This window comes from Haemaphysalis longicornis, unplaced genomic scaffold (assembly GCF_048455015.1).
Source record: "Haemaphysalis longicornis isolate Haplotype H1 unplaced genomic scaffold, Haemaphysalis longicornis Haplotype H1 scaffold_10, whole genome shotgun sequence".
Classification (NCBI taxonomy): domain Eukaryota; kingdom Metazoa; phylum Arthropoda; class Arachnida; order Ixodida; family Ixodidae; genus Haemaphysalis; species Haemaphysalis longicornis.
Window position 1 is genome coordinate 5,718,454 of NW_027526204.1, and position 144,179 is coordinate 5,862,632.

A 144,179-nucleotide genomic window follows, 5' to 3' on the forward strand; every position below is an offset into this window, starting at 1 on the left:
TTGATTGATTGATTGATTGATTGATTGATTGATTATTAATATTATTATTATTATTATTATTATTCCTCTAAAATGTCATATGAATGCAGTTATTGCAGTAAGTTAGACATATTTCACAGGCACTGATTTGAGTGACCGCCGCATTGTAGTGATGCAAGTCTGGCTTCAGGGATCTGCTCGATTTACTACCTCGCACGCATGCTATATGCACTGTAGCAAGCTCAAAGTCGGTGGTAAAGTGCCGTGAGAATGGAATTCCTATTTTTTCACACGAACTTGAATATGCATGTGGACAGCCAAAACCTAAGGGCAAAATTCAAGTTAATACTTTCTAGGGTACGAGAGCTTCTGTTTTTGTGCTTACCGGCAGTTTTGGGGACGCCAGACTCGCTGCCGCTGATCCCACCTTGTCGTAAATGTAGATTCGTCTGTAAAGACGACCTTCCCCCAGTGGTCCTCGGTCGATTGCTGCTGCTCCCGAGCAAATTCGAGGCACTTTTGCTTATTAGCCTCACTAACAATGGGCTTCTGAACCGCCGTTCTAGATTTGAGGCCAGCCTCGTACAGACGACGCTTCACTGTTGTGTCGGACACACCTTCGAGCCCTGCACTGTTCTTGATTTCGCGAACAGTTGCAGTTGGACAGTCCGCAGCTGCTGCGACAATGGCCATGTCCTCGTCTTCTGCTGTCACTTTCGGGGGGGCTTTACGGGGCGCATCCTTAATTCGCCGCTCATTTCGGTACGCTTGGAGTATCCGGATTAGTGTTGAAAGCGGCCGATTGGTCATTTCGAATATCTGCCTCTGAGTGCAGGCTTGCAAACTGAGATCCACAATTTTCCTTTTTTGGTCATCCGGAACACGCGACATCACTGTCCTCCCGAACGTTCGTTGAAAAGTGATGTAGCTCTGCTAGGTTGCAGCCGTTTTATTACCTAACGAATGTGGGAAACAAGAAGAAATAAAAAAGCGCAATCCTTAAGTGAAATGCTCATAGCTTGCCGTTGCGTCAGGCGGTAAAAATACCGCGAGTAAAGCGTCGGGTGGCTTCAGCGTTCACAAAGAATGGGACCATATTTCCCTTGGACAAAGCTGAGAGTTAGCTTAGAAATCATTTCCAACCCGCCAGCAGATACGACACTGCCATGTCCGTGATAGCACAAGCCGCCATAGCGCGCTTTAGAGCGATCTAGGGAAGCGAGGACGCGAAGGCGGCCGAGGCGAAAGGCTTCTTCCGGGGGGGGGGGGGGGGGGGGGGGGAGGCACACCAGAAATTTGAAGCATAGTGGCTAAGATTGAGCGTAGGTTGAGCATAAAGAAGGACTGATTTAAAGTCAGTCGTTTCGTGTCGTGCAGTACCGTAATGGAAAGGGGATGAACTACCGTAAGCTGTCACAATCCTTGCGATTGGATTGAAGACATATTGAACATACTGGTCATTTTTCTGTTCCTGGCGTTGATAGGCCATGCGTTTTGGGATGGTAAAGAGAAGGACGCAGAAGTGATGGACCGCAAGAACGGAGAAGCTGTTACACAACGGTGGGGCATGAAACTAGTGACCAGCGCTTCATTACTCACAGGCCCATTGCGGGGAAGTACGAATCAGAACAGAAAAAAAGCTACGTAGCAGGTGGCAAGAAAGGGTAGGTAGGGCCCCTGTGTCTCAAAAATTGGCCAGGTATATGCTTCGCAACTAATGATATATGAACTATAACGCAGCAGGTTACAATGGGACCAGCCCAAGACTCTGCCGGAGAGTAGGATGATCGTGCTGGATGCGTGAGACCCGCTTGCTGGGCGGCTGCTTGAACTATCTGGACAATGGGCGATGATCTCGTAAAAAAATTGAAAAAGCTTGCACAAGGTCACGCAAGGCTTGCTCCATAGCGAAGCTGAAGGATTTCGTTCTATGTGAGCACTGAAAGGCACACCACCAGGCATTGCATTAGCTTTGGAATTGTTTATTTACATGGCCTGTCGCCGCTTTCACGCTTCGGTAGTAGCAGTCCTCATCATATCCATCGTCTTCCTCATGTATGACTGCTGGGCCGGTACGTTTTGTCGGCAGGTTTCGCCCAAAGTGGAATGCGCCAGGACGCGCTAAAACCGGCGGCGGCTGCCTTCGCGAACTGGGCGTCTGTAGAGCAGGCTGTATTGTCCCCCTCTCCCCCCGTTGAGGTGCAGACGCACGCGAACTGTTTCCTTGGTATTTATTTTGCGAGCGCCACGCGCAAGCCTGGACTTCTCCAAGCGCTCGTCGTGAGGCGCGGGCTCGCATGAGCGGCAAACTGCGGGAGTAGCCATGACCCGAGGTTTGCTGATGACGCCGCACACATTTGCGGCCTGAAACAGCAGCACCGCTGTTAAAGAAGCCAACAGATATCGAGAGCGGAATCGAAACCCAGCCGCATTTTGCCGAAATTACATGGACGCGAAATGCACGGACCCTCATGTGCTGCACAATGCCAGTGCACAAGAAATACATTCTGGTGGTCAGGATTATCCGCAGCTCTCTGCTTCAGTAAATAAAACAAAGCAGTCCAGAAATGTTTGTAACAATATATGCATTTAATTGGGATGGTGGCACGAAAAAAGGAAAGCGCTCAGTCGTCTTACGCAGAAACTACAAACACGCCGCAGTGAGCGAAGTGCGCTTTCCCGCAACGCGTCGCGGCACGCTAAGACGCTACAAGCATGCCGAAAGTTGGGTGAGCTTCACAGCATAGCAAGCACGGCGCGCTTCCACGCTGAAGCAGACGACACGAAGCCCCGCCTCCAAGCCCCTGTGCGCCTGCGCCGCTAAGCTTCGATGCGCGGCCGCGGCTTGTGCGCCGGCGCCCCGCGGAGCACGGCCACGCTGCGCCGTGTTCGTACCTAGCGTGGACGGCCCTCTACATCCATGCATCGGCGGAAGGTATTTCAGGACCCCTTTAATGGGTGTGAAGTAGGTGTTTGATACCTAATAAGATTCCACTAATGATTGTACAAATTAACTACAGCATTGTTCCCACACCGCCTCACGACTGAAACGTTTTTTTTTGCAAATCCGCATGCTGACTTGCATTGCTGACATTAAAATGCATAATCCTAAAATTAGAGCTAAAATATTTAACCTTGCGACGAGCCCACCGACTCTATCAGAGGACTCCATCAGAATATAAAAGCAAGAGCAGATGTAGTTGTAAGGTTAAAACGCATATACAGCCAAAATTCGATTTAATGAAACCCCATCATACCAATTTCCCGATCCAATGAATTCGGATTCCATTGCAGGTGCCTGTATGGCCCAGTGTTTTTGGAAACTCAAACTAACAAAATAGATTCGACGCCATTACCGATTTAACGTCGTATTTCGAGTTCCGCAAGATGTCTACACGAGCAAGAAGTTGCAGCCATATCCTGGGAACGGCTTCGTCGGTTTAACGAGGTGGCACGAGACCTGAGCTTTCATATATATCTGAGCGCCGACGCAGTCACAGACGCCGACGTGGCGGACGTTTCGGTCGATGAAAAAATCGTGCAGTTAGTTTTCCGTCGAACAAGAGGTGTCAGGGGATGCTGATGACTCAGAAACTGCTGAAGCTCCTGTGCCCGCTATCCAGGCCAAGTGATGGACGTGATTTACTTGATCAGCGCTTTGCTGGGGCTCACGAAGGAACCGGGGACGCGTTGTACGCGCTGGCGTGCTACGAAAAGTCCGTCCACCCAGTGCTAATGAAGCGCACTCAGGCGAAAATGTGGCTTCTTTTTTTGCCAGCAAAATGTTTTGCTGCTCCCGGAACCCCTAGCGTTGTATTTTTGTTTTCACCGCGCACTTTTCGTTCATGTCTAAATTATCCGCAGGCGATGGCTGCTGCAGCAGCAGCTGTAGCTACGACTACTACTACTGCTAGTACTACTATACCCGGTTACAACTTAAGAACAACACCACCTCATGTAGTGTATCACTCCGCCGAAGCGCCGGATCCATGACGTCAGTGCGCGGGCGTTTTAAAAGAGGATCGCGGTAAATGCATGACATCATCTGCTTTTCTCACCAAGTTTGTTTGTCGTCACTGCAGTAATTTATAGGCAGATTAAGTCCGAAAAGTCATGGAAACGACTCGTGTCCGGTGTGGTTATTGTGTGCGTACGCTGGCGGGGATTGCTATCGGTTGTTTATCATGGGTCTCTCATTAGAACTGATCGATTGTCCACACCTCACCCCACCAATTCGTGGACGGCGCGAGATTTCGTAATTATGACATACGAATGAAAAAATTAGTTTTAATATAGGGCGTAAAAGAGCGAGTGCGTCGTTAATTTATATAAGACTCACCATGTTACAAAGATCGATGCAGTTATACGTACGTGAAGTACTCGATGTGCTGAAGCATTAATTTCGCGAGGTACGCAACATTAAGCGCGTTCAACGACGACGCGGAGAACAATTTTAGAATTTCAGATTATACTGATGGTTAATAACGATGGCATCAAACACTCTTGTGTTTAGTAATGTATGCACAAAAGCCACGCCAATCGGGGGTGCACATAGGTAGCGCGCTGTTTGTAAAAAAAAAAAATAACGGAATTGCTCCTTTCAGATCACGCGTAAAAAATAGCTCCGCTTCTGCTTCATTATTACGCGTTAGTTTATTACTTTCTATTCCTAGTTATTGCTCCTTACATGTGCATTGCCTAAGCACTGCCGTCATTTCTACGACTGTCCTTAATATCGCACTGTTACGCGTTTTTTTACGTAGTCTTTGACAAGAAAGCCTGCAGTTTACAGGAAGCGACCGTGAAGTGTGCTTCACGGTGCTGCACAACCGTGCTGCACGGTGCTGCACAACCGTGCTTCACGGTGCTGCACAATTTTGGGAAAAAGCGCTTTTAGGCTCAGTTCTGCTCAAGTCTGAACGCAATGCGATTCTGATAGAGTCTCGAAGTGGATGGTAAATTCTCCATTCCTGGAAAATGCTCTTTCGCAGCTGCCATGACAATCGCAATTTTGACAACGCCAATATAGGTTATAACAGGCTATTTCACTTCTTTCAGATTGTTATACGCCCTAACAGACGGCATTTGGAGTGTCATTTTACGATACTGGGGAAAATGCCTGTGCAGGGAAAATTTTTCGGCGTCATAGTTACAGCTGCCCTGTTAATGCCCATTGCTTGAATTTACATCTGTTGGGGCAAGCTCAAAGAAATCGCAGGCCAAATAGCAATAAAGTTTACTTTTCTCTTAATTATATGTGGGAGTGAATTATTCACACATAATTTGTCTAGAGTACCGCCACTTATAAACAGCATTTGTTTTTATTCCCTTTTGCGGTGAAATGTTTATAAATGAAAAGTTCTAGTGTCTTCTATGCAAATTCAAGTGCCAAAACAAGGGCATGATGCAGACAGTCTCACTTGCAGACATACTCATGGATACGAGCTTGAGGTATCATGGACACGAGCTTGAGGTACCAATTTACAAATATGAAAAGGTTATTAGAACCCAGAAACATTAGCAGGCGCTTCCCCCCCCCCCCCCCCCCAAACTAAATTGGGCTAAAACGTGTTGTGTGGTTTTGACATGGAGCTTCACTGAACAACAGAATGCAGAGTGCGACAGGTGATTCCCTGCAGGCCTTCCATCTGGATTTACCACTAGGGCACTACCACAGGTGTATGAAGACATTCACAGTGCCCGTACACAGTTTTGTTAAATGTTTCCTCCACATTATCACAATAACGCACTGCTAAGAACCTCGATATCTCACATTTCTCTCTGAAGATTGCTTTACAGTCCAGATGTTGAAACAGCTGCTTACATTTCTATTCAGCTGCTTATTTATATACGTGAGGCACTTCGACAAACGTGACACTCAGTCTTCTTTATCACATTAAAACAAAGTTTCATTTAATGACCTCCCCATGCCCGTAGTATGAGTCACATTTTATAGTGTCTTACAATAAGCCTGAGGTTATTATACATTCATTCCCTATAAGCAGTGTACTCTACATGCACAAAAATCGCAACGGCTGCTTTTTTGATACCATTTAACAATACGCCAAGCCAGGGATGTGTTGCAAAATTGCAACTGCACCGTCAATTGTAATTTTTTATTTACATATTACATACAATGAATTACGCTGCATGCTTTGACTTGAAATCACATACGAGCACACCTGTAGTGAGAGGAAAAAGTACACACCCTCAGTGAAAACAAAACATCCCATACGTGGCGCTACCATGAGTAGTCCATTCAAGCACATAAGTAGCATATGATGCCACTTAGAGAACACTGCAGTGATTTCCTTTACAGCTAAACCTGAATATAACGAAGTTGACAAAAATTCGCATTTTTTTCGTTACATCGAGGTTTTCGTTACATTCAGGTTTCGAGTTAAATCCCGCGGGAATGAAGCACAAATTAAACCAATACGCTGGGCATCAGTAATGCTGAACTCATGCTTGTTCAAGAATATATTTCACACTGAAAAACTGCGTGATTTCCGCGTGCTGCCACTACATGGCTCCCGAATTCACAAAAATTAACTAAGTATCACTGCTGCTTTTTAGATGCTTTTTAGATTCTCTTGCTCTAAGGCGTGTCCCTCCTGCGTCGCCGTAGTCCGGCGTCTGCACGCTCGCTGCGCATGCGCGACTATCCTCCCGTCTTCTCTCCGACAGCTGTGCGTGCAACGCTCTCACTCCGCCTCATTATCATAAACAACAGCTGTGTGCGCGCGCTTCGCTCGCTTCGCTCCGCTCCCATCGCGCAAGTGTGCGCATGCGCGACTCTCCTCCGTAGTCTCCTATCCTTGAGGCGCCGTGAATATAAAGCGGGTATCGCGCTGCGGCGGTTCAGTCGGCGCTCGCTCTCGTTCGACTCCGCGTCACTGTGCTTGACGACTGCGTGCTTGACGACTCCGTGCTTGACTTCCGCACGTGTACACTTTCATTTCGCGTATGCATGTGCATGAAAAGTAAATTACGCCCGTCTTCCCGCGTATGAGAACACCCGCATGTGATGGAAATGCATCATACGCGTTCGCAGCACGTTTCACCCGATTTAGAGAATCAACCCAACGGAAACACCAATTGAACCCCCCGATGCGTCGCATCATACCAGGGTTCCCTCGCGGGAAGATGGGCGTAATTTTTTGATACCTTTCGGTGCCTTAACACGTTTCAAGAACCCAACTTAGGCTGAAAGGGCGCCTTTTCGCGAAATCCATGCTGTTTTCCGCGGTCAAAATTGTTGAAGGGATGGTAGCTAGCCGGGCGGTGAAGTTTATCTTTGCAGCCGGCGGAGACGGCATTTAAAATTTCGAGCTTGTCTTGAAAAAAACCTTTTGGTATTCAGGCAGCAGAAATCATCCACGAACCCATACCACAGATATCAGGGGACACACGCGACTACACGCAGACAGGAAAGCCTAGCATCTAACCGACGCCGTCACTTACACGTGGAAACGCACGCGAGATTGCGGTGCGGGCGAAATTCGCTAAATTAGTCCATTTCGCCAGCCGACTTTTTTAGAAAAAGTATAAGAAACCTTGACTCATCAGCGTAGCGAATTCGTTACATCCAGGTTAACCACCACAACTCCTTCGTTACATAGAGGTCGCCGATACGTGGACTTCAATTAAGGTGGAAATGGGGAATTAAAAAACTTCGTTAAATACAGGAATTCGTAACACAGAAGTTCGTTACACGCAGGTTTAACTGTATATCTTACTTCCACATGTTGCCGGAGCAAAGGGGCTTAGTGAGATTGTTATACAAGTCGTTTTTTGCCTCAGCACCTCGGGAACTCTTCATTGCCAGCAGTTTCAAATGAAATAAAACCACCAAACAACGAAAAATATGGTTGCAGGTCACGTAATGCTGCAAGACAATTTCAAGCTTATGCGCAGAAGGTTCCTACTCATCAGGCACAACGCCACAAATTAGACGTAGAGAGAACAAAACGACATGAGCACATTTTGTACAGCAGCTAGTTATCTTAGCAGCCATTTAAAATAAATTTCTGTACTGCCGCGAGGCACAGTCCTCCCGTTGAAGCTTGTCGCTGAAAGGTTCAGGCAGTCCAATATTTTAATCAGACAGCCTTACCCTGGTGGCATTCAGCGTATCTTGTGCATTGTTGCAACATGTTGGCATTCGTTCCAAGGGTAGAAGAGTGTATTGTGGATAGGCAGGGCACATATGGTAGCAACGTCAAGAAATTGGTTGGTTGGACAGTAAGTTAGCTAAATGTGGTCATGCGGGCAGAACAGCCATTTTTATAGAAAAAGAGACTTCCTTAAAATTGTTGACTGCAAGCTTGGGCAGATGGTGGTTTCTCCCTGGTCGATGCAAAAATGAGCGGGAAGTCTTTCTGTTTCCTTTGCGTGCATTCCCCCGACAAGGTGCAAGCTCCTACTGACCTGTTTGCCTCCCCACAAACAGTACCACGTAATGTAACGGGAAATGTATTTCTTCTTTGTGATGATATATTAACTGCGTAAAGTGTCATTGACAAGGGAGAGCAGAGCCAGGCACTCTCAGCTTGTACACTAATGTTTGTTTTGTGGGACAGTGATAGAATCCATGTGGACCCGGGAAGTCAGTGGGGTGCCGCCCCGCAACACATGGCGGCATGGCACTCTCAAGCTCACCTGGGCCGCTTCTGCGTTACCAGCGTCTTCTTGCAGTGGGTGGTTAGATGCGGCGTCGCACGTCTTTTCTGACCATGGACTAGTGTCTTTCTCCATATTAATCAGCTTGGCTCGTGTGAAAAGAAAGAGCAGCAATCGCCGGATAACGAATCCTGACGCTGTTCACAAACCTCAACTCGTTGAAAAGGTAAACAAGACCATTGGAAACCTTGAAACCAACACTGCAGAAGTGGCCGCATGAAAATATTTTAAGGGAAGAATTGAGCGTGAGGCCGCAAACATAGGTAGGCGGGAGGCAGCCGAGCATAAAGTTACAGAGCGTCGCATTATTAATACAAGATTGTCTTTTCAATAATGCAAGATTGTGTCCCCATCCCCCTTAGTTTTATGTTTCATGATAACCTTGGTATTGTTCCAGAACAAAAGTTGAATTCTGCTGCATAAAGCAAACATAGTGGGAGGATACACAGGTGGCAAGATCGCTGTAGGCCAGACCGCTATTCAACAATTTGTGGGCTCTTAAAAGAGCCGTTTGGAGCTTCGGAGCTGAAGACTGCAGCACGGTAAGCCTCACTCCATTTGCTCGATGCCGGAGAGGTCGTCATCTGCACTCCTACAGCTGTCGTCGTCTTCCTCCCCAAGGGTGATGATGATTGGCTCCACATGGTCGCTGAACCCACGCGCCTCTCGGCACTTGTACTCAATGCCAATGACGTGCTCAACAGCCTTGGCCCAGTTGCTTGGAGAAACATTCTCAGCTGCTGTGATGAGAAGCTTCCGCACACTGTCAAGCTTGAAGTCAGTGTTCAGCCTAGCAACTTCACCTTTCATCTGCGCCCAGATCAGCTCGATGGGGTTAACTCGCAGTGGTATGGTGACAACCTCAGAACGACGCACACAGCCTTTTCTGCCGCGACATCAACTCTGCACTTCACAAACTGGTCTTTCACCGGCGCCACCAGTTCAAGAAGCTGCTTCTTTGTCATTGTTGCAACACACGGAATACATTTTGATGTCAGTATGGCCTGTCAGTACGGCAGGCTCGGGACAGTCTCCAGCAGTGTCGGGACAGTCTCCAGGAGCCTGGAGTGGTAGGACGCGTTGTCCATGACGGCAACACTACCCTGGGGCAGCTTAGTGAGAACAGAGTCAAACCAAGCCTCGAAATGCTCGCCGTCCATTTCCTCGTGATAGTCTCCCGACTTCGTTCCTTTGAAGACCGACAGACAGCCGTCAACAAAGCCGTCCTCGTTGCCGATGTGGGTGACTATCAGCCGCGCTCCTTTTCCGGATGGCTGTTTGAGCCCAGTCGTCAAACCACGCAGGGAAGCGTCCTCAGAGGTTTTCACTGCATCTTCCCTCCAAGCCTTCGTCACGGTGTGGCCAGCGTTTACCCAAGTTTCGTCTCTGTAGAACACCTTGCGGTGCTGCTGCCTGTACTAGAGATCTGACGAAGGTACCTCTGCCACCAAATAAGAACGTCCTGACGCTCGATCATCATCGAGTTTCGTTCGCGTTTCTCGAAGACGAAGCCGATGCCACTCAGGAGGCGGCGGATGGTACACGTTCGAAGGCTGGGGAGATGCTCACTCCGAAATTCTTCCGCACTCTTCTGTGCAATAGGAGGCTCGTTGCGCCGGAAGAGGTCGTGCACAATGTTTCTCAGCGCGCACAAAGTGAAGCCGTCATACATCGCAGTGCGGCGTTTGCGGTTCTCGCTTCCTGGCCTTTTCCGCGAAGGTGTTGTCAGCTTCCCGCCCATCAATTTCGCTTTGGATTTGATGCCCAAAATCTTCCGGAAACTGACACCGCTGTACTGCGGCAAGTTTCTTTCACGCCCACGTGCTGGTGCTCCCCTCGCAGCTTCATGTAGACGTTCAAAACTGTCTGCTGAACGTGGAGACAAAGAACAATGCCGCTGCAGTTCTTCCTGTACAGATGCTTCGGCGTTGATGGGCTCTGAGTGGGAGGTGAACTCGCCCCAGACCGCAGACGCGACGAAGAATCTGGAGTCCAAGAAACAGTAAACAATGCGGCTGCAGGTGGCACTGCGTAGTCATGCTCCGCCAAAACATCGACCTCATACGAGACGTCCATGTTGGAGAATGAGATGGTGGAAAATGTGGGGACAAAAATACAATGCGCGAAGCAAAAAGGCGACTATACTCTAACACATCGTAATTTCAAAGCTAGTGAATAATGCATACGTGTGTAAAATACAACACGTAAGCCATAAAAAGTAAACTGGACTTTGTTATTTTTTTCTGAATAATGTTCTCTTTTGTCATTTTTGCACCGGGTTTTGACTGGTAATGGCAATTTTTCTATAATATGTTTACGTTTTGATACACGTTAGTTGTGGTAATGTATCTCACATTGAAATTTTAAAATCCCAAGACGTTAAGTTTGCTTGTTTTGTTTTCGGGGGTTCTTTTATTTTGTGCTTCCAAAAACATTCGAAGTAACGCCCTCTTTGCGCCGAGCGGAGGAACGGCCGGTTGCGGTGATGAGGCGCAAGGTGGCGTTCTTAAGTTGTAACCGGGTATACCACTACTGTTGCTGCTGCCGCTGCTGTGGCCGCCGCCGCCGCTGCCACTGCCGCTGCTGCTGCTGCTGCTGCTGATGATGATGTTGAAGGAGATTGCACGGCATTAAACGGGGAGATTAGGAACAGAGAAGAAGTTAACAACAATATCAAAAGGAACCGCGCACAAACCGAAGTTAAGGTCGCAAATTATACTTATACTGCATAATAACACAAGTTGAACCCTTAAAAGTCGGAGCCAGCTGTAACAAAGAGAACTAAGGATGCGGGGTAAGGAAATCAGAGAGACAGATAAAACTATTTCAAGCGGCCCATCTGGCAGCAGACCTGAGACTGGCCGTTACCGAGTTGAGCGTTCATTGTTGCTGTGGAAGTAACCATGTGTAGTCGTGTGCCTTGGTGGCGCCTTATACCTATCGTTAAAATAAGTACAAACGACTCCGCGGCTTGGCACCGAGCCCTTGTGCGGGACTGCAATACTTGGGGAAGTTCACCCGGCTTCTATGGGGAGGCGCCCTAGTGTAATGCGTTGCCTGAAAAATCCAAATTTTTTTGTAGTACGCACGCTTAAACAAATGCGCAACCCTCGAAATTTCCAGTATAGTTAACACAAAGTGTACGTTACAACTAACGCACACGAACGCAAATATTTTTCAAAAGGCAGGATAGAAATCTCGCTAGAGAAGGTCATTTGGCAAGCAGTTTTTCGTTTTCCACAGACGTGAACCTGTTCTCCGCGCCACAAAGTGGGCGCGCATGAATGGCTGCACAAAGAACACGCGCTGTGGTGAGTGTCCGGCGGCCTCGGAAAAGCCCATCGGACGCCGGAAGCGACACCTTATGCGGCGCTGGATCGATGGCCAGCCGCCAGATCCCGCACGGCACTTTATAAGAGGCCCCGGCGGAGCAGGACTCGTCGCACACGGCACCCCGACCATATTACGCTCTCACCCACAAGCACCATGACACGGGTAAGTTTCGGCTGGAGCCATGCTGACGATAATGGACGGAAATTATGCTGTAATTCTCACTCGTGTCTTTGAGCGTTTGAATTTGACCTTTTTATTAGAGGATTACTAACCGATGCCATATAAGTCCAAGAAAAAATTTTCTTATTACGCGGCGCGGCGAATTTAAGGGGAGTTTGCAACACTTGTTTTTTAAACTTTTTTTATAAATTCGAAATGCTTTCAGAACTTAGTCAATAAGCGCATTGAGTGCTTATAATAGCGACTCACATTGAACCTCAGACAAAATTACGCCTACCTTCCAGCAAGGGAACCTTGGTGTGATGCGAGGCATCGGGGGGTTCGTTTAGAGTGACGCTGGTATTGGATTGTATCACACCACTCGCTGAAGGGACCGTCGCTTCCATCACGTCTTCATCGGAAGAATCAAGTCAAGCACGCAGTCGTCAAGCAAAGTGACGCGAAGTCGAACGAGAGCGAGCGCTGACTGAACCGCGGCAGCGCGATACCCGTTTTATATTCACAGTGCCTGAAGGAGAGGAGACAACGGAGGAGAGTCGCGCATGCGCACACTTGCGCGACAAGAGCGGAGCGAAGCGAGCGAAGCGCGCGCACACAGCTGTTGTTTATAAAATCAGACGGAGTGAGAGCGTTGCGCGCACAGCTGTCGCAGAGAAGACGGGAGGAGAGTCGCGCATGCCAAGCTGGCGTGCGGACGCCGCACTACGCCGACGCAGGAGGGACATGCCTCAGAGCAAGAGATGCGTCGCATCTAAAAATTACACCATCTTTCAGTGGGGAACCATTGATGAGGATGGGGGTTCCGTGTGGTTCCATTGTGCTGCCGTTATTTTGAGTGATCTGGTGTTTAGCAGCGCCAGAGGGAATTCCGCGTCCGGGTCCACACCGGTGGCAAAGGCGCACAAGTACTGTTGTGCGACAGTGAGTAGGTGGTGGTTCTCGAGGCGCCGAAACTCGTCAATCATGTTCTTGTCGATGTTGTCTCTGTGGTAGAATCGGTAGTCTCCGTCAGCGTTCTTGAGGTAAAGGTTGTTAACGTTGGTGCACCTGCTGACAGCAACGTACACGCCCTCCTCTTCGCAGCTTTGTCTTCGTCTCCTTCTTCTTCAGCGATTCCCCTACGGTAAGATGACGACGGTGGTTGAACGCGAAGCTATCTCGTGATGGATTCTTTGGTTGGCCAATCCATGGAGGAAGAAAAAGTTAGGAGATGGCATGACGTCACGCAGCTAGCCTTCGCAAGCCCACCTCCGTTGAAGCCGCTCCCTCCGCCGTTTCTCTTTCTCAAGCCGCCGAAGTCGGCCCAGCACGTGACCTCCATGGTCGGGTGGGCCGGCGGCGGCGGTCTCCGGCTCTCTCGTGTTTGGTTGGCGGTAGCTTTTCCCGGTGCTTCCTGCATTTGTCTGCTCGGTGATCTCATGCACGCGTGCGGGCAGGAGTGCCGCGTATGTGTGAGAGACAAAAGCCGTGGAGAAAAAAACCAACATATACCAGGCTTCGCGACAACGGGCAGCAGAGTAGTTTCGAGCAGACGAAATTGAAGAGCTCGCGGCGGCGGCGCGATGGGGTCACGTGGTGCAGTGACGCCTGGGCCGACTTTGATTTTACTTTTTATGTATAGGCTTCACGTTTCTCCGGTAGCGCCGTCTCCTAACTTTTTCTTCCTCCATGGGCCAATCCCTAGGGGCATCCTGCCACAATCATTATCAGACTCGCTGCGGACGGGGCACGGACAAGTGACATGCCCCCCGAGCAAGAGATGCTCCGCATCTAAAATTGCAGCCCTACGCCCACCAAAACATTTTCTCTCTTCCTCTGTCGGAGAATTGCTTGCCCCTTTTAGTGACGTCAGTGCGGCGATTGCTCGGCTTTTCACATCTTCTTTGCAGTTGCAGCAGTAAACGCAGTCGGTAGTCACTTTAGGGAAAGCCGCAACAAAGTACAGCAGAACCTGGAAGGCGAACCTCCTGCTACGAGGAAGGCAAGCAGTGGTGCTCTGTGCTGGTGATAACGACCGCTCTGGCAGTGCTTCTATGCACGAAGGCAATAGCGAAAACGTCTCTTTAGACGAAAGGAAAGAGAGAACGGCATGCAGTTTGATAGGGTGGCATGCAACCCTGGCTCGGTTTAATGAGGCGGGCAGAGGTGGTATCGTTCACACGCGCTTTGATATGAGGGTGCCTAAAATTGGGGGCCACGAAGAAATCATGGTTGTTCGTTTCTTCCCTCGTCTACCCTCATTTAGGCTGCGAAGCAGCCCTACGTTTTGGGTTAGGGCCACTTCGCAGCCAGACACTTCAGCTTGACGTTGGGCTAGTTGGGTACACATCTCGTAAAGAAACAGCGCTGAAAACTCCAACGAAGCAGAAGCTTATAGTTGTCCGCCATTCTGCCCAAGCTTTCCGCGCTGTTTTTCAAACCCTAAACTTCACCGACACTAGCCCCATTCACGGATTGATTATCCGTCTGTGTAGGTGACCCGTTCCCAGGGGTGTAATGTCACCTAGAGCTACCTCCCACTATTACTCTCCTTCCCAGTTTTAACCTCGGCTGTTTTAATGGGTGGGCGCTGACCTTAATCGAAACTAAACGCCTGACTTGCGCTACGGAACACGAGGTGTCTGGTTTGATTCCCGGCCATTTTCTGATAAAGCAAAACAAGCACTGTGATTTTTCGTCTTCGCTCAAGTACAGGCGCAATAATAGTGTTGCGGTAGCTTGTTTTTTTTTGCATACACGCCACGGGTGCGCTACACTTTTTCGTTGGGAGTGGCGAGGCCACGCGTGCCGGCGCTTGAAAACAGATTTGGCGTAGATGCTGGATTCGGTTTTCAAGCTGGCTTTATTTTGCGTGAGAAAGAAAATAAAAAAAAAGAGAAGGGAAGGGCAGGTTCAGGCGTCCAACCATGAACCAAGCCGTCAATTTGGGGCGGGAGGCGAGCTCGACGCCCTCACAGCCCAACACACACCCCAGCAGCCCAGCAACGCAAACCTTGGGTAGGCGATGTCTTCCCAGAAACGAGGTCCCGGCTCCACTGAACGCGCTCAAGGTGGCCACTGACAGGAAACAGCTTCCTCGCGCACTCTAGCTAAGCGAAGGCAGGCTGACTCCGTTTTCGTACGGCGACGATGGCTCCCTGATATCGTATTTCGTGTTGCATCGCTGTTAAAACATGACTTCTATACCCACTTACCACGACAAAAGGCAAAACATATGGGCACGGTATTTCGTGAAAGTTTGCTTTAGCTGGAAATTCCGCAGCCTGCCGTGTAGCTTTTACCTACTCGATGATGGGATTCATGCTTTCGTTTGCCCTGAAAGCATGAACCCAGCCGGCGCTGAGTGATCAAGCCCAGGCCAAGCAGCCGTTTCACCTTCACTTAGTCACGTGGTACCACCGGAGTGAAGCACCAAGCGAGCGTGATGTGACAAGAAAGGTGCAGCTTGCACACCGGTGGCTGGAGGTCACCTGTGACGCGATGAATGATTTTGAAAGGTCGAGCCTAGTAGAGCCTTCGCTCTAATAAAGCACAATCCCCCAGATGAGCGGCGTATCGCGCTCATGATTTCTATAGGTAAAGTGTAAAGTTTAAACTTTAAAGTCGGGTATTCATTTTCCTTGTTGCCGTACCAAAGCTCTGCCACACAGTCAGGAAACATGACACGTTGTTGTGTTTCCCTTTGTCATCCCAGTTGTTGTATAATATTAATAATAAGCCTTTATTCGCATCACGCACATAACGCACACATGACGCTGGAGGCCCGCGGAAAACACTGTCATAAAGGCAGCTTGACTAGGCCGCAGGCCCCCGCATTGGCAGGTTTAGACAGTGGTGAATGAAATCATAAACTTGAACATAAAAAGTATTAACGGTATAAAACGCACTTCAATGAAAATTGAGCGTAAATAAAGCGACGCAACACATTCACCTTTACTGGTATGGCATTACTCTTTCGTACGTGGCGAGCCAGTCTTCCACGTCTCGCTCGTCTGTGCCATCGCAGAATGGCGGATCCCGCTAACGAATGTAACTGCAGCAGACAATGGGCGTCGAAGTAGGCGCAGGCTGGGGCGCAGTATCACGGGGAGTAGCCCTGGCGCTGGGGAGCCAGGGCTCCTTCCAGCGCATAAAGATGTCGGAACCGCAGCAACCTCAACAAATTTTAAGATGTATTTCTCAAGGCAAGGTAGCTGAGGAAAGGCTTCCAATGACCGTGATTCAAGATGGGACGGCTTCAGAGACGCGCGCCTGTCGCCTTCGTCGTCGGTGGGTTCTGGTTCAGCTGTTACTGTCGATTCGGCTTTGGCGGCTGCTGAGTCTGGCGCCCTGTCGTTTTCATTCGACTAGTGCGTGCCCCATTCGTCTCCTTTACATATGCAGCCACTGTACTGGTCGCCTGATCTCCGCTCCCCCCGGGTAGCCTAAGCTTGAGGACCGCCTGGGGCCGTTTCTTGCTTTCATTTTATTTTTAATCTGCCGGTCCTCCAAATATGCATTTTCCAGTGGTATTCCTTTAGAGGTGCGAAATTACCTCTTTGTTAGCCCCTTGCTACTGTAGGCCTGCTCAGGTAAGCCGGTCTCTTCCTAAGTATGTGTCGCACGCAGGCGCCACTTTCGCTGGAATGGTCTGCCATACTTCCAGCGCCGAACGATTGACGGCGACTGTTTGACGTTTTCCCCCGCAAGCTGTACGGCGCAGCATCGTGATTCTTTGGCCCACAAGGAATTGGGCCGATGATAGTGGCTCTAGATCTTCGGTGTAGGAGTATACGAATGTCAATGGACACGCGTTTATTACAATCTACAGCTCGTTGAGAATAGTTGTCAACTCTTACAAGATTAAGCTGCTGGAGTGACACTTTCACTGATCTCATCAAGCGTTTTCCCAATTTGTTCTTACAAGCGGTTCCCTTGACGATGCAGTTTCACCTGATTCGGGGTTTGGCGAAATAGGATAGAGTTCTTCCAAATTCAGTGAGCTGAATATCATCTCGAGGTCTCTGGAAGATCGTTTCCATATAAGTGCATTGTCAGAGTACCCCGTTGTGCATATTCCTGGCCAACCACGAAGCGCTTAACGAGGCCATAGAAACAAAATACAGGTTTGTTTTATTCGAAAGATTTGGTGTTTTATAATAACCTCAGCCCTTCTCGGGCAGCAAACGATGCTTTATTCACTGAGAAATTTACCAATTTAAGTAAACATTTTGATTCTCTGGCCAAACATGTGTTTTGTGGCCTCTGTGATGAGGTAACAAGGACAGGTCTTTAAGTGACCGTTAGTGCGCTGTGCACTCTGTAGCGGACTGCGGAGCCTTGTTTAGTTTACCATCAGTCCTCCTATATTCCGCCACAATACTACGCCGGACCGCCTTCCTCCCTTGCTTTGTTTTTGACTGTATTTGCACCTGGCTTGTTTTCGTTACGCTAGAAAGTGATCGTTTGGAGAAATGTGGGGCATGTTCGACTGGCAGGGTAACGCAAGACAATGTCGCTTACGCCACTCGGCCAGTGTCGTGTGAGACTGTGCTGCTGTAACACGCATACTGCCCGCAGTACCAGCAGCAGGGCGCACTGGTGCTTCTATGTTTACGTGTACTTTCGTAACATTCATTGTTTACCCAACCATTCACACTTTCATGTAAAGATTATTCATTACATCTGCGCGCGAATAGATCGTTCTGCAAGCTTATACGCCCTGCCTAACTTGTGTTTGCTTTTGTCTGCCTCAGCCAGTCTCACGGCTGTGGGTATTACGTCGAATATTTTATATAGAGTTCATTTGAGCGATTTTAGCGTTAAAAGTGTTGTCCGTATAATTCTAACGAGGCAATCTTTTGCATGAACCAAACTTGAGTTTAGTCTGCATAGCCCTTCAAATGCAAGTCGGCTGGCTGTAGCCGCAAGATCCCAGACGAACCCGAGGCGCACTGCACTCGTCACATCACATGTAAAGACAGTCTCACAGCTCGCTCGGAACGTTTGAGGGCTTACAAAGTCGACTACGACGATGTGAAGCGGTCCCTCGATTGGATGGACGTGGTGCCACTTGCTCGGACGCGGGGTGCAACTTTGTTTGCGAAACTTCAGGAAATGGATCACAAATTTCTTGGCGACCTGACGCCACCTGATGAGTCCGTAAGACTCCCTCCTTTGGAAGTCTCTTTATTGCGCACCCTTGAGTACAACAATGGTGAGTGTGAAAGGGGAAGTGAACTATTTGTCAAAGCACGCTGCGATGCTGCGAACTTTCACCGTTGTCGCGGAATTGGAAAGCTCTCTCTACACTCAGATTCGCTGAGGTACGGGTTAAATAAGGAAACAAGGTAGTTTTTGCAAAGGGGTCTCTGAGACGCAAGTTTTAGAATCGTCGTGAAGGATTTGCGCTTTGGGGGATCGAAAACCGGCGCCTGTTAGCCTTTAGTGACTCCGTCTTTATTCACATTTCTTTAGGCAGTTTTCCACAAAACGGAGGACCCATGCGGTCACGCGGACTACTTCAATGAATGAAATATGACCTTTGATATTCAGACTCGGGTGTTGGGCTCTCGTCACTGACATTGCATTGAAATTTATTTTCTCACTGTAAGAACCCGTCTGTTATAAAGCTTGGTCACCTCTTGTCGGCCAATTTGACTCATTACTGAGCAGTGCTCCACGCGTTGCCAGTTCGGCGGGGTTGCCCGCTTCAGTGTTCTTTCTCAACTACTGAAGGCTGGTCTGCGTGTGTAGCTACCAAAATCCCTGCTCGCCGCCGTCGTACCCGTCCACAACTTCCCACCTTTGGCGTTGCGGACAGACGTCCCTCGAGAAGCACCATGAGCCTGGGGCTCCAGAAACGAGCCTTCCCGTTTACGCTAAAAAATGAGCGATATTCCAAGCACTCCAGCAACAATGGGCCTTTGCCGGGCACAAAACGTGTCGAAACTGTCCGCTTATAAGGCTGCGTTTACCACCGTGGTCGTCTGCGGATTCTCTATTTTCTTTCTGCACCGAGCAATTTATTTTTTTGTTCCACCAATATTTCTGCTTGCTGCAAGCAGGTAGAGAACCTTCAGCTATTTTTCTACTGACTTCAATAACTTACGTTGTGACGAGGCCACTTTTCCACAGTGGGGTTCGCACTCAGTTGAAAGCGGGCACGTGAGCCAAAACAGTAAATCCTGGAATTCCCGTAGTGAATTGGCGAATTCGACTCGCTCCTCTAGAATGGCTCTTCCGACTGGGGAAATAAACGTGTACGTGAAACAAAGTGACCAAACTGGTAATTATCCTGTAGGTGCTGTCAGTGCTGTTATAACTAGGGCAGAGGGCGAGCTATCTTAAGACTACCTACTCTGTTATTTCGGAGCATTGAAAACATGCCCTGCACCAGCAGGAACTGTGCCGTGGTCAGAGCATCGTCTGGCCTGCCGATGCTTGGCCTCCTGTGACACTGAATTGGTCGAAAACTTCGACGGGATGAGCAAACGCCACCGGAAAGGCTACTTGAACCGACCCTCAAACCTACAACGCTCTCGTGTCGTCGGGCCATGGGTGTGCTACCCGGTGCGATGACGCGCCGCACAATCTCGATAAACTCTGCCTGCGTTCTCTCATGGGCCAAGAACACGCGACTGGTCAATATACTCGGCTCATGCCGCAGGAGAAGGCTGAGAGGACAGCGAGTCCGTGGGCAGTTCCTTCATCCTGACGCCGAGAGGAAACGTATATATATCATCCAGACAAGACTGAGGACGTTCGGCATAACTGTCGCTACAACCTTATCGTGGTTGAAGCCCTCTCGGGGCTAGTGATAGAGGCTATCCTCGAAATAAAGTGCCCCGCAAAACTTCCCTTCTACAGTCAGCGGCCACATTGTGGGAACACAACCCTCTGCGATTTACACCACGTCGAAACGTGAATATCTGATGTGAACTTATGAACGCCCTATTTGCCAAGGCAGCTCGCGTACGAACGGCTCCGACCCTGAAATCGGCCACACTGAGAATTGTATACGAAAGACTTCGATTCCGGACTACGTCAAGGTACAATCAATGCGCTATAGTGTGCATGCTTACAAACCAAGAGCCATCCGATAACGTCGGTGCGACAAATTTAGTCATACAGCATGCTGGCATTCGAAGACAGCAGTGCTACCGTGTGGTTAAAAGCGTAGAGACAATGGGTGGGACCGCATCCCACGTAGTATCAGTTGCAAGAAAGCACATGCAGGCAACCCACACAACCCATGCAGACCCGCTGACGAGAAAACGAGATTGCGCTGAGCACCACAACTCTACCCTTAACAGGCGAGGGAGGCCACAGAGCAGTCGTACGCGACTTCTCTGCGAGACGGAAAATACGCTTCAAAAAGGTGCCAGCCCAATTCACGCCATTCCTTTCACTCAAACACTTCCGAACGGGCTTCGAAGGCCCACAGAAACGCACAGCTGCGGCATAGAGCGCCCGATTGGGTATCATCGAGAGAGAGAGAGAGATCAAACTTTAATTAAAGCGGCCCATGTCCGGTCTGCCGGAAATGGTGTCATCGAGGCCAACTTTTAGAAATCATGTGCACACCTCGGCGACCGGTGTGTGGATTCCGTTGGCTGGATTAACATGAAGGAGAAACTCAATTTCAAGACGTCTTCCCCCTCCACCCTTCCGACTACTTTAGCTTCGCACCTTTATAGTAGCATAAACCCTCTCGGCAACGGGTGAAGTTCATTGACACGTAGCCTGCCTACAAGCACGGGTGAAGTTATCCCACCACCACAGTCAACTGGTAAGTGAATTAAATGTATTTCACGTACGTGAGTCACGAAATGGGCGTATAACCTGACTTCAGTGGATGCCAGGTCGTTCCCGTGTCCCGGGGCGCAGCATCTATCTGCAAAAGACGAGCAGAGTCTCCTTGTGTCCCTTGTAATACCGAATTTCAAACAAGACAGAAATGTTTGGGCTGGCTCTGACCCGGTGTGCAGAACCAACTGCCAGCTGAGCAGGACCTTCTTGGGAGAGCCTTGCCTCTGCGTAAGATGCGGTGGTGGACGCGCCGGTCGCACTGCTCTTGACGCGCCCCGTCATCGAGCGTGCAACGAGTGCAGGGGTGAGGTGACAACCGCTTCTCCTTGCCTGCTGTGTCCGTGTGTTTTTTTATGCGCTGAAGATGAACGTTATGGAATACCAACTAGCCCGAACGCAAGTCCTTCTTTGTGGCAAGCGAGGATGAAGTAGGGTTACAAAACGCTTGTTGGACAACGCTTGTTGGTCGCCATCGTCCATAGGAACGACGGTCGCCAATGTGCTGCTGAAGCGGTCAGCGGTACCACTGAGACTGCCTCAGCGCTAAGCATGACTGGAGTGGTGTGGCAGCTTCTACGAAAAACGCCGTATAACGAGCTGCCATGTTGCGTGTGCATGGGACCGAGCATGAAGATCACGGGGCTGGGGGATTAGATGTTTCGGCGGTGTGAGAATGCCACAACGAGTCTTCCGCTATTTTTTTGTTGTGCAGCAGCCTAGCCATAGCATCATCCATATCGCATCCCGTCTAGCTGCCTATTCGGCCCAGCACAACGCGCACACGAGCGGTGCGAGGGGCGCGTACGCCTTCGATTCGGCTAGACGTAACCCCTAGCAACGAGGCCGGCGCGTCACCACAGCCAATGCGCGGTGTACGTCATCCTTTCCGCATGTTCTTGGTCGTTTTCAATTCTTCTGTGGCTTTGGGCGTGGATAGACGGCTAAAAAGATTTCCCAGGGGTAGCATCTATTACGCATGCGGTAATAAAAAATGTCCCAGTTATCAGACACCACGGGAATATAAATAGAATACCATGTCAATATGGTAGCTTCCCTTGCGGTCCCGAATGGCGGCCAGTCTTTTCTCTTCTGCCGCACAATAAACAAGCTGAGGACCTAGACTTCTGCTAAACAGACATCGATAAAACCGCACCGTAGCCCACCCTAACCCCCCCCCCCCCAAAAAAAAAGCACCCCACCGGCTTGTCTAAGTCCTTGTTCCTTTGAGTTGGGCCTCCGCGCCTCGACGTAGCTCCTGGAGCGCCAGTGCTTCGGGCAACTCCGGTTGACGCCTACTGCCTTTGCCAAACTGCGGCGTCCTTATTCGCAAAGGCTACCCGGAGCCTCCTTACCCTTCTTGTCCCCCTTACCTTTTCCGGTTCTTTTACATGGTTTTACTCGAAACCAAAAACCATAGGCGGGCGTCTCGGGTGAACGTCTTTTTTTTATTGTGATAGTATGCCCGTTGGCAAAATACTGTCAGAAGTATATATTAACAACCGTTTCACGAAGAAACGCAGGGAGGGAGCGATGGTGGGGTCCCCATATCCACCGATGGAGGTCAGGCGGTCTCCCGGTGGAGGCCTGCGTCTCAAAGGTGTCGTGTTCTGGCCGCTTCCAATGAACGGCACGTCCATAGCAAATGTTCTCTGTCCGCATCGTCGGCAGGAACGGGGCAGTTCTGTGCGAACGGGGCATGGCAGCGCGGTGGCCACTCCCGGGTAACCGCGGCAGAGAGGGCTACACCATCACGAAGTCCTCGCAGCAAGACCTCGGCCCAGCGAGCGAGCCTGCTAGGGAGGTCCATTCCAGACGGTGGAATTAGAGCTCGTGACACACGACGAGGATCTTATTTCCTTTGTCGAAACTGTCATTTGGTGTCTAGTGTCAGTAAATTCAATGCTCGTGGATCAAATGCGGTATGGCAGGCACCATCCACCGCAATGTGAGTGGGGAGCGTATTTCGCCCGACCCACGAGAACCGCACAGGGCAGGGGTACGTATCCAGTGTGCCATGAATGTACCTCGTGATACCTCAGTTGTTGTTCACTCGACGTAAAGGACGTATGGCCGCCGTGGAGTCTGTATAAATTTGTAAAGTAGTACCTCCAGGGGCTTGATGAAAAGCAGAAGTTGGTGCTTGCAAGCCGTCCCGGACTACTTGTCAACGCGGAAATGTGGGCTAGTTGGTTCGAACTGTGAAACATGGTTAAGTAGCGCGGTAAGGACGGGACAAAAGTCCTGTGTGGTCTCTACTTTTGTCCCGTCCTTACCGCGCTACTTAACCATGTTTCACGGTCTCGGACGGCCGTAAGCTCGGCCAGTATAGACGGCAGGGTGCGGTGTGTTTCGTAGAAGCACGCTTGACAAGACTCTTGGTGGCAAGGACATTGTAGTGTTGTGGTCACCACGTCGTACGTGGCCCCAGCGTCCACAAATGCGTGCACCACCTGGGGTTGAGACTCAGCCGCCAGTTCTTGTGCGACCGCGAAAAGCGTGTCAGAATGTCCGTTGGATCGATTGTGCAGTCGCGTTAGTGGCATGCTGTCAGTCACCTGGTGGTATAGCCAAAAGGCCTGGTAACGACGCAGTCTACAGATGTGGGTAGTTAACCACCCATGTAGTTTCCTAACGCCGGTGCCTCAGCAGCAAACGTGAGTTTATGCATGCGGTCGGACCGACGCTGATGGACAAGCTCATCCAAGGTGTTAACCTGAGCTTCAGCCTGAAGAGCAGGGATCGCTGTTATCCTAGGGAGGCAGGTAATGGCACGCATTGCGGCTCGGTTAACTGCCTCAAGTGGAGCCCACTCCGCCTGGTTGAGCTGTTGGAATTAGGTCTGGTAAACAAGCCGAGGCTGGAGTACAGACCGCACCAATAGATTTTGGAACAGGAGCCACTACACTTCTTTGAGATGCGTCGGATGAGGTGGAGCCACTGGCCTGCTTTTTGCCGGGCGGAACATAGCGACATTGACGCTGACCCAGACGCATCAATTTCTAACACCAGTAAATGAAGTGAGGTAGAAGTGCGTACAGGTCGGCCGCAGAGTTGTAATGCGATTGGAGACACCGCCATTCGGCGATGGCCCCAAGCACTGGTCACAGGCAGAATAGCGAGCCTTTTCTGCGGTAAGTGCTCAGCCAGCATATTAACACCATTTCTGCGTGCAGACAAGGCTTCTTGGAGGCACTCGGTTTGCCGAGTCAGGTCTGAGTGTGCTGCAGTCCACACTGTGATGTCATCCGCGTGCATCAAAAATTACATGTCAGGCAATCAGCCGAGATTCTAGGCAAGCGGTAACATAATAATATTAAAAAGGAAGGGCGAGCTTACCGATCCCTGAGGCACTCTGCGGACAGGCGTAAAGTGACCGTAACTTGTCCCACCAATGCGAACCGAAAAGGATCTTTTTATGGGGAAGTTCCGGAAGAAAGAGGAAACCTTGTCAGACAGAAGGCCTTGGAGAATTTCCAAGATGGCTCCGTGGCTAACGTTGTTGTATGCCTTTTGTATGTCCATGGCAAGCACTGTGCGAAATTTTGTGTGAATCGCCGCCAAGTAACACTACGGACGAGAAGTGGTCAAGCCCATCCTCGGTACCTAGACAGGACCTAAACCTGATCTGCTCCGGTTGATACAACCGGAAAGTGTCCATCCACCATTGAAGCCAGGTTGCCAGCATGCGCTCCAACCGGTTTCACGGGGTGCACGTCAAGGCTATTGGACGCAAATTGGGGAGCTGATTGGGTGGCTTACCAGGTTTCAGTATCGGAACGATGTCAGCGAGGAGCCAAGATTCTGGTATGTGACCAGAGAGCCACACCTCGTTAATGGAGTCGACAAGATTGCTGAGGGCTGGATCGTCGATGTTCTTATACGTAAGGCCACTTGGCCCTGGAGCAGTACGATGTTTGGGGTGATGAATCACTGCAAAAAACTCGGCTATTGTGAATGGCGATTGAATTCCACGCATTGCATCATCAGGAGGTGAGGAAGTGACGTGACACGGCGGAGAAAATGGACACGTGTTGCTGGCTGAAAGAATGTCAAAGGCAGGGAACAGGGCGCGGGCAACATCTCCAGCAAATTGGCAGGATCCTTGTCCGATGCCAGACATGCACTAGCTGCCGCATCTGGAGTGCGGCCTCCAATGAAAGGTGCACCAGATGGATGACGTAGTCGCTGATTGCCCACGCGATTGACACCAGCTCAGCCATCGCTGCCTTCACAGACGTTTCTCATGACGCCTGGCAGCCGCAGTCAGACGTTGTAAGCGTATTCGGGCCTCCACCGTCGAGGGGTCTCGGGAAGCAGCCGCTTCAGTTTGCGCTGGGTCCATAGCTGTACGAGCGAAGGCCAGGCTTCAGCCGCGATTCTTCTACCCATGTATCTTCACAGGAACTTCACATGGCTTCCTTAATAAGAGTGATGGGATCCGGACTTGGCGCCGTGAGCATTGTGTGTATGTTATCACGGAACATATCGCCGTCGTAAGCGACGCGTCGAGGTTGGGACAATGCCAAGCCAGATATGATGGCGGTCACTGCCTCTCGGTGCCGAGACCGTATCATTACCAAGCCACCAGGTTAACTCTGGCGAGTAGGGTGGCATCTGGGGTACATCGGCACGTTGGACACGAGATATCGTTAAGGAGGGGGAAGTGCGAATCGCTGAAGTAGTCAAGTAGCACCCGCCCGCGTGCACTTTTGGTAGCAAAACCCCAGCCGCAATGAGGGGCATTAAAGTCCCCGGCCACAGGTATTGGACAGGCAGCGTGGGAATGCCGTGGAGATCTTAACCAGCCCAATCTTAGACGAGGCGAACGACCGCTATGTAGACTTACATAACATGACACCAATTATTGCGGACTTGGGCACTTGTACTTTCACCGAAACCACTTCTTGCCATTCCGTACACCACTAATCTAGGGGGATCTGAGTCTGCGTATAAGCCGTGGGCCCTTAGACGGCGGCTTTGGCTGGTGGAGATCCATTGGAGCCGCAACACCGATCATGTTTGGAGGGTGTAGTGTACGCAGTCTAACTGGCCTCGAAGAGTTACGAGGCACGTGCGGCCAGCTCCCATGTAGCGGACAAGAGGAACCTGGTCTGCAGGTCTTCAGGATTCCAGGGTGTGCTCACGCAACAACATAGCGTCGGATGTCAGTACGGGACAGCAGGTACGCTTGCATAGGTAGCTGTTTTTCAGCCGACAGAAGAATATGGTCCAGTGCGCACAGTCACCGGACAGCCTCAGGAGACGTCAACCAGACAGACACTGTGTTAGTTCGGTTGTGGTGTGCGCAGCCAGCCAGCTAATCCTGATGTTCCTACGCATCCGTCGAGCGTCTGTTTCAGTGCCTTTGTCCGAAGAGAGAGGATGTTGAATCGCTTTCGAGGTTTGATGGAAACTTTGCACATCGAGGGACTCTGCCCATCGGTTGTAGGGCCTGGGAAGTGGCGGCGGCTGTAGGGAATGAAGTAGCTGTCGGTGTTTACTTCCGTTCATTGGTCCCTTGCAGGATGTTTTTGCGACAGATGTACACACCCGTTTAGCCGCAGGTGAGGGTGAAACCACAGTCGTGACTTGGGCGGCAGCTTTGTCCGATGGCCGCTTCGATAAAGTAGAGGGATCAGCCGGGGTAGCGGGAATGGTAGCGTTACCTCCATTGGCAGCGGGTCGTCCTTTGCCGGGTTTGAAGCGACGTCAGAAGCAGCGAGCGTCGTCCCTGGCTGAGTGGATTGCGCTACACAGAGCTTTTCCGACATGCCTGACAGGTGCGTGCCGTCGCACTCGCCAGTCACTCAAAGTGGTTAGGCCAAGCGGCCGGTGCGCGGGATCCGATGGCGAAGAAAACCCGAGGAGTCGCAAAACTCATGAACTTTGCTTCCCGTCGGACCGTGGAGGGGCCAGAGAAGTTCCAGCGGCGTTACAGATTACCGGAGGTGAAAACAAATTACACCTTCTTCCCACGTAGGAACCCTGAGGGGATGCAAAGCCGTGGAGTAGTAGCGTGTAAATTGGTTCTTAGAGTAAAGACACGTGTATTAGCGTATTAAATGGCTTATTTATTTATCGAGTAGTGGGGAACGTTTTGCGGCTTCTGGTTCTCGAAGCGACGAATCCGCTGCTTGACGCTGCCGTTTACCTTCGGCGTCGCGAGCTCTCCTCTGTGCAGCCTTGTCTTCGGAGGTGCTCGCGGTTCTGACAGTGTGCTGGCTGGCGCTAGTTGAAGGTGTGCCATCCACTTAACTGACGGAATCGTTGGCGTCCACTTCCAGTCATCGGACGGCGCAGTACCGAAGAAGCTAATGAGCGGAGCGCGGACGGGGTTTATTTGCAGAGCCGAGGGAGTGGAGAAGGAGGAGCAGCGCGCATGCGCTTGATTGGACAGCTGGTGGGGAGAGCGGAGGGGAGGAGCAGCGCGCGTAGCGCACAGGTGGTGTGGAGAGGAAAAGCAGCGCGCGCTAGCGCACAGGTGGTGTGGAGAGGAGGAATAGAGGAGATATAGCGGCGTTATCACAGCTGTTGTGGAGAGGAGAGGTGCGGACGCCGCACGACGGAGGGTCGACTAAAACAAACCGAAACACACGAGTTCAGGCGAAAACAACGACCAGAGGAAGAACGCAAACGAACTGCTCCTTCTTCGTCGTCCTCGAACGAGTGAACTTTACATCAGCGAGCATCTTACTGCACATGACAAAAAGCTTCAGGCACAGGCTAGCGCACAAGAGAAAGGAAAATAATACCACTTCCTACGGATATAAAGGCGGAACGCAGTAGTTGGATATCCTGTTCATTTGCTCTTGAACTTTGCGTCCGCGCCCGTCGCCTATTGACCAGACTCCTGAAAAGCGCTCTACGAAGCTCATTCCACAGGATAGTCCTCCGTTGTTCCCTTTTCGAGGGGCACGTTGCGTTGCCCTACCGTCCTCCAACAACTGGTGTTTTCTTTTTTTTTGTGCGATGTCGGGCTCACACAGGATCAATCTTTTTTGGACAGCCTGTTTTTTGTCATCACAACGCGCGTGCCTCAAACATGAAAATAAGGCTCTCGCCCAAACAAATTTTGGAACAGCTAAGCACTCCCTATGGTGTAATGAATACGAAAACAGTGCAGAATTGTGGAACGGATACGCCGGTATTGTGTGTACCCCGCTGTTTCCCCGCTGCTGCTGATGTAGACGGCTCAGAGTGCGGAACAAACCCGGGGGTAAGTTGAAATTAAGCAAAACAAGTAGTGTCCGATGGATCACGTGATCAGGTTGAATTACAACAGACGAACCGCGTGTTTTGGAACGGCTACTGCGGGGTAATAGAGTATGGGTACCAAGCGTTCTGGGGAGAGACGAACTAAAGTTCGAGCGACAAAAACGAACGTGAGAAACATACGATACAGGACACAGGAAATATTTGGGGAGGCCTTGGTCGCTCAAAGGAGCAGCATGTAGTTAGGCCGCTGTTGTTGCTGCTGCTGCTGATGATGATACGTAATGTTTGGTCCAAGTCTGTTTATCCAGGCAGAGCTCCCAGCTTGGTTGGTATTCCGTATGGTCGATCGAACTCGTGGGAACCACATTTTCTTCTCTTTTTTACTCAGGATTCCATATTCCGTATTCCATACATATTCCGTGGCGTCGAGTTAAAATACTGGCGCTGGTAAATATAGGCTGTTGTGTGGCGTTAAAGTAGTGGAGTTGGAAGGCCTCCCCTGTCCGTCATTGCCCTCATCGCAGTTCCCTCCGGAAAGAGAACGTCAACATTGGTGTTTCATTGTTTTATTTTAGGAAGGGCGTGACATGCACCAACCGGCAGCACTCAATGCGAGGCGCCATCGTTTCACGCATGTTCGCGCAACGCATTATCATCTTAAGCCTCGTCTGGCAGCCCTAATTCGAAACGAAAACCCTTCGTGTCACCGCTGCCCGGCGCGGCGGTGGTGCTGGCGGCCCATGTCACAACGACCGGAGGCGTGCGGCCTTAATTGGCCACGTATCTAAGCAAACAAGTCTTCCGCTGCGTAAACACTTTGTCACTTTGTCATGTTTCGCGACTGGTATGAGACTTCGTATCAACAGCAGGGTCTCGTCGACGGAAACACATACGCCCCAAGTAGCGAAAATTCAGTAAGCTTGGCGCTCGGCGAATTGAGAGAAAGAGGGGGGGCGCAGGAAGGGCTATCCTTGGCAGCGTTCGTCATAGCATCGTAAACTAGTTGACGAGGCAGAGATAGAAGAGTGTGATAGGATTATTGTGTCTGGAGGTAGTATTTATTTGTTGTATTATGTATTTTTGTATACACTGCTGACCTTCGTATGCGCGAATTGGTTTTCATGCAGCGTTGCGCTGGAAAACTGCGCAGGGAAATGAGCTGTTGGCGCGATTTATGTTACTGCAGTATTGAATTTTACGTAAGTGTAGTGTCCTCAATTTTGACAGTGCTGTATTTTTCTCGCTTCTAGCTGAGTGATTGCTTTCCGTTGCTGAGAACTTACAACATGCGGTAATCTTTATTCTGGTTTGTTCGTTCGTAACCCCCCATGCATAGCCTTCGTGGCGCTGTGGGTATCAAATAAATAAATAAATCCTGGTCCGTAACTTATTAGAAAATACTACGCGACCAACATCAAAAAACAATAATATTATTATTTTAAAGAAGGGGCAGCAATATACCAACGCGATGCACTTCAAAATCTCTCATGTGGAAGTTTCACTCGATCGGGGCAGGTACACACGAGCCAACGACGTATTCTAGCTCTATGATATTCTAGTGTACTATAGACTTCATGAAGGCTGGTACAGTTTCTAGGCTCAAAACAATGGTAGTGAATACACTCTCACATCTTATCTGATGGATTGTAAAAATGGAGCAATAAAAAAAGTAATGGAGTCACGCAGTGGTGTTGCCTGATTGCAATCACGGTGTAATGAGATTATAGGTATGAAACTGTTTTTTAGAAGTCGCCCAGATAACGTTCTGTGGGACGAACATATTGTGAAGGGATTTGTGGAAAATTTCTCCCGGCATAAAACTAATCTTTCGATTCGAAATAATTTATTCAGACACCCAGCAACATACCCACACCTCCAGACGAAGAATACAGGAGCCCGATGCTCAATTTCACCCCATGAACTTCCGGAAATTTTCAACAACCTTACCCGGAATACAATACCGCGAAGAGACAGAATCAGTGATTGCGTCCTACGTAACCTATATAATTATACACAGGAAATGAGAATCCAGCAATTCAACCCCCATTAGAGGAGGGTGTGCCAGCTATATTCAGGTACTCAGGTATCCCGCTAATGCCCAGACCAAACACCCCCACCTCGCCTACATCCTATTTTCGCATTACGTCACACTGGGAAGCTCTTTGAAAGCTTAATGCACCAGACTCTCGAGCTGCGTAGAATGGCAAAAACTGTACACCCTGGGTGGCTCTTTCCACCCAAGCTCCATCCAAGATGTACTCCTGCAAATCAAGGAGCTCATCAACCATCTCAGTCGAACATACCTCAGAGCAATCTGGCAATCGATATAAAAGGGGAATTCGATAACGTCACCCATCAGGCCATATTTGAAAACCTAAGCCCAACTAACTGCGGGACCATTACGTACAACTATGCCAACGCCTCCCTTTGTAACCGTACAGCCACAATCACACTTGAACAGCTTAAATCCTCCACATTCAACACCTAGGCCAGGGGTACACAGCAAGGAACGGTAATATGTCCACTGCTCTTCAACCTCGCTCTTCTTTTTGCCTGAAAAGTTTGAAGCAATCCCAACCCTTTACCATGCATTATATGCCAATGACCTTAAATTACGGACAACACAAGGATCGAGCGGAGGCCAGCAAGGCGTCCTCAAGCAGTACAGCAAAGTAATGTCGAAATTAAAGGGATGCCATTTGATCCTAAAGAGAAGCTGGAGGACACAGTTCAGACGCTTGGCACCAAACTGAACATTGAGCTCCACAATTCGGAGATTGACGTCGTTAATAGGGTGCAGTCTAAAGACAAAGAGAAACCGAACATTATTGTTCGGTTCGTCTCCCGATCTTCGCGCCGCAAGATGCTAGAGGCTGCCAGGAAGAAAAGACTAACAGAGACCGACTTTGGTTTCACCGAAGACACACCCACTTACGTTAACTAACATCTCTGTGTGAAAAAAAAGTGCTGCTCGGAAAAGCCATACACTTGCGCAAAGAACGCAGGTGGAAATTTTCATGGGTCAAAGGAAGGAATATACTGGTGCGCAAGACTGAGAATTCCCGAGTAATTCACATCGCCAGAGAAGCCGATATCGCAAAAGTAGCTTAAGTCAGAAAGCACCGCTCGTACTGCCCAAGATGCTGTCAGCCAGCCGTCTGAACAGTTGTTAAGATTCCAGCTACAATTCCAGTCTTTCACATTGCAACATACGCACTATCATTTAGAAAATAAACAGCCTTCAGTTAATGCTAGGTGCTCTTATTTTCAAATACGACGTCATAGCTTTAACAGAAACATGGCTCAAGCCTGGTGAATCGTCAACACCTGGTTATAAAGTCGTTTGTCGCACTCGTCCGATGAAAACTACAGGAGGAGGGGTACTGCTATTCATAAGGGATGAGGATGATTGAAATTTCAAATCATGTGTGCCCTGAAATAGCTTGCTACCATCAGAACATGACATGCTTTTTGTTGAACTTAGTAATGGAACGACTGTGGGTGTTGTCTACCGTCCTCCAAGTTCTCAAATTCATGTTTTTGTTGACCAACTCGAGAACGTTCTACATAATATTTCAACGAGCAAAAGAAAGGCAGTGCTGTGCGGGGACATGAACACCGACCTATTTGGAAAATGTAGTATAGCGTATAAAACAATGTTCGAATCCTACGATTTTAGTAACACCATTAAACTTGCAACTCGTGTGAGTGACACATCTAGCACACTTATAGACCACATGTTGTGCAACTTCGACACATCAAGTAGTTTTTCAGGCGTTATCGAGACCGATATAACCGACCATTACAACCGACCGATATAACCGACCCCATCTTCTTTTTTGCCCCTTCGGACCACGAGCGAGCAAAGCCACCTTATCTTCCCATGACTCGAGTCGATGATCAGTCCATGCGCGATATCATGTGCGCAACAAGCCGTGATATTATAAATGGAACTGACGTTAACCATATGTATGAATGCCTCTTAAATGCAGCAACGAAATGCATGAAAACAACACACTCCCGCCAAAGAAAAAAATTCAGGCCAATCCACAATGTGAATGTGGTTGGAAAGCAAAGCTGTAAACGGCAGCCACAACGATAACCATGCGGCGTCACTTAAAATCCCTCACGTCGCTCTACAAATACTGAAACAAGAGAGAAGTGAAACGCACTTAAACACTCCCGTTGTTACTTCGAAGAGATATTCTTGGTAAGGATTAAATCAATGCATGATGTATAAACGGTGGTTGGTTGAGTTGTGGTGGTGTAGCACATGAGTGGAAACTCTTTTTTTGATAAAATTGAAGTAAGCTGAAACCCGGTGTCAGACGATCTCACTTTTCCGTCTCTGCCGTCGCGGACGGAGGCGACGAGATCGGCGGCAGAGACGGAGGATGAGGAGGAGGAAGAGGAGGAGGAAATACTTCTATTAAGATTTTTGACGTCCCAGAGTGCGGCCCAGGGGAGTGGTTCTCTCTTCACTGGAGCCCATATGCAGTGCACGGTACCTGTCCACCAGCTGAAGCTGGGTAGGCAGAGAGGGTCTGGGCAGCAGCATCTCCCATTTCTCTTGTTTGGTAGTTGGCGGAAAGAGAGGAGGGTGCTCAGGGCTAAAGTCGCACACCCCGGTTATGTGACAGAGTGTTCCTACTTCTGAGCAAAACTTACATTCAGCATCGTAGCGATTGGGGTGCATCATTTGAAGATCCGTCGGGTGTGGGAAGGAGCGGGATTATATGAGCCGTAGGGTAGCATTCTGTGCTGGCCATCAAGGAGTATTTGAATGTGTTCCTTGATGTGTCGTTTGGTGTGAGGGTGGACGACAAGGAGCTGTGATTTTTTACGTGAACACTGGAGGCCACGGAAGTTTGCGTACTAGAAGTGAGATGTTATGTGTTGGTGTGCGCGTCCTTTAATTTTAAATCTGTAAGACAACGGGCTCTCGCTTTGGTACTCTATTAGTTCCAGGTTCGATTCCCGGCGGCGGCAATAAATTCTTTTATTTGTTCGCGGGAGTTTTCTGGTGACACCAACGGTCACGAAAGAACCCTTGAGGGGTAGAGGTAAAAAGCTTTGCTTTAAAAACTATGAACAACCGATGCATTCTTGAGTATCAGCCAGTGCACTCGTACTTTTACGCACAAAAGACTATTGGTGTAAGACTATGCGCGTATCTCGTAACAACGCCGCATGTCCAGTTACCTCCTTAACACAACCACGTTCGATTCCGTCCCGTCGTACAATTACATTGGTGTCCATATATCTAACAACCTATATTCGAAACATCACATCACGTCTGTTACATGTAAAGCAAACAGTCTTAGGATTCCTGAGAAGAAATTTTTTCACAGCCCCTGTGGATCTAAAATGCTGGTTCTACCTACGTTCGCCCACATTTGGAATATGCTTTATCTATATGGGACCCTGACAATACCACCCTAGTTAGTGATCTCGAGAGGATCCAAAATCGTGCCGTAAGGTTTATATTATCTGATTATCGCCGACCCGCTGGCATTACAAACATGAAATCGTTTCTTGCCATTCCACTGCTCGCAACTCGCCGTAGATATCCCGCCTGGTACGTTTCCACAAAATTTGTCACAACAACTCCCTTCTTCGTTAACTTTTAATAACCCCACCATCTTCCAGAAGGGTATGCTGACGGGCCAGTTGGTACATTGTTAAACTAAGAAAAACAGCGCAAACGACGGGACGAAGAAAGGTAAGACTAAACACAGGCGCTGACGAACAACTGAGCGCTTTATTGCAGCAGAAAACATATATGTAGACAAAGGAAAACAACAGAAGGACCGATAATGACCTTGGAGATATCACGTCGGGAAAAAACACGATATCTCGTAAACCTGAACCGCCACGTGCCGATACAAAGTCTAAAGTTCAAGATAGGAACAGCATTTCCTTGTCCAAAAGGGAAACTGATGCCTCACTAATACAAGCACCTCCTTTCTTTTTGATCTTGAACGCTTCAAAGATTTCCCGCTCTCTTCGTCCAGGATACCGCGCGAGAATCGCGCAGTCATGGAAGAGGGGTTCGCAGCCGCAGGAAGCGCAATGCGTTGCCAAGGTGGTACTTGATGACGTCCTTACATTGTTGGCATGCTCCCTTAGGCGATCATTGAGACAGCGGCCTGTCTGCCCGATGTAAGTGCGGCCACACGGTGACAAAGGAATTTCATATACCACGTTTTGCACACATTCAACATAGCGTGTCATGTGATTTTTCCCGTACGTGCTTGCCTTCGGTTTTTCAGCATTGACCCGCTTGCACAATCGGCCCAGTTTTTTAGGTGCAGAGAATACCAGCCGAACATCTGCCTTACTTACAATCTTCTTGAGGGCATGGCTGACGCCGTGGACGTACGGAATCACCGCTGTTTTTTTTTTTTCCGCTGTTTTTTTTTTCCCTCTTCCATGACTGCGCGATTCTCGCGCGGTATCCTGGACGAAGAGAGCGGGAAATCTTGGAAGCGTTCAAGATCAAAAAGAAAGGAGGTGCTTGTATTAGTGAGGCATCAGTTTCCCTTCTGGACAAGGAAATGCTGTTCCTATCTTGAGCTTTAGACTTTGTATCGGCACGTGGCGGTTCAGGTTTACGAGATATCGTGTTTTTTCCCGACGTGATATCTCCAAGGTCATTATCGGTCCTTCTGTTGTTTTCCTTTGTCTACATATATGTTTTCTGCTGCAATAAAGCGCTCAGTTGTTCGTCAGCGCCTGTGTTTAGTCTTACCTTTCTTGGTCCCGTCGTTTGCGCTGTTTTTCTTAGTTTAGCCCACCATCTTATGTGTCAAATCGTACTGACCATGCGCAGAACGTTGCTGTACCTCGCTGCCGGACGTCAACGTATTTTCATTCATTCTTGCCTAACACGTGTCAGGAATGGAATCACCTCCCACAATCACTTGCATCCATTGCCGATCCTTGGAGTTTCAAAAGAGCGCTTGATAATCTTTTTTGCATTGACAGTATAACAAGCTGACTTTTGTTACTTGCTTTTTATTGAATTATGATACTGCGAACCGTTGCATTTTTATGTTAGTTGCCTCTTGTTTGAAAATGTTGCTGTGCCTTCTTCATGTGTTTTTGTATCTTGTACACTGTTCGTCAGCGCCTGCTCCCCTCTGCAATGCTGTAAAGCCCTGAGGGTACAATAAATGAAATGAAATGAAATAAAGAAAATAAAGACAAGATCTATTACCGAAATCAGTATAAAATCTTAAGAAACAATGTAGTAGCTTCCTTACGCCGCAATAAAAAGCAGCATTATACCCGTACGGATTTATGCAATAAAAAAATCCAGGAAAGCTTAGAAAGGTAATCAACTCGGTCATCAATGAAAAATCAAACACGCGTAACCTTCCTGATATTGCTCTTTACGGTTCATCCCGAATAAACCTTGCCAACTGCTTCAACGGACATTTTAGAAACATTGGCCGCAATCTGGCCTTGCGACTACCTCTTCTAACCAATCTTAGACTGCCAGCTCCAACTGCTAGCTCGTTTGCTTTCATTGCTTTCATTGCTTTCATTGCTTTCATTGCTTTCGTTTGCTTTCAAAGCTAACTCGTTTTTTTTTTCACTGCGGCCGAGAAGAGCTCAACCATTTATGCATTTTGTACGGGCAAAGCAGCGGAATATGATAAGGTAACGGTGAAAATGTTAAAATCGAATGCAGAGGTCCTTAGTACATACCTAGAGTAAATATTTAACGAAGCCTTTTATGCTGGGGCATACCCTCCCCTGTTAAAAAAGCTAAAGGGACCCCTGTACATATAGTGGCGACTACAACGTTTTAGAAAACTATAGGCCTATTTCCATACTCAGTGCTATTAACACTTTGTACGAAAAACTCATAGCTAAACGAGTCTTAGCATTCCTAACAAAATACGACATCTTAGCGCCTCACCAGCATGCCTTCCGTCCCATTAAATCCACTACCACGGCGATAGCAACCATTACAAATATAATAAACACCTCTTTGAATAACGGGAAACATGTCATTGGGTTATTTGTCGATGTAAAAAAGCCTTCGATACGGTTGACCACAGTATACTTCTTCAAAAGCTAAATTGTTATGGTTTTCGAGGTCCTTTAATAAACTTTTACCACAGCTATCTGCACGAGCGTGCGCAGAGAGTGCATCTAGAAAATACCGTGAGTGTATTCCTACCGGTAACGCACAGTATACGGGAGGGACCCGTTTTGGGGCCAATTTTATTCGCATTATACGTCAACGATCTACCCAACTCCATATATGAAGGCCAACCATAATTTGCGCTGACGACACTGCGGTTGTACTGCCTGGGTCGGATATTCCCATATTAGAACAAACTGCTGATAGACAGCTTGCAAACATTCAACAATGGTTTTCGAACAACAGAATAACGCTTAATGTAAAGAAAACTAAATACCTCAGCTAAACGAATCAATAAAATCATAGCACTAAAGATAGGCGGGGAAGAATTTACGAAAGTACAAACTTGTAAATATCTTGGCGTCACCCTAGATGCGTCACTGCCCTATAAGGAACACACAAAAATAGTTGGCAGCAAATTGATTTGATTTGATTGTGGGGTTTAACGCGCCGACGCAACGCAGGCGACGAGGTGCGCCGTGGTGGAGGGCTCCGGATTAATTTTGACCACATTGGGATCTTTATCGTGCGCCGAAATCTCCTACACACGGGCGTTTTTGCTCTTCGCCTCCATCAGGAAAGCGGCCGCCGCGGCCGGGAATCGAACCCGCGACCTAGTGCTCAGCAGCGCAACGCCTTAGCCACTGAGCCACCGCGGCGGGTGGCAGTAAATTGAGCCGTGCTTGTTTAACCCTCCATCAGGCACGCTATCATATTCCTCTATCAACGTTAAAAGCAATTTATTTCGGTACGTTTCACTGCCACTTCACCTACTGCATCGAAACATGGGGCAATACTTATAATTCGTATCTTGAACCTGTTATTATATTACAAAAACGCGCGCTACAAATTATGACGTTTTCCACATGCGCGGCTCATTCGGCACTACTCTTCAAACAGCTCTAAATAATGTCTTTTTTACTTGCACGGGATTTCAAAATAGCTTGTGTTACATGGAACATCATATCAAATAATAACCCCCGTTGAATCAATCTTTATAACACCAGTCAGAACTACTATAACTCAATCGGATCACAATTTCAACATTTCCCCGGTACATAACTGTCAAGCGAAACAAACTCTGAAATGTGTCGGAACTAAAATATGGAATATCCTACCACTTCACGTCATACAAAGTCAAAATTTTTCCAATACACTCTAAAAGTACGTACAATGTAAGGAGCTTACAACGCTTATTTAATCACCGAAACTTTATTTGATAATCAGCTATGTCCGCATGAAATCATTAATTTTTCATAACGTGTTTTCATAACGTGTAATTCTGGTGTTTAATATCTGATGAACTCTGTACGCGCGTATTGTTGCATTTTGTTGACGAGATGTTTTAGCTATGGGTCCTGCTATAAACCGTATATTTTGCATATGCTATATTCTGCTTGTTTTCATTGCATTCTTTTGTTTCTACATTTGGGGTAACTGAGTGCTTGCAATGTTACAAATGTATTACCTGCATGGGCCCGGTACTAGGATTATTGCTAAGGGCCCAGATGATCTCTCCACTCTTCTGTAAACCCATGTTTGAAGAAATAAAAATGAAATGAATGAATGAACTAGCAGTCGATGAAACAATCGCCTACCTTCAGCCCTAACCTCTGACTTGCGAAACATTCGAATCTGTGCGCTTTGTTTTCGGGGCCCGCTCGAGAGGGAGGCCGCCACCCTTGACCCCGACCCTAGATTTTTAATCTCCAATGAACTAATCCCTCAAGTTCGCACACTTATAATCCCAGGCGTAGCATTTCACCACGGCGGGTCAGGATCAGCCCTCATAGCGCAACTAAGTGAGACTGGGGCGCAGCTCTCCCACCTCGTAAGGTGCATACGTGAAAGCAGGGACTCAAGAAATATGACACCTTTCGCTTCGCACGAGTCCCCCTAATCCGGAGAATGACTTACGGACCATCTTTTGTTGTCCTTAAACCTCAAGAAATCAGCGAACTTCTCACTCATACGCAAAACCTTCCAATCAGCCCTCGGACTCCCGGCCTACACACCAAACGAAAACATCCTGCAGCTAGGACTGCGCAACACTCTAGCGGAGTTGATAGGACCCTAGAAACTATCTCAACTATCCAGGCTCAATAAAATACCCACCGACGGAACGGTACTTCGGGAAATCGGAAGACCCCTCCCAAATCGCGTTGACATCCCGAACCACTACCGCCGAACGCACGCAGGAAGCTAAGAGTGCCACCTGTTTTGAGGCATATTGTCACCAAGCCAAAGATGGCGCAGTTGGTTTGACGGAAAAGCAAGTTTATTGGAGCGAACTTGTGCTCCCCTAACAACTAAAAAAATACACAGGCGGCGAAGCTGCAGTCAACAAAGTGACCTGCGCAGGCGAGTGTCGGGAAATCGAGTTCCGCGGCGTTAGCTCTGCGGGTATTTATCTTTCGGCGCGAGTTTTTCTAGAACCACCTAATTACATCGAGAACACTGTAGATCAACGGAAATTATTCTAGGATAGTGACGTTATGGCGAACGCGAATGAGATAACCCCTGCGGCATAAAAAATAAAGAATGGAACTAGTGCTTCACTTGGCGCACCGATAACAAAGCCCGGCGCGCCCGGGAGGCAAAAACAAAACATAAACAAACAAATACGATACATCGTTCGTGCCAATATGCATTCAATCTTCAACAAGGGACGAGCCGACGCAAGGGTTTCACAGATGACCAGAAAATACGGAGATAACTAACTAACAATGTCCACGGGCATCGCAGAATCACAAATATCCGGCACACCTCCGTCTAATGACGACGGTATAGTTCAACGCGAAGCTTGTTCGTGATGGCTTCTTTGGTTGACCAATCCCACACTGCGAATATGGGATACTCTGGAGCCACGCACAGCTTTTGGGGAACACCCAGAGCAACCCTCGGTTGAGCACTCCGTAGGCCTAACGTTCGGGTTCGGGGTACAACACGGCGAGAATTGTACACACAGAACACAAATAAGCCGGAATGGGAGTAAATAGCTTGTGTCATAACTCAGTACCAATTCGGAGTTTTCAAAACTCCTTCCAATGGGAGTTTTGCCTTACTCCCATTATTTCGGCAGTTTTTTCAGTAGCATATGGGAGTTTCATTTTACTGCCACTACAATGGGAGTTTCCAGGGGTACCATTGGGAGTGTATTGTTTCCTCCAACTGGGAGTTTTCAGGGGGCGCGTTGGGAGCACTGTTTACCTGCATTCGAGTTTTTTTTTTAGTGTGTTTTTGTGCGCTTCTTATATAGGCGCTGCCGTTGAATTTATTACTGCATTTGGGAGTTCTTAATAAGGGCACAGGCCGCATTTTTATTTTTTGTTGGGGATCACGTAATTTCTAGTCTTTTTTCGCTTCAAACGTTGAATGGCGAAACGTGAAAAGTTTGTTTTGTGCAGTCAATTTATTGCATAAAAATTACATGAATACGATATACGTGTGAACACGTTAATAAGACAATAAAAACACTGAATCAACAAAACACCTACATCGAGAACACAAGGTATCTTGGTAAGAACTTTATCTACTACAACACTCCTCAACGAAAAAAATTTAAGCCATTTGCAAACAATGAGGTCAGCATGTCGTCGGTGCGCTGTTTGCTTGCACCTGCCTCCCAAACGCTGACGTTGCCGCACCTCCTGGCACGTTCCCCAGGAACCCACAGCAGCACATGCATTATAGGGATAGCAAAACGCTTTAAATCTGCGGCAACAATTACAGAAGCATATCGGGGATCTGACCTGAAAAAAAAAAAAGAAATGGCACTGTAAAGACGCTGAACTTGTCACTCTTGTGTCCAACCTTCCGTAATGTGTGAATGTTTATTTAAAGCTACGCAAATTTGCACTTCCGTCCGAGACACCTGCGCTCACTAGTTCGTCAAAACGAAGTGTTCTGCTGTTCAAAATGTGCGCGACCCTTGTGGCGACCAACTTCTCAAAATGTTTCCTTTCCGTCTTTTCCTTGCGTGTAGTGTTCTGGCAACGCCGCCTGTATAAACAGTGCCTAACGCGTGAGCGAAAAATGACCAAACAGCCACTCTCCTGTTGCTCTCTCCTACCCTTCCCCGCTCCGTAGCCTTCCAGCGTGCTTTCGTGTCCGCCAGCCAGCGCCGCTTCTTGGAAACTATGCAAAATAGTGGAAAGTTTGTTTAGCGTTCCCGAGGCGGCGCTCCAACGCCTTCTTGTTTTTCACCATGCCTGTCTGTGTTGGTCTGTCACTGATAAAACTTCCTTTGTCACGAAGCAAAATCCCTTGCGCTGCCGCAGGCTGATGCCGGCTTTGCGCGCTTATCTACTCGGATCACAGGCCCTGAAATTTTCTGAGTGGGGCATCCCCCCTCTATCCCCTCCGCATTTAGGTATTGTTTTGACCCCCCTGTTCGCACTCCGCATCGGTACGCACTTCTAAAATTGATGACTGTACTGTAGAAGCGCCCGGACAGCGTGGCGGGATCGCAGCTGCTTATCCTTTTGTTTCCTATAATTATCTGAATTTTACAAGCACGTGATATTATTGGAAAGTAATCGTAGAAGTGAGCGCCTGAACAGAAAACAGGCACGCATTTTTTTCTTCTCTATATACTCCAGAAAGAAAAATATCAGTAAAATAATGGCTCCCCCATCCGAAAATATCGTTTTCTGTTAGCTATATGTCTACCCAACAATCAGTACGTTCTTAGACTATTTCAGTCCGCCTCCGTCTTTATCTATGAAAAAATGCAGCAAGTGTGAAGCGAGCGACACGTTGAACGAGATTCCCAGTGCGCCACAGAACTAGCGCCCCGTCACGGCTAAGATGTAAGCGAAACGGCTCTTGAAGCCCAACAGGCAAGCTGACAGACACACGTCGTAGAAGTGGGTGCAGCGTTCGCGACTGGCGAGCAGTTACGTAAGGCGAGATGTCCGCCGGCAGGCGCCACATAGCGGATCAGTGCCTGAACTAAGCGTCCCTACCGTTCCCATTGAAAAGCGCGCGACGCGTCAGGCAATGTTAATACAGGCGGCGTTGGTTCTGGGAACGAGCTTCAGGTTTTACCCCCCGCACTGCCCCTCTCTCCCCTCACCGAAAGTTAAGGAAAAAATTCGGTCGGTGTGACGCCTGCGCCTGCCCCCCTTCAAAAAACAAATAATAAAATAAGCAGTCATCTGTCGACTCTACAGAATGCTCCCTCGAATGGCGTTTGCTGGTTATAGTTACAGGCGCCTAGCGTACGGAGAGCTCCCACGGGGCCCCGATCTTCTCCCTTTCCAGTGAAAGCAATTAATCGCCGGGGGCACGCGGCAGTCACGCTCCTCGTAGCAGGCGCGGCTGGCACCACACCTACTTCTCAAGAAAAGCGGCCTCCCTGCGACGTTTGACCGGCCAACTTCACCCTCGCTTGCCAGTAAGCCACAGACACAGCCTAACAAAAACACATAAGAGCCGTCCAGAGTTCGGACAGTTTTCATTCTGGTTGCGAGTGTGAACGAGTGAGTGTTCTGCTCGAGACCCGCGCAAATACGCATTGCTTTCACACCGTTCGGCCTACCCAATGACGTTCCGGGCATGGTGCCGTCTTTCACGCACAACGCTCACCTCCAGTGGCGGAGAATCGCCCGTGCAGTGGCGCGGGAAACACGTTGAGTTTATTTGACGCTAGAAGGGGCACAAGTCTCCCAAAATGTTGCGTACAATAAAAAACGTGAAAATCTTACCTTCAACCACCTCGCAGAGGCACAACCGCGTTGTTTTTAACGAGCCACTCTCAGCGATCACTGCATTTAGGCCTCGCGTCGGCTCGCTGGCGTATTCCGACGGCTCGAAGGTCGGTGACACGGAGGCGACGTTGCAGTCCGTCGCACGTCAGTCCAGGCTGGTTCCACAATGTTCGCAACGAGCTTCGGTTGTTGGAAGCACTTCACATCCGTTCGTCCGGCCGCAAGTTCACACTGGCAATAAATTTTCGGGGACGCTGAAGCTCACACGACACACGAAACCAACTGGCAGCCATTTTGTAAGGACGCGTAGAGGAGGAAGGGGTGAAGGAGGAGGAGAAGGAAATGGAGGTGGCGTGGGAGTTTTTAATACTCCCATTAGGACAAACGCAGTAATCACAGCCAGATACTGCGTTTTGTGAAGAGGTACAACCGTGGTAAATGCGCTTATTTACGACGGCTTGTGGCCCCCGGTGTAAACTGGCAGTTTTTCCACCATCATACTACCAAACGTGGGAGCAGGCCGCCTGTCGTGAGGAGTTTAAAAGACGTATTCCAGCCAAGAAACTCCCATTCATTCTAACTTGTGTTTTGTGTGTACCAGCGGCTTGGCGTTCGCTTCGGCCATGTCGAAATGGAGCAATCGGATATATGCCAACTCTGTAACACGAAGGACGCCGAGACCCTCTAGTCAAGAAGGTATTGCGCGAAGACGCCCCCACCCACCCACCCCATTTTCTCCGCCCAGCCTGCAACAGCACGAGCGGGAGTTCTGTTCTTCATGTGGTTGCTTTCATTTCGCATGTGCTTTCTGCGCGATTATGAACGCGTCGTGTTTTCTTCGGCGGCCACTTCTTAGGGCGCAGCCATTGGTCGGTCGCCTCTGGGCCGAGCCGCGTCGCCGTCGTCGTGACCGGGCGAACGGTGGGAAGACCAACGACTGAAAGAAAAAGCGGACGCTGTGAAAGCTAACGAGTGGAAGAAAGCAAAGGAGGAGAGTGTCGCGAAATTGGCGGGGGGAGGGTGGTTCGCCGTGGCGGCGTGAACCAGCACTCTCCGAAAGTGGGCGTTGGGGGGGGTGGTAGTAGGGGCAGTATGCTGTGTCCGCACGAGGTGCTCTACGGCGCGACGATTGGCGAAAATGTGAGGGGGGCGTGCACGTGTCTATGATGTGCGTTCGCTTAAGACGCAGTTCGCGGTCCCTTCCTGAGACGCCCTTCGCGCCGCCGACGCAGAGGCTCATAACCACGAGTGAGTGCTGCCTCAGCGCACTGCTGCTGCGCCCAAACATCGCATTAGGGACTATCGTAATCACCAGCCAATTTTATTCGCTTACTATCCTAAAGACTGACCCAAACGAGCATTCATAACTAAATAGAAGCGGGAACTGCCCGTTAATTAAATGCAGATGTCCTCAAATATGCCTGCTGTTTTATTTGCGCTAAATAATAAGACGGCACATTTATGAGAAGTGCCAGCTGTAACAGGAGTTCCGAACGGTTCTGCCTATAGCTTGTATTCACTGGCGAGGCATGCATGCCGGTAACCATGGGAGTCCGTCGTTTCTGGTTACGTCGGGCTCTGCGGGATGGCGGTACTTATCTGTGCTAAGCACATGGTTTGTGTCGAACGTTCCAAACTCTACCGCACCGCACGCGAAGTAATGCCTCGACTCCAATGTGAGGTCTATTAATAACAACAGCGACGTGAGTCCTTTAGCCGACGTCAGAGCCAGGGGGCGCCACTCAAACATCTCAGCGCTAATTTTTGACTCCGTGAATTTTCCGTTAATTCACAGTGTTTCTTGCATAGGTGAAAAGTAACCAAGGAGTGCCGTGTTACAGCACAGGCAGTGTACGTTTACGCTTAGCTTACGAAAATCGCGACCAAGCTATCAGATATTGCGAAAAAAAGATCTACAAGCACGTGCTACGTATTCCAAAAATTAAGACGGCACGCTGTTCTTTACCTCTCTGCTTTAATGTTAACTTTGCAAGCTGTTTCTGCGTTATCACCTTCTCGGCCGACACCACCACTGCGCTCAAAGAGTTTCACACTTTTTATAGTATGAAATCACGCTGTCGTCTGCGGCCATGTTAGATGTCTATGGCGTGAATACAGAAGAAGACGGCCGGGATTATTGGTTGCATAATCTAGGGGCCCTATTCTCGACTCTGTGAATTCGCTGTGAACTGTGAATTGGCCAGAATCCTTGTCTGATTGGCTTTCACTTACAGCGAAGCTATTCAGCAAATCGTAATTTTTCTTGTACACAGTTAAAAAATACCAAGAAATTGTCGAGCGTACGCTCGTGAGCGCAGGCCTCGCGGCGAGTGCCAGGCAGCCAACCAAACTAAGAAAATGCCTAAAGCTCGTGTGTGCGTCCCTCGCGACAAGTGTTTTAACGCGTTGCATTTTCACCTGCTACTTGGTTTTTACGGTAGCAAGTGAGAAAGCCATGCCTTAAAACACTTTCACGCCCACGCCTATTCTCTTCGATAGTGGTTTCTTTAACTTGTAAAGTTAATATTTTTCCCTTATGCCATTCCAATTTGGCACTTTCGGAGTGCCTCTGAGAGCTGGCGCAATCTACCGAGTAGTAGATACACTTACATCGCTTTGCTTTTTTTTTTTTTTTTTGCGCGTTGCCGATTTTTTGAAGCGCCGCTGGAGTTATGTAACGGGCGCTCTGAAAATGCGGAGATGGCGTCGGCACCGCCCGCGCCCGCGCCCGCCCCGCATAGCGACGCCATTGCTTGTATTCACTGGCGAGGCGCGCATGCAGGCAACCGTGTGAGTGCGCCGTCACTCGTTACGTCGGGGTCCGCGGGACGGCGGCACTTGTCCGTGCTAAACAGATGGCGGTGTTGCACGTTAAAAAACTCTACCTCAGCGAACGCAAAGTATTCCCTCGAGTGCAAAGTGAGTGCGAGTAATAACATCTCTGTTGTTACCACCGTTGAGAATCGCGTTGAAACGAAGCAGACGACGCACGCCGGCGTGTTTTTTTCTTCGGTGTGCGGGCGCAGTGGCCCAAGCCGCGCGATGTCCGTGGCTCATCGGCCATGTCTGTAGCCGTTTCCAGTGTTGCCAAGCAAAGAAATTCCCAGCGAAACTTTTCAACGAATACCACCTGTAAGCCTAGAGCTTCGCATTCGCTGCGCCGCCTGCCGCGGCTTCTCCGCGGCGTCTACGGGGTGAGCGCTGCGTGACTGATAAGAGGCTCACGCAGTTTTAAATGCAGAGCATTTCTTTAACTCACAATGTCACAACGTTGGCGATCGGCGTCCGCAGCCAGCCAGCACGTGCGCCCCTCCCCCGCTCTTCCTCGCTCTCAACAACAGGTGCGGGCGCGCATGCGCGTGCTCCGGCGCTGAAAGAGCCGTTGCAGCAGCAGGTGCTACCTCCTCTACCTCTACTGCGCGCGCTAAGGCAGCGGCAAAGCGTCAGCGTCGAGCGGCCGATCCCGTGTCGAGAACGAGAGGCCGCCGCCAGTTGTTAGCGTCGAGCTGCGGATCCATCGAATAGAGAGCGAGACACGGCTTCGAAACGTCAGCGGCGAGCGGCGGACCCGGGGTTACGAGAACGAGATGCCGCGGTCGGCCTTGTTGACGTAGTCCACGACGTACGCCGCGCACGCGTAGTGGTCGAGGATGATCTGCAGGTCCATGTTGGAGTCGAGAACCCTTCCGATCCACGGGTTGAACGCGTTCACGCGCTTCTCGGCGGGTGTCCTCGCGTGGAGCACGCACGGACGCGACGCGCCAGCCCGCAGAATCTCCGAGTACTCCTCTCCGGACCGCACGTCAAAGACGCGCAGGAACTCGTCCAAGCTCGCAAACTCCCCGTGCTCCAACGCCTCGTGCATTTCGTCGTACTTGGCCTTCAAGCGCCGTCGACGCACCCGTACGACAACAACAACTACAACTACCACCGCCAACTACCACAACCTACGCTACGTGACCAGCCCCAATGCTCTGCATTTACTCGTGTCCCTCGCGCGGGGGAATGCGACGGAGTTTTTTAAGAGCGAATGCTCTTTATAAGCGACCCCAAACCATCCACCGCCGGCGGCGGCGTCCGCAGTGCTCCTCTATATTTAAGAAAGAAACAGCATCCGGCGCCAGGTTTCGATCCGAGGACTTTGCGGGCCGCAGCCCGACGCTCTACCGAATAAGCCACGGCCGCGACGCTGATATCGGTGTCAGAACGCGCCTTATATCTTTAACGCACTCAAACTACGTCGTCAGCGGCGTGCGTTGGCGACTCAGCGGCGTTATAGCGGCTTGATAACTGCGTGGTGTACACGTGATACTACAAACCCGATGGAAGAGATGGAAGAGAAGGCGGCGAGGCGGTGGGCTGCGGGGGCCGAGCGCAAGCGCCGCAAGCGGGCCGACAACCGTGCATTCGCACTTTCACATTCTCCCCCTCGGGGAAATGCGGGGGAATTTTTTTGTTCTCTTTCGCTTCTTGCCTTTCCGCGCCCTCAAAAACTCGTTATGGTGACGTCTGTAAGCAAATTAGTCCGTTTAGGGCACTTCAAAGAACAGACGCGTCTTGGTACAGTACTAGAACGCCAATAACAGCTATCCGGGACGCGGTTCTGCGCGTTTCTTGGCCCCTCTTACTGTCTTCGGCGACGGCAGCAGGGTATTCCCAGTGTCACATGCGAATACGCAAGCACAAGGAAATTCTATTGTCGCTCCGTTTAGACATGATATTGGCATAGTGTGAGGTTGGTTTCGTTTTGCAGCACGAACAACGCTAGCGGCCTAGTTTCGAACATATACTTCGTAGAAAAAAATGTGATTCGGGGATGTTTCCCAATAACTGACAATAACTTGTGCCTTTTATGGGAATATGAGCCACTCAAAATTCTTAAGTATATTCCAAGGCTGCGCGTAGTTAAATATGTGCCCACTCCCGCCTCATACCAATAACCAAGGTGGGTTAATTGTACCACGGAAAAATAAATGGTCTGCAAGTCCAGAAGAAACAGAATATCTCGTACGGGAATGAAGAAACCCAGTGCGGCTTCGGAACTGCTAAGACGTTCGTCTGGTAGGGCTCATCATGAAGGCCAACAACAGTGGAACCACGTTAATACGTTTTTCACCTGACCTGGAAAACAAAGCGTAACAGCCGGAAAAACGCAAGAGTGAGGAATGCCACAATAATGGGCCGGCGTGTAACTGGCGTCCTTAAATCACCCCGCATCTGGATCTCCATTGTTGCCACCACGTCTGTGTTAACGTATTAACTATGTGCTGTCATCGTGCATACATATTTTAGTGGATCTGTGAAGTGTCGCTGCGGTTTGTTGAGGTGCTGCCCGCTGGACCGCCGTTCGAGGTTGCTTCGGCAGCGGCTAAGTCCGCGCCGCGGCCTTTCTTGTAGGCGCCGTAGGATCCTGACGGATTGAAGGCGTTGGAAAACGCGATTCCGCGGGAAGACTTCAAGGTTACGTCAGAAACGTAAGGCTGTGACATTCGTTGTGAGCCTTCAGACATCGTCAACTGTTACGAACACATCGTGAGTGGTCAAACTAGGGATACCATAAGGCAGATGGATTCCCCCTAACATACCTGAGCACCTGTCGAAACAAAGACACCAAATTCATGCAGAAAACCACCCAAAGGGAGTGCTGCGTCCTGCCAAAATAATGAGCCTTTGTGCGAGAGAACTGGCGCAAGTGACGATATGGGCGGTTCAGAATGCACCGAGAGTAGCAAGGAAGGAGCAGCAGACGACGCGCTGAGACCGATCTCAACTAAGGCCCGTAAAGTCTCAACGCTACCCGCAGCGCCCCCGCCTGGTCGGCGGCAGCTCCGGCCCCCACCGCGGTACTGGAAGGCCGCGGTCTTTGTTAACTGACCTAATCTAAAAACACAGCATAGCATCATTACACAGTTCGGCGGCGCTAACGTCTCGCACTTCCGCCGTTCCGATGTGCAAATTCTGTTGTGAGCACAGTGATGATGTAGATAGTACTTTCAACGGATGGCCATCTAGGGACGGTTCATCGTAAGTAGCGCTTGAAACGGGACACAGAAGAGAAGACACACACGACGGCGCTAACTCGCAACTGACTTTATTAGGCGTAAACACAAATATATACTCAGAAAGAAATAACACGTGTCCAGGTCAACCCCGAACGTGCAGTCTGATAAACACAGAGGTCACAGTATTACGATTCGAAAAACACAAGGTTACACATCCAACCCGCAAAGCACCTAAGTTAATGCATCTCACAAGAACAGAAATTCCTTTTCATGAAGTGCCACCGACGCGTGGCTGATACACTTATCATCGTGCTTTCTTATATAAAAAGCTTCAATTACCTCGCGTGTCAATTGGTGATTGTGTCGCGACAACACGCTGGTGTTTTCAGAAAGTGGGCAGTATTGCGTCTGGGCCTTATCTTTGTGGGTCGCGCAATGTCGAGTGATATGTGCATGAGGGTTCTTCTTAAGCGACCTCCGATGTTTCATCAGTCGAACATTGATGCACCTTCCTGACTGCCGATATATACGTTGTCACATGAAAATGGCAATGAGTACACAATTCCTGTGTTGCACGGGACAAATGGCGAAGCATGCTTAACGTTGCAATATATGTCAGACGTATGTCCGAACAACCTTCTTTCCACCATTGTACACACTTTACCAAGTTTATTCGGAGCAGAAAAAAGTACTCTAACCCCGTAACGCCAGACAACATTCTTCAAACTATGTGACAAACGGTGAATATAATATAATTTTTTTCTGCCACAAGCCCATCTTTCTGAGATTGCGCTGCCGCACCCACTACTTTAATTAACTTCTGGGCAGTCTTGTGCATTATGTGTTCCGGAAAACCGGAGGCGTCCAGCCTGGTAATTTCCGCCTGGAAACTATTCCCAGTTTCATGCAAACAGGACTTATGCAAACAGATCTTAACACAGAAAAGGCTATCCCACTTTTCACTAATTTGGAGTGCTCTGAACTAAAATTTAGAAGTGGTTTCGCAGATCTAGGGCAATAATCCCAGAAGACATGCCCTGGTAGCAAATATAAGCGCAAATCAAGGAATTGTAGGCATCCCTTTGTCGGAAGCCCACACGTGAAATTGAGTCTACGACTGTACTCTTTAAACAATTTAAAGGAGCCATGAAGAGAAAACACAAGTTTGGTTCATTCAAAAGATTGTCTCGTTAGAATCATACTGACACCACTTTTAACGTAAACGTCGCTCAAATAAGCTACATAATTAGGAAAAACGGGGATGGTCATGCGACCCACCAGCTCATTTCCCGCAACAGAACCTATGTCGTCACATGAGCTAAGCTCTGCGATTGGCGGAGGCTGGCAGAAGCAGACACAAATTAGGTAGAACTTACAAACTAGACGAACGAGCGATTTGCGCTTAAATTTAGGGCACATTCTTTACAAAGCAATAAGAATGATGGGACAAACAGTGGAAGTTACGAAAGCACATGTAAACATAGAATTACTGATGCGTTCTGCTGTTCGTACTGCGCACAGCATGCTTGGTTTAGCTGCACAGCACTACGGGGCTTGGGGTTGTCTCAGACGACACTGTCCGATTGACGCAAGCAACGGTGTCTTACGTGACCCCATTTGTCGAGCGAGCACTGTTTCAGGGAACGAATATTTTCGCCCAGAACAAAAACAAGCCAGGTTTAAATGCGGGCAAAAACAAACCAAACGCTTGCACGGTATGGTGGCGCCATCTAGGTTACGGAACGTAAAGAAACGCGGGAACAAATCAACACCGCGGTACAGGGTGGAGACAACCTTTGAACGGTCCCGTGCCGCCGCAATTGGGCTAACGGGCTCAACGCGTTATTCTTTTCGTTTCCCACGAGACCTACCAACGCGAAACAGACAATATGATTCAAACTTCTTCAGTAAACCGCGTTGCCGCGATAATTTTAGCGCGGTTTTGACACAATGACTTGCTTCGGCGGCGAGCGAGCAACCGAAAATGGCGGCGCCAGCGTATACGTGTCTCTACCCTGTACGGCGGATGCGTGAATGAAGGTACTCTACACTCTAAACTTTTTTTCCTCCAATATACTCCATAGAGGTTCTTTTTCGCCTGTCCTCTAGTGGTCCTCCTTGTAGGAGTTTTTTTACTACATGGAACAGGGAGGTTTTGTTTACCTCCTCAAAACAGGGAGTTTTTAGGTTATAGAAAGGAGGTATTTAGGCAGTGTTAAGAAATGTTCGGGAGAATTTAAGGAGGTCAAAATGGAGTATTCTTTACTTCCTGAAGAGCGTTTTTAAGTGATGCTTATGGAATTTTTAGGCGGTTGAATAGGAGCCTATTATGGCTCCCTTTGGAAGTACTTATGTTAGTTTAGGGGCGTTTTTAGGAGGTTCAAGGGAAGCATTTATTTCTTTTGAATGGAGTTTGACGAAAGCTTGGGGAGTTTTGTAGGCCTTCCGAAAGGAGGTTTTCAAGGCCACAAGGGAGAATTTCTAGTTCCCTGCGGGAGTACTGATTTCACACGGTTTTTCTCGATTTCAGGTTTATTTCAAACGAACTATCGCAGACAAGTTTACATGGTACATGGTGTACACAAGGAGGTTCCGAAATAAATACTTATGGCGACCTCATATTAGAAATCACAAATGGTACATTGCTAAATAACACGCCAGTTAGGAATTGAAGACAGCAATACGATGCTAGTTGAACAAAACGTAGAAACAATATTACTACAAGAACTGGAAATACGCGAAAAACAAAGATAGGCACAAACACAACCGCATGGTAAGTGAAATCATTATAGAATACTAGAGGATCGAGAACGCGTCAGTACTTATCAGAACTTATCAGTACGCATCAGCGCTCAGTACACAATGAAAAAAATGGCTGCAGTGGTTTACAACAACAAAAAAAAAATTCAGTAGGTGGTGAAATGAGCGAGAGCTGTCTGCTAGTTGAACAAATTGTAGAAACAATAATAATACAAGAACAGGAAATACTTGAAAAACAGATAGGCACAAACACAACCGCATGGTAAATGAAATCATTATATAATACTAGAGGATCGAGAACCCGTCAGTATTTATCAGAACTTATCAGTACACATCAGTACTAAGTACACAAAGTGAAGAAAAAATGGTTGCAGTGGTTTACAACAACAAAACAATTTTTCAAATTGTCGTGAAATAAGCGAGAGCTGTGCAACGATTGGATATTGAAAGGTAACAAGCATTTTGTAGGTGGTATAGGCACAAGAGATAAATGATGTAGGAGACAGACTGCAGTGAAATGGCTATGGATAAATGAGTAATATAAAGAACGAAAAATATGCTGCGGAAAATACCAGTGCGTTTTGATAAAGACACAAATGCGCCAAGAAAAGTGACCGAGTCTGACGGGTTAATTGCAATGATATAGAACAGAATGGGTGGTATCGCGACAGCTTCTTTAGAGTGAGAACAAAAAGCCATGAAATTCGTGTTTTTCGGATAATTTGTAGTTGATTCATTTCGCACCAGTTGCCAATATTATTTAGATAATTGTTTCAAGTTAAATTAGTTTGTTAATAATATTGCTTCACTGAAAGATAGCTGTATTATGAGCATACAGAACGGCCCATCAAATATCCCCTTTTCAGTAAAAAAAAGAAAAAAGAAAAAATCAGAAATATAATACGGAATTCTTTTTGACTACTATCCAATGATTACAGGATTGAAAACAAATATTAGTGAGCGATATTGATGCGATAAAAGTTAATTAGTTCTAAATCCTTCACACGTGGTTTGGTGCTGGCAAGGTCCAAAAAGGCATGTTCCACAAACGTTAGAGCTCTGTGTGCCTTCTTGGGATATTGAATGTTGAAAACCCAGAACGATGCAAACAGACTACACAGTCCTCCCAGTAAAGATGATGCAGTCAAGACACGCTGGCCATCGATGTGGAGGCTAACTTCCCCGTTCACGGAATGCAGGCAGGGAGTCAGAGGAACATCTGCCTCAAAAAGCAAAAAAGCAAAAAAAATGCCCCAGACGTAAAATTCAAAACAGACACTATGGTTAAATGAACTTAATAATTCGGTACAGTAATAAAATTGTAAGACCAGGTTCCCTGCGAATTCCAGTACCTAAATTAGGAATGCAAAGGCTTCATGAAACCAAGTGCCAGTACATTAACCGTCGTGGCTTTTGCAGCAATAAAAAAGATATTACTTCCGCACAATATACTCGAGCACAACTTTAAATAACAGTGAAGATAAAATTGAAGTCTCTGTAGGTTGATAGATTAGTTTTTGTTTTTGACTGAAAAACACTTTGGTATTGCATGATTTTGTTAACTGCTGTTTCTTGCTTTAAGATGCCAGCTTGCATCTATTCAAGTGAGTGGGCACACAGTTAAAGATGCAAACCCTTACACTGCCTCTCCCCTACCAAGGTGGCTCACTTTCATAGAAAAACTGGAGCTTTTGCGAGCTGGACGGCTGTTGCAAGCCGTGGCAATATTCACTTCTGCTGGAGGGGCCAACTTGGTTTCCGAATGCAGCCTTGCCTTGTACAGCACAGCCTATCCTGCCTTAAGATCTATGAAGTCATTCAACTCGATCATGTATCAGGATCTGCAGAAGAAAATCGTGTCAGCAAATAATGAATTCATGCCGGACAGGCACCCACTGTTTCAGTTATACTTGCAGATACCTCCACCTATTTCCCTCCTGGTGTTACATCCAAAGCTAATTTGTTACGGCTTGTCTCATCAAGTATGGTCATTTGTCATAACACAGCTAGTCATACAGGAAAGTCCTTCACTGGGTCAGAAAACACTTTCTTTTTTTACAGTAGTAATAAACTAGGCGACTCAGTCATCCGTATTCTGACACCTTAATATTCTGTGTCACCGAGCTGACAAGCGTGATTGGTGCATAAGGTCATTTGTAGCCGCAACCGTTACTACAGCCTTGTTAGCTAACGTAAACCTCGTTCATGGCACCAAATTACTTGTGATTGCATGGCAACAAAAAAAAACAGCTGAAATGGAAACGCTATTCTCGCAAACTTACCAACGCTGCATGCCACACACACCTGCCTTAGTTAATTTACCGTGATTGTAGAAGTTTCCGTCACGTAAAACCACAGTGCACTTTTTGGAGCTGTAAGCCCCGTGTCAAAATCGGGTGTCAGATGAATCGAGTAATTTTTGTGTATGGTCTTACTATTGATTATGACAAATTTATTACCAACAAAAGAATTGTGCATTGTTCTTGTAAAAAAATGATATCCTTTTTTATACCCGGCAGACTTGTGTCATGCTACGGCAAACTCTGTTCTCTTCCATAAGGGCATGAATTTGTGTTTTTAATTACGTGGCCTTATCTGGCGACTGACGGGCCCCGATTGTATACAGACCCCTCATTATCATCCGAAAGGGAATAAAAACATTTCGGTTTCGAACCACGTCGCCGTCGTGGTCCACACTATATGCATTTAATCGTTCGATAGGCTCATAGCATCTTTTACGCATGTCACCGTTTCCTTTATAGGGTACGCTGTTAGATGTGAAGAGTCGACTCAAGCGAGCAAACAACCCCACCGAATCTACAGGGCAGAGTTTTCGAAGGGGGTGGCCGTCTGATCTGCGGCTTTCGCCGACCAGAGCGCTAAGAATGAGTCAGAGCCTTGAACGAAAACAACACAAAGACTTATATTTGGACAGGCAAGCCATCAGGAGCGTTAACAAATAGATATTACAAAGTAGAGCAGTTAACTAAAAAGAACACGAGCAGTTCGATGCATATGAGAGACAGAGTCCCACAATATTCACCGACCGGGCCCGACGATGCACCGCTGTCGGAGGCGATTCGGCTACCTAAGTAACCGTCACGTTGCTTTGAAACGACGCCACGCGCGACAAACGATTTCATATCGAATGCCCTGTTACAAACCGGCCTACAAAAGAATGCGAATGCATACCCCAAAAGCCACTTACAAGTACAATAAAACGAGTGTGCGCTTTTTTCTTTGCAAGTCCCACAATATTCACCGACCGGGCCCGACGATGCACCGCTGTCGGAGGCGATTCGGCTACCTGAGTAACCGTCACGTTGCTTTGAAACGACGCCGCGTGCGACAAACGATTTCATATCGAATGCCCTGTTACAAACCGGCCTACAAAAGAATGCGAATGCATACCCCAAAAGCCACAAAACAAGTACAATAAAACGAGTGTGCGCTTTTTTCTTTGCCCGTGCGTGTACGTGCTGTGTGCGGCACGGGTACTTCGCAGTTAACCCTATCCAAACGTTTGACAAACGCATCGACTGATGAAAGAGCACTTACCAGCGAGCTGTCCACAGCTGTCGCCGTATCCAAATGTTGTTAGCGGCCGTTCGTCGTGTGACAGGGGCACATAAAAATCTTTCCACCAAATGGCACTACTAGTCCTTCTCAAATAAGAAAAAATGATGGCCCAAGGCGAGGCGCTTGAAGCTCCGGCCGCACCAAGTCACCGGCCGCGCTGCATTGATAGCACGGAGGCTGTTTACATCCGGGAAGCAAGTCGTGCCGCCAGGGCAAGTTGAGTCGCTGCAGTCGGGTGCGTTGGCGCGCTGGCACGAGAATTTAAATTGTCTATATATGCGCAAGCAAGCGAAGCAGATGAACATTGCAATTGTTTGCAACGGCGAGAACTGTCTCTTTGTTAGCAGCAGAGTTTGACAACACCTACCGCCAAAATAAACAGATTGAAACAACACGGCCGCGCTGTCTGCTTGTGATCGCGCTGGCTGAAGCATCTATACGGGTATACGTACGGTATCGGTTTTGTAGCTGCATGCAACTGTCACGTCCTGCTTTCTCGTTCTAATTAGCATTAGTCCACGGTTGAAGTGCTGACACACGGAAACAACACAAGACTAACATGGCGACCGCCCGCTTGAGATGATTACCCCAGATGGGGAGTTTATTGTGAACGTGGTTGTTTACAAGGGACCGAACGCCATCTCACAAATGGTGTTATGTCGTTCTAAATCCTCCCTTTTGCTTCACGGATGGGCAACGGTACTACCGTGGAGGTTCGTCCACTTGTTTAGACCATGCCTAGGGAGTACATTTTTTGCTATAAGTACTTTTCAGGGCACATTACTTGATTAAAACTCCATTTCCGGCTAGTTTGCGTTTACAGTGTAGGCTGCAGAGCGGTCGGTTCCAGTGATATCACTTGGGACCACGAAAACGCACGATTGAGCGGGAAAATCAAAATTTTAACCTAAATTGTTTAATTTCTCAGTGAATAAAGCACCGTTTGTATCCGGACAAGCGCTGGGGGCACTATAAAACACGAAATCTTTCGAATAAAACCAACTTGCATTTTCTCTTCATGGCTCCTTTAAGCACATCAACGGCTTGGCGCGAAACATTGCAGTTCTCCACAAACACACGAAAGTCATCCACGTATCTCACTACTTTGAAAGCCAATCCTCACAGGTTTTGCTGTATATGTCTGTCAAGTGCACTGAGGAAAATATTGCTAAGGATGGGAGCCACCCTGGAATCAATACATATCCCGGTTTTCTGCAAATGTGCCCCCCCCCCCCCGTTCCACTCTACAAAGGTGGGCTGTAAGTAAAAAGACAGGATTTCGAGAAAACCTGTTATAGGAACACCGCAATTATTAGCAAACCGCATTTCATCATTTTCCTCGGTAATGCACCTCTTCATACTGTTCATCAGTTCATCGTGAGGAATAGAGTAATACCGATCTTCAACATCTGATTTTGAATTGATTGTGGGGTTTAACGCGCCGACGCAACGCAGGCGATGAGGCGCGCCGTAGTGGAGGGCTCCGGATTAATTTTGACCACCTGGGGATCTTTATCGTGCGCCGAAATCTCGTACACACGGGCGTTTTTGCTTTTCGCCTCCATCAGAAAAGCGGCCGCCGCGGCCGGGAATCGAACCCGCTACCTCGTGCTCAGCAGCGCAACGCCTTAGCCACTGAGCCACCGCGGCGGGTTAGATCTTCAACATCTATGCTGAACATTTGGCATGTGCCAGGGTTGTTCGTACTCAAAACGTCCACAGGGTTGTCCGAATTCTGGATCAAAAACGGATCCTCAAACCGTAGGGAGTCCAGGTGCTTTTGCAAATACCCCGACACTAACCTCTGCCACGAGCTCCGCTCGGAAACAATGGCTCGAAAAGGCACATCGGACTTATGCGTTTTAGCGGAGAAGAACAAATCTAGTGTCTGACCTTCCTCCTGCTTTACTTTGCCCGCAAGACGCTCTAGGTTGTGCCTATTTAGTAGGGAAGTCGCCCGTTCCTTTACCTTTGAGGCTTTATTATCGACGGGCCGAACATTCTTACGAACGGCGTGTGAAGCTTTCATGAAAAAGATTTTGGGTTGGTTGTCGACTATGTACGTGTAACCTTGTGTTTTTCGAATCGTAATCCTGTGAACTTTGTGTTTATCAGACTGCACGTTCAGGGTTGACCTGGGCACGTGTTCTTTCTTTCTGAGTATATATTCGTGTTTACGCCTAATAAAGTCAGTTGCGAGTTAGCGCCATCGTGTGTGTCTTCTCTTCTGTGTCCCGTTTCAAGCGCTACTTACGATGAATCAAAACCAAATAGCCTAGCTGTCAATTTTACTGATCTAGGGACGGCCTCTCCAACTCGCTTGCGGCTTCTTGTTGCCAGTTCAGTAACAAAGTCTGGCCAAGACTCATAGAAAGCCGAAATGGCGGTGCCCAAGCGGCTTCGGAGTGTCAGGTTGCGACGCATCATACGGGAACGGGCCCACATTTGCAACGTTAAAGCGGGGTTCGCAATACATTATATCCTATGGCAGTTATGCCGGGACCGATGAAAAACAACGTGACAGCCAGGAAAACGCAACACTGAGGAACGCAACAGCGGGGTTTCACACTAAATCTGAAATGCACTGCTGTTTCGCAAGACCTGAGGTGTGGGTGGGGAGGGCGACGATTGACTATCGTTGTTTAGAAATGAGGAGCGAAATAAAGGAGTGAACGTTTTAGTAATCACGCACACAAGCTCCGCGCTCAATTTCCTTTTGTTTTTCAATTCAACGAACAGTTGATCACTCTGCGGACGCATTTTCGTAGTATACAGGGTAGTCATTTCAATAAAAGGTGTGGTATCTAAAGAGTGTGGTGTCTGATAAGGCCCTATGATTTGAGTTTGTGCTAGATTCTGCAGGCTCCCTGTGCAATGTGATACTGTTTCGAAGAACCGTTTAGTCGCAGACGCGGATTACTGCATAAGCCCGTCTCCCCGCTGCTCACGGATGTTTGCCAGCGCTCACCTCGCGACAAGACGACCCAGCACTACATTTTTTGTCGCGTGCTGACTACCGAGAATGATTCTGCATTATCTATCGTGCCGCTTTCGTAGAATCTCCGTGAAATGTATGCCACATTGGCTTGTGAATAATATCTGAGGTATGATCTGGGCAAGCATAATTCGCGTTCTGTCAGGTAATAGTACTCCGCTAGATATACACTGTATATCTAGCGGAGTACCCAACACTGTAATGTTGAAAAAATAAACTTGAACTTGAACCTGAACTTGAACTTGATATATGTAAGCACAGAAAACCGATTTGCATCGTAGTGTGTAGCCGCAGCATGACCATGAGGAAACGCTGCCTACAGAGACTCTGCTAATAAATTTCAGACCAGTGGAATGACAATCAGCTCCATGCATATGCCGGTTTCGCGACTTCGGCCTGTGACACACACCGGGCGCTTACAGAGACCGAATGTATTATATTAAAATTGCGTCAGAAACGTTTACACCCTCGTAAATACACCACATTTACGGACAGAGTGACTGATACACATAAATGTGTATTTCGAACGCATACAAACGCTAGATCTCAGTCGTGAACGTGCCGCAAAAGCAGTGGCGACAGTGGGAAGTGGGCCGGAGACTCCCGCGACAGCTTTCGAAACGGGCCGCTAGGGGGATTTCAGTGGCGCTCCTACAGGCAGCGCCCGAGGCGTATAATTCGTATAGTGCTGCGGAAACGTCCCATTTCTAGCGAGTTGAGCCCGCCTAGACGCGAATATTTGAATGAGAGAGAGAGAGAGAGAGAGCGATCTTCAATGAAGTCTGGCGATGTTAGCTGGGCTAAATTGCCTAATTTGCTACGCCAGTTGATGACGTGATGAAGATGATGGCGATGATGTTCAAGAAGTTGATGCGTACAGATACGGCGAGTTATTCACAGTGACTCGTCTAGACCTGTGCGTTGCAGGTACTATATCAGAGCTTTGGTAGCCCGTAAAGCACGTTTGTAACAAGCCCATGGTCCTAAAATGTCCTTTAGCTGCATGTCCACGGAAAGCGGCAGTCCCAAAGTCACTGCGAGGGATACTCTTTGAGCTCTGAAGCGAGCACATTCACAGATCAGGTGTTGCAGGGTTTCTCGAACATCACAGTGTGGGCAGAGTGGCAACGTAGCCTGTTTTATCTTGAAGAGGAAGTTTCGCGTGTATGCGACTATCATCGCTGACTCCGGGGACAACTTTTTTTCATCGGATGTAATACGAAAAGCAAAAGTGCCTAAAATTAGCGGGGAACCTGTTCAGCACAGGCCCCGGAAAATGCAAAAGTTTTGGAACTGTAAACTGTGTTACGACAAACGAAGAGTGGAGTAGAAAACCAATGTTTTCTGCGATGCGTGTTCGGCCAACCTATGGTTCACAAGATGTTGCCTGCAACCACAAGATCTCTTACGGTCGAAGGCAAAACAATAAACAAACGATAAAGAAAACAATGCGTGCGGTATTCCAGCAGATAGCAGGCGAGAAGTGGGAGGCGGGAAGATTGAATTGCATTGAATACACCTGTGTTTTCACGAGAGAATCGAGAGGGTGATGAATTGCGTGGCCTGCGCGATTTGCTGCCGGCTATTTGAAATGCGAGCGGCGATTTCCCAGTGACGTAATGCGCCTTTCGGTGCTGCGAAATTTCGTTCCAAAATTAAAGTAAGTGCGAAACGACAACCTTTGTGAAAAAACTCGCCTATGCGTTTCCGCATTAAATGCAGTCTTTTAATCATAAGTACTTGTGCCGACGGAAAGCGGCGCTTTCGTGTGTGGTGCAAAGAGCGCATGGGCACGCAAGAGAAAGTTATCTTCGAGGTGAAGGCTGATAATAAACAGTCAGTTGTTGTTTGGGACGCGGGTTGTTCACTTGCGCAGCTCTGCCGAGCAGCACGTCCCAACATACTTTAGAATATCGCTATGGCGTGCCAGCGCGATAAAATTCTCAGGTTGATGACTGAGAGTGCAGACATTGACTGGCGTCTGGGTCATCCACCACAAGATAGGCCAAACTTTTCTAGCGCAGGCTCACCCGCCTTAAGACGCACACATAAGCAGCGCATGCTCGCATTCATTAAGCTGAATTTCGCCTGCGAATTCACAGCTGCGGCATCGCTCGTGCAGCAAAACCATAATTTCCATTTTTCACTGCCGCAAAAAATTGCCAGATGCCAAGCGGCGTTCACAGGAGACGGGCGACTGTTCCAGACATTTGGCAGTTTGCCAGAGCAATGTGAATTGATTGTTTTACCGCACGAGCAGCGCCGCAGCTGCTAATTGGTAGGCGAAATTCGCAGCACCTAGAATGGACCTTAGGCGTTACAAATGGCCGTTTCCTATGATTTGTATTAACTCCGCCTGTCGGATCCCCTGCTTCCCACTGACAGGATCGTCTCGGCGGTCATTGTGAATGTAGTTCGCTCCGGCAGGTGTCGCGCATTCTACTCCACTGGCATTGCAAAAGGTAGGATAGAATTTCGTGTTCTTTACGACCTGGGGCGCTGCCCGAGAGGACGAAGCTTCACGCGGAGGAAACGCTGGTCAATGGAAGAGGAGGAGAGACGGCGCTGAGGAAAGGCGCACTTCAGGGGCTTTATGTACCCAGGATGCGCTTCTCAAACGCGCAACGCCTAGGAACAGGCGGCGGCTCGATAGGAGGATTCTTTCACGGGTCGATATGCGCCCTTGAAGTGGTTCACGCGTAAGCAGGGACAACATTTCGCTGCTTTTACCGCCCATAAGGTAACGAGTGTCTTCATGTACACGTGTAACGTCGTGACTAGTGGCCCTAACGAATCACCTAACGACCTAACGAATCACCATTTTTCGGACGCGTACCCACCGCAGCCATATACCGACGCGCGGGGGCGTCAATTGGATACAGCCTCGTGCCTCGGTTGATAAAGCGATCAGTTCGCCTTGTGTGTCTCAAAAATGCCGCATAGCCTGTTTTTGTCGGGTAGACTTTTTTTCAAAGGAGCTATTCTGAAATTATGGACGCCGAAGAAGTGCGTTCACAAGTACCGCCTCAACATAGTTGAGCTGTGCACGGCACGTGGTGTGTCACCCTTTTCACGAGGGGCGCGGGGGTAAAGGTCTTCAGTTGTTTGCGGCGAATCTGATTTGGGCTAGGTTTCATACATTTGTCGATGCCTCACACCAAACCACCCCAGGTTCCACGTCCCTATGGAGCGACTCCTCCATAGCGTGAGGCGTTTCACAGCACGCGCTTTGACTCGGCAGCAGCGAAAAGGAACGAGCTGCGGTGCACCGTGTACGGCACAGATCGAAGCCATTCGAAAGCGTATACGGCAGAAGCTACTGGCCAGTCAAATCGAGTCAAGCGGCAAAAGGAAGAAGTCCTTCGAGAACGCGGGACGGAAAGAAAGTGTTTCAGGCGTGCACTTGTACTTAATTCTTTCACAATCAGAAACCCAGAGTTAGGTCCTTGTTGCAGACACTTCGATGACAGACACCTTGTTGCGATGACACTTCCGCGCGGACCTCGTTCCCATGTCGGGCACGGAGAGCCTCGTTTCATGACAGACACATGAGAGCTCATTATCTTTTAGCCCGGACCCGCAGCGCCCACGCTCACTTATCACTTCTGTAAGCGACATGGTGACTCCTACAGGCCCATTTGTATCCTAACAACTTGTAATTCGTTGTATTACTCTTTTCCACCTCAAGCAATAACCCACTCGAGCCAACTACCCCACCCGCTAGTACGAATTCAAGACAATCATTTCTTCAGATAGGCTGTGAAGGGTTACCTTTCTGACTGAACATAATTCTAAAACATTTTCGACTGTCTTGTAATCGTCAGTTTGTTGGCTATTTTCTTTTTCTGCTCATACACCTTGCCTCCCTCCCTTTGCAATAACCCTTAGGGGTAAGTCAACAAACCTTTGACAGAATATGTAGATGTGTGGTTCATTGCGGCTTCTTTCTCGTTTTATTTCCGTTAGTTCTCGTTCCCCAAACGCTTCTCTGTCACTATGTTACGTATGCTACATACTGTTTGCCTTTTGTCTTGATTTTGCTGTTGGATTGTCGTTTTGCTTTGTACATTTATTTATCTGTTTTGCTTTACATTTGTTGTATTGATTTGTACCTATAGATTGTACCCACGCCCCTCGGTAACGCTCTACCCAGGCGTTGATCGACGGTAATCTGAATACGATCTGGAGTAATAATGGTTAGCAGAAAGTCTTCGTCATTCCGCAGCTGTCGAATGTTTGAAACCTGAATTCACAACGTTGTACGAAAATTTATCAAAGCAGTGACTCTTCCAGCCATGGATATTTGTTAGTGCAACGTGAGGTTGCGATGATATTGGCAGCGAAGGTTCCGGTTTCCGGGCCATGTGGAAGGTATCATCCCTGGCATTTAGTTTTCTTTAATGAATAAATATCCTGGTAATTGGAATCGCGAGGGGAGGTTATCTCAGTTCTAATTAATGAAAGTTCTGACAAATGAAAGCGAAGTATAGAAACTGCAATTGGGAAGCTGTGGGACATGCGAACAATTTGATGTTTGAAAAAGCCCGTGATTGCGGTCAACACTTTCTTTCCCTAAAGGTGACGCTGAGCACTTCGTGAACGTTGACACTAATACAAAATACATAATTTACGCTGACGATGTAACTGTCCTTGTTTCATCTTGTGTTGTCATGCAGTTGGTACAAACCGCTAATGAAGTGCTTGAAAAAACACACAGGTGGTCAGCGGACAACGGGTTAAGAATTAACGTAGATAAAACGAAAGCGATGCTTTTTGAATACAAAAACAGAAATATCCTTTTACCGGCTGATGTTATGTTAAACAACTCCAAATTTGAACTGGTGATGTCTGCAAAAACGCTAGGTGTTTTTTTCGACCAAGACATGTCTTGGAATACACACATTAATTTTCTCACAGGGAAGCTTTCGCGCATAGTTGGAATGGTATATTCTGTACGTTATCTTCCATATAAAGTCAAGTTACTGTTGTACAATTCGCTTTTTTTAAGTAATTTTAACTATTGTTGTCTCGTGTGGAGCACAACTTGTGCAACTAATATAAATAGGTTATTTTTGCTACAGAAAAAAATTATTCGGCTTCTATGTAATGCACGTGACGATGCTCCTACTGCACCTTTGTTCAGTAAACTTTGTCTACCTAAGATTCAGGACCTGCTTAAGTTCCGCTTAGCCTACACACATACTCTAGAACGCAAAAACAATACTAAGAACATTTCGTTGATAGCTAATCTTCAAATTAATCATACGCCCTATCCGACTACACTGTCTGAACGTTGGAAAATTCCTCGCCCACGTACAAACTACCCTTCCAAAGTTGTTGAATGGACTTGCATTTATTGTCTTTGATATTGACTCATGTACAAAATACATGCTGTTTAACTTGTTTGTTCGGAAAGACGTTTCGGAAAGATGTTTGGGAATAGTTCCTTGCTGTTTTTGTTGCGTATATTTTTTATCACTATAGCTTTCACGTCCTTATATCCACTTATTGATGCGCTATCTATTGTAGTTTTGAACATATTGTATTTTCCGTGCTAGTTTTGTTTGTCACCCACAAATGGTGTCTGTGTATCGCTTTTTTTATTTGTTTTCCCCGCCGCTGTTGTTTCTGTTGTGTCTGTTGATCATGAAGGATGTAGGGCTCTGTCAAGTTGCTGAGTGCAACTTTTTACCCTATTTTCCGCCATAACGGTGTACGTTTATGGAAATAAACTTCAACTTCAACTTTTTGCTCTAACCGACAAATGTAGCTGAAAGCTTCGTGTTTGCCTTCTCGGACACTGAAGAGACGGGTAGCATCGCATCCGGCCATGGCTTCTGAGCGGACGGCCACCCTACGCTTCGTGCTCGTCCTCCATGTCCTCACAGGAAGCATCAGATTCAGCGCTTCTCACCTGCGATAAGATGACCTCGTTTCGCTCCTGACCACCACTAGGGCTCAGGATTACCTGGCGCGCCTCCCTCACCTGAGGGACACTCGGTAGGACTGAGCCTCGCCAGAAATAAAGAAATCTCTCTCTCTCTCTCTCTCTCTCTCTCTCTCTCTCTCTCTCTCTCTCTCTCTCTCTCTCTCTCTCTCTCTCTCTCCCTCTCTCTCTCTCTCTCTCTCTCTCTCTCTCTCTCTCTCTCTCGCTCTCTCTCTCAGCGTGCCACCACCAGCACCAAACTTCGGCGTTCTCGATGTAGTTTGCAAAAGTGCGTCTTCCAAAACGACCGCCATACGAGTTTTTGATTGGTTCTACCCTATTCTGCCTCGTGCGTCCTAGGAAGTTGGTTTCTCTGGCCGTGTGCAAACGGCAAGGCGTCGGCGTAGTTGGAATTATCGGCGCCGCAAACTACTCGGGTTAGACTTAACGGGTTTTTTATACATTGACTTCTATGGAGACATGGCCGGACGAAATCATGTAGATCGAATTATACCAAAATTCATATTGTTGAAGTTCGAATTAACTACCCTTCACTGTAGTGCAATCTTTCTTCTAGGATACAGAGATGAACTAATTGTGTTATAAATGATATTTGCAGACACAGCATGATTATCAACCTCCTTGTGCCGCGCACAAAGCTGCACAATCTCCTTTACAGGAGCGGCTTTACCCATCTGCACAATTATACTTCCGCTAATATAGTCACAAACTCCACCTGTACATCATCCGCAATCCACAAAGTTCCACCTGTAGTCGTTATAAAAGAGGAAATGGCGGAAAACTTTCGAAGAAAATTTTGAAAAACTAAAAAATAACAAAAATAAAAAAATTACGGAAGATGGCGACTGTGAAACGCCCTGAATTTCCGCAGTAATGCAGATTAGGCGCAAGTTCCACCTGTAATCGTTATAATAGCGTAAATAGACATAATTGGTTGGAGAAATTTTGAAAAATTAAAAAAATAAGAAAAATATAAAATAATTACGGATAATGGCGAACCATGTAACGCCATGGATTTTCACAATGATGCAGATTTCTTGAAAGTTCAAAATGCAATCCTTGTAATGGTGTAAATGAACATAATAGTTCGGACGAAATTATGAAAAACTAAAAAATAAGAAAAAAATATTTAAAAACGGCGGAAAATGTCAACGCGTATACCGCATGTTCTTTCCACAATAATGCAGATTTAATGAAAGTTTTACCTGTAGTCGTTATAATAGCGTAAACAGAGATAATCCAGAGCAGAAATTTGGGCTAGTTGGTGATGGGACTTCGACATGGTAAAAAGCGCACTAAAACGAGGACACAAAAAAAGGCGGTGACACGGGACGAGCGCTAGCGCTCGTCCCGTGTCACCGCCTTTTCTTGTGTCCTCGTTTTAGTGCGCTTTTCACCATGTCGAAGAGATAATCGGTCCAACAAAATTTTGAAAAACTAGAACATAGGAAAAATTTAAAAAGTTTACGGAAAATGGCGAACCGTGTAACGCTCTGCATTTTCACAATAATAAAGATTTCGCGAAAGTTTCACCTGTAATGGTTATAATAGGGGATAATTGGAGATTGGAGATCATTGATCGAACAGGATTAAAAAAAACAAAAAAATTGCTGGAAAAACTCACACTCAAGACAGGCGGCATAAGAATGCTACGCGTTTGTAGACAATGGTCTGAATTTTTAAAGAATTTTTTTGTCTTCATGGCCTCCCTAACTGTGTAAGCACACTAGGTTTAAAATGGCTAGAAATGCTTTGTTTTGGACTGTGCGGAAAGCGGAATGCTGCCGTTACTCGCAGTCCTGGATAATACTGGTGGCCTTGCCAGGGTGTCGATTCGCGGGAGGTCTGCGAGGGTTTGACACTTTTGGTGTCCTTGATAAAAAAGCTTGCACAGGCTTGAACCTGTGGAACCACAAATAAAAAAAATTACGCCATCTTCACGTGGGGAACCCTGATGACGATGCGAAGCATCGTGGCGGTTCCGTGTGGTTCCATTGTGTTGCCGTTATGTTGAGTGATCTGGTTTTTACTAGCGCCAGAGGGAATTCCGCGTCCGTATCCACACCGGCGGCAAAGGAACGCAAGTGCTGTTGTGTTACGGTGAGTAGGCGGTGGTTCTCGAGGGGCCGAAACTCGTCCATCATGTTCTTGTCGATGGTGTCTCTGTGGTAGAATCGGTAGTCTCCGTCAGCTTTGGTGAGGTAAAGGTTGTTGACGTTGGTTCACCAGCTTAGAGCAATGTACACGCCCTCCTCTTCGCGGCTTTGTCTTCTCGTGCTTGTTCTTCTTCGGCGGTTCCCCTACGGGAAGATGACGACGGAGGTTGAAAGCGAACCTATGGATTCTTTGGTTGGCCAAACCCTAGGGGCATCCTGCCACAATCAGCATCAGAGGCGCTGCGGACGGGGCTGGTTGAGCTGCAAGGCGCGTGGCGCTTCCCGCCACAGCTTTCCCACGGGAAATTCGGCATCCCCCTCAAAAGTTTTCAGTTCGTCGTTTCCGTTGACGTTCAGCTTCGCGTGCCTTCGTTGTATCAGTAGCTTCTTGACGTAGTTTGAATGAGTCAAGGACATAAGGCGCGTTCGTAGCACTTCCTCCTGTCCCGCATTTGTAGCGTAGTGGGAAGAGCACCGCGTAGCTCCCGTTGCGGCCAGAGAGTCGTGGGATCGAAACCGGGCACCGATAACTATTTCTTCTTTTTATAGTGTAGTATCGCGGAGCTGTGGGTGTAAGGAGGAGAGTTGCGCATGCGCAGTGAGCGTGTGCACGGCGCGCCATCAACGACGGAGGACCAGGCGAGCCTAAGAAATGCTCCGCATTTAAAAAATTGCCGCAGCTTACACTAGCTGTGAAATGCTGGATAAACAGTAGGGCTGGACTCCCATGTCTCTTGATCGGGAAGGGGAGACGGAGAGGGGTGCCGCTGTCGCAGCCCACATTCATTTCCGAACTTCCCGCTGGGTGTTCTTCATGACGGGCAGGCCCGGATAGTTTCGTCCGCAGGCTTTTACATCCCAAAGAGGATAGCGGTAGCCCCCGCTACAATCTGCGGCAACCGCCTTCGCGAACTCGGCACCTCTGCTCCCCACTTTCCCCACTTCAGGGGCGAACGAATGTGAACTGGCAAGGAGAACGCCACGCCACAGATCACGCCACGAACGCTGGGCAGAGTATTCTCGAAGGTCGAGCTGGCCAATACCGGTCGCTCCTCACGAGGCGCATGGTCCAGTGCGCTCGGTGTTCTTCTTTGGCCCATAAAATGGCACTCAGGGGGATTGGCCAAGAAGATTTTTTTCGTTAAAAAGAACCAGATAAGGCAAAATAGTACAGTCGAAGTAAGAATATAGTTTGTAGATCGAAGAGAGAAATAGAAGAAAAAAGAGGAACGAGAAAGCCTGATCGGAATCGTTTTAGCAAGGCAGACAAGCCGTCTATGAAATGAAGGAATGGATGGCGTGACAAACATCCCCATCGCTGCTATTTTTGCGAGCTCCTCACGTGGCGCAAGCGCACGCGCTAGCCTGCACGACGCCGCAGTAGACGAGCCTTTACACCAAGTGTTGCGCAGTGACTTCCCGGCTTCACGAGCGTTGGCGAAGCTGGGCGAAAGCATGACTAGGCTAGCAAAGCGAGTGGGGGGTGTTACGAATCGGCCAACGCCGCCGTATTTTCCCGCATCAGCCACCACGTGGGAATCGACCACGTGCGCCCGCGTGTCGGTGAACCATACTTTCGTGTTTCGCCATGCCGGGTCAGTCACCTCGCTTTGCAACGCGCCTCCGGCGGCTGCCAGCGGCACGCCCAGGCATTCTTCACGACGTTCGCCACACCCTTCAGGCACCTGCGCGTCGGTGAGTCCCGCCTTGACATCCCCGGCTCAGACGCTTCGCTATCGGCGTGATCAAGATTCGATAGCGCGACCCCGGCACCTTTAAAGGACACTCTCTCCCCCCCTCTCGGACGCCACGTGGGGCGAACTCATCAATGACTCACGAACAATGGAAAGAGTGTGTGTGTCTGTGATGTTCGTGGCGTGTTACTCTTGGGGGCGTTTTTTGGGTATAAATAGCAGCAGCTCAAACGCTGATTTTCATTCCTGTCTGAGCAGCGAATCCATGCGGTCGCTCTGCTCGTGTCCTGTATTGTAACCTCGCCCGTCAGGGCATTGTATGTTTTTTTGGCTTCGGCCCACCTCTCGCTATGAAGTAAACAGTTAGGTTCGCCTATCAGCTCTGGACGTCTTCCCGGCTACAGTCGTCCTTCCCGGTTGCAACAACTGGTTAGCAGCGGTCGGATGACAACTTCGTGACACCTGGAGCCAGCGGTGCGAGACCCAACACCACGGACGTCAAGGCGGCTTCGGACTTCGCAGAATTCACGGCGGTCAAGGGTGAGTGCGGGACTTTTCTTCATTGAGTTTTACCAGGCTTCTGAGGATAGCTGGTAGGGCGTGTGTTTTTGTCGCGTGGGGTATTCGCGCAAAACATTTTTTGGAGCAGTGGGAAAGCAGTACTCTAGACCGGCCATGAATTTGAAAGCGTTGAAAAAACGGCAGTTGTTGGAGCTTGCAAAAGAGTTGCGCTTGGATGTTACAGACGCGCTGAGAAAGCCAGAGCTGATAGAGGCTATACTCGCTGTTGGGGCTGACGATGACGAGCTGTCTGAGTGCATTGAGCTGATCAATGGCAGCGAGACCGCTAAACGTCAGGCTGCAGAGGCTGAGCGCCAGCGTGAGGAACGCGAGGAAAAAAAGCGAGAACAGGAGCTCGAGAGGCAGAAACAGGAACAACAGGAGGAAAAGAGACGAGAGCATGAGAGACTCCTACTCGAGGAAGAGGAAAGAAAGCGACAGCATGAGCTGGAAATGAAGCGTCTAGAAGTCGAGGCGTCTCGACCTAGACGTCAGAGTGGCAGCAGCGTGCAGTCTGCGGCGACTGAGCGACCTACGTTGCGAATGTGTGACCTAATGCGACCCTACAAGGTAGGAGAAGACATCGGTCTTTTTTTGGTCAACTTCGAGCGTACGTGTGAGAGGGCCCAGTTTAGCCGAGACTCATGGCCGCAAAAGCTGCTTACGCTTTTGCCAGGTGAGGCATTCGACGTGATGGCCCACTTGCCAAAGGAGGAGGCGGAGGACTACCAGAAAGTCAAGTCTAGCCTCCTGCGTAAGTACAGGCTGTCAGCAGAGGCGTTTCGCCAGAAGTTCCGTGAAGCCGAGAAAGCTAGAGGCGAGTCGTACTCGGAGTTCGCCTACAAGCTGAGGGCAAACATGGAAGAGTGGCTCAAAGAGGCAGAGGCTTTCGGAGAGCACGACAAGGTAGTTGAGTGCTTCGGTCTTGAGCAGTTCTACCGCCGTCTACCAGAGAACCTGAGACTCTGGGTGCAAGATAGGCCAGGGGTAAGTACTGTGGATCAGGCAGCAAAGCTAGCCGACGAGTTTGTCGCACGTCGAGGTGCGCAGGGGCCGAAAGACGGCCAAAAAGAGTTCAGGCCGAGGCCTGATAAGTGGGGGCCGAAAGGCAGAGCTCCCTGGGAAGACGGTGGAGCAAGGGAAGTCGTTGTCGTGGATAGAGAAACTGGCCACGATAAAGAAGAGAGAGCAGCAGACGCTGAGGAGAAGCGCAGAAAGAAAGCTTTCGAAGCGCGCAGGCAGGCTGCGTGTTACAACTGCGGCGAGACGGGACATTTCGCTGCCAGTTGTAAGAAGGGAAAACTAGTATTTCACGTACTAGATCAGAGTGAGTACAGCAGGCAGTTTCTAGAGCCGTACGTACGCGAGCTAGTCGTCAATGGTAAACCGTGCCGAGTTCTTCGCGACTCCGCGGCGACGGTAGACACGGTCCATCCTTCGTACGTTGAACCGGATCAGCTAATGGGGCAGTGTGTTTGGGTGAAGCCAGCCGTAGGTGCACGAAACGTGTGTCTGTCGATTGCTAAGGTCAGCATCGGAGGTCCGTTTGGTGAACTTGTGACGCAGGCAGCAGTATTCCCACAACTACTTCCGGAGTACAAGTACCTATTCTCAAACAGGTCGGATCAGCTGTTAAGGGAAAAGGGGTACAATTTTGAGAAACTGCCGAGGAACGAACCAGCTGGGCTCGCTGCGAAGAGCTCGAGTAACGATAGGGTCGCCACCTCTGTGAGGAATGGCGAAACTCAGACAGAAAGCGATGATTGGGTATTTCCAGAGGCTCAAGACGGAGGGCAGCGTAAGTACACTGTGTGTAAGGCCCCTACGATGAGCGGAGATGTTTCATCGCCATGTTCGAAGTGCACTAATTCACGGGAATCCTTGAAAACGGCTGTCGACCCGAACGCGCGCAGTTCGCGGGCAACTGAGCCGTCTTTTGAGACAGGGCAGCCTAGGTGTAATGTGGTTCTGGCAGGAAGTAAGGAGAACGTAAACACGCTTCAGTCTTCGCGTGCCAAGGCTGTCGCTGAGAGCGCGAGGGACGACGAGGTAGTGACTGTAAGGAACTACCAGGTATCTAAAGAGCTCGTCGTGCCCGTTTCACTCTCCGCTGATGCTCCCGACGATAGGCCACCATCAGCTGAGCTAGTTGAGGTTCCGGTGTCGCCTGTGGCTGAACCGAAGTCGCCAACCGACCGGCCTAGAGGAGAGAACGCAAACGCGTTCCGGCGTTTGCTTGCCGAACGCGTTCGTAAAAAGGCGAGCGACCAGGAGGTAGCAAAAACTTCAGCGCGTAATTGTGGCGCGTGTTTCAGTGCGAGCAAAGCCGTGAGCTCGCGTCGTGTCGAGGGAACCCCGCCTAGAAGCAGTGCGCGCCTAACGTATGAACGGGGGAAAATCCCGCTCGATCCTCCGCGCGCTCGACCTTTGTCGAACAAGACGACCGGTGTCATTTCACGCGGTCACAGCAGCGTTGAGAGAACGGCTGCACCTAAAGTGCGGTACCGAAGGGGAAAAACTCAGGGCATTGACGAGAGCTCCAATCGCAGCTCTCGGCGCGAGAAGTGGCCTGTAGACGCCTGACTTTCTCAATTTCTTTGTTTTTCCTGAAGCAGGTCTCGCCCTTTACGATTACGTTTTTTTTGTGGGACATTTCCAATCACGCGAAATGTCACCTTTCAAGTTTGTGCACTTGTCTAAAGTACTGCTGGGCTAAAAATATAACTAGTGTAGTTAGTTATTAGCGTTTTTTTCGCCACTAAAAGCCTGGTAGATCTTCAGTGTGGATTTGTCGTCGCACTTGCCGGCGATGCGGTGGTGTCTTGCTGTGTTGTTCTGTTGCTTGCCTGACCAATCCAGAGACGTTCTTGGGGAGCCACTACTCGTCCAGTGATCGGCCCTGTGAAGCTCCAGCACGGTGTCGTACAGCCCCAGCCTGGAGTCGAGCGTCTGCTGAGCACTTCACTGCGAAAGCATCCCTCCGGACAACGGTTGCAGACCCTTATCCATCGGGATCTCGGACCTCCGGCGGAGAAGCTGTTACGAATCGGCCAACGCCACCGTATTTTCCCGCATCAGCCACCACGTGGGAATCGACCACGTGCGCCCGCGTGTCGGTGAATCGTACTTTCGTGTCTCGCCATGCCGGGTTAGTCACCTCGCTTTGCAACGCGCCTCCGGCGGCTGCCAGCGGCACGCCCAGGCATTCTTCACGACGTTCGCCACACCCTTCAGGCACCTGCGCGTCGGTGAGTCCCGCCTTGACATCCCCGGCTCAGACGCTTCGCTATCGGCGTGATCAAGATTCGATAGCGCGACCCTGGCACCTTTCAAAAACACTCTCTCCCCCCCTCTCGGACGCCACGTGGGGCGAATCCATGAATAACTCACGAACGATGGAAAGAGTGTGTGTGTCGGTGATGTTCGTGGCGTGTTACTCTTGGGGGCGTTTTTTGGGTATAAATAGAAGCAGCTCAAACGCTGATTTTCATTCCTCTCTGAGCAGCGAATCCATGCGGTCACTCTGCTCGTGTCCTGTATTGTAACCTCGCCCGTCAGGGCATTGTATGTTTTTTTGGCTTCGGCCCACCTCTCGCTATGAAGTAAACAGTTACGTTATCCTACTGCTCTGGACTTCTTCATGGCTGCAACAGCGGCTGGCCGCTCGCATCATACACGCTACCCATCGTATGTTGGAGGCAACGGAACTCGGATCGGCTGCAGGCGGCCACCACGGTCGCAACAGGGGCGAAGTTGCGGTTTTTGGGGACAGGAAAAAGAAAGGAAATGCACTGGTGATATTTTGAGCTCGGCAGAGAGCTCACCTGCATACAACCCAGTGAAGGCGAAGGGATGTACAGGGGGGGTGACCGAATAAAGTGTAGAAATACAGAAAGAGAGAGAGAGAAACGTATAAAGAGAGGTTAAAGAATAATAGATAGGGCTGTCAGTCCGGGCACATCAGTCAGTCGCTGCAGTCCGGGCTACAGCCGCTGCATGAGGCCGGCCACAGGTGCCTCCGGGAAGAGAGGGTCCTCTATGCCGGCGCTGGGAAGGCGTCGGCGCTGGAGCGCTCGGTGGAATTCTGCTGTGGGACCCGCGTGGTGGGAGCAGAAGCAGAGTAGGGGCTCGAGCGTCTCTGGTTCCAAACAATCCGCAAATCTAGGGGAGTCCTTGTGCCCGTGTCGGTGCATGTGCTCTGCCATATTGCAGCAGTCGAGCCGCATGTGGAGCAGCAGACAACGGGCGTCCCTGCTGATGCGTGCAGGCAACGGATGCGGCGCCAGGCCACTCACAACCCCAGGGTCGGGGTGCGTCGTCTGCACCATGCGGGCCCGGGTGGTGGAGGCCTCGTCGAAGGCGGTGGCCCTGGTGGCCCTCCTGGCTCAGGTGTCAGCGGCCTCGTTTCCCCGGATGCCACTGTGGCCCCGCAGCCAGTGGAGCCGCAGGTTCAGCCCCGGTAGGCCACAGTGTGCAGCTTGGGAACAAGGTAGCCCTCCAGGTAGCCGCTGCTGCCGGTGGGCTGGTCGGCTGCGTGCAGGCGTAGCAGGGCAGGCCTGGAGCGCGTGAAGATGACCACCACGGGGTGGTTCTGGGGACACCTCTTGAGGAGGAGGTCGGCAGCCAGGTGCAGCGCTGCCAGCTATGCTCACGTTGAGAAAGTGGGGATGGGCAGGCGGCAGCTCCGGCTGGCTCCCAGCTCGGGCACCACGCATGCAGCCGCCTCCTCGCAAGTGCTGTGCTTGACGGAGCCATCCGTGAACGGATGCAGGTAGCCGCTCAGCTCGTCCTGCAGCAGGGCGGTCACCTCGTGGCGGATGGCCTGGGGCGGTGTGCTCCACTTGTTGTGGACCTCGCGGAGAGTCGTGTTGATCTGCAGGGTCTTTCCGGTGTCTGGGGGTGGCGGCTCGAGGACGGGTCGGTTCGGCAACTCGAAGATTGTTAGCAGCGCTCCCATGTGCGAGTTGGGCCTGCTACGGAACCTCTGCTGGAGCGCAGCCCCGTCGCGTGTGGTCAGCAGGCGCTGGATGTGCCGCAGCCACGTCTGCAAAGCCCACATTTCGATGAGCCAGGTGCCCGCCTCGGTGTAAGTGCCCTCCACCAGAGACGTGGAGCCGAGGCCCAGGCAGAGGCGGACGGCATGGCGCTGGTCTACTCGAGCTCCTGCCAGCGTGGAGCACTGCTGCGGAGGCCATGCCGTTGAGCACGCGCTGCGCCACTTGGTGTGAGCCTCGAGCCAGAAGCTCCCGCACCCCTGGAGCAGCGTGTGCTGCGTGCACGGAGGACCTTGACAGCCGGCAGCCATGTGAGCCGGCAGTCGATGAGCAGACCCAGATGCATCAGGGTCAGCTGCCAGGGAAGAGGCTTTCCGTTGAGTGTGATGGATGGTGTTGCCCGTCGAGCCCCGCATCCTCCCGTGTGCAGCATAAGGGCCTGTGTTTTGGCCTCCGAGAGATGAGGGCCACGTTTCTCGAGGAAAACTTCAACTGCTCGCAGAGCCTTCTGGAGGCTCGCCTTGACTGTGTGGCCATGGGTCTAAAGTGGGACGTCGTATGCGTACACCGCCACCTCCACTGGGTTTCGCAAGCCCGCAGTCGGGAGAGGAGTCAGCACAAGGTTGAATAGAAACGGGCTCACTCCGGGCACTCGGGAGCGGACATCTTGAAGGCTACTCGTCGCCCGGCCGACCTTCACCCGCAGTGTCCGGTCACGCAGGAACGCCCGGATTAGTCTCGCAGGCACCCCACAATGCCCATGCCATGCATAGCCTAAAAATGGCCTCGTGGACGACCGTGTCGAAGGTCGACCGCATGTCCAGCAGGAGCAGAAAGGCCACCTCCTTGTCATGGCGGGCCTGTTCTAGCATGGAGATGGAACAGCCTGTTCCAGCATGTTCCAGCATGGAGACGACGTACTCCCTGGGGGACTTCATCTCCATGCTGGAACAGGCCCGCCATGACAAGGAGGTGGCCTTCCTGCTCCTGCTGGTCATGCGGTAATGCAGCGGTGCCACCTGAAGGTGCTTTCCAGCTCCCGGAAGACGCCACTGGGGTCCACGATCCACTCAAGGCGGCGGCGCTGCGCTCTCCATGACCTTCCCAGCAGCCGGCCTCAGCGGCACCGGCCGGGAGGACTCTGGTTTCGTCGGGGGCACGCCGACTGTGAAAGTCGGTGAGATAGCCACACGGTTCAGGGTGGCGGGAGGACATTGGTCTTTCAGACCCTATTAAACAGTCGTAGAACGGCTCCATCTGAGTCACGTCCAGGTTCCGCAGCATCTGGTACGTAACTATGGCGATAACGAGTGCTCTGCACCACTTGGGGCACGATTCAGGGCGGCTTGCAGCTCAAAGAGTGGGGTGTCCGTGGAGCAGAGGGACACCACTCTGCTCATGTGCGGTGGCTGGCGCCGCGTCCGTTGAGGCCGCAGGAACTAGAGGCTGGGGTTGAGCCACCCTGGCAAACTGGTCGGCGAACAGCTCCGCCAGGGCCCCCTCGGTGATGGCCAGGGATATAGCGACCGCGAGCAGGGGACACTGAATGGTGGTGGTAGGCCCCACCGGGGCCTTAAAGGGCCAGGCTCGCCCGTTTCCCCGCGAGAGTTCATGGGCGAACACAGCGACTACCAGATCTGCCTGCGACGCTGCCTTGCCCCTCGGCGGTATTCGGCGTCTGCTGGCCGGTACTCTGTACAGTACTTTCGGCGCTTGCTTCGCATGGCTTTCTGTTGTAGCTGGTTGCGGCGGGCCAGAAGCCGAAGCAGCTCTATGTCCGGGAGTGGCGGGAGAAACGTACCTCTCCCTGTACCGTTGCCTTGTCGGTGAGGACAAGGGAGAAGTCCAGGCACCGGGCCAACACGAATACTGTGAGGAAGTCAACTTCCGGGTCCTCAGTGCATTTGCTCGTTTTCTTGAGTAAGTCGACCCAGCTAGTGACTGCGTAAGCCCTTGTGTCGGCTTGCTTGCGGTGGTTCCCGGGTGTGACCAGTACGGGGCAGTGGTCTGAACCCACCTGCTGGTGGCGGTCTCCCAGGAATAGGGGCACCGCTGCTTCACCAGGGTTAGGTGATGACTGACTGCTGGACCACACCACGACGACGACAAGGGCGGACGGAAGTAGGGCTTCAGGTGTGGGCCACATGCAGTCCACAGGAGGTGGCGGCGTCCAGCAGCTCTCATCCCCTGCGGGTGGCTCGGTGACGCCGCCAGGCCGAAAATTGTGCGTTGAAGTCGCCGCACACTACAGCGTCCAACCGCAGGTTTGCGCACAGCTGCAACAGCGCAATGGCGTCCCATGGTTTCTGCGCCCGCATGTAGACACTGGTCACGGTGTTGTCCATTGTCCCCATGCGTAGCGCCACGGCAGCACACTCCATGGGACCATCAGTAACTGGGGCCTGTTGATGGTGCCCGCACATAGACCGCTGGCCGTGACTTGACTGGTGAATGGGTGGCGTCGTGTACAGTGTGCTGCTGCAAGTCCTCAGGAGGGAGCTAGTGGCGCCGAGAGGACACACGTAGCCAGGCAGGGGCTGGTGGTCACCTTAGACGTACACCTCCTGCAGTTCCAGCACGTCAAATGACTCCCGGGCAGGTGCCCAAACAGCTCCGCGCTGCGGTGGCCCAGGCTGTGGCAGTTCCACTGCAGGATGCGTGGCCGCTGTACTTTTCCACAGGGGACTCAGGAGGGCCGGGCGTCCATAGCTGCCATTCGTGCAGGGTCAGTGGTGGGCAGTTTGCCCACCAAGCTGTGAGCCAGGGCCAGAAGGACGGGCATCAGCTGCTCCGGGCCGGGAACTGCAAGCGGAAGGACTGGGGCTGAGGGTGGGGCGGGATGCTGGGAAGTGGATCGCCTGGCTCGCTGGTCTGCAGGCTGGGGCCGCTGGCCTCCCTAGGGGTACGCTGCTGCGTCTGTGGCCGACGCGTGACTGCTGCTGTGTGTTGCTCCGCTGGACCATCCCGGCGTAGCTGTGCTACACTTGTCGAAGTGATGCGTCGACCTCAGCACGTCGCTCTGGCTGCATTGCCTGGGCCACGCCCTGGCCACTCAGTGCTCGTGCTGCCATCGTGAGAAAGGGTAGTACATCATGCTCTGGCGGCCAACACAGTTGGAGCACCGGGGAACAGCTGCAGTGCACTGTTGTGAGTTGTGTCCTCCCCAACAACGCGCGCATGTCGCTGTTCCCTTGCAGCCGGGGGTCACATGGTCGAGTCTCCCAAATCGGCCGCACAGGTTAGGCCTGACAAGGCAGGCTCTCACAAGGAGTAGCAGCTTGTAGACATCCCCGAAGAGGGGCAGGACAGCTCCCTCAAAGTGTATCACCATTTCCCCACCGTGCTTCCGGGACACTTCACTTATAAGGTACACCCGATTTAATATTAGCCAATATCTCGGCTGACGTGAGTTGCGGGTCCACGCCGAAGTTCAAGCCTCTACTCGCACCGCGTTCGACGGGACGGTAGACGCGTACGGGTATACCACATATTGCCGCGAACCATGTATGGGTTTGTTTATTTATTGTTTGTTTTTACTGTCTGGCCACGCCCGGCTATGTTATCTGCGTTCCAAACGAAGCGCGTCTTTCCTTCTTTACTTTCATGCCGCACGGGCTATCACATTCAGATAAGCACACTGTTTCGTCCTAACGTCGCTAGCCCAGAATAATCTTCTGTGATCTACAATGTTCTGGATCTGAATCGACGGTTCCAGAAACACTTGCGCCGAAAGATAAAAGCCTGCAGAGCAGACGCCGTGGCATTTGATCTCCGACGCTCGCTTGAGTACGTCACTTTGCTGACTGCTGCTTCGCCACCCATGTATTATTTGAGTTGTTAGGGGAGCACAAGTTCGCTCCAATAGACGTGTTTTCCTTCAAGACAACTGCGTCATCTCTGGCTTCGTGACATCTGGTGGGTATGCACCGTTTATGACGACCTCTGCAAGGCGCCAGCCCAGTCCAACTAGAGCCAGCCTCCGATTGCAAGGATTGCCGCCCGAGTTCGGCCTCCTGCCAGAAAGACCAAAGACAACGACTGCTGCAACCACCACCATGGTGCAAGAACCTACGTCGCCAATCCTGCTGCAGCACCCCCAGGAACCGCCAACTTTCCGAGGAGCCCCCGCTGAAGACCCGGAGGAATGGTTGGAGAAGCTGGAGCGCTTGCGGATCTTCAACAGGTGGGAAGATGAAGAAACCTTCCGGCATGTTTTCTTTTACTTGGAGGATGCAGCTCGAACTTGGTTCGAGAACCACGAGAGCGCATTGACCAACTGGGCGCAATTCAAAGGCGAGTTCCTTAAGACCTTCACGACCGTGGTGAGAAACGAACGAGCTGCGCTTTTACTGGAAACTCGAACGCAACACCCAAACAAAGGAGTCATAATCTTCGTTGAGGAAATGAAGCGACTATTTCATCGCGCGGACCCGGATATGACGGAAGAAAAGAAACTGAGGTTTCTGATGCGAGGAGTAAAGCAAGAACTTTTTGCTCGCCTTGTCCGCAACCTCCCCAAATCGGTGGCCGAATCTGCGTCCGATGCGGCCGCCGTGGAGAAGGCGTTAGAAATTCGCACGAGGCAGTACGACCGTCCCATCAATGCGGTAGTTGCGGACACGATCGATGCCGGGGCTCTTAGCTCTAACACACTACGTGAGACAATCCGCACTGTCGTCAGGGAAGAACTACGGAAACTCTCCCCAACAACGCCGCAACCCCAAGTCACCTCTATGAGCGACGTGATCCGGGAAGAAATTCAACTCGCTTTGGGGACTTCTATGCCTTACGAAGTACCACGTGGGCCTCAAGCTATGACCTACTCCGCGGCTGTTCGATGACCCCGCCCTGCTCCGACCCTTCATCAAGAATTCCCGCCGTACCGCCGTCCACTGTCGCCCAACCGATCCCCTGCAGGCCAAAACCAGGCGCCGAGGAACACGGACGTATGGCGAACCGCCGATAATCGTCCGCTGTGCTACCACTGCTTAGAGGCCGTTCACATCTATCGTCGCTGCCCGTACAGGAGACTCGGACTGCGTGGTTTCTCCGTCAACGCCCCACGCCCCTGACCTGGCCAGCGCCCTACTGAGATCGACGAATACCTGTCCAACAGCAACCGAGGACCAGCCCGCTTCAACCGATTGCCGTCACCCTACCCATACCAGTCGCTCAACCACCATAGCAATGCTGATTTCCAACGTGGAAGGTCCCCCAGCCCAGGCGGGGGAAACTGAAAGCAGCAACTTCGGGAGGTAAAGTTGCACAACGGCGCAAAACTGAAAACCCCGCAACGACGCAGCGACTCGCTGAAGACCCTGATTCACGACATGCCCCGACCCCGACGACACAATCTAACCCTCCCCCGAATCGACGACGCCCTCGACCACCTCTGCCACGCGAAGTACTTCTCATCGATGGACCTGAAGACCGCCTACTGGCAAATTGAAGTGGACGAGAGAGACCGAGAGAAGACTGCATTTATAACCCCAGACGGCCTATACGAGTTCAAGGTGATGCCGTTTGGGCTGTGCACAGCACCAGCGACGTTTCAAAGAGTCATGGACACGGTGCTAGCTGGCCTAAAGTGGCACACCTGCCTTGTATACCTCGACGATGTTGTGATATTCTCCCGGACTTTCGACGAACACTTCGCAAGGTTTCAGTCTGTACTCGAGGCCATCCGTACGTCGGGGTTAACGCTGAAGCCTGGAAAGTGCCGCTTCGCGTACGAGGAACTCAAGTTTTTGGGCCATGTCGTCAACGGTGCGGGAGTCCAGCCTGATCCGGCGAAAACTTCCGCCTTAGCGAACTTCCCAAGACCGAAAGATAAGCAGGGCGTGCGGAGATTTCTCGGACTATGCGCATACTACAGGCGCTTCGTCGCAAACTTCGCCCGCATTGCAGAGCCACTCACCCGCTTGACGAAAGATAGCACCCCTTTCAGCTGGCTGGGAAAATGCGCAAGAAACAGCTTTCTGCGAGCTGCAACAATGCCTGCAAAGCCCGCCTGTGCTCGCGCGTTTCGACGAAAACGCCGAAACGGAAATGCACACGGACGCCAGTGATATAGGCTTTGGTGCCATCCTCGTACTAAAGCAAAGCGGGTGCGAGAAAGTAATCGCCTATGCCAGCCGTGGTCTGTCCAAGGACGAAACAAACTACTCAGCCTCTGAGAAAGAGTCCCTCGCGATTACATGGGCCATTTCAAAATTTCGCACATACGTGTATGGAAGACCATTTAAGGTTGCGACCGACCACCATGCGCTGTGTTGGCTCGCCAATTTGAAAGACCCCTCTGGCCGTCTTGGTAGGTGGAGCTTGCGCCTGCAAGAATTCGACGTTACAGTGGTCTATAAATCCCGGAGGAAACACTCCGATACCGACTGCCTGTCCCGTGCCCCCGTCGACCCACCACCACAAGACTCCGATGAAGACAGCGCGTTCTTCAGAGTCGTGACTGAGAGCGACCTGTCCGCCCAGCAGCGTGCCGACCCCGATCTACGCGTCATGATCGACTACCTCCAAGGATGCAACGTCGCCGTGCCCAGAGCCTTCAAACGCAACTTACCTGCCTTCAGCCTGAAAAACTCCGTCCTCGTGAAGAAGAATTTCAGCGCAGGAACGAGAGCGAATTATTTTCTTGTCATCCCGGCAGATCTTCGTGACGAACTTTTGGAAGCGTGCCACGACGACTCGTCTTCCGGACATCTCGGCAAAGCTCGCACAATTGGAAAAATCAAGATTATGTACTACTGGCCCGGCCTTGCATCCGACATCACCCACTACGTCCGAAGCTGCCGTGACTGCCAGAGACGAAAAACGCCACCGACGAGACCCGCCGGACTTCTGCAGCCGATCGGCGTCCCATCTAGGCCATTCCAACAGATTGGAATGGACCTTCTGGGCCCGTTCCCTAGATCCCGATCCGAGAACAAGTGGATTGTTGTAGCGACAGACTACATGACGCGCTACACAGAGACCGCCGCTCTTCCGAGGGGGACTGCACAAGAAGTCGCAATGTTCTTCATAAGCCAAGTTGTGCTGCGACATGGAGCCCCAGAGGTCCTGATCACAGACCGCGGAACGGCCTTTACTGCGGAGCTGATGCAAGGGATATTGCGCTACAGCAACACGGATCACCGAAGAACGACGGCGTACCACCCCCAAACTAACGGACTAACGGAACGCCTGAACAAGACAATCGCGGATATGCTGTCAATGTACGTCGACGTTGAACATAGGACTTGGGACGAAGTGCTCCCGTATGTCACCTTCGCGTACAACACGGCTATCCAGGAAACTACACAGATGACGCCGTTCGAGCTTGTCTACGGAAGACAGCCGACTACGATGCTCAACGCCATGCTTCCGCACGTAGAAGACGACGAACTCAACGCCGACGTCCAAGCATACCTTCAGCGTGCGGAGGAGGCTCGCCAGCTAACTAGACTTCGTACAACCGACCAGCAGCTGGTGGATGCCGGGCGCTACAACCTTCGACGCCGAGATACCGAGTACCACCCTGGGGATCGTATGTGGGTTTGGACTCCCATCCGTCGATGCGGACTAAGTGAGAAGCTTCTGCGACGGTATTTCTGACCCTACCAGATTCTACGACGTGTCGGCCAACTTACGTACGTGGTGATCCCCGATGGTGATTCCAGAACATCACGACGACGCACGCGGCCCGAAGTCGTCCACGTGGTTCGCTTGAAGCCTTACTATGCAAGATGACGGACTTTTTTTTTTAATGCAGAGCATTTCAGTAACTCACGATGTCACCCGCGTTGTCCCGTCGTAGTCCGCACCGTCGTTGTCCGCACCCCTCCCCCTACACTAACCCGCCGCGGTGGCTCAGTGGCTAAGGCGTTGCGCTGCTGAGCACGAGGTCGCGGGTTCGATTCCCGGCCGCGGCGGCCGCTTTTCTGATGGAGGCGAAAAGCAAAAACGCCCGTGTGTACGAGATTTCGGCGCACGATAAAGATCCCCAGGTGGTCAAAATTAATCCGGAGCCCTCCACTACGGCGCGCCTCATCGTCTGCGTTGCGTCGGCGCGTTAAACCCTACAAATCAATCAATCCCCCTACACTATATAAAGGAAAATACTATCCGGCGCCAGGTTTCGATCCCTCGACCCTGCGGGCGGAGCGCAATGTACATGGTGCTCTACCCACTGCGCCACAAAGCCGACACAGAATGGGACGCTACGAACGCGCCTTATATCGTTGACTCATTCAAATTACTGCTGACGAGCGCTCTCTCGTCAGCAGTTGCCACAAGTGCAACAACATTAACGTCACGCAAACTACTTAACGTCGTGCGCCCCCGGAAATGCTCTGCATTTGATCGTGCCCCTCGCGAGGGGGATGTTTCACTGCGTCGCCATACGAACGCTTTAGTTTCAGTTTTTTTCTCCGTCCTTCCTGCATTTGTCTGCTCGGTCGGTCAATTTCGGTGAGCAGACGAAATTGAAGAGCCCGCGGTAGCGGCGCGATGGGGTCACGTGGTGCAGTGACGCCTGGGCCGACTTCGATTTTGTTGTTTGTTCGGACAGTCTTTTGTTTTAGCATCGGGTCGATGCACTCTCAGAGGGGGGGTAATGCCGCGAACCATGAATGGGTTTGTTTATTTATTGTTTGTTTTTACTGCCTGGCCACGCCCAGCTGTGTTATCTGCGTTCCAAACGAAGCGCGTCTTTCATTCTTTACTTTCATGCCGCACGGGCTATCACATTCAGATAAGCACACTGTTTCGTCCTAACGTCGCTAGCCCACAATAATCTTCTGTGATCTACAATGTTCTGGATCTGAATTGACGGTTCCAGAAACACTTGCGCCGAATGATAAAAGCCTGCAGAGCAGACGCCGTGGCATTCGATCTCCGACGCTCGCTTGAGTACGTCACTTTGCTGACTGCTGCTTCGCCGCCCGTGTATTCTTTGAGTTGTTAGGGGAGCACAAGTTCGCTCCAATAAACGTGTTTTCCTTCAAGACAACTGCGTCGTCTCTGGCTTCGTGACAATATTGTCTGTGTTGCCAACAGTGAACACAGGCACTCAGCAGTTTCGGCGTCGGCGGCAACAACGTTTAGGCGAGTGTCCATCCTCACTTGGATACACAGGTGACATCGGCCAAATTACGGGCGACTGCCTCCCTTGATACCGCAGAAAGGAGGTAGGATGGTCAGTGGAGCGGGACAGGCCGATATTGAAGGCAGGTTTGTGTATCGGTCGTATTCCAGCAAGCGTCCGCGTTTTGCGGCGGTGCGACTTCGAGATCTAGTGTGTCCACTGGCCCTCCATGTCGTCCAGAAAAGGTCGGAGTTGTATAGCCCTTCTGTTTGGATCCCCGTGGCTGCAAACTTTATTGGCGTGATCACGCACTGCGCTGTATCTTCATCTTCTTCCTCGGCCAGAAGAGCGGACGCGGCCACCACTCTGTCACGCAGCTCAGCGGCACGTTCGGCAAACCTCACGAGATCGTTGACGAGCGCGGCACCGTCCGGCGAGGTAGAAGCGGCACCATCATACGATGCAGAAGCTTCTCCGCAGCAGCGGCCTTTGCAACCTATCTATTGGAGGCAGCAAGGAGCTCGTAATGCGCAGGGGAGCTCACGTGGAAGCGCGACTTGACCTTCGTGCTTTGCTGATCTGTGTAGCCTGGGGCGTTGCCAACCCTGGCTCAGCATCGATTGTGTGGTTGCGGTGCTTGGGGGCCCGCGCATTGGCCGCCATCTCATGGTTCACGATCAAAATGTTACCAGCTCCATTCTCGTTGTAGTCTCGCTCGGCTCCGGAACCGCCTGCGATGTATCGGCCGCGGCGGCGCTGCAGGCGCTCATCGGCGTCTTCGCATGTTCACATCGCTCCATGGAAATATCGGCGTTTTCGCGGATGTTCCGCCCACTACGACCCAAAAGTGCTTTGCATCAACTCCGCTACGGACTCAGTGACAATTTTCAAGCAAGTGGGACGCCTATTTATCAATTTGAGGGACAGTGAAGTTCAACACACGTTGGTGAGGGAGCTAGGCCTGTTAGGCCTACCTCCATTTCGCCTGGTCGCTGCACCTACGGGAAGGCGCACTGCGCTCGCGCCCGCCACCACATCAATTATGCCGACAAAGTACGTTCAAGACGAGGAAGGATGGTTGCGCAGGCCTGTCCGTACCTCCGTGAGTCCGATACCCATCACCAAATCTATATTACGAACGACTGCGGGACTCAGTCTACCGAAGCGCAACCCTAGCGACTTTCACGCCGTACTTAGCCTAGCACCAAAGCTGACGCCTGCTGAGGCCCGCCAAGTCACCGTAAAGATAGGGGGTGACGAAAACCTTGCCATAATCCCCAGCGAGAACGGGAATCTGACGGAGAAGCTCAAAAAGCTCACGAAGGAGGAAGCACCCACACCATCTCGATTTATGAATCCAGCCCAGAAAATTACTATAGTAGAATGGACAATGGGCTAGTTTGTAGCTGTTTATCTTGAGGGTGGAAGCGCTCGCACAACAGGGGCAAAAGGTAGAAAACAGAGACGACACGGCGCTAACTCGCAACTATTTATTTATTGAAATAAACACAAATATATACTTGAACATCTCACGCGGTGCGTCAATCTCGCCCAAGATAAACCCATGAAGCTTACGTTTTACATGAGTCACATACCGGTGTACACGCGACAATCGAATGGCACAGGAATAAAACAGCAACACCATATCATATCAAGACCCCTACGATCGCAACGATTTGCACAGATAAACATATTCTTTGTCTGGTAAAAAAATTGACGAGGCGCTAACACATCTATCTCCAGACCGTTTAATGTGAAATGCTTCTATCAGCGCTCGAGTGGTTTTATCTCGATTCCGAGACAAAACTGTGGTATCACTGAAGATGGGCGAACACCCATGCGTGGTGCACTGTTCCCATAGTTGGGAGCCCTGCCTTGATTTTTCTCTGTTTTTGTGTTCTCACTGTTTTTGTGTTCTTGCAGACGTATGTTTAAGCATCGTCCGGTTTGTCCTACATACATGTGGCCACATGTCATCGGCCAAGCGTGCCAAGTGAACCATTCTTCCCCCTTTGTGCGGTGTGCAACGTGTGTTGTGTATCTGATACCGATGGGCCATCAGTTACACCACTACACACGACCCCCACCCAAAGGAAGCAGCTAGGTCATACAGGCACATATTTATGCACACCAAGCCCAAGGCAGACACAGTTTACAGGGTACTTACTCAGGCAAGATCCCCAGTAACGCCACCCCAACCCCAGGAAATGGAAACACACCCGGCCACTACAGCCACTACACCACTAGTATAAACCGAAAACCACAATATGGAAATGCACACAGCCCCTAGCAATGTCAAAATGCCGCCAAAGTCCAAACGACGCAGATCGCTAACATCAGACTCCACAGCAGAAATGGTCTACCTCAAAATAGTTACAGCTCATAGCGCAAAAGCTAATTGAATTAGAGCAGACCATAGAAAACGCAACACAAAAGGGAATCGACGCCCTCATCCCAGTGATTGTGCAAAAGGTTATCGCAATCCTGACTCCCCTCATAATAATACAAAACCCGACGCATCTGCAAAGCCTCACAGTGGACAAAGAAGCCAACCATGCCTAAAAAAATTGTAATATGGCAATGGAATCGCCGAAGTTTCCGGAACAAGAAAGGAGCACTACACTAGTACATACAAGCCCAAAACGACAATCCGGACATCATTTTACTTCAAGAGCCAGGCAAGAAACCACAACTTACTGGGTACATAACCTATCACAACAATGACACATTTGCCACCCTTGCCACAAAACACTTGCATCTCGATGTAATACAAGAAACCGAGCAGGGACACACACTTCTGCGACGCAACCAGCAGTGTGATACAAGCAGTGGCAACATATGTAGCCCACCAAAAGGGAAAGTGCATCCTGCCAAACATGCAATCAAAGTAGCAGCTGGGAAAAAAATGGCAGTATCTCCACTCTGTGGATGATGGCGAGGGTGCGGAGTACGGGGGCTCTTAATGACATTGAAGTTGCGCCCCGAGTGACATCTGATTTGCGCCCCGACCGTCATAACATTTGAACCGTGAGTTTCACCTTGATTATTCCCTAAATTAAACTACAACTCACGGCTCAAATTTAATTACGCTTTATTTTCGTTTGATGATGGTGTGCGCACGGATGGACGCGGACGCACATTGGGAGGTCCTAAGGTACTCCAATACCGCTACAGGCGAGGGAGTGAGCCGTTTCACTCTTGGGTACTAACTCGCAGTCGTAGCCGAATGGGTAAGACGACCGACGCTAACTCTGTCTTGTCTACTAGACACAGGCTCGAATCCTACCGGTGCCTGTGTGATTTTTTGCGATTGTAAATGCTATCCGCACGGACGCGGACAGACGTTGTGTGGTCCTAAGGTAGTCCGCACCTAAAAAATGTGCCACCTTTTAGCTGGGGACTTCAATGCTGAACACAAAGCTTGGGGATACAAAAGAAACTCGCCAAAAGGTCTACAGATGTACAACCTCATGCAGGAAGCACGATTTCCACTCATAAATGACATCGCAGAACCCACAAGAACAGGCAACTCGGCTGAAAAGGATAGCAACCCAGACCTTAATTTCTGCAAGGGACACCTGCAAGCCAAGTGGACGAACACGCATAACACTTTAACAAATAATCACGCAATTATACAAATAAAATTGGTCATACGAGTGGCCAAAAGGCAAACCAAACATGGTATCAGAGATTGGCATCCAATACGCATGGAACAGCCGACTGTTCAGGCAAGAAATGTATTACAATGAGCACAACAGCTAACAATGAGCACAACAGTCAAGAAACAGCACACAAAGTACCTGCAACAACACGTGGATCAGCCAAGCGCTGGAAACCACGTTTTACACCTTTGGGAGGCAAGACTATGAATCACAAAGAGATGGAAAAAGCACAAAACTAACCGCAGGCTGAAGGCGCGCATTGATAGAATAAACAAAGGGATACAAGAGTACTCAGAACAACTCACCCGAGAACAATGGCACGAGACGTACGAGAAACTGAATGGTACCCTAAATCTAACCCGCACCTGGAGCCTTGTAAGAGTACTCATAGAGCCCAGCAAAAGCAATACCATGAATAACCACAAGATCTTGCAGCTCCTGCACACGTACAAGGACAACGACGCACAACTCCCGCAAGATTTACAAAGCACGTACATCCTAGCACGACAACAACCTGCCTACAAAGAGTACGAAAAACCCACCAAGAATGACATCCATTAACCATTTACGTTGGTTGAACTTCAAAGGGTCATTCACGGAATGGGAGGAAATAAAGCACCAGTGCCTGATCAGCTAACAACAGCCCAAATTAGGAACCTTTCTAAGGCACATCAGGAATTCCTGCTCGAAATCAAAAACAGGCATAAGTACTAGGCACAGTGCCAACAAAATAGAAGAGTGCGAAAGTCACCTTCATCCCAAAACCGGGAAAAGACATCGCCATACAGCCACCTAGGCCAACCGCCCTGATATCGAATGCTGGAAAGATCACAAAAAGAATGGTACTGGACAGGCTACAAAAGCACATAGAGCAACAAAACATTCTGCCACACAATATCGTTGGATGCAGAGCTCACCTACCTACGCAGGGTGGCTTACTTGTATTATACAATGAAACATATCAGGACGTTAGCATAGCTCAGCTCAAATCAATTCTGGCCATAGGCCGGAAGTTAGCCAAGAGTGGTTGCGGGCAACGCATGTACAATTATGTCAGAAGTTTACTGGAGGTTCGAATGTACACATATCACATGGGAGAAATCAAATTACAACAATTACAACACCCACAACAGGGAATTCCACAAGGCTCTGTACATTCACCAACACTCTTCAACCTTGCTATGCTCAGGATATACAGAGCCATGCAGATAATTGGAAATATCGGACACATGATATACGCCGATGACATTACATTGTGGGTTAAAACATACAGGCTACGTTACCACAGGCAGTCGATAACGTCAGTAAGTCAGAACAAATTGGACTACAGTGTTCACCTGGAAAAGTCGAAGCTACTTCTCCTACATAACCCAAGATGGAAGCGTCCACCCATTGTCATTAAAAACCTAAACGTCTCAATTCCTTGCAAAGTTAATCAGGGTACTTGGACACCCCATTCAAAGCGACGGGGGAGACCATGCCACAACTCAGCACGTACATCGGCAAGGAGAACAAGTCCTGAACATGGTGTGCAGAATCATGAACAGAGAAAATAGACTAAGGGACGAAGACCTTCTACGACTACGGGATGCACTCCTTATTTCACGAATAAGGTACCATGCAGCATACACCAACTTCACTAAACTCGGCAAGAAAGAATTAGCGCTCTGATTAGGAAGGTGACGAAGATTGCGCTAGGCATTCCGACCAACGGCTGCACCAAGCGACTTCTTGAGACAGGAACGCACAATATGCTGCAGGAGATCATAGCTGTCCCCAGTTACAACCAGGTCCTCAGACTCTAAGCAACAGTTCCAGGGCAACAAAGTGTCAGAGTCTAGAGTACACACCGCAGCAGCCTATTACAGGACTGGAACGTCTAAACCCATGTACAGCCAACCTGCTGAAAGTTGCAACCTTACCGAGACACATGCATTGCCAAAGCAATGAGGTCAGAAGGAGCACCCGAGCCAAATATCTGGATAAACAAGCCGCTGCAGACCAATTCAACAACCAGGTATTCGCAGATGCAGCAGTAGCAGACACAGCAGCAAGTATAGCATATGCTGACCTCAAAGGAAAATTGGAGTACCAGCAGCGCATCCCCCCTATGGAACCCGTCTGGGCTGAACTCACAGCCATCGCCACTGCCGTTGCCCACACATCCAGCCACACGAAGCGCACGTACATATCCACAGACTCAAAAAGCGCCCGTCACCAACTGTTAAGCATGGAACTGCCACGATCCATAGCTACGGCCATCAACAACAGCATCAAGGACGCTGTAACAGTGTACTGGATACCTGGGTCCGAAGGAGCGGCAGGTAACGAAAAAGCTAATCAGCTGGCCCGAGAAGCCGCCTCGCGGGCTCCTGCCCACGTGGAACCAAATCTAACGCTCATGGTCGCGACAGCACCTAAATCAAAGGACTACTCAACGGGAAGGAGGGAACTACCACAGCTCACTGACACACTCCCAAGACAACAAGCAACCTTGATAAGACAAGCTCGGATAGACACCTTCTACACTCCAGCTAGACTACATAACATGTGGGGAGATGCTAACACACCACCCCCTACTTGCTCCACATGTAGCGTCATACTAGACGAAGATCACATCCTCTGGAACTGCACAGCCATACACAACACTACAAACACACCCCACAAAGGATGGCTGGCCGCAACAAGCACCACCGAAGAACAAAGCAACTAGCGGCGTACATCCAGCAGCGGCTTGAAGACATCACCAGAGGTCCTCTGGAATGTGAGGGATAAGCAGGCCTGCGTGCATGTATTTCATAAAAGCTTTTCTCTCTCTCTCTCTCTCTCTCTCTCTCTCTCTGTCGGCCGCATTTTTTGGCGACGCAGAATCCATGCTGACCACCCGGTCGTCACCATCGGCGTCTGGAGGGCTCTGCTGAATGCATGTCTATACTTTCACAGTGGCAGCCAGCTATCGCCAGGGAGGTCGTGGCCGTCGCCGACACACCACCAAGCGGTGCAGGTGTCTTGCCATGAGCTTGACGCAGCTCAGTGGCGTGTGCCTACGTGGCCAGAATATCACTGCACCCGGCTGCGAGAAGTTGTAGGCTGCGCGCACATTCGATGATGCTGGCTCAGCGGTGTTGCATCACTTGACGGCGTACCTAACGCACGAATGTAGTCATTTTTGGCAGGGTGTGGCTGGGCAAACTTGCTCCTTCACTCGTCACGCCGGTGCCCCGAAGGTGAACTTCTTCGGTGGCACGAGGGGTTTCTTCGGCGGCAAGAGCAAGTGCTTCGGCCGAAAGATGCATCAGCGGCACGTGGCGATGGCGGTGACCGCGCCGTTGCCATGGCGCCAAATTCACACTCCTTACGCTTTGCGAGTCCCGGAAATGACCACGTCTTCCTAGGCGCGGTTCGCAATGTATAATCGATTATATACGACAAATGATGACTCACAATGATCCAGGAGACTTGCGAAACAGCTTAGGTCACATGGTCGGTGGACGGGTACGATGAGCATAGATCGCAGAGCTCGGCGTTGGACCGTCTCCTCAGGAGACGCCTCCTAGCGGCCGAAGCGAAGCGAGCGCAAAGCTATGCCCAGCAGCGCAAGAAGTTACTAGGCAACGCGAGTTGACGTTATCGCTCCGTGAGGCTTTTGTTCCGACGGGCGGGCAACGCTCGGCTTAAACAACTCTGCTGTTAAAAGACCTACACAAGCGTGCTTCTAGGGAGGTCTTCTAGGCCTTCCAACACGCCGAACGTTACCTTTAGTCGCTTTACACCTGCAGGGATACCACTCTGCCCCGTCCGTCTCCCGGTAAACTCTCCTTCTCCCTCACTCAATTCTACCCTACACGAAAAGAATCTATGGCGACAGATACAGACACGCTCTCTAACCAACGGAGCGCCCTGCGCTCGCGCACATTGCATTGCCCCCTCCGTATACATCAGCCCCTTCTGCACCCCTTGCGGCCAGTACTATAACACCCCCAGGCCATCTGGGACTGCCACGCTTTCCCCCATTCCCATAAAATACCCTCCCGCTTCACGGTTGTCTGCGGTCACGCGCTCAGATGCGCCGACCCAGCGAGCCTCGTAGACCGGTCTACGTATATGCCGTTCCCCAACGTGGTGGGCCGGTGTAGCCATGATGCAGGCCAATGCACGTCTTCTCTCTTTCTCGCAGACTCCGTTTTTGCTGCCTGCAGGCCTCCCTCTTCTCCTGCTGGTGCTGTCGGCTGTTCCCGTGGCTCGTGCCGCTGCAGCCGTGCCCGGCTGGTGGGCTGCTGTCGGACCTGGAGCGCCGGAGTTGCAGCGGCGCTCACCGATCCAGGACCAGGCTCCTTTTGTGGCTTCCGTGCCCCCCGAGGACTTGTGCCCGTCCGATGCGGCAATCCGCGACCTGTGTCAGCAGTGCGCCAAGGTCACCAAGGATCCCAAGGCGTTCCGCATGTGCTGCAGCAACACGCGCGAGGCGCGGGCCTGGTGCGCCAGCTTCCTTGACTTCGGGCTCAACTGAGGGAAGGGCACACGCCGATCGGATCGACCTCCATTCACCGATTGTTGCCTTGACCACACTGTATGGCGCCGGGTTGACTTTAGGGCTTTTAGGTATTCTCGGGTGATTTTGAGTTCCAAAATTAACAGTAAACAAGTCGCTCCTAAGACGTTGCAAACAGTTCTCGCTTGTCTTGTGCGGTTTCTTGGACACTTTGTTGGAATTCAGCGGCAATGCAAGTAGGCGTCATTTTTCAGTGTTGTAGTGTTTTTATACGGCTGTTGCGGGTCAGTGTATCGCTTCTTCTACTGGGGCGGTGCCTGTAAGGGTGAGCTCTGCCACCGGATAAAAAAAATAAGACTGACGATGTGGCGGGTGTTTATTATCCGACGTACTCGCCGGTTGTGTTACAGACGCGGGTACTCCACCTTTTCGTAACCGCTTGCTTGATGCGGTGGTGCTGAATAACAGTTCAGCACATGCTTCCCGGAGCGCATCAGTGTACCGCACGTCACTGAAACGGAATGGTCTGTACGAAGCGCGCGAAGCGACATTGGTGAGCGCAACCGACGAACCAGAAAGACGCTACAGGGGAGAACAAAACGTCCAATGGCAGCCCGTTGCAGTATCAGGCAGGGGGCCAATGTCCTTGAACTACCGTTACAGGTTGCAGCAGTTCTCCAAGAATTTTGTTTTGTTGTGGCCACGCTGCGTTCCACAAGGCAAATGCCAAGCACGCTGTTCTGCGCGTTCTCCTCGAGACAAGTGCGCATGCCACACAGTGAACCGCCAAGCACGGCAAACCGCCTTCGACAAGCTGGGGGCTGACACCGTAGAAAAGCACCAATCTACTTCCGCGCTTTTTCTTATATATCCACATGTTCGCCTACTGCAATTAAATACCTCCTACGCCACTCGATATTGCGGACAACATATAACGAATAAAGTCGATTCCGAATATATCGAACTCTAAGGCATCGCAGAATAGTTCGATATATCGATAATTCGATATATATAAAATATATTCTTTTGCATAGGATTTCTAAGGGGATGTTTGGACTGTTCGGTAAATGCAATAATTCGATATATCTAGGTTCAATGCTGGATAAACTGTATATGCACAAAAATTATTTCATAATATGTAGTAAAGAGTTCGACGAAACTTCGTCTGGCCAGGTATCATGATGTGGACCAAGATGCGGTCACTGACCAAGTCAAGGTGAAAACACAGAGATATTCCGGGACCCGTACAGTTTAAGGAACCCGCACGGGTCGCAAAACGTCTGTTTGTTTTCACCTTGACTTGGTCATTGAACACATCTTCGTCCTCAAGAGTTATTTCAAGCGCGTTTAAAAAGAAACCAAATTCGCTTTTGCTTACTGCATTCAACGAGATATGCGGCCAGTGGCTTACGCAGGCCAGATTTTGTTTCAAAAGGAGCCGGACCGACGGAAAAACGAGAGGGCGAACATAAAAAGGAGACAACAAGTGACTAAGAAAAATTATTTGAGCTTGGAAAGGTGCACAAGAAAACTGAAAGTCGTTTCATTACGGTGAACAGGACTTCCAGGTCCTCAGAAGGAAAAGTCGCGGAGAAATTGCCAAAAGTAGCCAAGAAATTCGCCATCGTAAAGTGAATATTTGAAAAGGAGCCCAAAACCTTGCCATTTTAAGGAAGGCGATGTTAGTAAGTACTGTTTGGTTACCTTCGCGGAAATAAATTCATAGAAAATCACTGATTCATAGAAGGGGAAAACCGTATTACCAATTTTGTTCGTTTTCTATTGTGCACTAAAGTGACAGCGGCTGACTACTGTCTACAAAAAAAACTTAAAATACACAGTTCTTGTTAACGCATGCAAAGAATATGAATAACTTGGATTGGGTATTTGCTGCACTGAATGATTTAACACTTGGCAACACTGTATGACGTCTCAGGCGCCCTTAAACGACTGAAGCATTACACTTTAAACCGACGGCGTTGCTTGAAGGGTTCGACGCTATTCATACCCCGTCAAGTGCAGGATATTAGAAAGAGCAAGGCAAAAAGTTTACACCATCTACCCGTAGGGGAACCCTGAGTATATGCGAAGAAGAAATGGCGTCGACTAAAGTTTCCATTTGTTTTCAGTTCGTCGTTTCCGTTGACGTTCAGCTTCGCGTGCCTTCGTTGTATCAGTAGCTTCTTGATGTAGTTTGAATGAGTGAAGGACATAAGGCGCGTTCGTAGCACATGCTTCCGTCTCGGTTTGTAGCGCCGTGGGAAGAGCGCCACGCACCTCCCGTTGCGGCCAGAGAGTCGTGGGATTGAAACCGGGCGCCGCCTAACTATTTCTTTTTATAGTGGACTGCGCTGACGTCAGCCCAAACGCTGACGGGGCTGAAGAGACGCGAATGCGCAGTAGAGTGCGGACGGCAGACAGCGACAACGAGAGAGGGAGGGACCCAGCTCCCCGCATGAGATGCTTCGCATTTAAAATCGAATTTTGCCAGTAAGTACCGCTGTACAGTGCATGGTGTGTCTGAGTGAATGATTTTTTGGGAACTCCTTTGGACTTTGCAAGAGAACTGTCATGGGCCTAAATGTTTGTTCGGTTCGGTTTGTTAAGTTTGTCTCAACGGCTTAAATGTACAAAAATATCATACAAGGCCCCTTGGCGGAAAGCGGGGCACACTAAGGGCCCGGAAATATAGAAAGTCACCGATCTTCAAACCAGCCAGAAAGTAACTAGGTCGCCAGGATGAAATTTCCGTCGCCTTGAGCATCCAAAAGTCACTAGTTTGGCGACAAATCGCCAGACCTGACAAAGCTGGCGGTGAATGCGAGTGGCAGAGGTACTCACTGTACACCAGTTGCGTTGAGCAACTCCCCATAGGCGCTGCAGCGTAGCAAAAGCCGGTCCGCGGTTCGCCCTACTGCGCTGAGAAAAAAAGGGCAAGCGTGGGGAAAGTTATCCAGCCTGCAATCTGTCGACAGAAAGTTGAACTCGCGTTTATATTGAGTTGTTTTCTACGGCTAATTATTCCGTGTAATTACCCTTTTCTACGGCAGAGCTGTTAAGACCGAGCTTTGTTTAGTCCACCGCACCAGAAAAACGTGAAGCCTCAACGAAAAAAACTCCCCCGCATTTCCCCGAGGGGGAGAATGTGAAAGTGCGAATGCACGGTTGTCGGCCCGCTTGCAGCGCTTGCGCTCGGCCCCCGCAGCCCACCGCCTCGCCGCCTTCTCTTCCATCTCTTCCATCGGGTTTGTAGTATCACGTGTACACCACGCAGTTATCAAGCCGCTATAACGCCGCTGAGTCGCCAACGCACGCCGCTGACGACGTAGTTTGAATGCGTTAAAGATATAAGGCGCGTCACTAACGCTGATATCACGTCGCGTCCGTGGCTTGGTCGGTAGAGCGTCGCGCTGCGGCCGCAAAGTCCGCGGATCAAAACCTGGCGCCGGATGCTGTTTCTTTATAGAGGAGCACTGCGGACGCCGACGCCGCCGACGCCGGCGGTCGATGGTTTGGGGTCGCTTATAAAGTGCATTCGCACTTAAAATGTGGTTAGGGAGGTCGCGGGAATCGAACGTAGGAGCTGCACGCCGTGAAACTGGCAACCAAATACTCGGCCACCCCGAAGGCCCAATGGGTACGGGGTCAACAATAACATGTAAGAAAAAAAAAGCGCGTCCCGTGGTAGCAATCGAATGTGAATCCCCCCCCCCTTCTCCCCGCGTTTTCAAACCGGCGTCTTTCGGATTGAGTTTGTTTTTCTCTATTGCCGATTCAGCGGCTTTTTCTTTGCGTTTGTAGCGCGGGCGTCGGCTCAGGACTTGGCCGCGGGTTCCAGCGCGCGCTTATGCTCTCCACTTCGAGAGAGATGTGATAGCCTGCCGACTAAAGGATCCCGGCCGGGAGAACTTTCAGCGGCAAGTTCACAAACGCTCGGCTGCTTCTCCAGCCTTGCGCCACTAGTGGAAGCTGCGCCATTTTTTCACGGTCATTTTCTATTTGAAAACGAAATAAACAACTTGAATGCATGTTGTTTTCACCAGTTGTACCTTGACGTCACCGGAATGGTGTATATTGAATGAATCCGTTTAGCAGCAAAGTCATGCACTCCAGGTCTCGCGGCTGCTGCCATAAGTTCCCGTTCACAGTGAGCAGTTAGGCCCGTCTCAGCCAGATGGCGCCAGCGCTCCCCTAGCCACTACCGGCCTTTCCAAGTTTCGGTTTCGCCGTAGACTCCCATAGTCCGTTCAAAGTGCGTTGCTAGAAAAATTGGTTTTGCAGGGAGGAAAGTCATAATTTAATGTTGTGGCCGCAGTCGGACCTCATGTCAGTCGTCGCGAAGTGGAAAAGAAAGTTCGCGGAAACGCTCCAATGTACGTGGAGTCTGAGGCGCGGCAGCACCGAGTCATTCACTCCCAACAGTTCAAGTTTCCTCAATAGGCCCATGTGTCGCACTTCGTTCGATGCCACAGGTAGATCAGACAAAGTGTGGAAAAGCAGAGAGAAAAAATTACACCATCTTACCGTGGGGAACCCTGATGAGGATGTGAAGCATCGTGGCGGTTCCGTGTGGTTCCATTGTGTTGCCGTTATGTTGAGTGATCTAGTTTTTACTACCGTCAGAGGGAATTCCGCGTCCGGGTCCACACCGGTGGCAAAAGCACGCAAGTGCTGTTGTGTTACGGTGAGTAGGCGGTGGTTCTCAAGGCGCCGAAACTCGTCCATCATGTTCTTGTCGATGTTGTCTCTCTGGTAGAATCGGTAGTCTCCGTCAGCTTTGGTGAGGTAAGGGTTGTTGACATTGGTGCACCGGCTGAGAGCAATGTACACACCCTCCTCTTTGCAGCTTTGTCTTCTCGTTCATCTTCTCATCCGGTGGTTCCCCTACGGGAAGATGACGACGGTGGTTGAACACGAACCTATCTCGTGATGGATTCTTTGGTTGGCCAATCCCTAGGGGCATCCTGCCACAATCAGCATCAGAGGCGCTGCGGACGGGGCTGGTTGAGCTGCAAGGCGCGTGGCGCTTCCCGCCACAGCTTTGCCACGGGAAATTCCGCATTCCCCTCTAAAGTTTTCATTTCGTCGTTTCCGTTGACGTTCAGCTTCGCGTGCCTTCGTTGTATCAGTAGCTTCTTGACGTAGTTTGAATGAGTCAAGGAGACAAGGCGCGTTCGTAGCACTTGCTTCTGTCCCGGATTTGTAGCGTAGTGGGAAGAGCACCGCGTACCTCCCGTTGCGGCCAGAGAGTCGTGGGATCGAAACCGGGCGCCGCTAACTATTTCTTTTTTTTATAGTGTAGTATCGCGGAGCTGTGGGTGTAAGGAGGAGAGTTGCGCATGCGCAGTGAGCGTGTGGACGGCGCCGCCATCAATGACGGAGGATCAGGAGAGCCTAAGAAATGCTCCGCATTTAAAACGTTATAGATGGCAGCTGTGGCTCCCAACATACGCTCAGTCAGCGCCCTCAGCGCGCATCTCGTACCTTGCGAATGTTGAGGACACCACCCTGTTGAAAATTCCATCAACCAACCATCAAGATTCATTGCTGGAATAGTTGATTGCGTTTGATGGTCGCCTCGGAAGGCTTGATGTACGTAAGAAACTGTAATGGAAGCTGCTGGAAGGGGACGCTGGAAGGTGCTGGCAGGCATGGTGGCATGCCTGCCAGCACCTTCCATCGTCTTCCACCACCTTCCTCCATGCTGGCAGGCTTGCGGCGCAATGGCGGCAGATGTTGGCGTGACGGCAAGCTTGACTGCTGAATTGATGATGGAAATGCATTTTCTGAATGAATGACGGCAGAAAGCCAAACTTTATACTAGAGCGAAGCGCTTGTAATAACAGAAACATAGCGGTGGCATTGACCGTTGCGAGAAAATTACAAAAGCTGCCTTTTTGAAAAGGTGTTGCCGAAAACTTAATAGGCACGCTGCGCAATGGTGGCAGATGCTGGCGTGACGGGAAGCTTGACTGCTGTATTGATGATGGAAAAGCATTTTCCGAACGAATGCTGGCAGCAAGCCAAAATTCATTCGGTAGCGAAGGACTGATATAATAACAGAAACATAGCGGTGGCATTAGGAATTTCGAGGAAAAAAAACAATAACTGCCTTTTTGATAAGGTGCTGCTTGATAAGTGTGCGGGTTTCTCCCCGTCCTGGCCCAGCATCGCTGCGTATCGGCAACGGCGAAACATCGAGGGTACGCGGGCCGTGTCGGCAAGCCCCAGCCCAGCCGCGATCAGCATATGACGATGCCCCCGCCCCGTGTCCCCAGCCCATGAGAAGCCGATCAAGAACCGACGCCTGACGTTATGGGACCAGCCAAGACGTGCCGCTCATGCCGTGTCCCCAGCCTTTTCGTCCGGCGCCGTATCCAGCACCCTCATCGGTTCGTCGTGGCCTTGTGGGCGGCGATGTTCGGGAACCAGTCGACATCGGAGACCGTCACCGCCATTCGCCGTGGAAAGGACTTCACTGTTTATACGCATCACATTTCATCCTCACCACACTCATCCATTCACGGTGACCGAGCGTGACCGGGACGGTCGTCTTTGGCCGGCGGGTGATGTTACGAACAAGTGTACAATTCCCGATGTCCCACGATCGCCGACGACGGGGGAGTGGCTGACGCGCAGCCGGTGCGAGCTCAGCGATAGCGGCCTAGTAAATAGTGTAATATACATCGTCTGCGTCTCATGGTTTATGTCCTGCGCCACGTAACAATATTAGAGAAAAGCTAGTTTGATTAGCGCTGCTTGTTTTTAAGCCAGAACTTGAAGGGCTGGTATGAAACTGTATGCCCTTTATTCGCCGTTTTTGGTGTAAGGGGGGCAGTGCCGAACCTTACGTTGAAAACATGGGCAGCTTTTTTTCGCTGCGACAGGGTAAAACCGTACGTGTTCATTTTCGCTGTGCTGAGTCCGCGACCAGAACCGTCCGTGGCATGGCTTAAATTGTACGCGGCAGACTACGGGTCTAGCGGTTCGCCGATCCGCCTTAGTTGTATTCAGCTGCCTTGAGACAGATCCAACCACGTTATTATTACACAACATAATTTTCATTCGGCCGCGCATGCCATTTCACTCATAGCTACGTTGGCAATCGTCGGGGAGAACGGGGATGTGCGATATCTCTTTTAGGTTGAGATTGCTGGCTACACGGCTCAAGGTGAGCCTCGTGATGGAGTCCGGTGCGTGCCCAAGAAGGGGTATGACTGCCGGAATGGGTTATATACGAGAAGCAGTAAACATAACTCACAATATTTGTGCATTGATTGACGATTCAGTTTGAGAAACCAAATAAATGCCGCTTGTCGGGGCACCCTTTCCTTTTGTGGCGGTGGTGCAGTGGTAACGCGCTCGCTTTTTGTTGCGAAGGTTGGTGGTTCGATCCTCCGTCGGTCTGTTTTTTTTTTTCGCCGACAATTTTCTTTAAATGGAAAATGTGCCTATTCTTGGTAGTTTTTATAACCAAAAGTGATTTGCCCCCAAGTGATGTCGGAGGTTTATTCCACAACTTGCTTAAATACAGGATAGCCCAACAAACTCAACTTTTTGCTGGGTATGGCAACCTGATCTTTCTATTTACTTTCCTTTATGTGTCTATGTTCAAGCCAGAATTTGTTTCGACGCATTTTGTTCACTTCGCGACTTGTATGAACTGCGTTACGAAAAAAAAACGGCCGAAACCGAAACCGAAACCCCGGCCTCAGTACTCTACTGCTCCATTCAGCAACATTTGCCACGCCATCACGCAATTGTCTTTCCTGCGTGCGGCTAAAAGGAGGAAATTATTCCACGTTTTGATTGGCTCCTGAAACCACTGTCAGTTGGGGACAAAAAGTTAGGGACATTTAGGGAATTTGTTCTTGCAGCGCGCAGGCTTGATGTGGCCTCGCGCGTCGCCTCCTAGGGGATTCCCTGTAAGAAGCTGAGTGCCAGCGCATCGCCTCCTCTAAAAAGAGGAGGCGATGGCCGGTGTTTAGCAGCAGACGACTCAAGAAACGACTGGAACTGACGCTTCTTTTTGTAATTACTTCTATTTTTACGGGTGTCTTGCTGAACGCTTTTTTTTTAATGCGGAGCGTGCGTGCCTGACCATGTCCATGGTGTCGCCCTGAGTTTGTTCTGCGCTGGTTCCTTCATTCTTATAAACTTCAACATTTCTTTCTCCTCTGTGTGGCCCTAATATTACTGCTGCCTCGCACCAACCAATCATCAAGCTTAAGTGACGTCTTCGTCATTATTTCTCCCACATTTATAATTACCTCTGCGTTTAAGTTTCTGCTTCTTTCAAGAACGATGAGAAAATCAAAGAGGAATTCCGTTCACGGATGCGAGATTTCCTACAAGCGCGCGTGAACCCGCGAGAACAGTTATCGCAATACCAGTTTTACTTGTGCAGTGTGCCACTTTTAAACTAAATAGAAGCGTAGGATGAGATATTGCCCTTCAAGTCAGTTTCCAGCTGTGGTCATTCCCAAATGCACATTTATTGGCGATAGTTGGTAGCGTAGCTTATTTAGTGACTCTAGTCAAAACAAATTTGCGTTATTGCAGGATGCTTGATTGCTATGACACTAGCCCTTTGCAGTAATCGATGTAGAGCAAGCATTAGATTGCTTTATTGCTTTTAATTTACAGGCTTCAAGAGCAGTGTGAAGGCCAATATTAAAATATGCCAAAATTTTTAGAACCTGCTGTTGTAAGTGAACCTGCAGTGTAGCATCTCAGTCTTTAATAATGTCTTCTTGTGAAGACCTTTAACATGTTTCTCGGACAAATGACTTATAACTTTTCAGCTTGAGAGGTACAATGAGAAATGGTTGTGAATGTTGGCTACCTGGCAGTTCGTTTAAACTGCAGCCTAAATACCAGATAAGTGACCAGGGGACGATGACGTGCAAGTGCTTGTGTATTGTCCTCCATATTATTTAGACGTTCCTGCACTATGTAAAAGCAGTGTACCAAATGAAGGAGGTAGCTTTTAGTTTTATTTATTCCCGGTTTCACGGCCATAAAAGACTACAGATATCAGAGGTGCCCAGCACAATGGTTGTAGGTGCATCCAGATGCTTGTTGAGACCTCTGTCACTGAAAAGTAAAAAAGAAATAGCATTTTGAAAACTGGTCAAGCACTACATATATTTCCTTTGGAGCCGCGCATTCAAAATTCAAATGAACAAACAGCTTAAACACAGTACACTATTACTGTGTTCCTTGCGTGTATGTTTTTAGTATGCGTGTGGACACTGATGTTTCTGCTGTATCTTTTTTCTTTATTTTTTCTTCGTACGTGGCAGGATTCTCTTGCGTTATTATTCTTCGTTTGATCTGCTCAGGTACCACACCCCTCATTAATGCCCGTGCGGCCATAAGGGTATCTTGAATAAATAAACATAGAACACCAAATACATGGTGCTACATCTAGAAATAAACGTTCCTGTAGCAGTTAAAAAATTATAAAATAAATAGTAAAATGGCACTTTTCCACACATTTTCTAATACAAATAAAAACACGGCCAACTCCAGCTTTCCTCAAAATTTTGTTTACCAGTCTCTTTGAGCCAGGCAATAAAACTGTAAACATCTTGAAAACAATTTTATTTGCACGTAAATTGTAGGCAGCTTAACTTAGGTGTCGCAGAAGCTGTCGTGCAACGATGACTTACTTGCTCGTCTCTATGTTTCTCATTTTGCCCTTCTACAAACAAGTCATATCCTACAGTCGCCATGAGGTTGGTCGACCTATTAACATGCTACAAAAAAGAGAGCTATTGTATTGTGCTTACTTCTAACACTATTTTAAAGTTCTTACTCTCAATCCTGTGACACCTAAAGCTGATTCAGCTGGATAGCACCCCTATGTGAGCAGCAAGTTCTATAGTGGTCCGAAGTGGCAAAGATTCGGCAAAACAAAAGCTTCTTCTGATGTAGGGATGATGCTCTGCAAGGTGAGTGCAAGGGTGGAGATTGCTTCACCTTTGCACGATAATGCATTAAGCACTAATAAGTTTAGTTAGGTGTCCTCGATATTTCAGAGAAGTGCCGAGTAAAAACTGCTTTGAAGAACAACTCAGAAATACTGATGGCCAGAAATGGGCGGCCAGAATGCTACAGTCTCTCTTAACACCAAACTAAAAACAAGTCAGCTTAAAACAAGTAAAAAATACCTTAAAGGAGTAGCACCACTATTAAACGTTCATAGCATGATTAGGCTCTACTTAAAGGAGTACTTGAAATATCAAAGCTGAGATAACTATGCAAAAAGCTTCCTTTGTAGCTGCAGATTTTAGTAGCAACCATTCAGTATAACATATTTTAAATCAATTTTAATATCTGCATGCACAAGAAAGCTCCGAATGAATACCCTTTCGACACTGGTATAAGCAAGATACGTGGAGTGCCTCGCCATGCAGTTTGATTTATTTGATTCATTGATTCCTCACGGCACTTGAAAGAAGGGGAACAACATGGTAAAGGCAACAGCTGTACAGTAATTATGGCGGCACTTCTGTATAAGAGGTGGGTATGATACAGTACTAAAAAGGAGGGTTACAACAACGTAGCAACAGCAACAGAATGGGTACACTAGTTATGGGGGCACTTCTGCAATGACGTGCTTAAAACGAGATTGGTCAATGATGGTACCAACTGCAGCAGGTAGGTCATTCAAGCCTCGGGGTGTGCGTATGAAAAATGATTGTTGGAATGTATTAGTATGGGCACATTCCGGATAGACTGCATTGGTGTGATTAGCACGGGAACTACGGTGGGCTAGTCGGATGTAGTGATTTCTAAGTTGTTGCGAGTGGAAGAATTTGTGGTAAAGACAGAGTCGAGCTATTTTGCCGCGAGATTGATGTGTGTGAAGGTTACGTTCTGCTTTTAACGCTGAAATGCTTGAATATTGGGAGTAATCAGACAAAATAAATCGAGCGGCGCGATTTTGGACATATTCGAGGGTGTTGATCAAATAAGTTTGGTAAGGATCGAAGATAGCGTTTGCATATTCTAATTTAGGCCGCACGAAAGTTACGTATGCAAGTAATTTTATTGAGGGAGGGGTTAGGCCAAGATTACGGCGAAGGTAGCCAAGAGCACGGTTAGTCGAGTTCATTATGTGGTTAATATGACAGGACCAGTTTAAGTCGCAGGATATATGGACACCAAAGTATTTAACCGAGTCAGCAGAACCAATAGCAATGTTGATAATAGTATACTTAGGCTGCACGAAATTCCGGCGGCGGTGGAAAGAAATGTGCACAGTTTTTTTTATATTTAAAGACATCAGCCAGTTATTGCACCAATCCTGCACGCCCCAAAGTTCGCCCCAAACTGCCGACATTAGGGCTCCAGTGACTTAGCCAACACACTGGCTGCTGATGGTGTACGCTGCACTGCCTTGTGAATCATGTCACAGTTTTGGGACTGATATCGTGCGGCCCAGACGTGTGCGGCCATGGCCAGCTTGGGCCACTCTAGGGCACGCATCCAGCCTGACCATGATGCAATGAGAACAGCGACATCAAGAGTGCCATTCTCTCATGGCGGCCGCCTTGGTGTTCGTTTTGTCCAAGCCGAAAATGACGCGAATAAACAAGGCTCAAAATAATTATATACCCTGAGGTCGACTATCTAATGTTCCATTCTATGATTCCTGGGCTGGTAGGCACACATAGCAATGGGGAAAATGTAACACGAAAATTTTATACCAGTACTTTTTAGAATATTTACATATACACATGAACTGCATGTTAATGGCCCTTTCTGCCAGTTGTTCCCCCATCTCTCCACCATTCCTCAGCTGAGCGCGAAAGACTGGTACAATAAAGTGTCAAGTTTAGATTGACAAGTCTGCAAGCTTACTGATTCACATTGAACTTTTTGTGATGTGTCTTTACAAGGATTTAACCTATAACCACTCTCCCTGGCTTGGCTCATGTACAATGCTTAAGCTTCACGCACATACTGTACTTGGTACAGTTTCATTTACTAAAGTGAAGCTTTCAGCCTCTCCTTGATGTGTCTGTAGTCCACCCAAAATGCACTGCAGGAACAAATTTTTCTGATAATGACGATCGTGGGTGAAGTGAAAAAACGTTAAAATGCTTCCCGTGATCTGAACAGAACCTGGATTCCTCATGTTATGAAGCTGACGTCTATCCCATTGCGCCATTCCAGCACAGTCGAAGCAATTTGGATTTGCATGGACGTGGAAAATTACACAGAAAATACACACCTCCATCTAACGACAATGGTGTACGCTACAGAAGGTCATGGATTGCCTGCATCAGTAACGCTCTACAGAGCACAACTACAGTGCAGCAGACCATCCCGATAAGGAGCAGGTGCTCAGTACTGGACTGGTTAATTTGGTGTTGGACTTGATTTTGCAAAGCTTCACGTCCCCCGTTCTTGTCATTTCAGCAAATGGGCAGTTGATTTTTTATTATTAAGTCTTCCCGTCAGTAACTACCGTGAAAACCCGCGTATAATACGAACCCGCGTATAATACGAGGTGTAATTCGGGGACAGCAAAATCAGAAAAAAAGTTTTCATCCGCATATAGCACGAGGTAAAGAGCACGGAAAACATTTATTCGCACTGCGGTTACCCTTCAGTCATTGTCAGTTTTCGCTGGCACTGTCTGCCGACGTCCGTTCAGTCATCGTCAGGTTCGCTGGCGCTGTCTCCTGAAGTGGCCTTGTTGGAAATATCTTCCCACAGAAAGTGGTCCTCAGTGCCATCAAGGGCGTTCGAGATGCCGCATTTCTTAAAAGAGCGACTGACGAGCTCCTCTGGGATGCTGGCCCACGCATCCGCGATCCAGCCACAAAGCACCGCTGGAGAAGCCCGAGTCAGCCATTCAGTAGCTGTCACTTACGGGTCGCCTGACCTCATCCCCTCTTGGTAGCGGGACCTGATGCAGTCTTTGAAAGTCTTGTTGATGCAAACGTCTAGCGGTTGCAGCTCGGATGTCATTCCTCCTGGAATGACAATGAGTTCAATGCGGGGTTCGCGCAAAAACTTCTTCACGGAATCGGCCAGGTGGCAGCAAAAGGCATCCAACACGAGCACTGACGGGAACCCCCAACAGTGCTCCAGGCCGCCGACACCACACAGACTTTATCCAGTCAAGCACCAGTTGTTTTCTCCACCTGCGAATGATGCCTTCGGTGACGCCGAACTGCTGTCCTGCGGCGCAATTCCTGATGGTCTTGGCACATAATATAACTTTTCTTTTAATTGCCGCTGAATGCTGCCTTCGTGCACCCGATATCGTGATAGACTTGCGGTGAACGTGCCGATCCTTCGCGTGGTGAAAACAATCAAAATGGCGCCGGCTGAGGGAAGTAGCAGCCAGCTAACGCCACCGCAATATGGCCCACCCTCCGCTGAAACCGAAACCAAAAGTGCAAATTTTCGGCTGAAAACTTTGGGATCCACATATAATACGAGGCACAAATTGTACATAGTAAAATTTGGAAAAAAACGTCGTATTATACGCGGGTTTTTACGGTAGGCCACAGCTACATATTTGGCTATCATACTACCAGGGTGGTCTGCGAGCACACGCAGTCTGCCTGCTGCTAATTTCGAGTGTACCACAAACACAGCCACTTCTGGAGGCATTCACCTGCTTTCAATGGGTACCCAGAAAGGATGTAGACCAAGGCTTGCCCTCCAAGTCCTCCACCAACATCATAAGGGCCAGGTCCAAGCACTTTTTTTCCCTCTGGAAGCCCTCTTATGAAGATGCTGCTGGAACAGGATTAAATGCCGTGCCAAAACAACTGAAAGTTGGGTAAGCTAATAATGCATCTTTGAAAAACAAAATGCGTAAAAGATGGCGACGTGGAATAGGACCCCACAGGAAAACCCACAACAAGAAAAAGAACACACAGCACATGGTACTGTGTGTTGTTTTCTGCAAAAGCAAGTAATAAATCTCCGCTGCATTGTTAATAATAACAAGGATCATCCATAGAAAGGGAGAAATGAGTGCGGTGTTAACTATGTGCAGCCTTTAATTTGTTTTGGGATTGGCATGATTTACACTATTCCTTTGTCATGTAAGTCCGTGTATGTGGGCCAGACAAGACGCTGTCTAAGTGCCCATCTCAGAGAGCATTTGTTTACGATCACAAATTCAACGGGTGCAAATCTTGCGTATTATAGAAAGTGTGGGTGTCGCCCTTTGTTTGATGACACGGTGATGTTGCACAGGCATAATGATCAGATTTTCAGGGAACGGGTTCAGGCATTGTTTATTGATTAACATAGTAACAAGTGTGTCAGCAAATCGTCTATAACCCTACACGGGCAGAAGCACGCGCTAATCGGCACCATATTTGTTCATTCTAGTATTTCCTTCGAATATAAATTTCGTGTTTTTCAACAAAACGGCAGTTGCCAGTAAGTGCTTGTGTGTATCCCTCCTGCCTGTACACGTTATATGTGCGCTTTCAAATTTTCAATGGGTATATACCCTGCCACACCCTATTTGTCCCATATGTAGCTTCTTCTATCCACCTTCAATGTGCACTTTACTGACAGTTGCTACTGGTGCCTCCTCTCAAAGGGCCCAAAATGCCGCGTAACCTGCACAGCCCTTCGGATGATCTGATTCTGCCGCCGTAATTTGGCCTATCCTTTCTCTCTCGCTCTCCCGTCTTTTTGTCTCACGGTATCACGCTTTTCCCCCCCTTTGGCCGCGATATCCTTACGTTCTCTGTACAGAAGCGACGTTTCGAATTCCTCTCCCGCAACGCAACCTAACTGCCCGAAGAGCTAGAACTCTGATGCGTGCATACTGCATACTCGCGAGATTAACGCTATCACTGAACTTCAAACATCCAGGACAGAGCTTCGGGGAGTACACGCCACCGGTTCGATCAAACTTGAGCGATGTTATGGGCTCCTACACAAAAGGAACAACGAAACGCTTGAAACTGCGGCCGGAGTGTGTAAGGACAAACCATCGTAATTTCAATTTAGCGTGTGCTGCATTGCATACTTGGGCGAGAAAGAGGGAGTGGGAAAAGAAACCACACGTACGCAGGTGTTCGTTTGCGCGCCAACGTCTGGTATGTCGTTTTCCACTGTGTCTGCTCTTCGCCCAAGTAGGCAGCGCACGCTAAATGTGATTCAAGATTATACAAAAATCGTTAACATCACAATACGATCGGGAATGAGAATGACAGCTAGGAGGCCGAGCTAGGCGGCCACGTAAGCAAGAATAATTCACGCAGCTTTAGGGTACACAGTACAGTGGTATGAACACAAAAAGTACAACAAACATAAAATAACGATGTTACTGACCTTGCTGGGAAAATGAGCGCGTATATGCCCTCTTTTCCGCTCTTCCATGTCTGACAGCAAACGCCGAAGACCGGCATGGCTGATCTACGCTGAGCTCAGGCTGCAAGTCTCTCTTGAAATGTCACAGTAGGTAGTCGGATAGGGAGATCGCACTAATACTACAATTTACAGTATATTCACGCATCTGCAGCTTCATTTGGTAGCAATCAACACACAAACACACGCTGGGTACTGACAGCGCAAATCGTTCACTCGAGGGACCCAGGGAAATGCTGCGCCTACTTCGGCGTTGTCCCTAGGCGCTCAAAAACAAGTTCAGTGACGTCACGTTTTGATCACGTGACCGAAGGATTTCTTTCCTCCTTTTAGCCGCTCCGGTCTTTCCTTCCTCCTGGCCGCCGAGTCGGTGGAGGTGTACACGCTTGTCGAGGTCTTTGTTGTGGTTGTTTTGAAGACATTGGATTATTCTTTCGACGAAGATATGCCGCATGTGATTTAAGGTAAGTGACTAGTCTACTTTTCGCACTTTACCTGTGTATTTAACAGGGCAGGGCTGTTCCGCTTCGTGTTAGACGTTTGCGTCGCCGCTTAGCCCTAATGTTTTTTGACAGCGACTGATTTTGAGGGTTACGTAGATCAGCCTTTCGACCGGGGGAGTAGCAAAAGTAGGGCTGTTCGATTTACAGTGCCGTACTCACCGCAGATTCCCTGAAAGCAGTCAGTCATTCGATTTTCCTTGTGTATCCTTATGGCTTCGGGGAATCCTCGGACCCCCGCGGAATAGCCGGGGTGAATTAGAGTCTGTAAATCGAAGAGCCCCAGTGTTTGGGCCGTTTGTAGGCTTTTTGTTGAGCGAAGTAGGATCACACTGCTACGTTGGCTAAACGGTTTGTTGCTCGCAACAACCGATAGCCGATACGCGCGGTCGACCGCTCCAAGTTGAGTTCGCAACAGTAATGTTTTTTTTGTGTGGGTAGTTTTTAAGGAATTGCGATATTGTACTTATTCGCATCATTTGTCGTACCTGGACTGGAAAGGTACGCTTTAGGTAACTTGTAGCCGAATCACATAGCAGTCTACACTACACTGCAGGGATTGTCATTTTTCAAAGCGGTCACTCAGTAAAGTGCACTGGTACAAACAAGGCTCTCTGCGTTCAGATTGAGGATACGGTGGCTGAAATTGGCGTCACTCGCAAGCCCCGCATGTGCAGTGAATGTTTGAGTATTCCAATCGTTCGATAATCGCATATATGTTTGTGCATGTGTATCAGTAGCACCAAAAACGTAAATTGAACCCGAATTTGCTACCGCGTAAAAACTACATGCGTATCGTGCGTCTGGTGCAGAGGCATAAGCAATGCTGGCCGCGCATGGGGAGCGTTTAAGCACTGCAACATTCACTACCATCTCTAAATAATTCGCGGCCACGCGTGTTGCTCAGTTAAATTTTGTATTGTGCTCTCATTCTGTGGATGAGTGCACCCCGCACAAGAGCAAATGCTTCAAAAAAAAGTGGGTCTCCTCTGGACTGGTTAAGGCCGAAGGTCTCTTTCTAGTAGCTTCTGTACATCATTGCACAGCAAAGAATACACTCTTTGTAAAAACACATGACTTGATGTAAATAAATATAGTTCTAGAAAATATACCGCTAAAGAATAGATGGGAGAGCAGCTTTTTCTAGATGGTTATATCACACTGAAAGTTTTTTTTTTATTTTTCAGAAGAGGATAACCTCTTTCTCATCGCAATAATTTTTTAAGCACTAGCTATTGTCATTATCGGCAGTAATGCATTATTTTCATGTTTCAAATTTTGCGGCGTGTACCAATGTCTGTCATTTTTGAAAATCGTTTGAATGGGTTTGATGTCAATGTGAGCACAACCTTAAATCTGGTTAACTATGCTTCCCTAAGACATCGCGGCCATTATTAAGGCCTAATTAGAAGCATGTTTTGAAGGAAAAAAAATTTCCCCATGATATTGAAGGTACCAGTTGAAAACATGCACCGACACATCACGTGGGCTTCAAGCACTGCGTGGGAAGGAGAATTGAACCTGGTTTAAGCTGCAATCACCTAGAAGAGACTTCACGAACAAAAAAATTGCTTAACTTGTATTTTTGTTCAGGAGTTCATCACATAGCCTTTTCAGCCTCCTTCAGCATAATTGTTAGGCTGTGTCGCGTTCCGTCCAGACAGAACGGCAACTGTCACTAAAGTTCCGTCCAGAGGAAACACAACTCACGTTGAGAGCAGCCTCTCTTTGATTTTTAAATGCAGAGCATTTCTTTGACTCACTATGTCACCCGGAGTTGGCGTGCCTTGGCGTCCGCAACAGCCGTTCCAGGTGCGCCCTCTCCCCCACTCCTCCTCTCCCGCATCACGCTACCCTCCTCGCTCTCAACAACAAATCCGCACCCCTCCCCCTACACTATATAAAAAAAATATTACTTACCGGCGCCTGGTTTCGATCCCACGACCCTGCGGGCGGAAAGCAAGGTACATGGTGCTCTACCCACTGCGCCACAAAGTCTTTTTTTTTTTCTTTATTTCCAGACAAACACCACTGTTACAAACATAATACACAACAACAAAACAAACCCATTACACTAAGACATAAAATCACTGTTCCACTGTAGGGTACAGTGCTGATTACTAAAATATTTTCATTTTTGTTAACTCCTCCATTTGTGACAACCAGTCTGGAACACATTGGCGTGCCTTTTGAACTTCAAGAAAAGAGAATATGGCCTCTCGGAAATACTCATTTACTGGCCGCGCATCAATGTCCGAGTGGCGGACTGCCATTCGGCATCTCCATATACTGTGCAGACCTAGTAACATTACTAGATCTAGAGGGACGCCATCATCATCAGGTTCAACGGACAAATACCGAATACCATGGGCATCGATTGGCAGATCTTTTTTTCAGCGTACGTTGCAGCACATCCCAGAAGAAGACCCCGTCCCAACAGTCAGTGAAAACATGTTCAATGGTTTCCGGTTTGTTGCATAACCAACACTGTTCACCCCACGGCATAAAAAGGCCTTTTTCTTGCATCCATGTTTTCACAAGGAGTGTCCCGGTGTGTAGTTGAAAGAAAAATGTTTTACATCCCGGTGCAACTGGCATTCTTTTAACCCGACACAGAATGGAAGGCTACAAACGCGCCTTATATGCTTGACTCATTCAAACTACGTCAAGAAGCTGCTGATACAACGCATTCACTACCGCCAACTCCCCAACCACTAAACGTTAACGCAATACACCCACCCCCTATGCGACGCATTTACTCGAGTCCCCCTCGCGGGGAGATGGGCCCTTTTTACCTAACCGGCCAAACCGCTACTGCTCAATGACTAGCCAGAATCACTGATAATTATTAATCATTAATAATAATTACAGATTATCGGACTAAGTGTAGCTCAATCCGGACGGATCTCCAAGCTGCCACCCGACGCCCAATTCACAATATTTCAGCGAGAGCAGTCGGTCTTGATTTTTACCTAACCGGCCAAACCGCTTCCGCTCGCTGACTAGCCAGAGTCACTGTTAATTATTAATCACTGGTAATAATTAGACGAGATCGGGCGTAACTGGCGATGGCTACGTCGGCCTTGGCTCCAGCGAGCGGGAGCGGTTCGGCCGCTTGAGTAAAAACCCAAGACCGACTGCTCTCATCGCGGGAATTGTAAAGCGGGCGTGAAGTTTTGCTATTACAAAACGCTAACCACGGCCACACACAGACAATAAACGGTGCAAGAATCGAACCAGGGACCACAACGTCCGTAGTCAGCCGCGGAACCACTACACCAAATCCCAGAACTAGAAATGGCGGCTAATCGGCTGGTTTTGATTTGGCGTTCAGTCCGGATGGAACTTAAGCAGTTTTTAGCTTTCCGTCTGGACGGAACGCTACACACTCCCTAATTGTTAAGGCAACGTTATCGTCATTTAAGTCTGCGCTTTGTCCCAGAATCGTGGAGGCAATTTGCCGTAGTAGCAATGAGAGAGCTCATCTCGGCACCTTTTTACGCATACATGAACTGGTCATAATGAACGGCATCTACTTGCAAAGAGAGGATTGAGTTAGAAACTTGATCGTGGACTTTGTCACTACGCTGTGATAGTAACTTCGGCCATCCTTACATCCAGGTAATGTGGTATTTTAGCGTTCTCATATTCTCACTTGGAGTTAGAAGAACACCTTGCTCGACACCTTAATATCGCATTTAGAACTTTGAAGGATTAAGGCTAATGCAACTTGCTTGCTGTTTGCCACTCACTTCCGTCTTGCAGGCTCCTGACTGTTACACCTTGCTGTGGAGATCAGCTGGCATGCCCTACTTTGATTATCTGGATGGACCTCTCATCAGATGTCACTGGCTGTTTATCAGGTTGGTTATAATAGGTGAGAACCTAGTTATATACAATTATAGTGCAATGCTATGACGTGCAGTGGGAAATTCAGTTAAGGCCAATCCACACGGCAGAACAAAACGATTGTTTGGACCGCGGTCCGCGCATCACGTGATAGAGCGTCACCAGTTCACGCGGACCGCTGTTGGACCACGCAGGACCGCAGCCTTCGCGGTCCAAATATTCGCCGAGGCTTTTCGGTCCGCAGTCTCGATGGCGGACCGCGACATCAATCAGCGTGGTCTGACAGCGGGCGCGTCGCGTGGGCGGAGACGGGTACAGTTGCGCCAAAAGAGAACGTCGCGGGAGCGCGGCTGTTTCGAAGCGCTCGAAGGGGCCTGTCAATCACCCCCGGTGGGATTGGAAGCGGGCTAGGCTTACAATCGCGGCGCATACTTAATGCGCGCTTTAACTAGACACCCCTATGTCTCTTACTAGTGCGATGCTAGCCATCATTATCACATTGTTTCACGCATGTGGACCTCAATTTAAGGGAAGAATTTGGTTCCAGCGAGCGGTGCCGAGCCGTATGCAACCCGGGTCGCGCCGCCGTCGCCGCTCGTCGTGTCGCCTTCATGCAAACGACGCCGGCGGCTGCGTGAGCGCGCCCGCCCCGCATGCTTGTGGCTGGCTGTTATTGTGGGGATGAAATGGTTCGTGCAGGCTTGGGCGTTACATGTTATCGCGGCCAAACGGCACCTGTGTTAAACCTTCTAGCTTGCGAGTTCAGACGGTCGACTATTCGTGGTTCGCTCAGCCGGCCCGCCGTGTGGATGCGCCTTGCTCTGGGTGGGAACACAGCGGACCTTGACGTCGAGTCACGAGACCGATTGGACCGTGGACTTGGTCTGTCTTGTGGATCGCATCTTGGGGAACAGCGCGAACTAACAGGGACACAAAAAGAAAGAAGTGGGCAGGACTAGCGCTGACTTTCAACTCGATTTATTGGAAAAGACGTAACTACTTATACATACACAGAATCCTCGTCCCCCACCACGCCACGTGCCCACACCAGCCAATGACATACTATGAAGACCAAAACACTTCAGTGTTAACAACGCACATTTTTTAACACAGGAACACCTTATCGCGACGACCGCTCCAAATAACCAAATTCTTTTTCGTGCAGGACAACTGATGTTTCACTGATACAATCTCTCCCCCACTTTCTGATGTAGTATGATTCCATCAACTCTCTAGTACGCCTGTCTTTATGCTTAAACAGGATATCTGTCTCGCGGAAAAGCGGATAGCATCGGTGCTCACACGTGCGGCAATGTTCGGCAAGGCGTGCGTAATCATCTTTCTTAAGCTTGTTGCGAATAATCGAACGTTTAAGCAGCGACCTGTTTGACCAACATACACTTTTCCGCAAGATAAAGGAATCTTGTAAAAAACAGCCACAGAGCACGGTACAAAGGGTGATACATGATTTACTACACACGCACTTTTCTTCTTTCCCAGCTCATCTTCAGCCCGCCGCTGGACGGCCGGACAAACGCTATTTAACTTAACCGGGGAAGAAAACACTACGTCCACCCCAAACCGTGCTGCTACCTTTTTCAGCCCGTGCGACATCCTAGTACGTAGGGCAAAACAGCAAACTTTTTGCTCCTTTCCCTTGAGGACCCAGCCTCTCCTGCACCTCCCTGCTTTTTTAGCAGCCTTACCAGTTTATCTGCTGTCATCGTGAGTGTGGTACCAGGAAAACCTGCCTCTTAAGCCTAGAAACCTGATCATGAAACGACTCACAGTCTGAATCAGAACAGGAACGTGTCAATGACGCCCGTAAGCAGGATAGGGCTATTCCGTTCTTTATGAGCTTCGAGTGTCCTGAATTGTAATTCAACAGTGGTTTCTTTGACCTTGGCTTATACAAGAAACACACATGATCTGACTTAAAGCGAAGCCGTAAGTCAAGAAACTGGAGTTCATCATTGCTAGGTAATTCCAGGGTGAACTGTAGACCTCCTCCGTTTTCAGTGAAAACCATTAACACATCCATACCACGTTGGCTAACCATGGTCCCCGACAGAAACACCAAATAGTCATCAACAAAACAAAAGACCACTTCAACCACCCCCCGCAAGGCACTTTGCACCTCTCTGTCTACAGCGGCAAGAAAAATGTTACTTAAGACAGGAGCTATCTTGGAACCAATACAAACACCGTTACGCTGGATTAGTTGTCTATCTCCCCAGGCTACAACAGTGGCCTTCAAATACATTGACAGGAGTTCTAAAAAGGATTCCACAGAAACCCCGCAGTCATTCCTAAACCGAATTTCATCATTATCATCCTGTATGCATGACTTAACTGCTTTAAGCAACTTATCCTGCGGTAAGGAGTAATAAAGATCGACCACGTCGAGGCTAATAGCCTTGAAACCTCCCATCCTTCGTTCCATCAGGAACCGGGCAATTGCCCCAGAGTTGCGCACCAAAAAGGGGTCGTGGAAACACAGCGACAAGTGCTTTTGAAGGAACGAGGCAACAGCCCCCTGCCACGCCCCAGCCTCGGAGACAATAGTGCGGAACGGTATTCCTATTTTGTGGGTTTTTGCGGAAAAAAAGGCTTCAAGTTGCAACCTTTTTTCTTTCTTCACTTGACCAGCTAGCGACACTAAATTCAGGCTGTCAAGCAGGGCCAGGGCCCTCTGCTTTACTTTTAGCGCGTTCTCTGATACTGGAACAAAATTCTTATCTAGCGCTTCACTAGCCTTATGTTCAAACATTTCATGAGGCATCACTACAAAACAGCCTTCTTTGTCAGAGACAACAACCCTTAAGTTCTCAGCCACAAGGTCGTCAATCACGCCACGCAAACTTGAAAGCCTACAATGCGTACCTATAGTCCTGACCAGCGTGTCCACACACTCAGTTGTGCACCGAGGTCGCTCCTCTTCGGCCTTTACCAGAACTTGCCAAATTTGACCGAGAGTGAGGTGCTTTGGTCTTCCAATAGGACTGTATATATATGCATGTCGGCTTCTTCATTTCAGCAATTCATAGCTCTCTGAGTTTGGAATCAGTGAATTTGGATGTATTGTATTTAACGTCTTTATGTAATGTTTAACCTGAACCTTTGCTGCCATTGTTCATTGGACTGCTGAAACAAAATCACGCAGGTGGCAGTTCTTAGTAAAAAAAGAGAGAACTAGTATGCTCAAGATGTGACATTCAGAAGTGACACGGCCGCTTGATGTCCCTCTTTTGGTGCAGCCCGCCGAATGCTCCTCTCCACCTCTGAGAACGATAGTTCTCTTGTCCTCGGCCGCGTCGCCTGTGGCGCGCGCTATCAGTGATGCGGCGGCGTCAATTCGGAAAGTGGCCACACAATCAGCCATCCGCGCTAGCAGTTCTGGGTTCGGCAGTATTACTGCGCTTTGTCATGCTTCACTTGAGACACCTTGCTGAACAGGCTGCAGTCACATATTTACGTGGAGTAGATGCATGGGCCTTAATATAGGATTGCACTATTCAGCTTATTTTACTGGAATTTGGATTCTGAAGCCTCTTCGTGAGCTTTGGGCTTTTTCTGAAGTAGCTTCGGGCTGCTGATGACGACAGGTGAAAATATCAAGGTGGCGCGGGACAGCTTCATTTTTTCCACGTTCGGCTCAATGTGCGATCAGCTTAAGAGTCGAACTGGGGTCACCATTCACAACTTTTGTTGGATCTTAAAGGGGGCCTTGAGAACAAAACATTCCCTAAATTTCTGCATTCCATTAAACATCCCTCTCTCTCTCTCTCACCCTCCTGTGGGGTCTTAAAAAGGAAATAAAGTGAAGTGAAGTGAAGTGAAGGTGGTTTGGTCAAATAACAGGAACGATGGGTCGTTTTCCCGCACTGGATGTAGCACAACATCCTGTAGTGTGTTGTCAACTCACATGCTTAGAAACATGGCGTTGTTTGTCTGGTGGCTGTCTGTGGCAATACGGATAATGAGGAACCCCGCCTCTTCCACAGAGTTGAGCACACTAAAATTCAGGTTACGGAGCCCGTCATGCTTGAGGTTCCCGGTAAAAAAATACCCTAAGGGAATAACATCAGCCGTGGAAAGCCACCGCAGGACAAACCAAAGGAGCCTGCAGGCTATTTCAGTGGCATTGCCGGTTCGAGGTTCACAGCCGATTCAAGGCCGAAAATTTGTCGACTTGACAGCCATAAATTACTTTTTGCTGCATTGACATTTCGTCAGTACTCAGGCTGCAGTATGTCTCTTTTAGTGACTGCGAGCTTTGTCCCTCCACTTGAAGCCGTTCCTTTATTATGTATGTTACTTGAGCCTCCTGCGGAAGGTCCGCCGAGATTTTTAGTGCGCTTTGACACGGAAGCTCCAGCAGTTTTCTGCCCCTCACATGCTCGTCACCTTTGCAAGAAGTCGCCTTCCACAGCATTTTCCCGCAACGTGGGTTCCTGCCTAGTCAGCGCGCCTGATCACTATTGATAATCTGTTCCATGACAAATTTGGCACACCTGTCTCCTTTTTGTGCGGCTTCCGAAAGTGTCTTTAGTGCTTGCACAGCTCGGTTGTCCTCATAGTGTTGAACTTTCTCTAAATTCATCACAGGTTTGCTGAAGTTTTTGCAAGCGTTTGTTTAGTCACCACTTTCACCTCAAGACGGTGTGCGTTTTTTTCGTCGCTTCAATGCATCCAACCAGGTTAAATGTCATCTGGCATTCTTCACCTTTCAACTTACTGTGTTCTTAACCTTCAACACACTCGCCTGAAGCTACATTTTCTTGCGTCTGATATTCACTGGCTGCGCTTTGAGCATAGACTTCTTCTACACGAGGGTGTTTTGCTTTTTCCCTACCTGCTGCTAACGCATGTTCTCTTGAAATTCTTGCTTGCATGCATGTGCGCTTGCGTCTTACTAAAATTCTTTCCCAGGAAAGGCATTGCCACCATGCGATGCCTTTTAGAGCAGTGCAGGTCAAAATCACCCTTCCATGACCTGAAGGGAGTCCTAGCAGGATGGCTTCCACTTAATTTGGTGAAAATGTTCTTTTTCTGCAGATTTTCGATTTTTATGGCGAAGAGGAATGGCAGAAGAACGGGACCACACTGGAGTGGCCATCTCAGAATGTTTACGGAGGCATGTGAAATGTGCGTATACATTTGTTTTGAGTTGATCTGGATTGTATAAGCTTTAGTGTGTAACTCAGGTTTTTTTTCTTTTCAGCGGCCCACCTGTTCGATGATAGTCACCATATTTGATATTTAATGATAATATATTCAACGTTAAAACCAATTTGCGTAGTATTTTTAAGCATCCCAGCACACACCTCTAAACTCTTATAAAATGCTTGATAAGTTTTCAGAGCATTGTAGCAGGATAGCAGAAAAATTATGTATTTTTATTTATTTATTTAAAATACCTTACAGGCCCTAACAGGGCATTGAGTAAGGGGGGTTACAAGTAACAGAGTGCAAAATTAACAGGAATTGTATAAGGCACACATAAAGGCAGTTAAAAAATGAGACATGAAACCAGCAGCCAATGGTCATCTAGACGAACGTAAAGTGCAAGAAAAACAGGAGCTATATCTTGCGCTAGCAGAGAACATTCTTCAAATTCAAATAACACAGGCAAACAGTAAAAAACTTCAAACGCTAAAAAAATTGTTACACAAAGTTACATAATGCAGTGAATAACAGTTGAGAACCATATTACGAGAAAAAGTGAGCTTGAAGAAGGTTACGGAAGACATCGTGCTTAGATTCGGCGGCAATATTATCAGGAAGACCGTTCAAAAGCCTGATAGCCAGGGGAAAAGCGGATAAGTTAAATGCGTCTGTGTTCCGTACTGGCGGGAAAAACTATGTTGATTATTTACCCTACGTGTAATGTTAGTTGGAACTTTATGATGAAGCGTTGACTATGCAGCATTGTAAACATATTTGTGAAAAAGGCATAAAAGAGAAATGTTGCGTCGAAGATACAGCGGGTGAAGTTAAAGATTTAGTTTAATCTCTGTTACACTTGAGGGGTACTTGTAATTGCCTGAGATAAACCTTGCAGCTCTATTCTGGATTGCTTCAATTTTAATCAAATATTGATGGTGTGGGGACCAGATGGCTGACGCAAACTCGAGCTATAGTCGAACGTATGTTGTGTAAGCTAGTTTACAAATGTCAGATGGAGCATGACGCAAATTACGACGCAAGAAACCCAATGACCTGGAAGCCTTGGCGCAGATGATGTCGATATGGTTACTCCAGGAAAGGGCTTCTGTGAGTGTGGCGCCTAAGTATTTGCAGGATGAAACGCGATTTAGTTGGGTGCTATTGATGTGATAGTCGAAAACTGATTTTTCACGCTTACGGGTAAAGGAGACAACATTGCACTTCGATAATTTTAGTGACATTAACCATGTGACACCAATTCGAAATTATGTTCAGGTCATTTTGAAGGGAGAGGTGGTCATTAGTACTGCGGATGGAATGGTAGATAATGCAGTCATCGGCAAAAATTCTCATGGGGGAAGATATATTATCAGGCAAGTCATTTATGTATATTAAAAAGAGTAAAGGGCCAAGAACGCTTCCCTGTGGTACACCGGAGGTTACATAACATGTGGGAGAAATTAAATTATTAACTGCTGTAAACTGTTGTCGAAGTGAAAGAAAGTTGCGAAGCCATGAAAGGGTGAGTGAATCTAATCGTAGATCAGAGAGTTTAGAAATTAAGCGGCAAAGGGGCACACGGTCAAATGCTTTCGAAAAATCTGGAAATATACAGTCAGTTTGCTGGATATTGTTCATATTAGTATGCAAGTCAGTCGTAAATTCGAATAACTGTGTCTCGCACGATATTCCTTTCATGAATCCATGTTGATTAGAAAAAAAGAAACGGTTTGAATCGAGGTGATTGAAAACGTGTGAAGCGATAATGTGCTCAAGCATTTTACAACAAATGCATGTGAGTGATATCGGGCGGTAATTCTCTGGGCAATGCTTGTCTCCTGTTTTGAATATGGGTATGACCTTAGCCAATTTCCAGTCGTCTGGAAGCAATCCAGATGATAATGATTGTCTAAAAATGTGATAAAGAATTTTGCTGGAAACGGAAAGGGTGATTTTAAGAATTTTGGAAATAATGTTATCCACGCCAGAAGATGTAGATAATTTTAGATTATTAATCAGACAGGTGACACCTTCTTCAGTAGTTTCAATAGGTTTCATGTACGGCCAGGAATATTCCCCAAAGAGAGGCAAGTTATAATAATCCTCCTGATTAAATACCGATGAGAAGAATGAATTAAAAGCAGATGGGCATTCGCTTTCCGGTAGTGGATTGTGATCATAGTCATGCAAAGTAATTGTGATATTATTATGATTAGGCGATATCACTCCACAAAACTTTTTTGGATTTGATGTTAGAAGTGATGGCAGGTCGTGGGAAAAGTACTTATGTTTAACTGAGTCTAATGCGCGGCAGTAAGCGTCAAGGTAATCTTTGTAACTTTGCCAAGCGGGTAGTTTACGAGTGTGCTTTGCGCGTTTATAGAGGCGTTTCTTTTTGTTCCTCATAATCTTTCTTTTAAACCAGGGATTAGTTTTATCATTACTTATTGTAATAAGGGGGACGTACTGGTTTATAAGGGTAGATATCTTGTTTTTAAATTTCAGCCAATTTTCTTGAACCGTTCTACTGTAGAAGCATGGGAGTAATATTTGGTTAAAAAACGTGTCTAGCTGGTCATTAATTTTAGTAAAGTCTGCTTTGTTATAGTCCCGAATTTGTTTAGTTTCGACACCAGAGAACTGCACTGGAAGGTTAATTGATGCCTGCAGTAGTTGATGGTCGCTAGATCCTTCAAGGTGTGATACAGTGTGAAGAGATTCGGGTGCAGTTGTTAGGATTAGATCTAATACGTTCTGACCGCGAGTTGGCTGGTAAATGACCTGAGACAAGTTTAAATCGAGAGTCAAACTAATGAATTGTTCGGAGATGCGACAAGGGGATGATAAATGATCCCAGTCAATTTGCTGGAAGTTAAAATCACCGAACAGGTAAATTGTGTTTGTATGGCTAAGTTGAATTGCTCCAGTGATGCTGTCCTGAAGTTCGGAAACGAAGGTGCTGCATGGATCAGGTGGGCTGTAGCAAACCGCTGTTATAATACTGATAGAATTAATTACTACCACAACCCACACAATTTCCAAATTGGAATGACAATTTATTAAGTACGAAGTTAACGTTTTTTTGATACCAAGAAGGACGCCACCACCTCTTCTGTCAACGCGATCTTTACGATAAATATTGTAAGAATTGTTTTCAGAAGGATTTCATTATCGTTTATGTGCGGGTGTAGCCACGTTTCAGTAAAGGCGAGAATATCAGAGTTCTTGTCATCTATCAAAGATTCAACAAGGTCACGTTTAGGTAATATGCTTCGTATGTTAGTAAAAGATAATAACATGGACTGGGGGTGACAGGTAGCTCCGACGCGTGACGCGTGCTCCGGGTGCTGCGACTAGATATGAGCTATCTTTTTATCAGTGGTCGAGTCGTAAATGTAAGTCTTGTTATCAATTAGAAGCCTGTCAACTGTTAGCTTAAACGACACGTTTAGTGGCTTAGCGAAGTCCAGTAACTTTTTCCTAATGAGTCGCGTTGCTGGTGAAAAATCTTCACCAATTGATTGCTCAGAGCCCTTCAGCTTGCGCGCCGATGACAGTATGGTTTGTTTATCTTTGAAGAATGTTAGTTTGGCGATGATGGTTCTGTTTTTTCCTTCCACGTACTTTCCCAGCCGGTGAACGCGCTCAAATTGAGCACTGGTTGTTGGAACCTCTAGCTTCTCGGTGCAAAATTTGATTATTTTAAGTTCAGAGGTTGCCCAGTTTTCTTTTGGGTCATCTGCAATGCCAAAGAATAGTAGATTCGATCATCGAAGTCTATGTTCCGCGTACTCACACCTGGACGTAATAGTTGCGAGCTGTCGTGAAACGTCACTCAGGGAGCCGTCTGAATTGCCTGGATCATTGATTGATTGATTGATTGATTGTGGGGTTTAACGCGCCGACGCAACGCAGGCGATGAGGCGCGCCGTAGTGGAGGGCTCCGGATTAATTTTGACCACCTGGGGATCTTTATCGTGCGGCGAAATCTCGTACACACGGGCGTTTTTGCTTTTCGCCTCCATCAGAAAAGCGGCCGCCGCGGCCAGGAATCGAACCCGCGACCTCGTGCTCAGCAGCGCAACGCCTTAGCCACTGAGCCACCGCGGCGGGTAATTGCCTGGATCAGCTGTGCTACTTGATGCTATGGTCGACTCCAACGCCGCGACCTTTGCAGTCAAGTCGCACAAGGCTGTTTCGGAAAGGTTTTGCTCAGCCACGTTACGGGACGCTATGCTGGATTCCCGTGCTGCAAGCTTCGATGTCAGATTAGCAATGGTGCTCGCAGAGGCTGCTTGTTTTTCTTTAAGAGTTTTTAGGTCTGCTAACAAGACTGCCTGTGTGGCCTCTAGCTCACGGATCGCCGCAAGTGCCGATTCTATAGGGTCCCGTGAGTCAGATGAATCCGCCCCCGACCTTGTTATCGGCAGACCCGGGTTTGTCTCGATATCGCCAGAAAGCATGAGGAGCAAATTAATAAGACAGGAGCACAGGGAGTGACAACGCGACAAGGATCGCTTCACCACCTCAGTCCACTCAATTGGGCACGACACCGCTATCACACAGCGATTACTGCTACTAAAACATGAAGTACCGCGTAGGTAACTAACCTGCAAAAGCAGCGGGTGAATCGCGTGCATGTTTGATGCGGTGCCGTGCACATAGTGGGTGATGCTTAGGTCGCTTATATGCCCTGCGCCGGCTGTGTTGAGCGCTGTCGTGAACCATCCGTGTGGCCAGACTTCAAACGATGTTGCGTCCAACTTTAGCGGGGGAGGCTCGGATTTCCGCGAAGGCACAGGAGGGTCAACGGGAAGCAGGCGACTCGAACCATTCCGCCAGAAGCAAGAAACGCATATCACGACCTGAAAAAGCAGCGGGTGAATCGCTTGCATGTTTGATGCGGTGCCGTACCCAAGGTGGGTGATGCGTAGGTCTATATGCCCCGCGCCGGCTGTGTTAGCGCTGTCGTCAGCCATCCGTGTGGCCAGACGTCAAACGATGCTGCGTCCAACTTTGGCGGGGGAGGCTCGGAATTCCGCGAAGGCACAGGAGGGTCAACGGGAAGCAGAGTGACTCGAACCACTCCGCCAGAAGCAAGAAACGCATATCACGACCTGAAAAATCAGCGGGTGAATCGCGTGCATGTTTGATGCGGTGCCGTGCCCAAGGTGGGTGATGCGTAGGTCGCTTATATGCCCCGCGCCGGCTGTGTTAAGCGCTGTCGTCATCCATCCGTGTGGCCACACGTCAAACGGTGTTGCGTCCATCTTTGGCGGGGGAGGCTCGGAATTCCGCGAAGGCACAGGAGGGTCAACGGGAAGCAGCTGACTCGAACCATTCCGCCAGAAGCATGAAACGCATATCACGACCTGAAAAGCAGCGGGTGAATCGCGTGCATGTTTGATGCGGTGCCGTGCCCAAGGTTGGTGATGCGTAGGTCGCATATATGCCCCGCGCCGGCTGTGTTAAGCGCTGTCGTCATCCATCCGTGTGGCCAGACGTCAAACAATGTTGCGTCCAACTTTGGCGGGGGAGGCTCGGAATTCCGCGAAGGCACAGGAGGGTCAACGGGAAGCAGTTGACTCGAACCACTCCGCCAGAAGCAAGAAACGCATATCACGACCTGAAAAATCAGCGGGTGAATCGCGTGCATGTTTGATGCAGTGCCGTGCCCAAGGTGGGTGATGCGTAGGTCGCTTATATGCCCCGCGCCGGCTGTGTTAAGCGCTGTCGTCATCCATCCGTGTGGCCAGACGTCAAACGGTGTTGCGTCCAACTTTGCGGGGGAGGCTCGGAATTCCGCAAAGGCACAGGAGGGTCAACGGGAAGCAGTTGACTCGAACCATTCCGCCAGAAGCAAGAAACGCATATCACGACCTGAAAAAGCAGCGGGTGAATCGCGTGCATGTTTGATGCGGTGCCGTGCCCAAGGTTGGTGATGCGTAGGTCGCATATATGCCCCGCGCCGGCTGTGTTAAGCGCTGTCGTCATCCATCCGTGGGGCCAGACGTCAAACGACGTTGCGTCCAACTTTGGCCGGGGAGGCTCGGAATTCCGCGAAGGCACAGGAGGGTCAACGGGAAGCAGTCGACTCGAACCATTCCGCCAGAAGCAAGAAACGCATATCACGACCTGAAAAAGCAGCGGGTGAATCGCGTGCATGTTTGATACGGTGCCATGCCGAAGGTGGGTGATGCTTAGGTCGCTTATATGCCCCGCGCCGGCTGTGTTGAGCGCTGTCGTCATCCATCCGTGTGGCCAGACGTCAAACGATGTTGCGTCCAACTTTAGCGGGGGAGGCTCGGAATTCCGCGAAGGCACACGAGGGTCAACGGGAAGCAGTGACTCGAAACATTCCGCCAGAAGCAAGAAACGCATATCACGACCTGAAATAGCAGCGGGTGAATCGCGTGCATGTTTGATGCGGTGCCGTGCCCAAGGTGGGTGATGCGTAGGTCGCTTATATGCCCCGCGCTGGCTGTGTTAAGCGCTGTCGTGATCCATCCGTGTGGCCAGACGTCAAACCATGTTGCGTCCAACTTTGGCGGGGGAGGCTCGCAATTCCGCGAAGGCACAGGAGGGTCAACGGGAAGCAGCTGACTCGAACCATTCCGCCAGAAGCAAGAAACGCATATCACGACCTGAAAACGCAGCGGGTGAATAGCGTGCATGTTCGATGCGGTGCCGTGGCATGAATGGACAGAGCAAAATGGACGACATGTGTGGTAAGGTGAACGGAAAGCGTGTGTGGCCAACCCCTAGGACGGTCAGATGGCTGGATCAGGCTGTGGGAAGAGGAGGAAGACGAGGAAAAAAGAGGGGACCGGGTAACCGAAACTGCCCGATCAGTGGTTCGGGCCGGTGCCTTGGACCTCCAGGCCGGCGAGAAGACACGGCGTACCTCTCGTCCTTCGTCCGGAGGAGCGCTCAAACAGCCCTGGTGCCCGGTTGCCTCGCGGCGTAGGCCCGAGGAACTAAACTTCTCAGCAGTCTCGGCCAGTCACCGACGCTGACACCCGAGCCGGGACTGGGGTTTGGTGAGACGCCGAGAGGACATTCTCCAGAGACTTGTGTTTTGCGTAACTGCCCGTCTGTGTGTGTTGGGTGCTGGGAACTATTCGCCAGTCTTTCATTTCGTGGTCTTGTCTTTGTGTTGGAAATACAATTGTGGCAACGTGCAACGGAGCGAGTCGTAGGTCTGGTGCGAGATACTAGTTGGACTCCTGATCATTACAAAAGTGGCGAGCCTGCCAGGATCCAGCTAGCATACTGACCGATACGACTTCCGTACCGTACAGAAAGACCACCATGGACCTCGAGAAGCTGACAGCGCTAGGCGTCCAGTACGGCCTATCTGGGCATGAGCTCCGCGAGTGGGTTGAGAAGGAACGCGCCAACCAGCGCGCTGAACGAGTCGCTCAGCGGGAAGCAAACCGCGAGGAGGACGAACGACAGAAGGCCGCGGACGAACGACAGAAGGCCGCGGATGAACGGCAGAAGGCCGCGGACGAAAGGCGCAAAGAGCTTCTGTTGCTGGAGCTCCGACTTCGGGAAACGCCGGCAACTGCAGGGACCCACGAGAACGGCGTTGGACCGGTCGGCACGACACCCCCTGGGGCCGTGGTCAATCCTCAGAAGCTTCTCCCCATCTTTGACGAGCGCCGCGATGACCTACATGCATATCTACAGCGCTTTGAGCGGGTAGCTACTGCACAAGAATGGCCACCAGAGAAATGGGCCACGGCCTCTCTGTGCCTCTCTGGGGAAGCTTTGACCGTCATAGGCCGTCTTACAGCAGAAGAATCGCTGGATTACTCCGCAGTCAAAAAGGCTCTATTGCAGCGCTTCCGCTTCACTGCCCAAGGCTACCAGGAGAAGTTCAGGGGAGCGCAAGCCATGGACGGCGAGACTGGACGACAGCTGGCTGCCCGGCTCTCAGGATATTTTGACCATTGGATCGAGATGTCTGGTGTGCCGAAAACGTTCGAAGGACTCAGGGACCTTATCGTCTCCGATCAGTTTCTTCGATGTTGCCACGCGAAGCTAATTGTGTTCCTGAAGGAGCGAGACTGCAAGACGCTGAGTTCTCTCGCGGACCATGCCGACCGCTTCCTGGAGGCCCAAAATATTACTAACCTTGGGAATGGCAGTGAAGAGCCGCCCAGAGACGGAAGTCATGCTCAAAAGAAGTCGCTAAAATGCTACTTATGCAACCGCACCGGCCACACTGCCCCTGACTGTCACGTCCCTTTTAGAAACCCGGCAAAATGCAAGAGTTGCGGCAAGTCAGGGCACAGCGCTGAAGAGTGCAAAAACGAACCAACCGACCCGGAACATTTTGTCTCGTGCGCCTTCACACGGTTTTCTCAGGATCATCCAAACCGGGTCTCCACTGCTTCCTCTAGGAACGCAGACGAAACATCAGACTTCTATAGCCGAGGGGACTACAAGGCACCTCGATTTCTAGCAGACGGCCTACCCGTGGTTGAAGGGCGTGTACTCGGGAAACCTGTACGCGTTCTAAGGGACACGGGCAGCAACACCGTTATTGTTCGGCGCAGCCTCATTCCCGACAAGAGGTTTTCCGGAAAAACAAAGGAAGTCTTCTTTCTGGACGGGTCGGCGATGCAGTTACCAGAGGCGAAGATTCACGTTGACACGCCCTACTTCACAGGGGAAGTCAACGCCATTTGCATGGAAAACCCCACTTACGATCTCGTTCTTGGTAACGTGGCTGGAGTACGAGCAGCACTGAACCCAGATCCGTGCTGGGAGAGCACAAGCAGCCGGGACGAAAAACAGATTGAGCCTTTGAAAGAGGAAAGGCCACCAGCCGTTCCAGTGCTGATGTCTGCTATTGTCAAGGCGCGGAACAACAGCCGTTTTTCCAAGAAACTAGGAGTTATGAGCTTTCTTTCGAAGGACGAGATAGCTCAACAACAGATCAGCGATCCTTCATTGAAATGGTGCCAGCGGAAAGTCGGCAAGCGAGTTTATTACCGCAAGGGCCACTACAGCAACTTCCTACAGGAAGACAATATTCTGTACCGGCAGTACCACCGAGTGATGGGTGAAACGTACAGCCAGATCCTTGTACCTAAACCGCTGCGAGAATCGGTCATTCGAAGCTCACACGAAGGTACCCCGGCCAGTCATCTCGGGGTACGGCAAACGCTTAACCGAGTGCTAAGAGAGTTTTACTGGCCTGGCGTCAACGTTGACGTGCGGCGGTTCGTCGCATCGTGTACCACCTGTCAGCGAACATACTCTCCAAAAGTAGCACCGCAAGGAGGTGGCGCAGGTGTCATGGAAACCGGCTGGACCCATAATCAACGAACCCTTTAAGACGTTTTTTGGTGGGACTGAGAATAGTTGTTATAACAACTTTCTTAAAAGGGGGGTAATTGTGGTAAGGTGAACGGAAAGCGTGTGTGGCCAACCCCTAGGACGGTCAGATGGCTGGATCAGGCTGTGGGAAGAGGAGGAAGACGAGGAAAAAAGAGGGGACCGGGTAACCGAAACTGCCCGATCAGTGGTTCGGGCCGGTGCCTTGGACCTCCAGGCCGGCGAGAAGACACGGCGTACCTCTCGTCCTTCGTCCGGAGGACCGCTCAAACAGCCCTGGTGCCCGGTTGCCTCGCGGCGTAGGCCCGAGGAACTAAACTTCTCAGCAGTCTCGGCCAGTCACCGACGCTGACACCCGAGCCGGGACTGGGGTTTGGTGAGACGCCGAGAGGACATTCTCCAGAGACTTGTGTTTTGCGTAACTGCCCGTCTGTGTGTGTTGGGTGCTGGGAACTATTCGCCAGTCTTTCATTTCGTGGTCTTGTCTTTGTGTTGGAAATACAATTGTGGCAACGTGCAACGGAGCGAGTCGTAGGTCTGGTGCGAGATACTAGTTGGACTCCTGATCATTACAACATGAATGGACAGAGCAAAACGCAAGTCACGCAAGCTTACGTATTTGCGGCAAATCTTGTTTTATAAACTTATTTGCAAGAAGTGAAACCAGTTTTTAATTAGCATTGCATAGCACCTTTCCTTTTCATGTCATCTTCATTTTTGTGCAATTTCACATATCTGCCCTCATACCGTCACCCAACCTGCCAGCATTGACGCTACCATTGCCGTCAGCTACCGTCAGCTACCAGCATGCCGTCAGCTACGGACGTCTACCATCATGCCATCATTAATGCCATTACTATAATCCACCATGTTGATGTTTGATGGATTCCATCAACTCCACATTTTCAATAGGGCAGTATCTGAAATCTTTAGCTACACATTTACCTGCGCAAGTCGTTTAAGTAGATTATTCTAAAGGTACATTTTCAGCGTAGTCCGATGCAGAGCCACAACTCAGGCTGCACAAAATGGATGGTCGCCACTTCAACTTTCAGTAAATAAATCCCATATAGGGTTCCAATCGGCGGCATACATGGTTATCAAAGTCAAGCCATTACGTTCCCAACAAATAAACCTTACTGCAGCAAATCTGACGAGAATAAATGAATAAATAAATAATTAAAAATAAAAAGTAAGCACATATCGAGAAACTGTCATGCCGCATATGCTAGCAAATTAATTAGGTAATGCATAATAAAAAAATACAAAAAAATACCCACATCCGCAGCCTTATAGGCAAAATCGGGAAAAATGTGTATGTGTTAACAAAGCTTGATCACCAGATTTGATCGTTTACAACGTTCACTGTACGCGCTAAATATAATTTCGCGCTTTGCGTGCGAGCGCCACTGACGTTAATAGCCAGGCGTACGTGCTTTTTTCGTCCACTGTATGCGCCATGTGACAGTTTCAACATGTGTGTTTTCATAGCCGCAAGTTAGCACATACGGACCAGACAACAGCTGATAATGCGGAACAGGTATACAATGCAGACCACGTCAGTTGTAAGTCAGCTGACAAATATAATGCACAGCGCTGCATCTTTTTCATCGCACGTAGACACATGACGAAGCGGTAAAGGAGTAATATATAACTTATACAGTCGCGAAGGATTGTGTTGTTTTACAACCCTTCATAATCATAATATAGTGGGTCAGCGGCCAACCATTCTAGTAGCTTAGGCCGGAAAGGAAAGCTTTCAAGACAAGCTTTAGAGCGTTATTAATACATCCAGAATAATGTTTGTTACACGATGTTACAGCCCTTAGGCTTTTATTTTGTTACTCGAAGAGATTGCGTACAAATAGAAAAAGAATTAAAGCCATCAGACAGCATTATTTGTACGAAACGCGCGAACAGGAAACTAGGAGACGAACGTCAATCAAAGCAGTGCTCAAACAGCGTTTATATTGAATTTTTTGTGACGAAGTAATCTCTAGGTACCGTGCCAGTTCCTTAGCTTCAACGAAAACGCCCTGATTCTGAAGCAGAGTTTCGCAGCTGGTGTATTTGGAAAACAACTTGCGCGATTTGTATAGCCCCCGATCGTTGCTAAGTTTTTCTTGCTTCTGTTGTTTTTACTCGTCGAGTTATTAGCCGTGCATGCGAACGCATGCCACGCTTGGCGTCGATCGCGCTGTTGAAGGTGTCCACGAGCGTGACGATGAGCATCGACATCGGTCGAAGTACTTGGTCCAGCGGCTCTCTGAAGATAACAGGATAAAAGACATGCGACAACGCCCCTTAAACCGGAATCCAGACGCTTACCCTCGTCTCCAAACTGCCGCCCTCCGTCGCCCTGTATTGGCCCAGCATAGCCACACATGCAGCTGCTGCTTCTTCGAAAGTAGCGCTTCCCTCTCGCTGGCGTGCCGTTCGTTCACTCTGTGACTTCAAGTGAAAGGCTTCCCGCTGACAAACACGACTGTGCCTACTGGGCCAACTAGTCTCAGGACAAAACTACTGCATGCAAGACGCGTACTCTGTCGGTGGTTCATGTTATCTTCCTTGTTTTTACGATACTGCGTAAGCATTCTTTGCCGAGTTCTTCAGGGCAAAGTATGCATTTTAAGCGTAAGTATGTGGAAGTGCGAATTGTCCAAGGAAATTAAGAAAACCAAAACAATAAATAAAGAAAACTTAGAGACCAGAAAGGAACTCACTAAATGCAAAAGGTCTATTTCATTCACTGTCCTCTGCCTCAGATGACTCTTACAAAATAAATAACCGCTTCGTCCACCCACCCAAAAATAAACCAGAAAAAACGAAAGCAATGGCGGAAAACCAACCAATCATTTAACGCTTTTTATCAGGAGAAAATCGCAAAATTGCTCACGTTCCGACAATAATTAGTTGTATGGTGTAAATGCACATTATTCCTATATTAAAAGTAAAAACAAAATCAAATAACGAAACGAAACTTAAAGGCACCCTTCTAAGATCTACTTCTTATCGTTTAGTTTTCGTTGGGCTATATTGCCCAACGAAAACTAAACGATAAGAAGTAGACCCATTTGCCTACGAATAGCAAAATGTGCTACCGAAAAGTTTAAATAAAGAAAGCGGTGGGGGATTAGTAGCAAATTCCATGAATTTTTGTGCAATTTTCTTATTCAAGAGCACTTACCGATAGTCGAGATGTAAGCAGGCGTGGAAGCTGCAAGAGCATGGTGGGTGTCTCTTGATGGACGAACCACGCGGTTTCCTCGAATAGGGGACCACTCCCACTTTACCGGCTCAATAAAATGTTTTTTTTTACTAGTGCTACTACTACACAATTATCGGGGCTGCGTCATTGGGCATGCCACTCCTGGCCCTTGAACTTGAAAATATCGAAGGGGGGCGCTCGGCCATTCCTTCACGTAGGCGAGAGCATATTCGCCAACTTCTTGGTGCTCCCAAGTAGCTCATTGAATGTTCAGCCATTCACAGGTTCCGTCATAACTAATTCGAACAAGGGTTATTCAACATCGCAAAATATTTGTCTTCCTGGCTTTATGACAGGTATTACCGGTTTTCAGGAAGCTTTTTCCGATAAGGACTCCTTTAAACGCAATCCAATGCAGCCAGGCAGTTTTGCGGGAGAAGAAATTTCTGCGAATTTACGAGACTGTGTTCCAATTACTTTTGGCGGCACCTGTGCATCCAGCGGGTTTGCGAAGGGAAATTGGTCAATTTCATCCAGGAAGACGGGCATTATGTGGCTGCACTGAGGGAGGGGGGACGCTCCTCTATGGGTAGCCTTTTGGATAGCGCTCACGAAAGGAGTATAATTCGAGTAAACATTTGCGGGGTTTTTCAATATCAATCAATCAATAAATCAGTACTTCATTACAGTACCTAGTATTGGGTCTGGGCCTTCTCACCGCAGCCACCACTGTTGCGCTGGCCATCCGAGCGCAGTCACCATTGCTGCGACGTTGCCTTGCTCCGTCCGCTATTGACGCAGCGCACAGCAGAGCGATAAAGTTCAGGAGCCAACAAATTGTTGAAGCAACAATTATATAAAGTATATACAAGTGTAACAAAAGCGTTACATGGCTGGCTCAAAGCCGACAATGTCTCAACTCGGTGCCTCCGAAAAGTGCCGCACTCGCCGCTGCGCCTGGCCAGTTTTGTTCCACCGGGGGTCCATTGCAGCCGCGGGAAGTTTGAATCGCTCCAATCAGGGCTCTCGCCAGCCAAAGTTGGAATCTGGCGAATGGAGGCGAGGCGATTGCGTCAGCCAAAGCCGCCGCAACGAGTAGGGATGATGATGATGATGATTCTTAGTGGCTTCCCCTTTGTAACGGGGTGGCGTTGCACAGCGGCCTTAGTCGCAACGCTACTGTACAATCACCTCGTCAAAAAATACAAACAAAATAAATAAAAAATAATATAAAAATAAAAAGCAAATACTTTTACGAAATTTTTGTGCTAGTCTGATTTCTTTGTTCGCATATCCTCCCAGATTGTTCTCTGCTCTTTTCCCACCAATATTCTAACCTTCTTTTACTAACCTCTACTGCTGTCCAGTTCACTTTTACGCTAACCTTAAAACCAAAGGCTTCCGAAAGCTGGATGGCTCCATCACTGAGGACTGGACGGATACTTTTGCACTCCGTTACAATATGTCGCATGGTTTGTGGCTCACTTCCTCACACTGCGCATAGTTCTTCCTGTACCGGCTCGCGGATAAGCGTTTTTTCCGCATGCAACCCGCTCGGGCTTCAAAAAGCAATGCACTCGCTTTGGTATTTTCGAATAATTTTTCCCTTGTGATCTCCTGCTTCCCAATCCTGTAGATATCTAAGGACTTTTTCGCATCCATCCTCTTTTTCCAGCCTCAGCGGCGCCGTCTGCAGGCGTGTTGCCGTGTGTCTGCCACAGGCCGTTCGTTCGAGGCATGATTCGGCCCGCCGTGGCGAAGGGGAAAGGAGAGGCGACTCTGCGGTGCCTCCAAGTTGGGGCACGTCTGTCGCGGGCGGTTGGACAGATGCCCGAATCGGCCCCGCCGTCGTACGTCGCCAGATGAAGTAAATTCGGGCTGGGGGCTCTGACACAGCACTAGGAACAACCGGGCGGTCTTGGTACAGTCGGTCTTGGTTTGTCGATTACCTCTTCCTATTACAGAGGAAGATATCTCTACTTTGATTTCTTTATCACTGTACCACAAAAAAATAAAACCTACCTTATTCGGCGCTACAAAGTACCTTCAAGTAGCCCAATAGCACTGGCATTAAGGACTGCGTCTTTGATGTGTGTCCTTTCGGAATCCTTCGTCCCATATCCTTCTTTTCTGCAAAAATCTATTACGGGGGTTCCGGCTACAGCAGTTTGGAAAGGCAATTACCCCGACTGGCGACCACTTTTCACGTAGCGCCCGCTGGAACACGAAAGTCGCTCCGCGCCGCCCTCGGTGGTCCAGGGTCGGCGCTTGTTGAGCGGTCATTGAACCATTGTAACTATTAGCCCCCGCAGAAATCGAGAGGGAATTCGTCGCCGGGATAGCGCAGTTGGAATCGCCGCGAACGCGTTTGCGGTGGTGGTGGGTTTGATTTCCGCTTCCAATTTGGCAGATTTGTTCTCAATTTTGATTTCTTTTTTCCTGTATCAAAAAACTACCTTATTCGGCGCTACAAAGCGCCTCCAGGTAGCCAAATAGCACTTGCAAAAAGGATGACAATGTACTAGGTCATCTAATCTAGTTCTGCAAGACAAGCCAGCGCCCATGTTTGCAGCTTTGCAACCTACAGTACGGTATCGCAGACACTTTCTACACCTTGTTGATCTCGTTTAGATATGGCTACAAGGCAGACGTCTATGTACATTGGCAATCTATTTATCTGTTTACAAATAGGTACGACTGAGTACGAACAGTCTGCAGCCAAGGAGTCGATGAAGCTCGTGACAGTCTGCTTCTAGACGACCTCTTCAGCTTCACTTCGGCTTGCCCGGCGTAGCCCACTGATGCAGCACGTGCCCATGGAGGAAGCGTACTAGGAATTGACCACCAGGTGATCCAATGCTTTATCATTTAAACGTTCAAAGAGTTCCCTCACATGACCCCCTCAGGTGGGGTAAACTCCGTCCCTGTGCACATTTAAAATCAGGCGCAAGAAGCGAGTGAGGCCGACGTGTTAGAGTTGAGCTGCTTGGTATAGTGGTGGTGAGGAGGCTGTGACCGGAGTAATTTCGTAGGTGACAGGTGTGACCATACGTTTGAAGCGATGGGTGCCTTTGAGTCGCCGAGACAGCAGTTTCTCTGACAGCCCAATACGGAAGCAAGGTCAAGGAATACGACGACAAGGACTGAGCCGGACGTGAAGGGTCAGTGCGATGTTGTTTGTCATTGCGGTGTTTCTGGGAAGCCAAGGCTGGGAAGCCCAGAGACTGGGAAGACTGGGATGCCAAGAGCTTGGCATGAGGAACCTGGCGGGCCCATCACCGTTGGCGACAGCATCGCGAGCACATTTCGTAGCCTGCAGAGGTGTCACAGCAGGAAGCAGGGTATCTAATGACAGAGTGGGTTCATGGCCGTAGAGAAGAAAGAATGGAGAAGAGCCGGAGGGGTCGGGGCGCGATGAACGTAACGTACGGCCAAGTGAGGCATATGCGCACGTAACCTTAAGCAAAGTGACGTCCCAAACAAGATGGTGCACGGAAACGTAAATTCCGAGCATGTCGGTGATGTTCTTGTTCAGTCGTTGAGGCAAGCCATTAGCCTGGAGACGGTATGTGGTAGTAGCTTGTTCTCCGTTTGGCAAGAGCTAAGGATGTTGTCAACAACCAGAGACAGGAAGTACCGGCCACGGTCGCTAAGGAGCTGACGGGGAGCACCATCGTGTAGGATGACATTGTGCAACAGGAAATCAGCAACGTCCGTGGCCCAACTGGTGGAGACTGCATGCGTAATAGCGTAGCGGGTCGTGTGATCGGTCGCAACAGCGATCCAGCGATTTTCTGAATGGAATAGAGGAAAAGCGTCGAATAGTACGAGGCGATAGAGGCCTTCGTGGACGCTGGTGCCAAGGATGGCGTTTTATCTACTGTGTCCCGTCTATCCGGAAGCCTCTCAAATTGCCCCTACCAAACCATCCGCACCCAGCCCTCTCTACTGGCGGAGCTCACAGCTATCCGGGATGGCCTACAGGCACTAACGCGGCCCTACGGCGCGCCCCCGTGGGTGCCATCCTACATCTTTATACGGACTCCACCGCGGCGATACGGGATTTACGCCAAGTATCCAACACTTGTACTATTTCAAGGGACATCCACACACAACTAGACACGTACCTCTGCCCTCTCAGGCTGGTGTGGGTTAGGCGGAATACGGTCCCCGCTCACATTTCAGTGGATATGGCTTGTCACCCGACGTATGTTCCTCTGCCGCTGCCAATGTTAACAACCGGTCCGATAGAAAACTTTTCCGCCGGAAGGACGATCTGCGTCGCGCCACACGTGCCCTCACCCCACCGCGTAGAACGGACCTCCCCAGAACTTGCTCGCTGGGAAGAGGTTTTGCTGCGCAGACTTCGCGTTGGAGTGGCGCTTTCACCTGTTGTGACCCGGGAGTGGCCACCACGCTACCGGCGCCCTGTTAGATGACACCTGCCCCTTTTGCACAGCTCCTGAAGAACAAGCTGATGCGGACCATCTTATGTGGGCGGTCCATCTTATGTGCGGACCATCTCACTGGCCTCAGCCAGAAAGCGACACCTGAGACGCACAGGCCTCCATCCTGGATGACCCCCTGACCTTCAGCGGTGGCTCTGGGGACAACAGCACCACTCCCTTTATAACTTCCTTCGAGATACGGGTGCCCATGTATATTTGTAAATAAGCTATTTTATACCAACGGGCATTCTATCGCAAGTAAAAAAAGGTCATAACCTGACATGAGAGAACAGTTCGGAAGGAATCACTATTGGCTGGAGGGGGGGGGGGTTGATTGCGGGAGAGGAAAAGGAAAAGAAAAGCACTGGGGATATTTTGAGCTCGGCAGGGAGCTCACCGCCATAAAACCCTGTGCAAGAGAAGGGAAGCAGAGCGGGAGTGACTGGGGAGTGACTGGATCAGGTGGAGAGAGAGAGAGAGAGAAAGAGCGGAGTGGTCCTGCCAGGCACACGGAAGAGATTTTCCGGCGCTAGCACAATATCAGAGGGTTTTAGCTTAAAATATGTACCGTGTGTCCGTGTCTTCCATGCCAACTGTTTTTACCAAGATCGGACAGCGGGTGCGGGCAGAGGGAGGGCTGGCCGCCCGCCAGAGGAATGAATCCACCCTGCCGGAACGAATGAGCACATACCCAGTCGGTTGCTGGTGCACGCGGTACATACGGGACATACGGTACACACGGTATGCTAAAACTCTCTATTAACAAGCCACGCGGTGATGACATTAGCCACGAAGGTGATGTACATTGTTCCTTCTACACACATACGGTTTCTAGGAGCTTACTCAATTGAGGACGACTCAGCAAGCGATGGAACGAAAGGTTCAATTCAATTCAATTCGATTTATTCAACATCTCAACGATGTTTGGAGCACAGGCAAAAAGCGAATAGACGCTTGACAGGGCCTCCGCCTCAGTGCATAGCAAACAGCACGGTCAAAAAAACAACACTACACTGTGTTGCGAAAACAAGGATAACTGCATGGTCCGTGTCGATCACAAACAACAATATTAGACATACATACATACACTGCGTAAACACATGTCAGGGTGCAACTGTACTGTAGAAATGAGCAGTATAAATAAGACGCAATCGGACTAACACCAACATAAAAGTACCAGCAAGTAAGCATAAAAACACGCACAAAGAAAAGAATGACAAGGCTTGAGTATAAGAAACATTCAAGTTTGCATGAACATTGGGCGCAGGTCCTTAAGAGATATGGATAATATATCTACGTTATGATGCAGAGCCAATATATTTATTATTGTTGGAAGTCGAAATTTTACCATTTGGTCACCGTAATTTGTCCGGTATTTCAGAATTATCCATTCTTCCTTATGGCGAGTCGGATACGGCGGGATATATTTTTCTAGACGAGATAAAGTAGCCATAGCCTTCTGGTTTTTGCTTACATCCAGTCGGAAATTATACCGTTGATCAACGCGAATTAAATTGTATTTTTTAAACATATTGAAAGGCGAAGATTCGAGGCAGCCTTTTACTCAGGCGATCGCGGCCGAAGAACACCAGATCAAACGATGATGATGATAATCTACAAAATGAAGAAGTTGCGGAGGCCACTGTGTGATGATGGGGATTTACAGGTGATGCATAGAAATGCGGCCTTGTGAGGGGACTGGCCCTCACACTAGTTCGTCCCTCCAAGCGATGCAGCCCTGACTCAATCCGTCCCCACACTATTTTCTCCCTCTTCGCGAAGGCAGGCGCCCGTCGCCATCAGTCCTCACACTATTACTTGTGTGACTTAGATAAGGCCCTTAGATAATGGGTAATGACTTAGATAATGGAACGAAAGATGATAGGTTTAACGCTAAGGGTCAAGAAGAGCGCGGAGTGGGTCAGGGAACAATCGCGTGTTAAGGACATATTCGTAGAAATTGAGAAGAAATGGGCATGGGGAGGGCATGTCATGCGAAGGCAAGATAATCGTTGGTCATTAAGGGTAACGGAGTGGATCCCTACAGAAGGCAGGCGTGGCAGGGGAAGGCAGAAAGTTAGGTGAATAGATGAGATCAAGACGTCTGTGGTGATAAACTGGTCGCAGTTAGCACAGGACCGGGATATTTGGGTCTCTACGGGAGAGGCCTTTGCCCTGCAGTAGGCGTAGATGATGATCACAATATGACGATGATGAGGACGACTCTGTTGCTGTGACGTCAAACCCGCCTTCGCCTCTGTACGAAGAAACGGTACGCTGGGTGTCTACATGTCCTGGAACAAACAAGAACCCTGAGTACGCTGTAGTTTTTGCAAATATCCGTCGAACCGGTTATTCGGTTGAACCTCGGAGTGACTCCGGCCTTCAATGCCGGTTATTCGGATATCCGGATTTTCGACAACGGATAATGATTAAATCTGGGTTCAATAGCCGGTTAAGTAAACAGAAATCTGGATACCCGAATATCCGTATACAAAAGCGCTTAACAAGGTACGCTAACCAATCACTCATGTTATGCGGTTATCTAGGTTTCAAATTTGAATAATGGGTGAATCGTATATCGAAATATTGTTTTACCACTCGTACACCCTCGCTAGCAACTTATAGTACGGTATGTATGTTGTTGGGCTAATTGGCGTAGCATGTTAAGAACAAACTGCGCGTAAAAGACTGGACTGTCACGAGATACAGGACTGCACCGCATTCACGACTTTTTTAAAGACGATAGTCTTCCTTAGGCTACTTCAACGCAGAAATTTAGTTTGTCTGTATGTCTGAACGTCCACGTCCGCTGGCAATGTTCATACTGGTCAACGTTGCAGAACAAGAACAACACATTACGCAAATATGATGCAAAAAATCAATACATAAGTGATATTTTAAGTGTCCTTTATACAAAATTCATGGCTGCCTGATTTTCGCGATAGCGAATCCTACATCCACTGCAAAAAAAAAGAACATTCACTCCATCGCCTGCCGTCGCGCGTGCCACAATAGCTTCTTGCGGCATTTTAGGAATAAAAGGGCTGTACTTACCAATGATTACACAAGATAGGCTCCACGTTCCGCTTGGAATGCACGTGGAGTAGGGCAACGTGGTTCAATGAGCGTTGTAGTAATAGTAGTAGTAGTAGTAGTAAACCATATTCAGAACAAAATTAGGAGGGGAGGGGGTGGAGTTAAGGGAGGAGTCCTACTTCCAGGACTGCAGTGGCGAAAGCCCCTAGCTTGGCTCTTTCCAGCAGTTCTCGCTGACTGGAGAGGTCTGACCTGGACAATGACGCTTCCCACGACTCTGTTGATGTGTTGTAGTTGTTCTGTTGCCATATGGTCGGGCAGTTCCATATAGTGTGGAAGAGGTCAGCTCTCTGATGGCATTTGTGGCATTCTTCGCTATACTTTTCCGAAACATATTGCCGCGAACTGTGCATTGGGTTTGTTTATTTGTGTTTTGCTTTAGCCGCCCGGCTGCGCCGGTCTGTGTTATCGGTGTTGTGTGTGCCAAGGGAGGCGCGTGTTCCGTTTTTTCTTTCTGTGCCACATGTGTTATCTCTTCTGATAGGGAGAGCGTTTCGAAATTACGTGAACAGCCTAGAATAATCTTCGTTGATCTACAGTTTTGTGGATACAATTCGACTAATTCAGAAACCCTCGCGCCGAGTGACAAATTCCCGCTGACCAGATGCCGCGGCATTCGACTCGCCGACACCAATCTACGCACGTCACTTTGTTGACTGCTGTTTCGCCACCTGTGTATTATTTGAGTTGTTGGGGAGCACAAGTTCGCTCCAATAAACTTGCCTTTTCTGCAAGACGGCTGCGTCGTCTTTGGCTACGTGACAATATTATAAGTGCTCATCAGGACTTATGCGCGCTCTCCCCCCCGTACTGCGCTCCCTCTACTGCGCGCGCTGCAATTATAAAGCGGCTAGCGGCCGCTCCAGCTTCAGTCACTGCGTTGCTCCTTCCTTCCTTGGTTGACGCTCGCTCCCACGTTTACTCGTGTCTGCTACTCCAGCATCACGGAAGAAGCGATGGAAGCAACACTGCCTTCAACCAGTACTGAGGCACGAGCCAACATCAGCGTCCCAGCACTCGTTGAAGACCCCGTTACCTCCTCCACATCGGAACCGTGTTTCGTTCCGATGTTTCGTTCGTGTTTCGTTCTTTCTTTCTGTGCAGCATGTGTTATCTCTTCTGATAGGGAGAGCGTTCCGAACTAACGTGAACAGCCTAGAATATTCTTCGTTGATCTACAGTTTTCTGGATAAAATTCGACTATTCCAGAAACCCTTGCGCCGAATGCGAAATTCCCGCTAAGCTGACGCCAAGGCATTCGAATCACCGACACCAGTCTACGCACGTCACTTTGTTGACTGCTGTTTCACCGCCTGCGTATTATTGGAGTTGTTAGGGGAGCACAAGTTCGCTCCAATATACTTGTTTTAAATGCGAATGCATTTATTAGGCGGGGGTTGTCTTGCTCCGTTGGCCGGCGTGCACCTGCATTCCTCCAGCGCGAGCGCATGTGAGCGCGCGCCTCGTAGTTCTGCCTTCGTCGTCGTCGTCGTCGTCGTAAATGCGAATGCATTTCTTAGTTGGGGGTTGTCGTGCTCCGTCGGCGTGCGCCCGCAGGTGTTATCCCTCCGCGCGCGATGCCGAACGCATGCGCTTGAAGCGAGCTGTACTAGTTTGCTCGAAGCGGCAAGGACGGCGAGTACTGCGGTGTTAGTCTCGTGTCTAACGTGTATGGGAACTTAATGTCGCACGCCGTTGCCACGTCTCCCGTTCGAGACACGTCTCCGTACAAGGACTTGTACACCCTTGCCTACACCGGAGACGGAGTCTTTGTGGTGACCGCGTACCTCGAGCCCAACCTCGCTCGAGACGCCGTTGCCGCGCAGCTGGACGCGGCTATGGAAAGTGTGCGCGTGCGCTCCAAACCCTCTGACCCCATAGTCTTGGTTGGCGACTTCAACGCTGACGTGCGCAAGAAGAGTGGCGAGTGGCTGGTCGAGTACATGCAGACCAGGCACTCTATGCATTGTCTCTCTGCCGGCTTCGACACGTGCCCCACTACCATTCACGGGAGTTGTATTGATCTAGTCTTTACGCGAAACTGTGACGCGCGTATGCTTCTCAAAGACCCTTTGACCCTGCACTTTACCGATCACAAGGCAGTGATTGTGGCCGTCAGGTACAACGATAACACAAACAGGTGCTGATGAATAAATGATTACGTTCAAACTCTCGTCATTAAGTACGCCATTACTCGCAACACACTCATCGGTGCACCCAATGCATTCGCATTTCTGCACGATTGCCTTCGGGGAGGTGCGGGGGAATTTTTTTTCTTCAAGACAGCTGCGTCGTCTTTGGCTACGTTCCATCTGCTGAAGGTGCTGGGTACGCACCATTTATGCTACCAACAACCTCTGGAAGCCACCAAGCCAGTCCAACTAGAGCCAGCCGCCTTCTTCAAGGCCTCCCGCCCGAGTTTGGTCTCCTGCCAGACGAACCGAAAAGAACGACCGCTGCAACCACCACCATGGTGCACGAAGCAACATCACCAATCGTGCTGCAGCCGGCACGGCAACCGGCATCATTCCGAGGAGCTCCCACAGAAGATCCAGAAGAATGGTTGGAGAAACTGGAGCGCGCCCGGATCTTCAACAGGTGGGACGACGCAGAAACGTTCTGGCTTGTTTTCTTTTACCTGGAAGATTCAGCTTGCCCTTGGTTCGAGAACCAAGAGAGCTCCTTGAGCAACTGGGCTCACTTCAAAAGCGAGTTCCTTAAGACATTTATTACCGTGGTCAGACAAAAACGCGCAGCGCTTTGGCTTGAAACTTGAACGCAGCACCCCAACTAAGGGGTCATGATCTTCGTCGAGGTTTCTGATGCGAGGGGTGAAGCAAGAGCTCTTCCCGTGCCTTGTTCGCAGCGCCCCCAAGACCGTGTCCGAATTCGCGCCCGAGGCCGCCGCGATGGAGAAGACGCACGAAATCCGAACGAAGCAGTACGACCGCCCAATCAATGCGCTGGTTTCGGAGACGATTGGTGCCGGCGCTATTAACTCCGACTCACTACGCGACACCATCCGTGCAATGGTGAGGGACGAGTGCGGAAACGTTTCCGACGACGGCGCCACAACCTCAAGTCGCTTCCCTGACTGACGTGATCGGGGAAGAAGTACAGCAGGCTTTGGGAAGTTCCCTGCCGTCCGAAGCACCCCGCGAGACCGAGGCTATGACATACTCCGTGGCTGCTAGTCGCCCCCACTTTGTTCCAACCGCCGCCCAATGTCGCCCGCCCGACCCCCTGCAAACCGAAACCAGGCGCCAAGGAAGATCGAGGTGTGGCGAACGCCCGATATTCGCCCGCTATGTCACCACTGTGGAGAAGCCGACCTCATCTACCGTCACTGCCCTTACAAGAGGCTAGGTTTGCGAGGATTCTCCGTCGACGCACCTCACCCTCTCCCTGACCAACGACCTTGTGAGATCGACGAGTATCTTTCTCAAACAAGCCGCGGCCAAGCCCGCTTCAACCGCTCGCCGTAGCCCTACGCGCACCAGTTGCCGAACCACCGTAGCACTGTGGACTTCTCACGTGGAAGGTCCCCCAGCCCACGCGGAGGAAACTAAAGGCAGCAAATTCTGGAGGTAAAGTTGCTACGGCGAAAAATTGGAAACCCTCTAACGACGCTAGGGCGCGCCGAAGACTGTGATTCACGACATGCCCTCATCACGGCGACCCAACCTAAGCCTGACGAGACTCCCGAACACGACCACAGGCACACGGCCCGACGCCTACGCGACATGACCGAGACTGCCCCTGACAAGACGAAAATAACGATGTCGCGTATTGCCCAACCGTCAAGACGCACAAGCCGAAATACGACGCCCCGACGCACCCGAAACTCGAGGAAGGCAGCGTCCGACGTCCAGTTGTCCATCGACGGCTTTGACTTAGTCGCCCTCATCGATACGGGACCCGACTACTCGGTAATGAGCGGGTCATTCGCGTCTAAGCTGAAGAACGTTACGACCATATGGGACGGTGCACACTTACGCACAGCAGGAGGCCATCTCGTAACGCCAAGTGGAACGTGCACATCGCGCGTCGCCATTGACGGCACCACGTATCCTGCTGCATTCGTCATTTTTCCTGCTCCCGCGCCGTAATTCTCGGAATGGACTTTTTGACGGACAACGGCGTAATAATTGTTCTCCAGAACAAGTCGATAACTTTTGCCTCCGGTCACTCCACGACGCCGCAGCCGAACCCCGAACACCGTGCTGCTGTAAGGATCACCAACGATCATGTCACCCTGCCACCCCGCGCAAGCTTGATGATCACCGTCTGCTGTGAGGATGCTCCTCCTGACATCGAAGCTATTGTAGACAGTGACCAAAGTTTGCTTCTCGACCGCAGTGTCTCCGTCGCAAGAGGCATTGCGCGATTTAAGCAACGCAAATCCCACATTTTGGTCACAAACTTCACCGAGGAGTACCAGCATCTAACCAAGGGCACTGCAGTTGCGTTCCTCGAATAAACGCACGAAACAAGTCAAGTGATCGCGGTCGCCAACTTTGAATAAGCACGCGCAGATGCTTTCAAGCTGCTGCATTCTTTCGACGTGAGCCCGGCGCTGTCGCAAGAAAACCGGGACAAATTAATAAATTTGCTGCATCGCTACACCGAGTGTTTTTCGTCGAACTCAAAATTACATCCGACACCTCTAGCGAAGCACCGAATTATAGGCGAAGATGGAGCCCGACCTACCCGACAGCCACGGTACCACGTGTCTTCACACGCGCGGCAAGCCATCCGGACACAAGTCGAAGACATGCTCAGCGACGACATTATACAGCCATCGACATGCCCATGGGCTGCTCCGGTCATACTCGTGAAGAGAAAAGACGGAACACTGAGGTTCTGCGTTGACAACCGGCGATTGAACAAGATCACCAAAAAGGACGTGTACCACCTGCCGCGAATCAACGACACCCTCGACCACCCCTGCCACGCGAAGTAACAAAATAAACTCAAACTCAAACTCAAACTCAAGTACTTCTCATTGATGAATCTGAAGACAGGCGGCTGGCAAATTGAAGTGGACGAGCGGGATCAAGAGAAGACTGCATTCCTAACCTCGGACGGCCTATACGTGACCAAGGTGGTGCCGTTTTGGCTATGCACGGCGCCAGCAACGTTTCAAAGACTCATGGACACTGTGCTAGCTGGCCTGAAGTGGCACACCTGTCTCGTATATCTTGACGACGTTGTGGTATTCTCCTGGACTTTCAACGAGCACCTTGCTTGGTTGCAGTCTGTACTCGAGGCCATCCGTACATCGGGGTTAATGCTGAAGCCTGAAAAGGGTCGCTTCGCATACGAGGAACTCATGTTTTGGGACCACGTCGTCAACGCCGCGGGAGTCCTGCTTGACCCTGCGAAAACTTCAGGCATAGCGAACTTCCCAAGACCGAAAGCTAAGAAGGGCGTGCGAAGATTTCTCGGAGTCTGCGCATACTACCGGGGCCGTCGTCGCAAACTTCGCCCGCATTGCAGAGCCACTCATGCGCTTGACGAAAGATAGCACGCCTTTCAGCTGAGGGAGAGAGAGAGAGAAAAAAAAGTTATTTGAGACGCATTGGGCTAGTCTGGGTGGCGGGTGACCAGCGGTATTAACCGGCCGGTGACCATTGCAGGTCGCTGGATTACCTTAGCCTGGACCTGACGGTCCGAGCTGCACAACGCCTTCGCCCAGTGCTCTCGGTCTGTAAAAGGGGGGAATGGGTTTTGGGGGCACTGCCACATGCAGTGGTCTTGGGTATCGAGGGACCCGCAGTCCGGGCACAAAGGGGTGGGGTACAAAGAAGGGTAGATAAGGTGAAGTCGATATCGGCGGGGGAGTGCGTGTGCCTGGGTGAGTCGCCATAGGCATTCCTCTTCGTTGGAGATGGTGGGAACGGCTGGGGGTACTTTTCGGCGGGAGAGCCTGAGGGTGAGGCTAGGGCTACTGCCGCCTCTTCCGCGGTCGCCGGGGAGTGAGTGTACAGAGTAAGGGAAGCGAGCGGAGGGGCGTCAGGGCCATTAATGACCGCTGCCGCATAAGCTTCACGGCTCCTGTATCTCGCAGCGTCCACGTAGACGGTGGAGGGGGTAATTGGGTACCGCTTGGTTAACGTCCTCGCCCTGTGCTCCCTGCGTGCTCGATGAACCGTCGGGTGCATATTGCGCAGTATGGGTCTCACCGTTAGTAGCTCATGAATGTGGCTGGGGAGGGGAATGGGCGCTTCGATAAGGAATGGGCTGTAAAGGCGCAGCCGTCGGAGAAGCATTCTGCCTGACAGCGTGGCTGTGAGACGAGTGAGCTGACTCAAGAGAGGCGCCTCAATCAACTCTTCGGCGGTTTCAAAGACTCCAAGTGATTCAAGGCGGAGTGAATGTGCTCTGAGGTGCCTGCAGCGCTGTTTTATAAATGTTCCGAATTAGACAATTTATTTTAGCTAATTCGGTGGCCGAAGGGAGCAAGTAGGGAAGAGAGTAAGTAATGCGACTAATAATGAAAGCCCGTATCAGCCGAAGGCACTATGCCTCTTTGAGCCCCTGATTTCCGGTAGCTATACGGCCTATGAGATTGATAGTTTGATTGACCTGAGAAGTGAGGTGTGCTATGAACGTGGTGTTAGCGCGGTTGCTCTGTATGTACAGGCGACGGCAGGCCGCACCAACGGAGTCCTGGACTGAGGACCCCGCCCACTTACAAGCTCGATCACAGTGTTCAATAAAGTTTTCTCCTCCTCAGGCATTGCACCTGGGGAACGGGTTGTGCGTGAACTCGGATTGTATTGTCCGGAGAAGTGTCTCTATTGGTACGTTTAGCAGGAAGGATTAGTAGCTCCGTTTTTTCCGGTGAGCATTCAAGTCCAATGCCACGAGCGTAGGCAGCGACGACATCTGCTCCCTGTTGAAGGGCACCCTCAATGTGCCTATCAATGCCCCCGGTCGTCCACAAGATGATGCCGTCGGTATAAAGACTGTGATGAAGAGATGGTATGTAATTCAACTGCTGGGGGAGAATAATAACAGTGGTGACAGGACAGCGCCCTGCGGGGTCCCTATTGAGGGTAGGTGTAATATGTCAGAGCGTAGGTCGTTGATCTGAAGGACTGCAGTGAATGTAAATCGCGAATGTAAGTGTAAGCACGAGCCCCCGGCGCTAGTGCTGTCAGGTCTTGCAGAATACCTTCGTGAGAGACTCGGTCGAAAGCCTTTCGCAAATCGAGGGCGAGTTTCGCTGCAGAGTCTACACGAGACTGGGGAGTTATAATGTCGTGCTTTAGTTGGAGGTGAACGTCCTGAATGGAGAGTCCGGCCCGAAAGCAGAACATGGTGTGGTGGAATTGTCCAATGTGAGTGAGATGCTGTACCAAGCGTGCGTGAATGACATGTTCAAGGACCTTTCCTACACCAGAGGTGAGGGAGACGGGCCGGAGATGCCGGAGGTCGAGAGGCTCGCCGGGTTTATGAATGAGCGAGACCTTTGCGTGCTTCCATTCGGGGGGATGGTACCGGCTTCCCAGAGATGATTGCAATAGCGCGTTAAGATCTCGATGGATTGATCATCCAGGTTGCGAAGAAGCTTGTTGGTAACGCCGTCTTTCTTAGGTGCCGAGCCCGGGCGAATTTTGATTAATGCGGCGCGAACCTTCGAAACCGTGATCGCGCGGTCCATGTCTGAGTTTTCAGAGCCCAAGAAAAATCACACAAGAAAAACACCCAAGAAAAAGCATTCTGCGCGCTGCAACAATGACTGCAAAGCCTGCCCGTGCTCGCGCATTTCGACGAAAACGCCGAATCCGAAATGCACACGTACGCCAGTGATATAGTCTTGGGTGACGTCCTCGTCCAAAAGCAAAGTGGGGGCGAAAAAGTAATCGCCTATGCCAGCCGTGGAAGAAAATGAAGAAAAAAGGGAGAAAATATCTCCTCAGCCTCTGAGAAAGAGTGCCTCGCGAATATATGGGCCATTTCGAAATTTCTCCCATACGTGTATGCAAGACCATTCAAGGTTGTGACAGACCACCATGCACTCTGTTGTCTTGCAAATTTGGAGGACCCCTCTGGCCGTCTTAGTAGGTGGAGCTTGCGGCTGCAAAAATTTGACGTTACAGTAGTCTACAAATCCGGGAGGAAGCACTCCGACGCCAACTGCCTCGCCCGCGCCCCCGTCTCGACGAAGACAGCGCATTCTTCGGAATCGTCACGGAAAACGACCTAGCCGCCCAGCAGTGTGCCGACCCCGAGTTACGCATAATCATCCACTACCTGGAAGGTCAAAACGTCGACGTGCCAAGGGCCTTCAAACGGAACTTACCAGCATTTAGCCTGAAAAACGCCGTCCTTGTTAAGAAGAATTTAAGCCCCGGAACGAGAACGAATTATCTTCTTGTCATGTCTACAGACCGTGACGAAATTTTGACAGCATGCCACGACGACCCGTCTTCCGGACATCTCGGCGGAGCTCGCACTAATGAAAAAATCAAGACGAAGTACTACTGGACCCGCCTTGAATCTGACGTCAACCACTACGTCCGAAGCTGCCGTGACTGCCAGCGACGAGAAAAGCCACCAAAGACACCCGCCGGATTTCTGCAGCCGATCACCGTTCCATCGAGGCCCTTCCAACAGATTGAAATGGACCTTCTGGGCCTGTTCCTTACACACTAAACTTTTAACGACGATAGTCTTTCTTGGGCTACTTAAACCCAGAAATTTTGGTCTGTCTGTATGTCTGTCTGTCCGTCTGTCTGTCTGTGACTCCGTTCAGCCACCCGGCCAAAGCAAAATACATACTGCGCAATAGTCTTATATACTCAAGGCCGAACGTAAACGCCTAAGCCCGGTTTATATGTTCATACTTGTCAAATTTGTTGACCAAGAACAAGACATTACACTAATGTGAGGCATTAAATCAATGCATAAGTTGAATTTGCAGTGGCCCTTTATCAAAAAATCGTGAAATCATGAAATCAAATCAAATCAAATCAAATGAAATACTACAGCAACTGCAGAAAACCTTCGCCTGCTGTTGCCCGCGCTCCTGGCGGCAATTAAGAAACTAAACGCCAACAACAACGTAAGATTGCACTAGGTAGGTTCCACGTTCCCTTCGGAATGCTCGTGGAGTAGGGCAACGTGGTTCTATAAACATTGTAGTAGGGTGCCTCGAGTCACGCGCGTCCCCACCGTACGGCAGCGCTGCAGTCTGTGTCTGTGGCTCGACTCAGCCGCCCGGCCA

General features: G+C 49.5%; 1 protein-coding gene and 1 long non-coding RNA gene across 2 annotated transcripts; one reads left to right on the top strand and one right to left on the bottom strand.

Annotated features, from left to right (window-relative positions):
• Window positions 1-12,090: 12,090 nt before the first annotated feature.
• On the top strand, window positions 12,091-90,238 carry LOC144157588 (uncharacterized). The gene is made up of 2 exons (XM_077688429.1): window positions 12,091-12,156; window positions 89,646-90,238. The coding sequence occupies exons 1-2, from the start codon at window positions 12,148-12,150 to the stop codon at window positions 89,976-89,978; spliced, it is 342 nt and encodes a 113-aa protein (XP_077544555.1). The 5' UTR covers window positions 12,091-12,147; the 3' UTR covers window positions 89,979-90,238.
• On the bottom strand, window positions 51,312-54,969 carry LOC144157586 (uncharacterized). Its single transcript, XR_013319785.1, has 3 exons — window positions 54,366-54,969; window positions 52,540-52,648; window positions 51,312-52,030 (listed from the first exon to the last, which is right to left on the bottom strand). It is a non-coding gene; the product is annotated as an uncharacterized LOC144157586 (long non-coding RNA).
• Window positions 90,239-144,179: the final 53,941 nt, after the last annotated feature.